At 41.3% G+C, this 102,957-nt stretch overlaps 2 protein-coding genes and 2 long non-coding RNA genes across 15 annotated transcripts; 2 read left to right on the forward strand and 2 right to left on the reverse strand.

Annotated features, from left to right (window-relative positions):
• Nucleotides 1-5,878: 5,878 nt before the first annotated feature.
• LOC307033953 lies at nt 5,879-6,595 on the reverse strand. Its single transcript, XR_013806728.1, has 2 exons — nt 6,198-6,595; nt 5,879-5,978 (listed from the first exon to the last, which is right to left on the reverse strand). It is a non-coding gene; the product is annotated as an uncharacterized lncRNA (long non-coding RNA).
• Nucleotides 6,596-19,057: 12,462 nt separating this feature from the next.
• Nucleotides 19,058-87,853, forward strand: LOC307031394. Of its 12 annotated transcripts, none has more exons than XR_013805949.1 (7): nt 19,081-19,544; nt 20,867-21,104; nt 54,429-54,565; nt 78,926-85,523; nt 85,914-85,974; nt 86,057-86,168; nt 86,787-87,853. It is a non-coding gene; the product is annotated as an uncharacterized lncRNA (long non-coding RNA). The 12 variants fall into 12 exon arrangements; XR_013805950.1 differs by having other exon boundaries at nt 86,057-86,148; XR_013805944.1 differs by having other exon boundaries at nt 19,058-19,544; nt 78,926-79,051; nt 85,417-85,523; nt 85,914-87,853.
• On the reverse strand, nt 55,216-58,840 carry LOC307031393 (alpha-2,8-sialyltransferase 8F-like). Its single transcript, XM_079668477.1, is given in 4 exon segments — nt 55,216-56,412; nt 56,490-56,582; nt 56,687-56,715; nt 56,719-58,840. Coding segments are annotated over 4 exon segments (726 nt in total). The 5' UTR covers nt 56,845-58,840; the 3' UTR covers nt 55,216-55,934.
• Nucleotides 87,854-95,719: 7,866 nt separating the features above from the next.
• On the forward strand, nt 95,720-97,572 carry LOC307034501 (uncharacterized protein). Its single transcript, XM_079673326.1, has 4 exons — nt 95,720-95,747; nt 96,634-96,749; nt 96,920-96,973; nt 97,124-97,572. Exons 2-4 carry the CDS (start codon nt 96,636-96,638, stop codon nt 97,394-97,396), a joined length of 441 nt encoding a protein of 146 aa, XP_079529452.1. The 5' UTR covers nt 95,720-95,747; nt 96,634-96,635; the 3' UTR covers nt 97,397-97,572.
• Nucleotides 97,573-102,957: the final 5,385 nt, after the last annotated feature.

The following is a 102,957-nucleotide window of genomic DNA, read 5'->3' on the forward strand; positions in this document are numbered from 1 at the left end:
GGACCGGCTTTACAAGGTTTCAGTGAGTAATATGAGTGCAATGTTTAAGGATAATGTCAGCTAGCTAACAAGGTACACTAACGTGTTTTGTTTTAGCAACTAGTTTTCTCCTTAAGAACTTTGTGGTGTCTGTGTATGCTGTGGATAACATTAGTGTTCACAAGAACAAGATACACTCCCGTGTTTTGTTTTAGTTGCTCTTCAGATTGAAGCGGCCAGTTCTATATCGACTATATGTGTGATCTCCTTTTTACATCTCGTTGTGTCATTTGAGTTTATTTGCTGTGTGTAGATTCAAGGATTTTGGTTATCTTGTCCAGGGATGCAAACTTGTCACCTTTCGGCGAAATTCTCCGTTTTGAATCCAAAATAGGTCGTTTTTGTGATTCCTGTAGATCTGCAATAAAAATATTTTTGGGGTATGGGAGGGGGTCTGGGACCCGGATTAATGTGCGGCCGCGAGCTTTTTTTTATATATTATAATGAAGCGCGAGCTGTGTGCTCGAGTCTTCCTGCCTGTCGGCTCTGCTCATGATGTATAATAAGCATCTGCTGCTCGGCGATGATGGTCTAGCTTCAGCAGCTACATTACCTACGGTGCGTTCGTTAATATTAACTGTGCGTCCGGAGTCACTGTGGCACAGACTGGACCGCTGGTGAACAGCTGTTAGAACGGGCCGTTCAGGTGTTCACAGTAGAGCTCCCTGTCGGAGCGGCAGAGCATGATGTGCACTGAAAAGTTTTTTTTTCCCGTCGCAATATTACAGTAGGGCCTGGCTCATTTCGTGGCATCTGCAGGCAGTGGCAAGTACTTCCGGCATCTGCCACAGAGGCCGCTACTCCGTGGTATCTGTGGCAAGTATATGCCACAGATGTGGTATCTGTGGCAAGTATATGCCACAACTTGCCGTGGCAACTATATGCCACAACCATGCCACAACTTGCCGTGGCAAGTATATGCCACAACTTGCCGTGGCAAGTAAATGCCACAAGTTAAGAGAAGGTTTATGGTAGCTGCCACGCGATCTAACATTGTTGACCAGAGGTGGGAAATAGGCTAACTTGTATACTCAAGTAGCCTACTGTACTTGTGATTTAGAAATAGCCTACTTGTGCTATAAGGATAAGGACAACCAAGCGCAAAGCCTACAAGCACTGAAAAGCTGGCAAGGGGAGACGGATGAGCATGACTCAGCGTTCTGTCAAGAACTCGAACAATATAAATTGTTCGCCAGTTTCAAAACGCAATAAAAGGGTGGATAAAAAAGCATGCATTGTGTCTCGATTTTTAATATACTGTCATGATTGTCTTAACGGAATAACATGGTTTGTTTAGATTCACTGATATCAATATCTAATAAGAATAATCTTAAGCATTTAAATAAAAATGTTCAACCAGAATTAAAATATTAAATAACAAAACAGATACAATGACATTAATCTGTTTATTAACAACGAAAATAATACAAATTAAGTACATATGCCTGGATTTAAAATAACACATTTATACATGTGTACAATCAAATATAACTGTCCTTTGCCTCATTTATAAAATATAAATCTTAGCATCTCACTAGCAGTGGCAACTGCAATCAGTTACAGCTGCCCTAAGTCTGTAGCCAAGTCTAATAACACCATTGTACACGTTGCTGTGTCAATACAGATATTTATTTTTTAATTATTTGTCTTTACTAGTAACAATACACCTGGTTATCGTCAGTGCTTGAATTGGAATAAAAAAGGTGCCAGTACTCTAAATCAGCAACAAGTATTTGGCACAAAGTCATAGTATATCCTATAATGCTGGTGGGTTTGTCTCTTTACTGTATATTTTAGAAAGGCTCACTGTACTTAAACAAAATGACTCAGGGTGCATCTGAGATTAGAGGGGGTGCAGTGGTAAAGTGCTAATATTGAAGTTAGATGCATCAATCTGGTGCAATTTGAGAGCAAAATGAAGAGATATATGGATACCTCTCAACATCCATAAGGAAACAACTGTAAACAGATTTACTTTTTCTTTATGGATATAAAAGAAAGTAAAGCTTGACTCCTACTGGCTGGTTAAATGACTCCTCGTCCCTGAGGCCACTACCAGTTTTTTGTGCCATTTTGCTGGATTTATTTGTCAATAGCGTTGCTGCACAAAGTGATAGCCCTTTAGTTTAAATCTACTACCCAAAAAGAAACATATGGAGATGGGTTACTATTTAAAAAAAATTGCAAATCTATTTGGGAACAGTGGGGCCGGGCCTCAAATACTATAGGGGGTCCGGGGGCATGCTCCCCCGGTAAGATTTTTTTTTAAATGTTGGACTTAAATGCATCAATCTGGTGAATTTTGAGGGGGAAATAAAGAGACTACACCCATATGAAACAAAAATGTATACATTCAAATAATCATAAAATCATAAGTACATGGCCATAACCAATAACATACAATATCCAATATGAAAAAACATTGAAACTTGTTTATTTATTTGTTTTTGGTTCATTTATAGTTGTGAGTGTGTCTGGGCTCCTGAATCGGCCTCTCCTGTCTCCCTCCTCTCCCCCCTGCTCCTCTTTGAGGCAACAGCAAAGACTAGTTTTAGCTCTCAACAAGTTTGTCTTACCTTTTTTCACCTAGTTAACATTTTGTTTGTATTATTCATGCATATTTTACTAATCACTACCCCCTCAAATGGAAATATGTGTTTACATAAATGGTGACCGAACCGTTTGAGACCCACTGAGATAACTTAAACTAAGTTAACTATCTAAAGACTCAGAGATTAATTTACCTCACCAGAGCTGTAGCTCCTTATATCCGTTAGCGCAGCTAGCTAGCATCATGCTAACAACAATACACGTAACCGGTGCGCGCGCTTTCTCGCTCGCTCGCGCCAGACATACACCAACACACACCCTCCCGAGCTTGAATGACACACAGAGACCAATCGAGGGCATTAGTATGATCTGTATGAAAGTGGCAATGTCGGCAGGCCACGTCATGTAGACAGCCAGTCACCCTCTGTGAGGCAGAGTCAGACCCACATTTGCGCTGCGTTGCGTTTACAATATATACGTATATTGCCGGCGGCTGAGTACCGGCATTTTACTGAGTACCGGCACCTTGCCGGTACTCAGTAAGAAGTGCCGGTACCACATGGGTAAAAATCAGAAGTGCCGGTACTGCGTACCGGTGAGTACCGGCCCAATTCAAGCACTGGTTATCGTAGCAAGCAGTGGAAACTCCCCTCAAGAAGCGACAATTGCCAAGGGCTTGCGTTGCAACGCTCACTTGCCAATATTTCTTTTTTTTATTACAATATAGGCCTATGTTTAGCCTACTATCATAGATATAGCACGTTTGTTTATTTTAGCAAACCAAGTAGGCTATTCCAAGTAAAATTGAATATAAATGATAATTTATTATCTTTTTGAAAAATAGAGATCGCACATCAGTCCTGTGATAGTCCAGCGACATTTTACACGATAAATACGAGTTTAAATATCAGCATTTGCCACGGAAGGCGAGTGGCAGCTACCGTAAACCTTCTCTTAACTCTTAACTTGTGGCATTTACTTGCCACGGCAAGTTGTGGCATATATAAGTTGTGGCATATACTTGCCACGGCAAGTTGTGGCATGGTTGTGGCATATACTTGCCACGGCAAGTTGTGGCATCTGTGGCATATACTTGCCACGGCAAGTTGTGGCATGGTTGTGGCATATACTTGCCACGGCAAGTTGTGGCATCTGTGGCATATACTTGCCACAGATACCACATCTGTGGCATATACTTGCCACAGATACCACGGAGTAGCGGCCTCCGTGGCAGATGCCGGAAGTACTTGCCACTGCCCGCAGATGCCACGAAATGCGCTTGCTGTCTCTCCAATATTATCGTTGAGCTAGCCAACTAGCATACATTGTCACTATCTGCTAACGTTAGCTTTAGCCTTCGTTTTCTAATCGTTTTTTTCATAGGCTATAAACAGCGGTGGTATAAGTATATATCTTGTAATTGATTAAAAGTAGAAGTACTCAGTTCTTGTACTTGAGTAAAAGTAGAAGTACCAGAGTGTAGGAATACTCTGTTACAGTAAAAGTCCTGCATTCCAAATGTTCCTCAAGTAAAAGTAGAAAAGTATTATTATCAAAATATAGTGAAAGTAGCGACAGTAAAAGTAGTCATTTTGCAGATTGGTCCATTTCAGAATAATATGATATGTTTTATAATGACTGATCATTAAAGTGTTATCAAAGCTGTTAAAGGTGCAGCTAGTTTGAATGACTTTGTATACTGCAGGCAGGGTAGCTTTTGGATTTACTCCAGGTGGAACTAAAGTCTGATTTAACACTTGATTATATTTCACATCATTCATCCACATCTGTAAAGTAACTAAAGGTATTACATACATGTAGTGGAGTAAAAGTACACCATTTACCTCTGAACTGTAGTGGAGTAGAAGTACAAAGTAGCAAAACATTGAAATACTTAAGTAAAGTACAAGTATCTCAAAATTGTGCCCAAGTATAGTACTTGTTGAGTTTATGAACTTAGTTACTTTACACCAGTGGCTATAAAGATAGAAAGACTAAGCCTTGCACAGAGGCATGAAAATACATTTTCAAAATGCTCAACAGTGCTGCCAAAATTATAAACTGACTGCTACACAATTAAAATAAATGCTTTTTATATATTTCTATTAGATGTGACTCTATGGCGTTTCTGTTAATATTAACACTGCTGCTTTAGTTGTTCTGACTGCTAAAATCCTCTGTTATTCCTCATTTTAAAGCCGATATTCTGTGGGGTCAGGGGGCTCGGATCCTTGTCACCTTTTTCATACCTGATGAGTTTGCATCCCTGTTGTCAATTTGTTTGGTTATCTAGGCACAGCTGTGTGTGACTCCCTCTGGTACACTGGTATGTGTTTTCCTAATGTAGAGAGCATTGATTAATTAATAAACTACACACTGACTCTAGATCCTGACCAAATCCTTATTTTTTGATCAAATGTTTTTCAAAAAAATGTATTGTATATTATATAAAAGCTGCACATCACAGACCGGAGTCTCTGCTACTGTGGACCACGAAGGAGGGGATCATCGTCCCCATCCCCAAAGACCCTGCATGGCATGGAAATCTCCTCCTCCTGGAACAATTCTACACCCAGCATATGCTCCCTGTGTTGGCCAGTAGAGAGGAGGACATTTAAATAAACATACTCTTAACACCCTCGGACTCTGCGTTGTGTTTCGTATGTGTGATGGGGTGTTATGCAGAGGGGAGGAAAACAGGACACAGCAGATTGGGATTTTGGTGGAGATGCTGAGCAGTTATTTAATTGTTGCGTGTAATTATTATTATACTGCGTGCTTCTTAGTTATTCCATCTTTTGCTGTAACATGGATCTGTATGTAACTCTATATTTACTTGTTATCTACCACACTTCCTTCTACATCATACACCATCATTATACATGGTGTATATAGGATATATATTTATTTGTATACATATCTGTAAATTGTATAATTTTATTTTTCGTATTTGGGATTTCTCTTTTGTCCACTCAAATACACTTGGCCCTTTCTCTTTTCCATGTGGAAAATGGCAGCTGCATATTCTGCTTTTCTCATCTGCTCCCTGTCTGCTCATCTACGATGAGAAAATTATATAATTAATTACTAATAATCATTTAAACCTGTTATTACCAATATTTCACAAATTCTTCATGTAAACTTAAGAGTACAGCTGTATGTTGAGTGTTAACTTTGCTTGGTTCATCTTACTGGGGGGCAGCTACATGGATGTCGGTGCAGTCCACAATAATTTTGCAGCTGAAGGCAGAATGAATTTATTATTGACTCAGAATGAAGCACAACTTCATGTCATACAATACATTGACTTTATTTGTAATTGTGTAAAAAAATATGAATATTGATTAGCAAGCAGGACCTGCAGGAACAGAGAATGGTGATGGATGGAGCTGGGAAGAAAGAAGAATAAAGAAAACAGATCAACTTTATTATCGGATATTAAAAATTCAATTTCAAAACAAGTTGCCGCTCCTACAGTTTTTAGTATGTAAAGATGATTTCACATGACCAATGCAAAATATCCCACTCAATACATGTGTGTCTCTGAGGGGTGCATTGTGCCTTTGATGTATATAAATAATATACCATAACCAAATACTATTACGTACAGTGGAAATCAGGTTGCCAGAGCAGGTCAGACCAGTGTGCATGTTCCTCAGGGTCTCAGCAGTTACAGGTGAGGTAAAGAAAATAAAAGAGAAAAAGGTCAGTAACAACACTTTAAAGTAACAACACTGAATAATTATCTCTTTTAATAATGTTCTCTCAGTAATCACTCAACTACTGTCTTTCCAACAAACAGATTGACTCACTCTCACTATCATCACAATGAAACACGTCCAGAAGAATGTCATGCAAAGCTGCCTGCCTTCCTTCCTTCGACTCTCCCTGAACTTCCTGATCTTTTAATGGTCAATGTTAACCATTTGTGCAGATAGCATTAAGTAGAAAAGATCGCTGATACTAATGTGGCGTTAGCCTACCTCCCGCCCCCTTAGCACCTGGTGGAGGGGTGATAGGCTACTCTTCAAATGTTTCACAAAATACTTACGATCATGACTACTCTTACTGTTTAACATTTTGGTTTACTTAATGTTAAGGCTAATACAAATGACAAGGCTAAGTAATGTAATATAATGCTAACTAACATGCTCGCTACTAGTTAGGTAGCTAACTTGACTATGTTCCATGCAAAACATGTATATTACCTGATATGTTTGGTCCGACGACTCCTGGTCCTTTCATCAGACGGGAAGCGATAGAACGAGCAAGTGGTATGATCTCTTTTGTGATTACAACCTCGTACAAAGCACACAGGCATCTTGTAAAAGTGAATTTATTGGAGCAATCTCTTATATTTATTGGAGGGAATAAATCAGTCTTCTTCTTCCTCTTTGCTTTGCGAGTCACAACCAGTCTTGGAGCATTATCGCCTATGACATCACTTACGCGACCCAGAATGCATTTGGGATTTGTAGTCTTTCTAGTTGCGTATTATTCATAGTCTTATATTTCAGCATTTTTACGACAAATTGTGACTTTTTTTTGCATGGAAATGATTGTTTAAGATTGACAAACATCATATGTGTCATTCGTGGCACAATTCAAACGGGATCAAAAGATAACTTTTCTCTCTCCATTGACTTCAATGTATAATTTTCCGCTTCCGGGGTCCCATAGAGGCTCCCGGAAGGGGAGGGACTTCGCCTCTCTATAGCTGAAATGCACACGGAGGAGTCGAGGAGGGGTGAGGGAGGAGAGGTGCGAGAGGAGACGAAAGGGAGGATACACGCGAGCAGACTACGCGGAAGTGTTTTCACTACTCGCGTATAAAAGCCCCGCCCCCACCTTCACAGCTGGTCGATTTCAACAGAGGAAAACCGACTGGAAGATGAGTGGAAAAGCGTCACATAAATGTATAAGTGCTCACAGCTCCGTGGGAATTATGTGCAATTCATTTCTAAAAGGCTTTCACATTACTATAATTTTATTTTTAATTTAAATGTAGGCTACATTTTACACCAAAACGGAACACAAAAGCAGGACCAACCATCATACATTGAATTCTTTGACTAACAAGAGAAAGATTCATTAATTTAAATAAATAGTGTGTCATTTTGTAGTCTACCATCCTCTTAAAATACTCTGTCCAACAATTTCAGTCTCATGAAGAAAGGCTTTTTTAACGCTTATTCAAAATAGCAGAGAAACATGCAATCTTGTTCTCAGGAGGGGACATTGACAGTAGTACTGGAAAAGTACACAGTAAGTACTTCATAGTACTTGTGGGGGTAGTTTCACTAGTACTGAGTCCAACAGGATCAATCTCACGAAGAACTAATGGCAACAAAAAAGAATTCCCTCATCAAACTGAGCAGAAGTGGCTAGATTTTGTTCTCAGCAGGGAGTATTTCTCAAAAAATACACAGTAAAAGTACTTCAATGTATTTTAAGTAGTAGGCTAACTAATACAAAGTCAAATAGTATAAATTTCATTAAGAACTAATGATAAAATTATATTTTTATCATCCATCAAAGATAGCAGAAAAACATGCATTATGTACTATGGAGGGGACTCTGACATAGGATTACTCACAAAGTACACAGTAAAAGTACTTCATTTTATTTCTGGTAGAAGTCAAACTAGAACCGAGTCCAACAGAGTCAGTTTCCTTAAGAACTTGTGGTAACAAATATTTGTATCACTCGTCAAATATAGCAGGAATGAAGAGCAGCTGATCTGAAAAAACTAACTCGAGAGGCGGCTGAGTGACGGTGTCGGTACCAGATGTGTTCGGGGTACCATATGTGTTCGGGGTCCGTCTCTTACCAGTGACGTCACGACGTAATGACGTCACGCATTGTGATTGGCTGTACGGTAATTTACCCACGCTGTTTAGACTAATATAGAGGGGTTTTTTGATCATTACATTACATTGTATTTAGCTGACGCTTAAGTGCATTCGACCAACAAGATAAAAACTTGAAGAAATACAATAAAACTTGAAGAAAAACAAAGACGAATGAGGAGAAGAACAAGAGAAATCGAAGGTAAGAAGTATATAACGTAATATGGTAGGTAATATGTAATATGTTCAGTGCCGTTGGTACGTTAGTTCAAACAGTAACAACGGACTATTTTTCTTAGCGTATGCATGTCAATTTAAATCAATACATACAACTATTTCACATGTACAATATTTTCTTAGCCCTAATACTTAATACTACTTATTTCGTTTTGATTGTTATATTTGATTATATTATATATTATCAATAAATTATATATTATATATCAATATGATATACTTTTCTAGATAATAGATTATCAAAAAAAGTATTTATTAAGTAAGGGATAATGTGCAGCCATCACAATCAAGTCCACAATCGAATCCATAAAGACAAAGTAAATCTGTTTTACAGTTGTTTCATATGTATGTTGAGAGGTATCCATATATCTCTTCATTTTGCTCTCAAAGTGCACCAGATTGATGCATTTAACTTCAATATTTTAAAAAAATCACTCCAAAGGGAGTGCTTGTTCTTCCTTCTGTCTGTCTGAATCTGTGTATTCTCATTTTCCGATTAACCCAGCCAAATTTTTCTTCTTTTGTGTCTTGATGTGATCTTGAGTCGAGGCTGATCCTCTTGCTGTGGTCCCGCATCCTGGATCCTCTATCCTGAGTTCTGGATTAAGTCGTGGACTTCGGTTCGTGGCTGAACCTGTCTCTGCGGTCCTGCCTGGGTCTCGTCGTGCTGCCTCCCTGAAGGCTCCCACAGGATTGTTGACATCTTCGTGGATTCATCCTATTATTATAGACGCATGCGTTTCCTAACATTTGGTCTACCTATGTTGCAAATGTATTATCTCCTCGATTTACACACGGCATCTATTGCACGTCTGTCCGTCCTGGGAGAGGAATCCCTCTTCTGTTGCTCTCCCCGAGGTTTCTCCCATTTTTCCCTTTAAACTGTGGGTTTTCTCTTGAAGTTTTTCCTTGTACGATGTGAGTGTCTAAGGACAAAGGGTGTCGTTTTCTTCTCATACTGATATTCTGAACAAACTGCTGTTGTATTAGCTGTAAAATGTCTTTACTGTAGGGTATTTTTTATTATTTGTACAGCACTTTGGCTCGACCAAAAATCGTTTATAAATGTGCTATATAAATAAAACTTGATTTGATTGATTTGATTTGAAAGAGTGTGCGCCAAGGTTCCATATTAGGACCAATAATTTCACCATATACTGTATGTAAATAATCTCTAATAATCTTTCAAATGCTGCTTTCCATTTTTATGCAGATGATACTGTTATTTATTGTTCATCCTCTTCTATAGAGCAAGTCTTGATTTCCTCCAGTCTGCCTTTGATGTTATTCCATCCCATTTATCTCAACTCAAGTTAGTATTAAATGCAGACAACTCCAAACTCTATGAAACCTGATGTACTTATATGATTCTGTTTTCTTAAAGGTTGTATCTTCCTGGTCGAATGCACTTATTGTAAGTCGCTTTGGATAAAAGCGTCAGCTAAATGCAATGTAATGTAATGTAATGTAATGATATTCTCAAATCGCAAAAAGTTAACTTCTTTTCTCCCCAACATTTGTACTGTTCAAGGGACTGACATTGACATTGAAAGGGTCACTACATACACATATCTAGGTTTTATTATTGATCAGAACTTATCTTTCAAGTCACACACTGAAAATGTTGTTTTAAAATTAGGTTTCTCCTTTCAGACAAGGAAACATTTGATCTCTGCAACGTTTTTACCAGTATTGGATTCTGGTGATCTGCTTTACATGAATGCCTCTGACCAGTGCCTAAAGAGTTTGGATACTGTGTACCATTGTGCATTATGTTTTATTACATATATATATATATATATATAATATATATATATATTGTGAGTTTGGAATAAATATGCACTTCATGAAAATTATTAGTTGGTTACTGTTAGTAAAAAAACAGTAAGGTTAATACTGGATGTTTGTTACACTTGGATATGTTTTCTGTAACACTTGTAACATAATTATTCTCCAGTTTATGCATTTGAGTGACTTGCAGTTAATGCTCGACATTCAATTCAAAACCTTTATTTATCCAGGTAAAATCCTATTGAGATCAATGATCTATTTTTCAAGGGAGACCTGCAGCAGTAGGTTCCACATGAAGACATAAAAACTTAAACAACAGAACAACAAAAGGACATCATACAGCAAAAAATACAGGGATTACAATTTACATATCTATCCACATGTACAGGTACCAACAGCATCTGACTGTGGAGCATCCAACCGAGCTTTAAAAACATGTAGTGGTACCAGCTTGGTAATTTTACATTCTTTTTGCAGACTGTTCCAAGTTAGTGGAGCTGCACATCTAAAAGCTTTCTTCCCTAAGACAGTCCTAGCACTTGGCACATTTAATAAAACCACAGCATGAGATCTCAGGCTATAAGTACTTTCAATTTGCCGAGAGATCAGGGAGCAGATATAAGATGGTACTTTATCCAACATGGCTTTGTAAATGAAAATGTACCAGTGACTGAGCCTCAGTAGAGTAAGTGATGGCAAAACCGCCTTGGTTTACAGTGTACAGTGATGTGTAAGTGCTTTACAGTTTGTCACAAATCTCAGTGCACTGTGATAGTAAAACCTTATTGTGGTGTAATTATATATCCAAAGCAGTCAGAAGTCAGAACATCTTTAGTGATGTTTAACCACTCAGAAGACAGCCCATCAAAATGAACACATTGGGACCTTTCAGAGAGGTAGTTCATCTTCTACATATAATAACGGACAAAGTAAAGAATGAAGTGTAGGCTATGTTTAAATGTTCGGAAATTGACCGTGTATGATGGTCCTCTTGAGTTGCCGTACAGCCAATGGCGTACAGCCATTGCTCCGTTTTCATGTTTTTTTAACATGTTTTTCACAAACATTTTCACACGCTAGGAGCATAGGAATAATTCAATTCGGTTCGTCATGATCTGTAGATGTGATTTGCCCCCGAGCACCCCTGGGTAAATTACCGTACAGCCAATCACAATGCGTACAATGCGTGACGTCATTGGTAAGAGACGGCCCCCGAACACATATGGTACCCCGAACACATCTGGTACCGACAACGGCAGTGCAGAATCGCTGTATAGTTTAAATCTCCTAACAATGTTTTCCATTTTAGACAGAGGCTTATTATATTTACAGCCCTTAGTAACATCCATTCTCTGGGCTCAATATGTGTCTTGGCCGTTTTCGTTGTGATCGCTAAATTCACCTTGTTTCCCTTTGTTTATAATATTATCGCCGCTTTTATTTTGAAATCACTTCCGTGAGTTTCGCCCCGCCCCTCGCTCCAATGACCATTAGACCATTTAGTAAGGTAAAAAGCAAAAAGCAAAAACGCCTCTCAGACGCTCTTCCGTTTACCTGTTTAATAAAGAAAAACAATTGGACGGTAGATACACGGATTGTTGTCAATGGCAAAGTAAGGGGGAACTTAGTCATCAATAGAACAGGAACTTCCAACTGCCAAGAGGTCACACTATTCATATTCTAAGGTTCAATCAGTTTTGTTTGATTCTGTTTTTGTTGATTATCTTTTTCTATAATTGATCTAAATCTTCAAAGTAACCAACAAAAGTATATGACTGTAGGACAATTTGTTCCTCTGGGTTAACTTAACCCAGAAGAACTAACTATTATTAAATTAAAGTAAGGTTTTTAATTTGAGTAAACCAATTTTAAAAAACACAACATTTTGTTGGCAATATGATTAACTTTTCTCCACTTTATTTCAGATTTAGAACAAAATATTATTTTTTATTATACATTAATATATTTTCTTTAGTTAAAAGCAAAAACGTTTTATAATGTACATCGATACAATACCGTTTTTGTTTTTACCTTAAACTAACTACATTTACCACTATATCAAAGAAGAATGTTGACTTTTAAACTTAAAACACTTCATCACACTCAGTTCACATACTATCATTAAGGACAGGAAAATTCTCCTCAAAAGACCTTAACAAATAATTGTTATCGACTGTTGCGTCGCCTCGCGTCTCTGCGTCTTGGCCATGTGTCGCACTGGAACACACTGCAAAGACTTCAGCCGACGGCCAAGAAGCACGTACGAACTGCGCATGCGTGAGTGGCAATAACTCTCCTTACCAGCAGGTGGCGGGTGTGGGATTTTTCATTTAAGGACTGAAAGAAACCTGCCACCCCAACTCAGATGTTCAATCTGACCATTGATTGACAGTTTTAGAATTAACCTGCTCCATATCTGGGGATAAGATACTGTTTGGTGAATGTTGACATGTTTCTAATATGGATTGAGTTATAACAGGTAACACAGATGCAGAATCAGTGGCCAAGGGGCTACTGAGAGAGGTCATTCCAGAATGAGAATACCAGAGAAGGTGAACTGTGATAATGAAAACAATTTTGTAATATTTCAACAGCTATTAAAGTCACTGAGGTTTGAAATGTAGAAAGAACATATTACAGTTAAGCTCAATCAATCAATCAATCAATGTTTATTTATATAGCCCAATATCACAAATGTTACATTTGTCTCAGTGGACTTCACAGTTTGTACAGAATATCAGTATGACAATACGACACCCTCTGTCCTTAGACCCTCACATCGTACAAGGAAAAACTTCCAGAGAAAACCCCACAGTTTAAAGGGAAAAATGGGAGAAACCTCAGGGAGAGCAACAGAGGAGGGATCCCTCTCCCAGGACGGACAGACGTGCAATAGATGCCGTGTGTAAATTGAAAAGATAATACATTTGCAACATAGGTAGTCCAAATGTTTTGAAATGCATGTGTGTATAATAAGAAGATGAATCCACGAGGATATCCATCCAGGACTTATGATCCAGGACCGCAGCCACGACTCAAGATCCAGGACTCGCAATCCATGACACAGGACCGCAGGATCATCCATGACTCCGGATCCCGGCGTATATAGACACCAAAAAGAAAGACATTTGGGGAAGCTGGGTTAATCGGAACATGAGAGTACACAGGTATAGACAGAGAGAAGGAAGAAGTAAGATGTCCCCCGACAAACTAAGCCTATATCAGCAAAACTAGGGGCTGAATCTAATCAGCCCTAACTATAAGCTTTATCAAAAAGGAAGGTCTTAAGCGCACTCTTAAAAACGGATAGGGTGTCTGCCGTCCGAACACAAACTGGAAGCTGATTCCACAAAAGTGGAGCTTGATAAGAAAAGGCTCTGGCTCCCATTGTACTTTTAGAGACTCTAGGAACAACCAACAACCCTGCATTCTTGGAACGCAATGCCCTAGTAGGACAATAGGGTATAATGAGTTCTTTAAGGTAAGATGGCGCCTGCCCATTAAGGGCTTTGTAGGCGAGAAGAAGAATTTTAAATTCTATCCTGTGTTCTATAGGGAGCCAGTGTAAGGCAGCCAGAACAGGAGTAATGTGGTCCCTTTTCCTAACTCTGGTTAGTACACGAGCTGCAGCATTTTGAATCAGCTGAAGCGACTTGACTGACTTCTTGGTACACCCTGATAATAAGGAGTTACAATAATCCAGCCTTGAAGTAACAAATGCATGGACTAGTTTCTCTGCATCGTTTTGAGGCAAGATATGCCTGATTTTTGCAATGTTACGTAGATGGAAGTAGGCGGTCCTTGAAATGGATTTTATGTGGGTGTTAAAGGATAAATCCTGATCAAATATAACACCAAGATTCCTTACAGTCTCACTGGAGGCCAAATTAATGCCATCCATAGTTAATATATCTTTAGATAATTTGTTTCGTAGATTCTTCGGGCCAAGTACAATAACTTCAGTTTTGGTCGTGTTTAACATCAAAAAATTTAAGGTCATCCACGTTTTTAAGTCCTTGAGGCAGTCTTGAATTTTATTTAAATGATTAATTTCATCAGGCTTGATTGATAAATATAGTTGAGTATCATCCGCATAACAATGAAAGTTTACAGAATGATTCCTTATAATATTGCCTAACGGAAGCATATATAGGGTGAACAAAATAGGTCCAAGCACTGAGCCCTGTGGCACTCCATGGCTAACTTTGGTTTGCATGGAAGATTCATCGTTGACACGTACAAACTGAGAGCGTTCAGATAGATAAGACCTAAACCAGCCTAAAGCAGTTCCCTGTATGCCAACTAAGTGCTCTAGTCTTTGCAATAGGATATCATGGTCGATAGTATCAAATGCAGCACTGAGATCGAGCAAAACAAGAATAGAGCTAAAACATAGTAATGTATTGAGACAGAATTTAATTTAGACAACATCTTATAACTAGCCTGGTAAAGAAGTAAAAGCCATAGACTTTATTGTTTAGGTCATTATGGGGATACATTTAATTTAAATTCATAATAGAAAGACATTTGATGACAGTATGTTGGATTTCTGTATTCATTTTTTCAGTTTGATAATATCTAAGCACTGGTGGGTCAAACACCTGAGGGCCCAAGAGCCCTGAGCGTAGACTTGAGGGGTGGGTATCAGATTTCTCCACACAGGTTGCAAAGGGGGACCCGAGGAGCAGGAGGCCGACACAGCGGAGTTCGTCTGGCTGAAGGTCATCAGGCCTAGGTGGCTCAACCCCAGGTTCTCCGGCTCCCACAGAGTGACCCCGAGGACATCTCATGCCGTCCGCCTAGGAGGAAAGGGGGACAGCTGGTACTACTGGAGCCAGTGTGCGGCGGGGAAACCTCCGGCTAAGACCTTGGACGACATAAGGACGGACCTGGCTATCGTCAACGAGGACATCCCTACAGCAGACGACTCAGAAGCTGTCATCAGCGGACTGGACGAGAACGACCTCGAAGACATCCCTACAGCAGACGACTCGGAAGCGGCTGTCAGCGGGCTGGGGGACTTGTCGAGGCAGCAGAGGAGTCTACTTCTCTCTGATCAGATTCATCAGTTCCACCATTGAAGGAAAAGCTGCTCCTCCCCCTCCGTACCAAATGCCCCTGTTGGCTTGGGCAGAGGGAAAGGATGAGTATGATGACACGGCAGACAAGGACGCAGTTTTTTAACATATTTTGGTCTTTCTTCACTGACATTGAAAGTTGTGTTCTGTTCCCAAAGGTAAAGTGCTCTAGATCCCAGCTTCTGATGGATTTATATAATGTAGGGGAACAGACACAGTGGCAAAAAAGGACAGTAGTTATGTTTCAAATGTCTTATGTAAGTTGATCTTTTGATTATAAAATCAAAAGGGGGAATTGAGGGAGGCAGAAAGTTTGATATAGTGTATTTCTGGTATATTCATTTTAATGTCACCTTATATAGAATGTGTGTTAAACTTGTGATTTCTGCCTTGAGTGACTTCTGCCTTGCAGATACCAAGAAGAGGCCCTTTGAGTCTCTCTGTTAATTATCAATAGTCCTTGCAATTAACAGGGGAATTCCCAGAGACATTTTCCTCAGATAATACAGTTACATTCTTGTTAGTTAATGATGCACATCCTGCAGGCCTTGATAATTGGGTCACACAGTAAACGAGATAAAGGTCCTTTTGAGCTTATCAATAAAATGTATTCATTCCTAGTAAGTTGACTTCAAGGTGAAAGGAAGTTCACAGAAGCCATTAAGCTACAAGAACAATTAACTTATGTTGGTTGACTGATTCGGTGGCCGTCATGGGACGATGGCGTTCGGATATTTACAAGTTTGGCTTTCATAAAGAAAAACATGTGACTGTTGTGTGATAAGCTACATGATAAGATATGTGTTAATTTCTGTTAAAGAGTCCTCTGTCTTTAAAATTATACTACTCCAAATTATTGTTGGGGACTGCCTGAGGGCAGAGGGACAGACACACACACACACACACACACACACACACACACACACACACACACACACACACACACACACACACACACACACACACACACACACACACACACACACACACACACACACACACACACACACACACACACACACACACACACACACACACACACACACACACACACACACACACACACACACACTGTAAGAAGCAACAGATGGAATCGACAAACTGCTGACTCACTGCCTCGGGTCCCGCCCAGGAGTGAAACCGACCAATGGAACACTGCCAACTCACTGGCTAGCTCGCTCAGAAGTGAACTCGCCAATAACAAATAGCTAGGGAAGAACAAGCGACAAAACTCCTCCCCACCTGTGTATAAATGTTGTGATGATTTTGATGATCGGCGCTCTTGTTCTGACTGGCCGTTCGTGAGAGGTGTCTCACGCGGTGGTAGAACTTGGGCCCGGAGCATTCTGCATTTTGAAGCTGCTTTTGCAGAGTGCTTCGTGATTAAGGTGTTGTATTGTATATTTTACCATTAAAAGCAAATATTATTGTTTAACCCTTATCCTGGTGTTTTGAGTTTTCCTTCTTTTGAGAACCCGCTCATATAGGCGCGGAGCAGAGGTTCAGCCCCAACAGGCAGGGTGTATTTTTTACGTCGTTTTCGGACGAAAAGGCGTCGGCCCGGCTGAAAAGACCCGACGGTGCGGGACACACCAATCTGAGTAGGGCGTGTCGACGCTCGTCGTCGGCCTGACGCCCTCCGACGCTGATAATCGGCCTGGTGTGTCCGTGCCTTAAGGTGTGACTCTCATAATCCATCCATAAAACACAGCGTCAACATTATGTCATTGAGTCTATTTTCCTGCGCACACTACCTAGTCCCTCACTGATAACATTTGAGTCTCCCATCTGCATATCAATTCAAGGTCTATAGACAACTACAAGGGTTTATATAGGTTGCAAGCTTTAATAATAATAATAGCAATAATAATAATTAAAGCTGAAAGCAGCGTTGAGCGGTCCTTTAGCTTCTTACGAGACTTGTGTTTTGTTTTGGTAAAAATTGTTCGTATCGTCAGTTAGCTGAGTTTCTTCCCGTTAATCTTGTATGACACATTAATAGGTTTTTAAATATTAAGAAGCCCCGAGGCACAGTTTCGTGAAGAAAAAGAACGCAGCCCCCTCCACCGGGGGCTCTCGGGCTAAACAGGATAAGCATATAATGTAATAAGAATCAGTCTTTCTAATGTTATAAAAATAGCCTCCACACCTGTCCCCGGCACAAACACACCGACACACTGCTTGAGGAAGGTTATGTGTATTTTGTCATTAACTTTTTTCGGACCACTTATTTATTTATTTTGGTGGCGATCCGACCTCCATGCTGCTATCCTGGTTCAAACTGCATCCACCAAACAATGTGATTTGTCTCCACCTCCCCAAAAGAATCAAAATCTGACACGGTGTGAAATGTCTTTTTTATCTGTTCTGTCGTCATTTCCTGCGATGTTCTTCATGCAGTCAGTCAAAATGAATATTAATATGGGCGTTTCTTTGACTATTTATAGGCAATTATGGGCGTTACTTGAAGCCCGCAAAAGCTGCGCCGCATTTCAAGTTGATTGTGATTTATAAAGGGAAACCGGCGTAGGACGTGGGTACGCACTGTTTTATAAATAGGAAAATGTCTGTGTTGTTTCTTCCCCATCAACCTAGATTGGTTCTGAAACTCTTAAATGTCAACTTAGACACTGTGTCTCCAAACACTGTTTCACCCGTCGGTGCTCCTATATTTGTTTCCTTAATACAGATCACAACTTTGCCGTACTTCCTTACGTCGGATTTTGCAAGAATCCTCTTTACATAGGCGGTTAATAACTCATTACAGATGTCATGGAGTAATTTAACATTTATCTTTTAACAATTAGAAATTGTACATCTCACCAGATAATTTAGAGGAATTGAGTTTGTTGGATACGCGTGAAGTCAATCGGTTTCACCTAGGCGCTGGTCCTCTCATCCCGTAACACTTTCTGTCGAGGTAGAGGAGAATCCGAGGATACCGGCGGCCGACCACCAGCGTCCTTGAGTGTCCCCGACGGAGCTTCAGGTATCCCACTTCTGAAATTGTTGTGGAAACTTTCACTCGTCAACAATTTGGAGATGTACTAGTAGTAATAATAAAACTGGTCCGATGCAAACACAGTTGTCTTGTTGGATCTTTTTTTGAAGCGTTTCAAAGGTACATGTCTCACAGAGTAAAGAGTAGTCTGCAGGAGTGCACTGATACCCCTTTCACACCAAGGCTTTTCCCGTTCTAGCTCCGTGCTAGAGCTTTTCTGATTCGGTCAGAGCCCGACTGGTGCTGCGTCATTGCGTCATCGTTTGCGTCATGACGTAACGGTTTGCGTGCATGCTTCATAAAGCCAAACCGCGCGGAACCCCCTGACATCGACAACAACAACAATGGTCGATTGTATTGAAGCGCTACTCGTTTTGCTCCGTCGAAACGAAATGGAAGAAATGGCACGACTTTACTACCAACTTTACAGTCGTTACATGCTACATTCAAAAGTTCTTTACAATCATCATCAACTTCAACGACGATTCCGTAGGAGAAAGAAGGTACATATTAGCGCTGTGCAATTTAATCGATCCTGCGATATATATCGATATTTTGTTTCCCGAGAAAGTATCGATATTTCAGCCGCGGGTATCGATACATTAACTCCCATTCAAATCCCCCCTGTTCCGCCTGGCACTCTGCTCGCTGCCCATTCCCCCCCGTTCGCTTTGCATGAAGAGCGGTTACATCAGCCAGCCGAGCCGCTAGTGTCGCTGTAGAGCATTTCTAGATACACAGACGCCGGTGTCTTCTTCTCGCAGTGAGTGCGAAGCGGTTCAGGAGAATGGCGGCAAACATTAACCACACTGGAGAGGGTCTTCTACCACCGGAGATATCGGCCCAATCCCAAACCACTCCCTCGACGGAGTGAACTCCTTCTGTAGCCACACTCGCAGCTCAACGAGGCTCCCTCCTGTCAGATGGAGGGAGTAAACACAGCAGCAAGCTTTGGGACGGCCTCCCCTCTCTCCGGCAGAAACAGGAAATGCCGTAACTGTATGTAACACGGTTTCAAATCAGCATCTGTTAGACAAAAAGTTTAAATTAATAACTCAAATAAAACTCCTAACATCTTTCATTGTGTTTCAAAGCTCTTTTAGTTTTAAACCTGATGTTTATAAGCTTCTTAGTTTTTGCAACGGTCTGTAAATATACACAACTTTATAATAAAATGCACACATTTACCTTTTTCTAGACTAAACACAGGTATGATCCTAAGTTAAAACATATGAGGTTATCATGAGGTTGTTAACATCGCAGTTTATCAGTGGAGGTTTACTGGAACTATTTGTTAACAGCTTGACAGCAGCGGGGACACACAGCGCGACTCCGGTCAGGTAGAGACCGGTCTCAAGTCAGCACCGCTGCAGACTCGCTGTTTGAGGGCTTGATAGCCCACTCCCCCTCCACACCGCTCCACACTCGTAGGCGGACCCTCCGTGTGAACGCGCAAACGGAGGGGTAGGGTGTAGGGGGCGGTTTGGGAATGGGCCATCGTCACTGCTCAGAGAAGTGCACTTCTCCCAGACCACGTTGATCAGATTATATTCCTGAACAAAAATCTGAAGAGAATGTAGATGCAGTTATGTAGAGAGGAGCCTTTCTGTTTAGTGTTTTTGGCTTAAATGTTACTCCTTTGGACTTGAATTATTGGCAGGTACATTTTACAATAAATGTTGTTCTTAGTGACTTGAATTATTGGCTACCTCATATTCTGTGTTAAGCTAAAAATGCTGTAAAAGAATCTGTTCAGAACAGGCCACCTGCTGCACCTTTTAATTCTCCATTGTCCATTGTGATACTGCACTTTATGTACTTACGTTTCAAAGGCTTGTAAGCTACAGTTGGCACTGTTTCAATAAATGAAACAAATTTTCTCACCACATCTTTTGAGTCATTTTGTCCAGCATTTGCAAGCTGTAGACTCTCTGTCTAGTCAGAGCCATATATTGTATAATTGATGCTTTCACTTTTCAGTTGAATTAATTCCATCCAAGTCAATGGAACACTCACAAGATGTCACCAAAATCACACTGTCCCTTTAAAATCTTTCAGAAAATGATGTAAGTGTATCGAATTATATCGAATCGTATCGAATTGTATCGTTGGCTGAATATCGTGATATATATCGTATCGTGAGCTCAATATCGTGTATCGTATCGTATCGTGAGATTAGTGTATCGCTACAGCCCTAGTACATATTCGTCCTATTTGATGGCGTTAGAGCTAGCTGTTGTTAGCATAACTTAATACCCAGCTTTGCAGCATTAATTACTATGGTATAACATTAAAACTGATTCTCAATGTTATTTCCACAGATCATGTTGAAGCTGGCGGAAAAGCGGATGTCGCGTGTTATTTGGACACAGCCCAGATCCGACGTAAACGTGACGTGTGCTTGCTTTCTAGACCGACAACGTTTTGGTGCTTGAAACGAACCGGATTCCGGAGCTTAGAGGCGGCTCCGCTGCGGTGTGAACAGGAAAAACCGGTGCTTTTCAAGCTCCAGCTCCGAACCAGCCCTGGAACCACATTGGTGTGAAAGGGGCAAAAGAGGCAAGTGTGTGTGTGTGTGTGTGTGTGTGTGTGTGTGTGTGTGTGTGTGTGTGTGTGTGTGTGTGTGTGTGTGTGTGTGTGTGTGTGTGTGTGTGTGTGTGTGTGTGTGTGTGTGTGTGTGTGTGTGTGTGTGTGTGTGTGTGTGTGTGTGTGTGTGTGTGTGTGTGTGTGTGTGTGTGTGTGTGTGTGTGTGTGTGTGTGTGTGTGTGGGGGTGTGTGTGTGGGTGGGTGGGTGGGTGGGTGTTTTATAGAGGACTGTTGCTGTGCAGACAAAGAGAGATAACACTTGTTGCTGACTGTTATCTTGCAATGCTCTTTTGAGGGACAAGAACTGTATTGTTCAAGTCGACCTTGGCAGGAAGCATCTGGGTGAACAACAAGTCGAGCAATGAAAACTGTACTGAGTAGTCTTTTCATCATATAAGCGTTGCATTTGGTTTTAACATATAAAGTAATATAAGAAATTGCCACTACACACTCAGACCAAACCCCTCCTTTGCTCCTAGAGCCTAAGGAGTTTGTTAAGGTCAAGGGCTATTCAGTTTGGTGGCTTTAATCTTCCACCCCATATTGGGGCCAGGGAGACTAAATTGCACCTCCTCTGCCAAGTGCGTGCACTAGCATGTTATGTAGAGCGCACGGCTGCCATTAGACGCACTGAACAGCTGTTTGTGTGCTTTGGGGATGGTGTGGCCGGAAAAGCTCTATCCAAGAAGCGCCTAACGGGATAGCTCTGCGAGTGCATTATACATGCCTATGGACGGGCAGGGAGAGCCCTCCCCACTGAGGTCCGTGCACATTCTACATTGGCTGTGGCTGTGTCTTATACAGCCTTATTCAGCGGTGTAGGAGATATATGCACGGCTAGTTATAAATACAAATTGAATTATAACTAGTAACAATTGAATTCCTGATATAAAAAAAGGATTTTGAACTAGTTCAAATTGTATTTCTGATATCAACAATTGGCTTTTCCACTAGTTGAAATTGATTTCTTGATATCAGAACTAGTTCAAATGCCAACTCCCATTGAAATTAATGAGAAAAACGTTACAAATCTCACTTGTTCTGATATCAGAAATACACATTGCAACTAGTTACAATTGAATTTCTGATATCAAGAATTTGCATTTTAACTAGTTACAATTACATTTTTGATATCAGAAATAAAGATTATTACTAGTAAGAATTTATTTTTTGATATCCTCCAGAAATGAAGAAAAGCTAAATCGGCTTGCCATAGTGTCATGAATGCCCACTGCACCTCGCGGGAGCGCGCACAGCGTAAAGCCAAAACTCCCAGACATTTCAATGATTTGTACGGCAAAGTTAGGTTTGGATCGCCACTGGTGACAGTGAGAATATTGATAATGCTTTGGTACAGTAGAGGGAGAAGAGGGGGGAAACGTACAGTTCTTAGAGTTTATGGATGACAGATAATCTGTGTTGGCTCCTTTTGAAGATGTTGGTGGTGTAAAGTTTAAGTTTAGGTTTAAAATGTTAAATATATAATCAGTTATTACAATAACTGGAAGAAAAAAAAACGGATCTCTATACGTCACATCCTGAGGTCCTGAGTGCAACTCCCCAATATTTTATTTATTTTTATTGAATTTGATATTCTTTATAAAATGTTTTATTACGTTTTTTCAACTTCTTCCAAATAAAGAAGAGGCCCTACTGAATGCTTTTTTGTCACATTCTGGGCCCTTGTCCAATCTATTCATTTGATTTCCTGGTGTTTTTCCCGGCTTTGCGATAACCTGGTTTTTATTTTGTCATACGAACATAGCTACAGTGCAGTTATGACGATGAAAGTCTTAGGTCACAGGCTCCTCCAACAGTGCAACACAAAAAAGCAGAAATATAGTGCAAGTAAATAGTAATTAGTAAATACAAAAATAGTTTAAAAAAGTGAAATAGTGCCAATAAGAGTCTATATGCAAGTTATTGGAAGATGATATATTAGATAAATAGATAAATACTTTCTAAGTAGTAGATGAATGTTATGGATGCTGTTTCAACCAACCCAGTATCACGGCAAGACGTGAACATGTGACGATTTACCATGCTGGGAGACGTGAAGATGTCACGATTTCATCCCTTCAAACGTGAAAGTTACACGGTATTGTTAACCGATGTTAACCAGTGGAGAAATAACCGGAAATGCCAAGCAAATGCTACCCCGACGTAATGATTTATTTTGTAATAGTCACACTCGATTACGCCGATGTTCTTGTTCCCCCGGCTGGTCGACACCTCTTTTAGCAGAAACAAAGGCTACATTAATGTATTAAATCAATGTTAATCCATGCGTGTGGATCATAGGTGTGGATGTGAAATGAACGGACGTGACGTTGTGCGATTGAGTTGCCAGGCAACAGCTTTGGTTCATGTTAATTTACAAACTCTTCAACTACAACCGTAGTTATATTTAAAAACATGTTAGAAGGCCTCACGAAATACTTTAATGCAAATTAAAATGTAAATGTGAAGGAATGTGTGTATAACAAAATACATCCGTCATAAACGAAACCGGAAACATACGTAGGCAAGATCCTCAGCTCGATGATTTGGATGGTTTTGCCGCAATGCATGCTGGGATTTGGTGTTTATGTGATGTGAAATCTGAAAACGGTTTTTAGAAATAAAATAATAGTTTATTCCGGGTGTGCTTGCTTTTCTCTTTGAAAGTCATCACATAACGGCATTGTAATACACGGTTCGGCTGCATTAAGCATTACATAATATCTGCCGTAATTCTCTATTTATAGAGTCCTTCTGAGAAGACTTCTAGACAAACAGGAGAACTGCCGCCAAAACTGAAAACGTGACGTGGATCATAAATATATAAGCAATTAAACAACATCTTACATTTCTTTTCACGCAATACGTCTCCTCGCAGTATCAGCAATAATTCGGCTGACTTTTATATTTGATCCAATTGGTAGATAGGCTGTATTTACACCATAAAGGTGCACAGCTGATATAAAGGGACGATAAGCATGATATTGAATTTCATTATTTTATTATTAGATATTAATAGGATTCCTATAAAGTATATTCATTACTCGTTATTCTCTACTAATAGTTAATTAAAGACTGTAGATAATGATTATTTTGCACATCCCTTTCAATATTTCAATATTTTCTAAGGTTTATTGACATTGTATATCATATACACAAACGGTGTAGTTATGCAATGAATGAAAAACTTGGGTCGCAGGTTCCTCAATAGTGCATTACAAGACATCTGTCAATATTTGTGCATATCTCCATGCCACGATTTTAGATGCAGATTTTGTTAAACTAATACGTTTGCGCTGTGGAACAACACTATACATTCACGGGGAAGGGGGTAGCAATAAAGATAACACCATTAAACAGTTACACAACATAACAGAAATAATATCGATAGCAGCGTCCCTAGCAACCACCTTGGTAACAATGAAAAAGTTGTATGGACAAAATTTCCTGAAGTAATCTTCGTAATAACTAGCAAACTAAAGATCATGTACATCCACTGCACACATAATCTGAAATAACAACTCATATGTCTCGCATCAAATGACATCAAAACGCATTTTAATGGCCAAACTAACTTTAAAATAGGCATTTTCCCACCGAGAATAAAACTAAGTTTGGCCATATTTTTTTTTCCTGCAGGGAGAGATTTGAAGATCACGTGACATAGATGCCAGCCATTGGAATGAATGATGAAAAAAAACGTAGGGATCTTACAATTTCAGAGGCGTTTTTGTAGAAATACTACGTCCTACGTTGTGATTACACGTTTTTTTGTGAGACTGGGTCGGATTGTCAAGTCCCAAAACAAACCATGCAATATATTAAACGTTAAGTACTTTGTCAGGCTTAATATAGATACCCCCAAAGTTTTTTGCTTACATGTATTTAAAAAAAGACCTTAACCTAAAGTATTATTTAATGTTTAAATAAAGCCTAATTAGTTTGTCTGTTTTGCACATCCTCCTATTAATATCTTTGTACATCCGGCACTAAAATGTTTTATTCAGTTCTAAACAGAGCCTTCTCCGTTGCTGCCACCCACCCTCTGGAACTCACTACCCCAATCCATCAGAGATTCCTCCTCCTTCACAGTCACAGCATTCAAAACATCACTCAAAACCCACCTGTTCAACACTGCATTCAACCACTGACCACCCCGCCCCCCTATTTTTTGTTTTGTTTATCTCTTTTTGTATTTCTTTGTTTTTTAGTTTTCTTTCAAAGCTTCTTTGAGTTTCTTGAAAAGCGCTATACAAGTCCCATGTATTATTATTATTATTATTATTATTATTATTATTATTATTATTATTATAGATACCATTTACAGTATCTTCTTGATATTTTCTATTCTATATTTATATCATTGACCTTCTACTTTCCTCCTATTGTGTATATACTCTTAATATTGAAATGTTTTCATAAAATATAACACATTCAAAAGTGCTTTACAAAAATGAAAGACATTAAGAAAAAAGCATTTTAAACAGTCATTAAAAAGCAACACAATCTACCTGCATTGCATTACTCTAAACGTGTAATAACGTACTTTAACCAGTAGGTGGTTTGGGTCAAAAAGCTGTCAAGTTTACAGTGTTAACAAAATATAATATACTGCTGTTTCTGGTATAGCTTACGACGGATATATTTAGTTATTGTTTTGATATTTTTAACACAAAAGCGATGGAAAAAACCCACAGCAACACAGAAAATATGTACTTAACATGACCCAGCGGTCTAGTAGTTAATAAAAAACAATAATATCAAAACAAAATATTACTACTAACTTTATTGTGAAATTCAAACTGAACGGCAAAAGAATAGTTTCCGGTCTATTCTGAGCCCGATCTCTGTAGATAAATAAAAATAAAGAGCTACGACAGATGTGTAATATTTAATGCAGCCGAACCATTTATTACAATGCATTCATGTGATGACTTTCAAAGAGTAAAGCAAGCACTGCTGAATAAAGTATGATTTTATCTTTTACGAAACGTTTTTTTTTCATATGGAATGCAGTTGGAGGTCAACCAATCACAGAGCTTGAGAACTAATCATGGGGTTTGTCAAACAGAGCACATGGTGTAGTCCTAAACGATAGCTGGGGATTCTGGGTAGTGTAGTGTCTTCTGCCATCCTTTACTCCGAAAACATATTTGTTTCTCCGAACCGAAGGGGCTAAATACAAAAGCATTGCACACAATTTAAACCAATCAATGTTGTGTAATTAACAAGGATAATCTGGTGTTTTTTAGTCGATGAGTAGTGCAGATTGTCACTACCCGATCCGTCCCCCTGCCCGATCTGTACTGGGCATGTGCGAGATGGTCCGCAATGTTGGACATCTCCGGACGGCAAACCAGGAAGGACAATTGAGACAGCGGCTTTTGGCAAAGCTGAAAAATAAAACTCGAGAGAGATGAGTTATTTTTATTACAACCTGACTTCACTATTATTTAACAACTCTTTTTATTGGGTTCTTTTATTTGGGGTTGAGTACATTGTCAGAATAAGTGAGAAATTAATTTAACTTCTGTTAGACAGCTATCATACTGAATAAATATGTACTCTGAATGTATGCAAACATGTATGGCATATGGCTGTCTAACAGAAGTTAAATCCATTTCTCACTTATTCTTATTCATTAAGGTGTTTTCTGTAGCATTGGTTAAATATATATTATGTGAGCTTCTAAAACCCCAAAGCACAGAACTATTGACAATGGAAAATTATGTGAAAGAAAAAATCAGAGATACTCAGTACATAAGTTATAGTAGTATTGATTGTAAATGGTGTTCAGTATTGTAAGATCATTGCACACTTAAATTGCACATCCAGTTTGTTTCTATATAACTCGTAATATATGATTTAAATTCAATGGGTCTAACTCTGCTGTAAAAGGAATACTTTGTGGATAGGCCGGTCCTCGGCCACCTCGGCCCCTTGTGAGTCTTATTTTACCTGCCCGTTACTTAAAAATAGATGGTCAATCAATCGTATATATATATATAACATTATTTATCATTATCATGAAAACCCTCCAATAGCCACTGTTTCCAGGGGTAGTGAGAGCATGAGATGCCTTAAAGAGGAATCTCTGGCTTCCTCTTTGCGGTTTTATGTCATATGTCAAGAGCAGTGGCGGCCGGCCCATAGGGGCGCTAGGGGCGCCGCCCCCCCTCTTCCCACATTTTTGATTTGTCATTAAAAATAAAAAATAAATAAAAATAAATATTTCAAAAATATATATATTTTTAATGAACAAGGTAAATATTATATAGTTGGTATCAGTTAAAATGTATAATCTACAATAAAATCTTGTTTAAAATGGTGTTACGATGTCTAAAGTTACTGATAAGTCACATGTTTCCTGGCTGGCCGCAGCGTGTATCATTACCCTCTCTCGTCCAGGCGGTAGAAAGGAGCCCTCAGTCAGAGCAGCAGCAGCCAACAAGCTGACTGTTGCTATTTGTAAACTATGCAGCCGAAAACTAATTTCAGCCAATCAGCGTTGTCAGATCTGATTCTCAAAGGGCGCCCTGTCAGCGCCCTGGCCTGTGTGTCTGAGTTGTTTGGACTCGTATCCAAGGTGACGCTACAGTAATTGTCTGCAGGTGGAGACTCCGGTGCTAGTGGATCGCCGGAGCTGTAGATTAACATTTACATGCTTATTGTAGTTGTAAGGGCAATGCCTGTGGCACCATGGAGCATACTGTATGTGTGGGCTGGAACTGTATTTTACAGGAAAGGAGTGAGCAGAGGGTCGAGTTGTCGATTCTTGTTCAGTTTTCATCTTCCTCACCCTCTCAGACTTTGAGTTGCGCGCGCTGCTAAAGAGACGCGCTACCATGGAAACCAAACAATGGTGTAGCTGTATTAAAGTCAGAGTGGAAACAGTCGCGGGTAAATCCGATTTTGTCAGGAAAACGGGAGAAATGCGGGAGTGTCCCGCGAAAATTGGGAGGGTTGGCAAGTATGATGCACACACACACACACACACACACACACACACACACACACACACACACACACACACACACACACACACACACACACACACACACACACACACAATGTTCATATTTAGTCTCCTGATTTTAAATGGGAATTAAATCATTTGAGTGTTCCCAAAGCACCAGTGTTCTGCAGTTTGTGTGGGCCTACTGTACTGTTGCACAGGAAGATTCATAGCTAACCACACTGAAGATTATGGATTATCTCATATTTTTAAGCCTCAATTTGTCCTGCCCCCCGCCCCCCCTTTCCCCTCTAACATCATCAGAAGTCATAATTTAAGGGGTCATTTCTCCAAAAATTATTCCGGGGGACGATCCCGCAGACCGCCCTAGTATGGTTTTGTCACCATTTCCATAGCCCCACCAAAAATATTTTCCACCAGCCGCCACTGGTCAAGAGCAATGGTGTACAGACAGTTCTGACACATGGAACAAACCGTGTGAACCTATTGTGTGGGTAGCGTCAAACTAAGCTAACAAGTTCTCTACCTGACGATAAGAAAGCTTGTTATGTTTGAGAGCTTTATTCTTCCAATTCAATACCTTTTTGAATTGGGGAATAAACTCAAAGGGAAATAAAGCATAATAGAAGAAATAAAGAGACCATTGCTAACGTGTCCATCTACAGCAGGGGTGTCAAACTCAAATACGCAGTGGGCCAAAATAAATAAATGGGTACTAGTCGAGGGCCGGACTGGTTCAATGTTTATTGCAAAACTTATTGAAATGAACTTATTGCACATATTAAACCTGGAACTAACAAAACTTAAATTATTGCGTATAAAAACAACATTAAATAATCAGTTGCATTCATTTCTTATGGCTCTATCTGCAGAGTCATTTATTATGATTACATTTTTCCACAGGCCAACAACAGCTTCAAAAAAACTATTTCCCTCAAAGAAAAAAACAAACATGGCCTGTTGTCGTGAGAGAAAAAGTGCAGAAGGAAACATCCATGTAAAGTCAGTGTGCTGCTCTGTGATGCTAGTTCAGATACTTGGCATCTCATCTTGGGTGCAAGTTCATCAATGTTTGGGCTCAGGCTCTGATCTGAGGAAACCCTCAGGATTGAGTGAAGGTGTGCGTGCAATATACCGGCGGGCCAGATCTAATAGTAATTAGAAATTATCCTGTGGGCCGAAACTAAATCCACCAAGGGCCTGATTTGGCCCCCGGGCCTTGAGTTTGACACATGTGATCTACAGTATTTAACATGTTCCCATTTTTATGATCGGATTACAGTAACCTCACGTATTCCCAGATTTAGTGTAAAACAAAATACATTACATTACATTACATTTAGCTGACGCTTTTATCCAAAGCGACTTACAATAAGTGCGACCAACAAGATACAAACTTGAAGAAAACAGAATCATATAAGTACATCAGGTTTCATAGAGCTAAAACATTTCAAGTGCTACTCAACTGGTTTTAGATAAGCCAGCCCTTTATTAGTATATAAGTGCTTTGTTAGTAATTCTATCGCTCGAAGTGGAGTCGAAAGAGATGAGTTTTCAGTCTCCACCGGAAGATGTGCAAGCTATCTGCTGTCCTGATTTCAATGGGGAGCTCATTCCACCCTCTTGGAGCCAGGATAGCAAACCCACGTGTTTTTGCTGATGGGAACTTGGGTCCCCCTCGCAGTGCGGGTGCAGCGAGCTGTTTGGCTGATGCAGAGCGAAGTGCACGTGCTGGGGTGTACAGTTTAACCATGTCCTGGATGTAGGAAGGGCCAGATCCATTCGCAGCATGGTACGCAAGTACCATTGTCTTGAAGTGGATTTTAGCAGTTACCGGAAGCCAGTGAAGGGAGCGGAGGAGCGGAGTGGTGTGGGAACATTTAGGAAGGTTGAAGACCAGACGAGCCGCTGCATTCTGGATGAGCTGCAGAGGTCGGATGGCACATGCAGGTAGACCAGCCAGGAGGGAGTTGCAGTAGTCTAGGCGTGAGATGACGAGAGCCTGGACCAGAACTTGCGTCGCAAGGAAAAGAGGAGGGGACCAAGAACAGAGCCCTGAGGGACCCCTGTAGCTAATTGACAAGGGTCGGACTCGGACCCTCTCCAAGTTACCCTGTAGGTATGGTCTTTGAGGTATGAGGTGAGGAGGGAAAGTGCAGTGCCTGAAACTCCAAATTCTTGGAGAGTGTGAAGGAGAATCTGATGATTCACCGTGTCGAATGCAGCAGACAAGTCCAGAAGGATGATCACAGAGGAGAGGGAGGCTGCTTTAGAGGCTGCTAAACCCCTAGCCTACAGGTGGAAGCTGGGGTGGAAGCTGGGGTGGTGGTGGGGCAGCAAGCAGCAGCGACGTAAAGGTAGCTGCTGCAATAGCAGCAGCAAGCAATGCATGGAGAGAGAAATGGCAGGTTAAATAGAGCGGCATATTAAGGAGACTCTGTTTGGTTGGTTGCAGAGTGCAAGGGGCGTTATGTATGAATGCAGCATAAGTGCTCGAGTTGACTGCCTGAACTAGCTTGCAGGCTTCGCCCCATACTTGCCAACCCTCCCGATTTTCGCGGGAGACTCACGATTTCATTGCCCTCCTCCGGTTTCCTCCCGGGGTCATATTTCTCCCGCATTTCTCCCGATTTCTGACAAAATCAGATTTACTCACGACTGTTTCCACTCACACTTTAACACAGCTACACTATTGTTTGGTTTCCATGGTCGCGCTTCTCTTTAGCAGCACGCGCAACTGAAAGTCTGAGAGGGTGAGGAAAATAGTCACAGAAAACAGAACAAGAATCGACAACTCCACCCTCTGCTCACTCACTTTCCAGCCCACACATATGCTCCATCAAGACAGTGCACTTACAACTACAATAAGCGTGTTAATTTTAATCTAATACAGCTCCGGCGATCCACTAGTGGAGGCGGTTTTGAAATGCTCCCGATTTCTGAGTTCTCAAGGTTGGCAAGTATGCACGCAGTGCGTCATTTAGCTAGGGAGCAGGAGGGGACTGACGAGCCTACCGAGATGTGAGAGGACAGAGAGAGTCCAGAGAGGATGAAAGAGTCGAGAGGAGAGTTTCTGCAGCAGAGTTTGGAGGCAGGAGTTGGAACGAGTCAGAGGAAGGGAGGGCTGAGAGCACCGATGAGGCAAAGGTAGAGGGGGAGAGGGAGTGAAGGTTACGGCGGACAGGTGCAGAGTTAGAAGAGATTAGGTTGTTATGTTTGGAAAATTATTGAACATAGCTGTGTGAGGTGTGTTTATGGTTGTGAAAGAAAGCAGATATCAAGTTCCAGAAGTTAAGGAAACAAAGGGACCAAAGGAATCTTGGTTATCAACATAATTCTCTCAAAAGCAACTTTCACAAGAAGCTATTAAAACAACACGGTAGAAGGATTATGGCGGTAAGCCTATGGCAGCTCCTCACATTTTTTTAAAGCAGGTGAAAGGTACATTGTGTCATGCATTGGATTGCATAATATTCCTGTCAATATTTGTATCTGTTTTGCCTCTGCCACTGTTAACGGTGTGTTAACAGTGGCAGAGGCAACATATGTTCTAAATAACTTGAACTCAATCGACAAAGTCTAAATCAAGGAGGTGTTTTAAAAAGGAAAACTGATGAGTTTATAGTGTTTACGCTCTGTGATTTACATAAAGACACAAAAGAGGAATCTTTACTGAATCAATTTAGAGATAGTAAAGTCTTGAGGTGGTGATCGGCTTTTTCTCAGAAAAATCTTTATTAAAACAAAGCATTACATCACGCTTCATATTGGAACAAAATCCTGAGACTAAGTTGCATAGTTTTTAAAGCATGTCTGCCTCATCATGTACGGTAGTTGTTTAAAAGACACATTTTACATTAAAACACTTGGTTGCACCTCAGCAAATAGACTGCTGCTGTCTCCATAACTGAATACAAAAGTAGGATCTTATTGTAAAAAAAAAATAATAATAATAATAGTGTGAATAAAATAATAATAATAATAATAGTGTGAATTAGGGTGTGATGATCAGCGACACGTTTTGTTTATTTATTTTATAGTATTTCATATTTTATTGTATTTATTTATTTTGTCATCTTCCTTTTAGTGAGTGGGTTATCATCCTCATCCATTTTATTTTAAATGCTCATTATCATACCTATTTGACCTCCTTGAAATCTTATTTAACCTGTTAATCCATACATTAAACACAGCGTCAACATTATGTCATTGAGTCTATTTTTCTGCGCACACTATCCAGTCCCTCACTGATAACATTTTAGTCCCCCATCTGCATATCAATTCAAGGTCTATAGAAAACTGCAAGGGTTCATATAGATTTCAAGCTTTAATAATAATAATAATAAAAAATTGTATTTATATAGAGCAAAGAGAAAACTATGACTCAAAGTTTGAAGACCGGAAGCTGTGAAGTTCATAAAAACATCCTCTTACTCAATATCAAGCCACGATTATTGTTTTTATTTTAAATCGTATAATGTCAGACTTTTTTTGTCGTCTGTGAGGAAAAGAAATGGGGCTCAGAGCCTCAAAATACTGAAATCATTTTGAGCATCATTGCGATACACAGCCACTGAACTGATTTCCCAAGATCCTCAGCTATGGTTTAAGCTCTGTTTTAGCCGCAATGCAAGTTGGGATATGGTGTTAATGCGATATGAAATCCGAAAAATATTTCGGAGTTTAGGATGGCCGAAGACACTACACTACCCATAATCCCCAGCTATCGTTTGGGACTACAGTCCCCGTGATTAATCTTCAAACTCTGGGATTGGATGTTGGAGTGGCAGTGCGCCAAGGTTACGCCGAGCATCAAACAGCTCTTTGAAATGGAACGAAACCATGGCAGAATATCCAAAACTTGACTTGAACGCCCCCCCAGAACTACACATGCTGGCTATTGTGTTTCGCAACCAATATACAGTCTATGTTCGCAACATGTTCTATGGCACGTGTCTAATGGGAATTTTAGTTTTAAAAGACGTTTTCGTTTTTAGAAGTTGACAGTATTCAACTGTGTACACCCCTGGAGGTTTAGGTGATAGGAAACAAATTGGTGTGTACAAATTTAAAACATATAATTAAGGTGAAAACCACCCAAGGGCCGGAAGTACAGACAGCCCAGTAACCGAGCTGCTGCTGGGAAAGCAGCCGGGGCCTAACCCCCCGGCCTCTAGGAGTTGCTAGAGGGGCCCCTGGGCCTGCTGACCCGAGAGCTGCTGCCTGGTCTGTCTAGCTTGGGCAGCACGCTCCAGTGCCTCCAGGGCAGCTGCCCCAAACAGCTCCCCTGGCTCGACTGGCACACTACAGAGGACATGTCTCCGACAGTGGTGACTGAGCAGGCCAAACCTGGCGACGAGTCTGCACCAATAAGGACATAACTCGTCCCCATTCCCTAGACATTAGGGCAAAGGCTTACAGTGATGCATCACTGAGGCCCAGCAAAGAAGGCTCAGCCGGAGCCTGCTGCAGAGAGGTAGAGACAGCCAGTATCAGATGGGAGAGGGAGTTCCCGTGCCGCTGTGTCGTAGGCCCTACAGAGCAGCTCGTTTGTGACCCTGCACTGAGGTCGAGGGCACCTGGCATCAGGAGCCAGAATCGGGCAGGCTCAATGGATGGCAAGCGACCCAGTCCCACCCTCGCCGGATCCTGCATGGCAGCAGAGTGGGAGAGGGCCCTGGTGTCTCTCCAGCATGCATGGAGCTCCCTCAGGTACTCCTCTGAAGGAGGAACAGTGGGAGTGAAAAGGGGCAGGGTTATGCCTGAAGAAGGCGCTAGCCTGAGCCGAGTCGGCCTGAGCGCCCGAGGCATGAATCTACAGCTAATGCAGGCGCTTTGCGTGAGACCCTCCCTCAAATGTTCGAGGCCAAAGCAGAGGGTCATAGCCATAATCATCTGTAAATGACTGTGCATATATGTGGCCTTCTCTGCTCAGTGTTGACATGGGACCAGTTACATCAGTATGTACTAGCTCTAAGGGTCTCTCAGCCTTTCTGTCTGGCTCCCTATTTCTAGTCTGTGTGAATTTTCCTTGTGTACACACTTCACATCACTGAGTAGGCTTAACTGCTGTTCCTTTTATCTCCATGCCTGTCACTACACTTTGTAATTTCTGCACATCTTCATAGTTGCAATGACCCAACATTTCATGCCAAGTTTGCATATCATGACACCCTTTACATTTTTCGACATTTTCTTTAACAGTTGGCAAGTACACTCTCGTGGATGTCAAACCTGCTAGTGTCCTTGGTAACCATGTGGCTTTCTCCTTTCTTGAAGTTGATTGTCGCTCCTCCATTTGCAGCTTTTGCCACAGAGAAGATGTCATGTGGGTATGAAGGTATGTACAGTGCATCCCGTAGCTGTGCTCTGTGCTGTCGTCCAGTGTTGTCTAGCAGAAACACGATCGCTGTTCCTCTGCGTTGTGCTATTCCGCTGCATTTGGTCCCGTCAGCTAACTCCACTGAATGTGTTCCTGAAAGGAATGAGTCATCGAAGCTGTCAAACTTTTCAATATTGTTCACGATGTGGGATGTTGCTCCAGCGTCCACCATGATGCCTCTCATCTCTACGTTTTCTGGAAGTTTCCCGCTCTTCGTGTGCTTTGCCTTGAAGAATTAGTCTTGTTCGCTGTTTTCCTCTTCTTTCACTTTTCTGACACCATCTTGTCCCCCTTTTTTCTTGCACAGGGATTCTTCATGTGTGTTATTTTTGCAGTAACCACACCACACTTTTCTGTAACATGTTCTTGCCTTATGCCCTCTTATTCCACATTTGTAGCATATTACGTTAGCATCTTCTTCTTTTCTATTGTTAGCAGACATCCTGCCGGGGCCTCTGCCTTGTCTAACATTAGTTTTCATCACGTTATCTGAAATTGTTCTGCCTCTTCGTATACACACAGTCTCCTTTTAAAGTCTATCAGTGGCTTAAAGGTGTCTGGTAGTCCTCATATTATCATGGCGATTATGAGTCCGTCGCTCATGGTCTCACCTGTTTCTCTCAAAGCCGTGATAATGTTCTCTGCCCGTATAAGGTAGTCCTATAATAGTATAATAGTATAATAGTATAGTATAATAGTATAATAGTATAGTATAATAGTATAATATAATAGTATATATATATATATATATATATATATATAATATATATATAATAGTATATATATATATAGTATAATAGTATAATAGTATAGTATAATAGTATAATAGTCCTATAATAGGTAACCCTAACCCTATAATAGGTAGTCCTATAATACTTAACACTAACCATCATGCAACGCACTAGCAGAGTTTAGAGTAGGATGCCCCAACCCTCCCTTATATTGTAAAGCGACTTTGAGTCAGAGAAAAGCTCTATATAAATACCATTTATTATTATTATTATTATTATTATTATTATTATTATTATTAAAGCGTGCAACCCATATAAACCCTTGCAGTTGTCCATAGACCTTGAATTGATATGCAGATGGGGGACTCAAATGTTATCAGTGAGGGACTAGGGAGTGTGCCCAGAAAAATAGACTCAATGACATAATGTTGACGCTGTGTTTTATGGATGGATTATGAGAGTCCTGTCCTGTCATATTCCTTATTGCTTTAGCTGGTCATCAGTCAAGTTGGCAGCAGGCCAAATAAATACACTTTAAGGCAGGGCTATTCAACTACAGATTCAGTTGGGCCAGATTTTATAACTACAAAATTCAGCTGGGCCAGACATTCAGTGGCCTGTAAAAAGTGGGTAGTGACACATTTTAAACCAACACATATTACTGCGATGAAAAACATGCAATTTTTATTCATTGTTCATCTCACAAAGGTACGTCAAAAAGTGCCTAAAAACACAACAAATTAGCATTAATTTAACAGAATCTGAAAAAAAAGTGCACAGTTGTAGCATTACATTTGTTTGCATTAGAAGTCAAATATTCAGGTTATTTTTTTTGAACCAGGCACATCACAAAGTGCATTTACTGAATACAATAATAGCAGTTTTAATAAATGTGCTCACATACAGTACAAAAAAAACAGCTAAAGAGCTCCAATGCAACACAAAGAGGTAGTACTGTAGCAATATTTTTTCACTTTTCAAGTAATAACAAAAAAATCATACGTTTTGGTCACATTTGACCCAGACACATTACAAAGTGCATTTAAATGAATACAGAAAGAACTGTCAAGTTACCCTTCAGTGCACAAACCCATAACAAGGGATATGGGTAACTATATGAATGAATACTACACTACACGTCTACTATAGTAAACTAGGTGCTTACTATCACCTCATTTGTGATTTGTCATCGCTGACTTTCTCAATGGGAGAAGGGAAATTTTTTGTTTTGAACAAGAGCAGTGATTTTTGGCTCATAGGATGTCAATGCAATCCTAAGACATTGGTGAAGAGTGCTGTCAGTCAGGGAGCAGCGAGTGCTACTTTTGATTGAGTTCATGTGTGAAAAGCTTGATTCACATGTGTATGTTGATCCAAACATACTGAGCACACAGATCGCTACTTTCTGAACGTTAGGGAACTGCTGTTTTTTGACATCACTCCAAAACTTCGCTGGCCCGTTAGTGCGCTGCATGTCAATAAATTCTAGTGTATATTTCCCCTTGTCGATGCAGGGGACCACTTCCTTTGCTCTGGTTGATACGTCCCCCTCTATTGCAACAGTGAAGGGGTCTCTGGCAAAGCCCATCATCACGTCTGTGGGCAGAGCAAGTCCATCCAATCGACCGGCAAAGTTCTCTTTCAACCTCGCAATGAAATCTGTCATCACATCCGTGATTTGTGCCGGAGATGTGATGTGTTTGGGGAGCATCGGAAAATGCAGCATCCGACCCATGCTCAAGTCGGTCGCGAAAAGGTCCAGCTTGACTTGGATCTGCTCCACAAGATCAATTACCGTTTTGTCTCTGTTTACGCTTCAGAGTTGAGAGAGACATGTTTTAGAGTTGCTATCATAGGACCACCGTTACTAGCACCACTAGATGCACTTTCAAAAAACGTGCTGCGTTGTGGTTTGGTGGTTTCTATGCAACGCGGAGTGTTGCGTTCATGGTCTGTACTAGTGTAGGAATTTGGCTACGGGAGGCTGGGCCACTCGGGAGTTGGTTCTGGGCCGCATCTGGCCCGCGGGCCGCCAGTTGAATAGGCCTGCTTTAAGGTATGGACACACCAAGCCGATTATCTGCGTCGGTGGACACGCCCTACTCAGATTAGTGTGTCCCGCACCGTCGAGTCTTTTCAGCCGGGCCGACACCTTTTCAGCCAAAAACGGCGTAAAAAATACACCCTAACGCCGCCTGCTGGTAAGGAGAGTTATTGCCACTCACACATGCGCAGTTCGTACGTGCTTCTTGGCCGTCGGCTGAAGTCTTTGCGGTGTGTGCCAGTGCGACACATGGCCAAAACGCAGAGACGCGAGGAGACACAACAGTCGATAACAATTATTTGTTAAGGTCTTTTGAGGAGAATATTCCTGTCTTTAATGATAGTATGTGAACTGAGTGTGATGAAGTGTTTTAAGTTTAAAAGTCAACATTCTTCTTTGATATAGTGGTAAATGTAATTAGTTTAAGGTAAAAAAAAAACGGTATTGTATTGGTGTACATTATAAAACGTTTTTGCTTTTAACTAAAGAAAATATATTAATGTATCATAAAAAATAATATTTTGTTCTCAATCTGAAATAAAGTGGAGAAAAGTTAATCATATTAACAACAAAATGTTGTGATTTTAAAAATTGGTTTACTCAAATTAAAAACCTTACTTTACTTACTTTAATAATAGTTAGTTCCTCTGGGTTGAGTTAACCCAGAGCAACAAATTGTCCTTTATACTTTTTTTAGTTACTTTGAAGATTTAGATCAATTATAGAAAAAGATCCATCCATCCATCCATCTTTTCCCGCTTATCCGTGGTCGGGTCGCGGAGGTATCAGTTCCAGCGGAGAGCCCCAGACTTTCTTTTCCCTGGCCACATCAACCAGCTCTGACTGGGGGATCCCAAGGCGCTCCCAGGCCAGCGAAGAGATATAATCCCTCCACCTGGTCCTAGGTCTACCCTTTGGTCTCTTCCCAGCTGGACGTGCCTGGAGCACCTCCCTAGGGAGGCGCCCAGGTGGCATCCTAACTAGGTGCCCGAACCACCTCAACTGGCTCCTTTTGACGCGAAGGAGGAGCGGTTCAACTCCGAGTCCCTCCCGGATGACCGAACTTCTCACCTTATCCCTAAGGGAGACACCAGCCACCCTGCGGAGAAAACCTATCTTGGCTGCTTGTATCCGCGATCTCGTTCTTTCGGTCATGACCCATCCTTCATTACCATAGGTGAGGGTAGGAACGAAAATGGCGCGGTAGACAGAAAGCTTTGCCTTCTGGCTCAGCTCCCTTTTCGTCACAACGGTGCGGTAAAGCGACTGCAGTACCGCTCCCGCTGCTCCGATTCTCCGGCCCATCTCACGCTCCATTGTTCCCTCACTCGAGAACAAGACCAAGAAATACTTGAACTCCTTCACTTGGGGTAAGGACTCATTCCCTACTTGGAGTGGACAGTCCATCGGTTTCCTGCTGAGAACCATGGCCTCAGATTTGGAGGTGCTGATCCTCATCCCAGCCGCTTCACACTCGGTTGCGAACCGATCCAGTGAGTGCTGAAGGTTGCAGACCGATGAAGCCATTAGAACCACATCATCTGCAAAAAGCAGTGGTGCAATCCTTAGTCCACCGAACTGCAGACCCCCTCCCCCACGACTACGCCTCAAAATCCGATGTATATTACAAACAGGATTGGTGACAAAGCGCAGCCCTGGCGGAGGCCAACCCTCACCGGAAATGGGTCCGACTTACTGCCGAGGACCCGGATACAGCGCTCGCTTTGGGAGTACAGAGATTGGATTGATAGTAGAGACCCCCTTACCCCATACTCCCGCAGCAACTCCCACAGTAACTCCCTGGGAACTCGGTCATACGCCTTCTGCAAGTCTACAAAACACATGTAGACCGGATAAGCGTACTCCCAGGCCCCCTCCAGGATCCTTGCGAGAGTAAAAAGCTGATCCGTCGTTCCACGACCAGGACGGAATCCGCATTGTTCCTCCTCAATCTGAGGTTCGACAATCGGCCTGACCCTCCTTTCGAGTACCTTAGAGTAAACTTTCCCGGGGAGGCTGAGTAGTGTGATGCCTCTGTAATTGGCACACACCCTCTGATCCCCCTTTTTAAAAAGGGGAACCACCACCCCGGTCTGCCACTCCTTCGGTACTGTTTCCGACTTCCACGCAACGTTGATGAGACGTGTCAACCATGACAGTCCCTCAACACCCAGAGCCTTCAGCATTTCTGGGCGGATCTCATCCACCCCCGGGGCTTTGCCACTGTGAAGTTGTTTGACGACCTCAGTGACCTCCCCTCGGGAGATTGGTGTTGATCCCCCGTCATACTCCAGCTCTGCCTCTAACATAGAGGGCGGAGTTGTCGGGTTCAGGAGTTCCTCAAAGTGTTCCTTCCAACGCCCTAACACTCCATCAGTTGAGGTCAACAACGTCCCATCCTTACTGTACACAGCTTGGATGGTTCCCTGCTTCCCCCTCCTGCGGTGTCGGACAGTTTTCCAGAACAACTTTGGTGCCGCCCGAAAATCCTTTTCCATGTCTTCTCCGAACTTCTCCCACACCCGCTGCTTTGCCTCGGCCACGGCTGAGGCTGCTGCCCTTCGGGCCTGTCGGTACCTTGCAACTGCCTCGGGAGCAGAGTTGGGTGTAACGATATCGTGCAAAATGACAGGCTAAAACGCTCTTCCAGACGTTTAAAACACTTTTCCCGACCATTTAAAAATTATTTATGGCTTGTAAAGTGCAGTGATGAGCCCTGGTAGTATCATACTATTTAAAGGGTTACCAGGAGCATGAGAATATCCTCCACAGAAGGGGGTGGTGGCGGGTCCGGCTGACCTTGGACAGATAATTTTCTTTCCGTTTTACTGTCGGTGCGACACCCTCACAATGACCTCTGTATGTCTGAATGTACATCTCCATGCTTTTAGGCAACGTGATTTCACGGATGGTATTCCCCCGTCCCTTCCCAGTGGGAGAGGGCCAGTCCTTAGCTAGATTAGCTTTCAGCTTATTGTAGACAGACGCACAGGTCTTCTGGCATACAGGGGTCTCACTACCGGATGCTTCTGCGGACCTCATGACAGTCTTGACCGGGGTCTTGAGAGGGGTATTGCTGCCGGAGGCTTCTGTGTTCATTCCGGGGGTACTTGAGATTGCAAGGCCCTTAAATTGTATACATTCTTCCTCTTCCTCAAGCACAGCAGCAGTGGCACTCTGCTTCCTGGGTTTTAGCCCCTTTTTCAGCCTGGATCGCAGGGTCTTCACCTCATCAATGAGGGCATCCTTCTGAGCCCTCAATGCCACATTTTCAAGCCTCACCTGCCTGCAGTCCTCTTCGTCACACTCGGTATGTGGGGAGAAGGGTGGAGGGTGCACCGGGTATTCCTCCTCATTGTCTATATCCAGTGATGTAGCCATTCCAATGACGGGATTAGTCTCTCGGAGGTCATGGAGCAACTGCAGGGCCACACTATGCTTCAGCCTTGCCATGACCTGATGTGCCTCATCTCGGGAGAACTCAGGGTGGTCATGAGTTACATGACGGTCTAGTCTCTTCCCAGCATATGAACACCCTGTGATGGGGCAGGGTTTGGTCTGAACATTTATTCTGCCACTGGCCATTTTAAGAATGACGCCTCTTTCCTCCAGGTTCCGCACTGCATGTTTGTGCTTAAGGTGCTTGTTCAAAGCCAGATAGCAGAGTCTGCACACCGGGCATTCGGACAACATCCTTACTAAAACAGACACAATGAATTGTATTTAAATTGTTTTCTGTTTCTCCGTTTGTATGCGTTAGCGTAACTGGTGATTGCAACCATGGGTCCGATGCTTCAATGCATGGTACACGGACCAAGGGAGGACTTGGGTTACCACCGGGTTAAATGGTCCCACCTCCGCACCAACGCGGCTGGTGATGGCAACATTGGGTCCGATGCATCAATTCATGGTGCCCCGACCATGAGAGGGTTTGGGGTGCCCCGGAACCAGGCAGTACCCCAGCAGGAAACACGTTTTATGGTCAAAGGAGGAAAGAGGGATAGAACCGGGGTAAAGCAAATAAAGTGTCCGACGATAGTGACTTGTGAGGCGGCCAGAAAGTCTGTCATCTCTCGGTCCTATCCACCAGGCGATGTATTTCAATTCATCCATAGAAAAAGGGTGAAAGTGAGAAAATGTATCCGAAAATAGTGCCTCATGATGCGGGTAGAGTCCCCTGCCAACTCCCCTTACATTCCTCCAGGCTGAGAAAAAGTCTAAGTTAACTTTTTGGAGATTGTTAAATATGTTCTTTATTCTCACGTCCAGGAGAGAAGCTTTAAAATGAGACTAAATGGAGTCTCTGAAAAGATTCAAATGGGATACTTTAATTAAAAAAGGCGCGGTAGTGTTACAGACAGAATATTGTTCCGGCAGAAAACAGCTGTGATCTGGCTCTCCTGAGCAAGAAGAGAAGAGACCGGATCTCTCCTCCGGCGCTCTTATATATCCTCTGCTGGCTCCTCCCCGCCAGCCGGCTCACCTCGTCTCCAATGTCCGTTATTGCATTTCAACAGAGGATAGGTTCTTTTCACATTCAATATATGCTTAACACGCAGTTTCTCCTCATATTCTCTTTCATCACTTTTCATTTAACACATTCTAAACGCTGTAATCAATACTCTAAACAATACTTCTCGGCTCGTTTGGTTTCCGGTCATTCCGGATGTTGTCACATGCTACTCTCGTCTGTAAACAATAATGTATTCAAATAAACTGTACTTTCATTTAATATTCAACATGGTAGTACCTCGACATCTATAGTTGTAGTGTTAAATCCGTAGGTTTCGATTTGCACCACTCCATATCATTTCGCTACTCAATTCACCTCTTTAGGAAATCGTATATTAGCCACATGCTAAATACTAACCGTAGATGAAGGATTTTCAGAATAAAAGCTTAACTGCTTGTGCACAAGAATTTCTGGTTTTTCAGTATAAAAGAGCGTTTAAACTGACGGTATGTTTAAGCTACATTATACCATCAAAACATTGATTTTAATTTCTAACAGTCCCTCCTTACACACCTAAAAGGTGTGTATAATACTGAAATCAATGAGTTCTTCATCTGAACTTCGCATAGTACATATCTCATATTACAAACATACAATCTAAATGGAATGGTTCAATAGGCTTAACTTTACAAAAATACAAAATAAATTATTTGCCTGGTTCATACCTAAAAGTTGTCCCTTGTGTATAACTTCTAGTGTTTGCATTCAATATCATTCTTCAAAATAGCAGCAATGGCTTGGTATCAGAACATTTCTTCGTCCCTCCTTTCACAGAAACCGTTCTCATACCACACTCAGTGTTAAGGCACTTGTTTTTACAAAGTGAAAAGAAACAAACCATTTTAGAATAGCAATGATTTATACAACATGAAATCTACCATATTAGAATAGTATAAAATAATAAAGTCAAATAAAATGGACTATCTTAGAATAGTGTAAAATTAATTGGAATAATAAAAATATTTAAAATATACTATCTTGGAATAGTATGAAGTAAATTGAAATGGATTCACTCCATTTTAATTTTGCTCACTTCTTCACATGATTTCATCATTTAAAGAATCACATCGGCTGGACATTCATTGATCAATCTCATCTCCGAACATCCATATCATTTAAACTAACTCATCATTGTCATCCACATCTGTATACGGGGTGGGTCGTCTTGTTCTGCTAGCATTTGTAACCGTCTCCTCCTGAGAAATTTACCCTCCCTCCTTTCATACCATTTAAGGTATGAAAGTAATATGTTCTCTAGAAGGGGCCGTTGTGCGTTCTACTCTGGGGTACGGCATTCTAGACAGTCATTTCTGGGAGAAGATTTTGGTCAGTTACAACAGTTGTAGAGTTTCATCACTTAAAAGTTCCTACTCAGTACCTTTGGGTGGTCTGTTCTAATGCAGTGATAAAGTCCCTGAAATGGTGTGAGAACCAGTGGAATATCAATAACTCATTATACTAATTTATTTTCAATTCTGTTCTACTTAAATAGCTATGCTAACCCCTTCAACAGTGTGTGGAACCTTGGGTGCCCGAGCATGTGATAATTACTCCCTCCTTTAACAAGGATTTTTAAAAACAGAAGTCATTTCATTAATGGTTTGTAGTTTAATTCAGGAATTTACATTAATGGCAGATATGTTTCTCCTTTAAATAACATCTCTAAATGTCAGGTCATCTGGTGAATGGATGACCTTTAGGAGCTGGTGGCGCTTGTCTTTTAAAACTCATACTTTGGTGCCGTGCGCTCCCTCTGAAGCTGCAAGTAAGATTTAAAACATCTGCAGGGTGGGTTGAGCGACCCCTTCTCCCTAAACGATGTTTGTTGTAACAAATATGCACCATCACAATGAGTGCTCCAAGGCCCTGCATGTATTGCTCCCAACTACATTAGTTTTAAAAAAAAATTAAACTTTGCTTTCGCTCTTTGCCCAGTGTCATTTTAAAACTCTACATCTTGGACGAAAAACAAATGTTATTTCCACCTTAATCTTCCCTCCTGAGGTAATAACCATGCTACAATGGAGAAATCAATACTCTAGATTGGAATACCATCTTTGGCTTGGTACTAGCTCTACCTTTAACATTTTCCATACAAATAAAGATTTGTCTGCTTTTATAGAGTGGTTACTAAAACCATCCCTTTAAACTGTAGGTCTATACTGTAACAAGTTCAATCTTCCCCAAATTCACACATGAATAAAAAAAACTCTTAAAGAATAATTTGTTCATATGATGAAAAGATTGAATAATATGTTCTACCCTCAGTGTGTTTTTAGGGTTATTTAATAGTTTCCTCTTTTTTCTTTATAAATTCACCAATTGATTAATTCATGGCTAATAAATATTTTTCTTTACGTATTTCTCGTTGGTGAATAAGTGTGTTTATGTGTAAACTCACTCACTCCCGTTTTCCTTCTCTCCCCCTCTGGTTGTCAAGCCACGACCCCCTCACATTCTGCCGGACCATGCCAACTCCTCCGTTCTTTCCTCTCCTCCGTCCACCTTCTCCTCAGTCCATCTGCTCTTGGATCCTTCCGCTGTAACTCTTTTCAGTGTCCCATCTGCTTTGCTTTTCATCTCCTCCTTTACAGTCTCTACTTTGTTGCATGGAGGGCGTATTCCGCTCTCATGTCCCACACTCTGCTCTTGTGCCCAAATCTTGTGGCTCAGCTTGGAACTTCATGTCCTGTGGGGGACCGATGAGAGTGTGCCTTTTTATGTCACCTGGTTTTGGTTCTGGATGCCTCAGGTGGAGATAGTTCTGGATGCAGCGTTGGAGTTGTTGGTTCAGCTCTGGTTCTCTGTCTGTTCTATGGAGGAGGAGGAGTCTTCCGTGGTGAGGTCTTTTGTCTGCTTGGACGATGGGGTCGTAGCGGTCTGACAGGCGGAGAGAGAGAGAGAGAGAGATCTCGGGACGCATTATCTATAGTTAATTCTAACACACTGAGGTAAAATAAATCCAACCTTTTCCACTCTATTTTCCTAATCTTACTATCCATCTTAGTTGTTAAATGTCATCTAAACACAATTCATGTCTACTAATAATTTTACCATATCCCTAAACATTGCCTTCACCCACTGTAACATGTTTATTCCAATTAACTCTTTCAGGAAACCATTTTCTTCTATAAATTTAAATACCTACATGTTTCAAGCACCACATATTTCACACACTATAAAAGAACGTCTCCATATTTTCTCCATCACTTTAAATCTCACTGTTATTTAGAACCGTAGTAACTTTTGTGACTGGACATATCTGCAATGTCGCCACTATCTGCTGGGGAATCTTGTTCATAGAGTTTGTACGTACAAAGCTGTACTTGTGGGTTAGTAGCCTGTGTCTAACAATCATTTTCAATAATTGTGCTCAGGCCACCGATCGGTTGTTCATAGCTTAACAGGGGGTGTTTCTGGTATGGACTAAAACATGGATCCAGTGTATTTAGAGATTCCCCTAATCTGTAAATCCCCATCACTTACATATCCCAATCACTTAAACCCATCTCATCATTTGATACAAGAACTGCATATAAGGGGGTGAATCATCTTGATTATAACCGCCTCTTGTTTGGGACCGAGTATTTCTAACTCCTCCTCTTGTTGCTCAGCTGATCTTTTGGCTCTGGGGATAAGTGAAAGTCTCTGAAACCCAGCTGGAGTCTTGTTAGTGATGTGGGCATTCTATGAGTGAACTAATGGATCCATGTCTTACATAATATTGTACTCCCCTTCCAACCAGAAAGGTGCCAAGTGTAATGAGCACAATCAACAATGCTATTCTGACTCTTATCCCTAGGGGACCCCACAATTGGTTTGGCTTTGTTCTCGTCATCATCTCTATTTTATCCCTGGTTGTGTCCGTTACAGAATTTAAATAATGAGTACAAAAATAACATAAAAAATTGGACTCTTTTTACAGATGTAAAACAAAAAATAGGTTTTCACATTAATGTACAATCTATAAAAATCTATAGACAATTTGTCTTTTGAGCTGTTTCTATCTTTATCTTATTTCTATTTATTGTTTTGTTCCAGCTCTGCCAAATCAGTCCTAACTCCCAATAATGTTCTGGAAGTCGCCAGTGAAGGGTGACAATGTGTGAGGTGGTGTCAATTTGCTCCTTTTTCTTTACCTTTAAACCGGAGCGCGTTTGAAGTTCGTTACAACTTTTCATGCTTCCGTCCACCGGGGATCAGCCCACTGTCTTTTGTGAACTTTCACCCTCACCCAATCACCTGGCCGAACAGGAGTCTCTTCTGGTGTCTCGTCTGGTATCTCTGTAGTTTTCCTAGCCTGCTGTGTAGACAAAACTTGCATAATATTACTCAGAGTTCTGACATATTCATCCACTTCTATTTGTCTAATATCTAAAACTGGACCACTCCCTCCTTGGAGAAGGCCCGAGCTTCGGCATACCTCTTGTTGACTACATGTTATTATTTATTAACTACAACGTCACTGAAATCAACATATCTGTATAATCATGACACTCCCTCCTTTGAGCATAAAATGCTCAATTAATATTGCAATGATTACCCTATTCTGAACAGGACATGTAAAACCCATAACGTTGCATTAAAGAAATATAACTTCTCCTTGTACCCACAAGGGGTACAAAAATATCGTATGATTTATGGTTTTCTGATGGTATAAATGCATATTCACTATAAAAAAAAATCAGCAATTAGCACTTCTAATAGTTTACTTGTTTCAATAATGGCTTTTGTAATGGTATTATGCATCATCGTTGCTGCGAAAAACAATACCCCTGGTGTCGCTAATGCGTCTCAATAATTCTAGGATTAGAGGATTGGTTGACACTGCTGAACTAACATATGATAAAATAATATTTCTCCAAACTGGAGGGAAAATATGAACTATTCTCTCAGAGAGTGACCTGCATGAAGGGCTGGTGCCCCTCACTCAAATGAGATATTGCCTTACGCACAACACCACAAATCAGTAAAGTTACTCAAGAATAAATAAATAAAGACTGATTCTTGAAACTGTTGTAAAAACCCTACAACTTCTTCATCCAAGCTCTCAATCAGTGTTATGTTATTTAATCTGCAGCTCACGCCTTAAAACAGACACTTCAGACCGATTATAAAATTCTGTTTATGAGAAAAATGTAATCTGACTCCATAAATCAAATAATTGTTTGATTAAAAACTGCACTTCTGGCGAACAATAAATGAAGTTCCCCTTTAAACACAGCCCCGGTCTTCTGACGGGGTCCATCTATGTACTGGCTGGAAAATGTTGGGCCAGTCTCCGTCGCTCCGTCACTGTTCTCCCGTTAACAGTCACTCTCTAGTTCAGCTGGGTTCTTGTTGACTTCTTCACTGGTTTGAGACAAGCGACCCTATCGGACACCTCCCTTTGTAGCCAGACTTCACCACCACAGAATCGAGTTTCTGTTTTCAGGTCTGGACAGCTTCACGTCAGGTGTATCGCCGCCCCTTGCATATTTTGGGTGGAAGCCCGTCTTCTTGACCTCACTAGTTGTGTGGACACAATAGTTTTCTGTGTGGGGGAACAACATCACTCGTAATGTATTTTCCTTCTCATAATTACAAAAATAGTCTGCTAAATGTTCTACTCTGTTACTTCTAATCTGTGGATGCTCTGTGTAAATGCAATATTCTACTCACTATCTTTTAAATAACATTCAACCTCTCCCTCCTTTGGTGACATATGTGGCTCCATGTAGCTGGATTTCCAAATACTCTAGTGCTGAAGATGCATCACCTGATGGTCTGGTCCTCTAAGCTTCCTCATTGTTGTGGTTGATACCAGGCTGTCTGCGGCATTTGGTTCATGTTAGGAAATTCTGTACGTCTTTGACATCTCTGGGTTGCTTGGTATTTCATATCATTGTAAATGAGATGTTGTCTCCATTCTTCAATGGGTATAGCGTCTAATGCCACCACATCTCCCAGGCTTGCCTGCACTGATTGGGGAAGGGCGTTAATGACCGCGTTCTTCCACAGCATTACGACAGACGGTGAAACGTCATGTCGTTCTGCAGTGGAGTCCTCCCACACTCCTTCACATCTCTTCAGGAAGGCATACATGTCTTCCCCCAGTTCTTTTCTCAGGCTGTTGAGGGCATGTAAACTCCGTGTTGTTGGGTAGATGTGACGAATAGCAGCCCAATAATTCGACCTGATGTAGTTGAATGGAGTGTCATCTGGGTCATTTGTGCAATTGGCCTCGGAATCTATTGCTCTCACTTCAAGTCGTCTTTCAATCCGTCCGAGCAGGGCCCTCATGTATCCCAAGCACAGGTGGTCCTGGGCTGTGTATCTCTTCAGATCATTCACCCACTTCTGACCTCCTTTCGTGAGTGGAGGTAGCTTTGACACTAATGCTTCCATGTCCCTGTGAGTCCATGATTTGTATTGAAATCCTCATCTTCCAGCCGCTATCAATGGCATGGAGGTATATGCACCGGTTCTTCGTTCTTCTTGTTCTCTCCGTTGTCTATCTGCAACAATGTCATTATGGGCTTCAACTGACTTTCGTCTCTCTTCAATAATGTCATTATGGGCTTCAACTGCCTTTCGTCTCTCTTCCATTCCTCTGTTGAGTTCCTTTTTCATTATTCTGCCGAGTTCTTCCACATGTAAGCTGTTTGTCAATCCTGGGCTGGCATCTTCCAGATGGAATACCAGACTTGCAACCATAGCTTTTCTTTTTTCAGCTCTGTTCATAGCAATGTTTACAGGTCCATACCAAGAGGGTTGTCCGGCTTTGATCCATGTCCTCTGTCTTTTACTTGAAACTGTTAAAGCATCGGATCTGATTTTTACCCTTTCCTTGATATCTGCAGTTGAGCCTGGCCCTGCGTCTAGTCTCAACTTAGTTTGTTTTGGTGACATGTTCTCTAATTACTTATGAACTTATCAAAGATGAAGCACTAATCTTCTGACTAGCACCTTCGTTGCTGTTCGTCCGAACTTTAACTTTTTTTTTTTTTTTTTTTTTTTTTTCTTCTTGCTCAAGGTTTTATTATTTTTATAGATTTTTTTTTTTTTAAGTTTAAGGTAAAATATTAATAAAGTTAAATATATAAAAAATATGCAAAATTAAAATATGAAATGTTAAAATAAAGTTGTACCGTGTATGGTTTTGACTTTGAAATATGAATTTGGTTCAAATTCACAATGTTATGGTGTTTCCGCTATTTGGGTAATAATTCTGTACTACCACCAGAGTGCGCTATTTTAAATTCCAGCTTAATCCACTAGGGAATAGCTGTTTCAAAACTGACTCGTTTTTAACAAGGAGAAACTTAGTTTCCTCAAAAATATCTTTAAAATAGGAATTTACACTATGGTTAAACAACACAGCACATAACCGCCAAAACACATTTGCAAAGAAGAATATTCACAAAACCGCCAATACACATTTACCAGCAGAATTACTTAATAGTTCTAACTCTAACAAGAAGTATGATGTTCTTTAGAAGATGGAATGCCTAGCCTCAGTGTGTTAAAGCAAACAGAGTACTTCAATTAGCATTTCATGAAATGGTGACTGCCGTGTGGCTCACCGTGAACATGAGGTCAAGACAAGATGGCAACTGGTTTTCCAACCTTTGACCTGAAGAACAAAGGGATTTGAGAAAACACCTGGAGTTGAAATTGGTGAGGTGATATTTTGTCTAGTAAATTCAACACACAACACTGTAGTTTAAAATAACATTTCTATTTAGTTTACAATGATAAATGGGCCTCATACCCTTACGTCATAGCCCTCTACCCATGTACGTAAATGTTTTGACTTTAAGAGCCAGTATGGTCATCTCTTCTGTTTAAATGGGCCTCATACCCTTACGTCATAGCCCTCTACCCATGTACGTAAATGTTTTGACTTTAAGAGCCAGTATGGTCATCTCTTCTGTTTAAACACGCTATTTATGGGACAAATAGGACGCTAAGCAAACACAATCAGAAGAATATCGTCTATCTAACGCACGAATGTCGCACTTCCTGCCGTAATCCACAACGCAATGTCTTGAAAAACAGAAATAGAGTAACCACTGAAAGCTTCAAACTCCTCAGGCCTTTTCCTTGAAAAAGGACTTTTTTAAAACAGCCTCACACTGTTGTTACACAAAACACTCACTCCAATAACCTTAGCTTCAAACTTTGGCTGTGTCTTTGCCTCAAGCAGTCCCGACTGCTTAATGGCCTAAAACCATTCACGTAAAACGTAAAACGCAACAAAAGACACATATAGTGATTGGCCTCTAGCCGACATGTAATAACAGACAAACGAATAGCATGCAGGGTTAAATAGAAAAAAAGAAATTGAACTCACCCTGCCTGTAACAAAGCAACGCCACGTGGTATGATACCAATATTTATCAATTTAGGCTTGTTTTAACTTAAATTGCACAGCTATTTTCAGGATCCGCTGGCCGCCGTCAAACACACAGAACTAACATTGTCCTACATTAACTATTGAAGAATTCGATATAACAGGTTTCTCCTTACCTAGTTGATTTGAGCTCTCTGTGTGTTGAACGGATGCCAGCGGGTCCAGCAAGCAGCCTGCTGTAGTCTCTCCCGGTTTTGCAAGATCCCGGCTAGCTCGCCAATTGTTAAATATGTTCTTTATTCTCGCGTCCAGGAGAGAAGCTTTAAAATGAGACTAAATGGAGTCTCTGAAAAGATTCAAATGGGATACTTTAATTAAAAAAGGCGCGGTAGTGTTACAGACAGAATATTGTTCCGGCAGAAAACAGCTGTGATCTGGCTCTCCTGAGCAAGAAGAGAAGAGACCGGATCTCTCCTCCGGCGCTCTTATATATCCTCTGCTGGCTCCTCCCCGCCAGCCGGCTCACCTCGTCTCCAATGTCCGTTATTGCATTTCAACAGAGGATAGGTTCTTTTCACATTCAATATATGCTTAACACGCAGTTTCTCCTCATATTGTCTTTCATCACTTTTCATTTAACACATTCTAAACGCTGTAATCAATACTCTAAACCAGAGGTGCCCAGTACGTCGACCGCGGTCGACCGGTCGACCGCGGGGGCAATGCTGGTAGATCGCGAGTCATTCATAAAAAGAAAAATCCAGCTCCGTTAAAATAGACAAAACAGCTATTGATTCCTCCTCCCTTGGCCTCCCTGCCACTTAATTCAGGAGTTTACTTGATTGACAGAAAAAGCGACCTATTGCTTTCCAGTCTGTTAACCCAGAATGCAAAGCGATACAAAATCAGTCAAGTGCCGGGAGAGACAAACAACAAAATGAGTGCGGGAACGAGCAAAAAGCTAAAGACATACCACTTCCACACAGAATGGGAGGGAGAATCTTTTTTTGTGATATCACATTCAAAGGTTATTTGCCTTATTTGTAAAGCAAGCGTCGCTCTGCCAAAGAAAGGTAACGTGGAGAGGCATTATCGGAGTGTTCACAAGGCATATGACAGCGACTTCCCTCCGAGTAGCGAGTTGAGAAAGAGAAAGGTCATGTATTATTGCTACACAAACATTATCTCTTAGTCTTAGTGTCGCCAACTCGTTTCTAACATGCAAAAAGACAAACAAATGCGTCAATGGTCGGTGTATTTTCTATCTTTCCAATCCAGAAGAGATCTCTCTCTCCCCCGTCTGTTTGCAAGGGGGCGGGGCAGTTTACACACACGCATCTGCTACATGCAGCAACACACGGAGGAGATGGTGGAGAGAAGCGCTCCAAGGTGTGGTTACATGTTACCCGTCTTGAGGTGGACAATGCTCGTCACCAAAAGTGTTTAGCATGTAAGGGCGGTAACACGAGCAATTTGTCTAAACATTTAGCAAAAGTGCACCACATTCAGACGGAGGAATGCACCGGGTTCGACTGTCTTTCTAGTAGCTCTGTAGCCCCATCCACGAGTAACGTTTCCACGTCAGGTGTTATGTATGCTAGCAGCAACACACGGAGTTAACTACATTATACAAACATGGGTTAATGATTAGACTTAGTAACTGAGTTATTTATTTTTGTTAAAGTTTCAGCTATTCTGTTTACAGTTCTGTCATCACATTATTTAATACGATTTGTTAAAACATTGTTGTTTCTTTTGATGTGAAATATTATTTATTTAATTCAAATAAAAAGCAATGTTAATTTTGTTCACAATTTGTTCAGTTAATTTAATAATATATGTATTTTTGAATCAAGTATTCATCTTTATTGTCTTCATTGTTAGTTTCCACATGCCTAAAACAACCTCAAACTAAATCTAAAAGTTGATGGCTAAATAAGAGCGTTTGAGAAATTGTGCAAGGCACACAGCAGTAGTCCGAATAGTCGATTAATCGTTTCATTAATCTATAGATTAATCGATAATCAAATTAGTCGTTTGTTGCAGCCCTATTGTAGTTATCCCATGTAAAAATAAAACGTGTTATTCAGCAACCCTTGCAATTTGGGATTTTATTTTTGGTTGGTAGACCTCGGTTAGCTGGTCATTTCAAAAGTAGCTCACCAGCCAAAAAAGTGTGGGCACCCCTGCTCTAAACAATACTTCTCGGCTCGTTTGGTTTCCGGTCATTCCGGATGTTGTCACATGCTACTCTCGTCTGTAAACAATAATGTATTCAAATAAACTGTACTTTCATTTAATATTCAACATGGTAGTACCTCGACATCTATAGTTGTAGTGTTAAATCCGTAGGTTTCGATTTGCACCACTCCATATCATTTCGCTACTCAATTCACCTCTTTAGGAAATCGTATATTAGCCACATGCTAAATACTAACCGTAGATGAAGGATTTTCAGAATAAAAGCTTAACTGCTTGTGCACAAGAATTTCTGGTTTTTCAGTATAAAAGAGCGTTTAAACTGACGGTATGTTTAAGCTACATTATACCATCAAAACATTGATTTTAATTTCTAACAAGATCCATAGAAAAGGGGTGAAAGTGAGAAAATGTATCCAAAAATAGTGCCTTATAATGCGTTAGTGTCCCCTGCCAACTCCCCTTGCATTCCTCCAGACTCAGAAAAAGTCTAAGTTAAGGCGAGACACGGCAGGCAAAAACATCGTTTTTCAAGTACTTGTTTATATATAGTTTTTCAAGTCAATTTTGAGATTTTGTGCTATTTTGATTGTTTTTCTTTCAGGCTTTTGGAAGGAAAACGTACAAAATACACATTGAGGTGTTTATTTTACTATAGTTTGTCTATTAGCGTCTGTAGATTTCTCCTAAATTCACCAAAAGTTAGCATTCTAACGTAACATAAAGTACAGCGACCGCTGTGTGCACCATGTCAACAGAGATATCGTTGGAAAGCTGTGTCTCTCCTGCACAATCTCATAGGATCCAAATGTGGTAATTTCCTTTGTATCAGCAACCAATCGTGAAAGTACAAAGGGGTCTTAAACCAAGAAACAAAATCTCATTGGCTGGTGTCAAATAGTGCCTCATAATGCGGGTAGAGTCAACTCACATTCCTCCAGACTCAGAAAAAGTCTAAGTTAACTTTTTGGAGATCCATAGAAAAGGGGTGAAAATGAAAAAAAGTATCCGAAAATAGTGCCTCATAATGCGGATAGAGTCCCCTGCCAACTCCCCTCACATTCCTCCAGACTCAGAAAAAAGTTTGTTAACTTTTTGGACTTCCATAGAAAAGGGCTAAAAGTCTTAAAATGTATCCGAAAATAGTGCCTCATAATGCGGATAGAGTCCCCTGCCAACTCCCCTTACATTCCTCCAGAGACCAGTTCAAAAACTTAAAGTTAAAGTTTGGTAAGAACCATGCTGGGGGGTCTCCGGGCAACAAATGTATCCGAAAATAGTGCCTCATAATGCGGATAGAGTTCCCTGCCAACTCCCCTTACATTCCTCCTGAGACCAGTTCAAAAACTTAAAGTTTGGTAAGAACCATGCTGGGGGGTCTCCGGGCAACAAATGTATCCGAGCCAGAGTGCACATGGAGCGGATTAATTCCTCCAGGAAGTTACACAGCCGTTTTTGAGTCCTCTCAAAAACAGTGTTTCCGATTTCGTGCAGACAGTAAAATGAAAATGATGAATGAATTTTTTTTACCGAGAAAGGGAGGCGTGGATTCCCCTCTCTGTTGTAAGTTGCAACGGGGGAGTGCAAAAGTGTCCGGGGCTTTGGCCCGAAGCGCCGAAGGGTTGAGCTTTGTTGAGCTCCTCCTCCGTTGGCACTCAGTCGTTTTTTCGAGAATTTTTTAAAACTTCATTTTTGATTATTTTAAGATATAATTGACCGTTTTCTTTAATTTTTTTCTTCTTTCCACGGGTGGGGGGGCATGGCAGGCCGCCTATGAGCTCCCAAATCCGGCCTGGAACCTCCAGTATTTGTGGGATAAGCTCCATAAACTGACAAAGTCACCCAAAAATGTCACTTTTATAGCCCAAACATATATAATACAAATACATTTAAATAGTAAAAGGTACAATTGTGCTCCGAATTACCCGGAATTTGATTTATATAGCTCCATGACAGTGAATAAAAATCATTTTCCTGGAAGAAAGTGTTAAAACGCCTGATTAAAGCATATGCAGGGCCCCAGTGAGCTCCAGACTGTGTGCATTGTGTTAGGGAACCATATTAATGATAAAATAAATCATTTAAATGCAAAAATAATGATTAAAAATCATTTTTAGGGGGACAACTGTGGAGAAGAGCCTGAAAATGACCCTGCAGCACCCCGGAGAAGCAGGCTGTGGGACCCACAGAGCGCACCCAGAGGACAGGCTGCTTCATCTCACTTTATTACCCAGGAAAGGATCTGGAATCCTGGGTACATGAGTGTTAAAAGTGCATTAAACTGTTTTAATCCAACAGCCGCTGATGTGGACGGAAATCTGTCCATTTCTTTAACATTTGACTCACAAAATGGACAAGAAGGTAAAAACAGCAGAGTCACTGCTGTTAGGGTCTCAGACTCACAGGCACACACAGAGATCCAGTGTGATCCAGGCAGAGCTGTAATCTGTAACTCTATTTCCGGAAAAAAGCCTTGAAACCTCGTGCGTGCATACATTTTTATTATTCAGGCTTCTGCCCATACATTTATGATTGGTTAAGACTAGATGGGGAGAACCGTGGTTTAGACTTTGGCCTCCCTGGTTGGTGCACCGACTTAGACAAAGTCTCTTGGCAAGACGAACTCCAATCAGCATTCGGCCGGCCTCCCAGTTGCTATCCTACGTTATTTGTTTTGCTGAAGCTGCTTTGCAATAGATATTGGGAATCTTCCATTATACTAGTTCCCAGTTATGCGTAGGCGAGGAGCTCACGCACACTGTTCAAGGCCAGGGCGATCTCCTGTTTTCTATAACTCTTTGTCTCTACAGTGTCTGCACCTGGTCTTCGCAACATTTCTAAGCAGCTAAACTCTCTTCTATGACTTTTCCTTTCGTTTCGTATCCAACACATCAGAACCTGGGATTGGTGATTGTGTTTATTTATTCCAAAGTCATAGCAACATATCATGAGCACAATAAGCATATAATGTAATAATAAGAATCAATATTGTAATGTTATGTAAAAATAGACTCTACAGAACGCATTTGTGAATTATACTGAAAGGGCAAGATATGTGTACAGTAAACCCTCAAAAACATACAAAGTAGTTGATCTAAGTAGTACCCCAATCATAGCAAATACAAATAAGGCGGGAAACACAGTTCAAAGGCCCAAATGATGGTCTTGTATCCAATCATCAAGCAAAGTAACATAAACTATACACCCATATCAATATTAGCTGTTAATTATGCCCACTTCCAAAGCCACCACTGTGTATTTGTATCCAATTGGAAAGTTATATTTCCGATTACCATGTCCTTGCAATTTTGCTGGAAAAAGTAAAAGCTGATTATGACTATTATTATGGCCAAAATGACAATACTAATTATTTGTTATCAAAGTTGAGATCCTAATTAATATCAAATGTATTAATTGGTGTAAGTGACAATCTATTATTTTTGCACTTTCTGGTTTAGCCCTCTGCTCCGCGGGTCTAGGAGCTGATATTGGGGGAGAGTGAGTGGATTGGATTGAAAAGGCATACAGTAGTTTAGAGACAAATTCTGAGGTCAACCCTCAGTCCACCAGGAAATGTCCCAATTCTCCAGATGCTCAGTCTCCTCTATCTCTGGACCTGGGAACTAATTTGTACCCGGTCCACAGTTCCCCAGGTGAAGCCTGAGCACACCTTGACTGTGCAGCCGCAACAAGAGGTCAAACTCATCCGGCATGAAGTGGACAATCCACGTAGCTTTTTTATCATCAAAGTAGTGGTTTTTCAACGGATGGAGATCAATTGGATGAATACTGAAGGGCCAGAAACCGTACACATCCACGTTGGCACATAGTTCCAGCGCTATGTTAACCATCTGTAAGCCGGTGCTGAGTAGGCCTCTGGTTATGCCTCTGGAGCGCCAGAAGTCTCTCAGACTCCGGAAGTAATCAGGGTTGAAGAACACGGGCTGAATGGGACTTCCCGAGTCCCTAATGCTGTATACTGCCCTCAGGCACGTCGCAGTGTTGCCTGGGTAGGAGAAGGGGGAAAGAACCATAATGGATTTGCCGTAGCTATGTTGCTTCACCACCAATGGAAGGCGTGGCCCCATTAGATTTCCATGCCTGAAAATAAAAAGATGTCAAGCAACAACACCAAGGGAATACTCTATTGGTGCAGTGAGACTCGTTTATTTACTCACTCATTCTGCAAAATGCTTGGGTTGGCTGTCACAATGTCAGTCTTGGTGCCCACATGTTTCTCATAGTCTTTTCCCAAAGAAGGTAGGTTGCACCTGAAAAGGCATAACAGGCGCGCCATCAATTATTATTTGTAATTATTCTGTGGATTTATGTCGCAATCAGTCTTTCAGTCCTCTGATCTTGACAGCTTTCTCACCTGATAACAAACTGAGCCGAATCGATCCTCTATCCACAGCTGCTGTTTATCAGAATCCCTGAGTTCCCAACAACAGCACACGTGTCAAATTTTTTTCTTTGGAAATGGATTCTCCTGGAAATAAAACCAATGAAAAATGTATTACAGAACAATAACATGCATAAGATTATATCATGTTTGTGAATGAGCAAGAGCCATGGGGACCTTTGTCTGGATCTTGTTTGCAAATCCCCTACAACAGTACCAACATGTGTCACATGTGTGAGTATTTATTTAATGTACAATTGAGGTGTTTGAGATGGGTTATTGATTTCCTACATTATTTTCTACAATTTAAAACGTAATTAAACAGCATATAATTCTTTAAAATATTGTATCTGAGATCAAAATGAAGAATTAGTTTGAAGCTGCGGTTTGAGCAAGGGCGCAGGTAGTAGGGGCGTTGGAGGTGTGCAAGGGGCCATTGGTCCCCCAACGTTACGCCCCTTGGCCTGATTTGGAGCCTGACAAGTTGTTGTCTCCATGGATCAGACAGTTGATATCAAAATGAATGCAAACTTTGTAGCCTGGTGTTGTCCTAGAAAGGGTACGGATAGGCCTGTCATGATAATAAATGTTGTTGGACGATACATTTTCCCGGAAATTATTGCGATGAACCATTTTAGACCACATAATGACATAATGATAATATATAATAATAATCCAATTACATTGTTTTTTCTTGAACATTGCAAATGAAATGTGAAATAATATTTAAATATGTAAATTATGTATCATAAATAAAACAAATTAATTAAATTCTAAAAAATGTATTAAATAAATCACACACAACCAAAACAATAAATGAAATAGACTCAGGCTGGAAAACAGAGCTCTCTTGTGGCCAAAACACGCAATTGCATTTGTGAAAATGCAGTAGTACATTTTTTCTTTTTTTAAATAAAGTAAATCGGGAAGGTGAGGGCTCTCCATCTCCAGCTGCCGTGTTTGCTCCCAGCTGGGAAAAACGGAATGGGGTGGTTGTGTTTCAGGTGCAGTTTAAGGTTGGTCCTATTGCTAGCTTTTGATGCTACGTTTTTAAAACAAATGCGACATACCGGCTCATTCAAGTCCGTAGGTTCGCCTCGTTGATTTGACTTAAATCCAAAATATTCCCAGAGTGGCCGACAGCCCCAGCGCGCCTGGCCGGAACGCCCCGTCCACACAGCGGCGTGCGTTGAAGCTTTAACGCTTCTGCCCATTTACTTTGAATGTGACGTCACGCTTCGCCAAACTGCTACGCGTCGCTACAAAAGTCGCTGTAAAAGTCGCTGTAAAAGTTGCTGCAAAAGTTGAGCAATGTTCAACTTCTGAAGCTTTGACGGAAGTGTCAACCAATCAAATCATATGCCAGTACAAGCTCTAGCCAATCAAACCGCGTGCTTGTGTGTCCGGGGCGGGAGATTTATGTGATTGGTTGTTGGTCGAGATTCAGACACGCCCACCTGCAAGCTTCAACGCACGCCACTGTGTGGACGGGCCGGAAGAGTGGCCGGCAGACACAACGCTCCTGGCTAAAATGCTGGTCACATCCTTATGTAAACAAACAAGCATGTAAACAGCAATTTATCGAGGTCAGAAAAGTCATCAAGTTCATTTTTATTTATCGTACTTGAATTTCTTGAAACTCGAATTGCTTATCGCGACAGGCCTAGGTACGTATGCCCTTTTTTCTGGAGTGAAGCCAGTTAAAAAGTAGAGAATAAATGAAAATGTTCATCTGAGTCAGTACCAATTCATTATCCTAGCGTTTATTTTCAACTGAAATTATTTCAAATGTTTACAAATATGCAAATATATGATTAAAAGCACATCATGCTGTATATTGTAATAAGATTGCGGGGTGTTTTGGAGCATTCGTCAGATCAAGAGGTCCTCACTACAAATCTATGTTTTTCGCCCCCCTATTTATTTTATTTATGTGTGTGTGTGTGTGTGTGTGTGTGTGTGTGTGTGTGTGTGTGTGTGTGTGTGTGTGTGTGTGTGTGTGTGTGTGTGTGTGTGTGTGTGTGTGTGTGTGTGTGTGTGTGTGTGTGTGTGTGTGTGTGTGTGTGTGTGTGTGTGTGTGTGTGTGTGTGTGTGTGTGTGTGTGTGTGTGTGTGTGTGGGTGGGTGGGTGGGTGGGTGGGTGGGTGGGTGGGTGTGAGTGTATGTGTTTGTAAAAGGGTGGTCATCGGTGGTTGTTTGTATCAAACAGTAACATGTAACTAAACACGTGATTTATAATCTCTGAGAAGTTGAAGGAGCAAAAAAGACAACAAGCTGAAGATGCTGTGATACTATCCATGAATGAAAAACGACATACCTTTATGAAGGTGCTGAACATTTTTGCAGTCACCCTGAAGGTCTTCTGGCTTTGTCTAGCATACTCAACATTTGATCCCAGTGGAGTGTTGGCCTGGGTAATGATGGCCTTGTCAAATCCCTGGACCTGACTTCTCAGCTGAGAGCTGGGGTAACACAAAGACTTTGTTAAAAAAACATCCAAGTCAGGAATTTTGTTGAACAGAAAGCTTTATAATTTGCCAAACACAGTAAGTGGTAATTTGTTCAGATTATATATGAAACATATTTTCTTTCTCATAAGGATTTTTATTCCATAATCATCAAGGTGAGTTAATGTTATCTTCAGGCGAAGTCCCTCTGTTTTACTCTCTGACTCGTGCTATACATTTGTTAAGATTTTTGATTCCATAAGAAAACCAATGGATTCATTTGCAAGTTGTTGAATGATGTGGCACTCTTAGGTGTTGCTTCATTGATCGCTTCTAACTATTTTTAAAACCAACTCACTGAATAGTCCCAAACTGTGACAATGTTTAGCATTTATAATCTTCCCCTGAGAAACAGTACATCTTTGCTTGCATGGACTATTAATTGCAATTCGGGGCCAAAACCTTTTTGCCAACACTTTAAAGAAAATGTAAACAAATACAATTACCTGAGGTCTCTGTAATTATCTTCTTGCTTCTTCCAAGTTTTTGAGTAGCGTCCTCTTACGTCTTCAATGAGCTTCCTGACACACACACACACACACACACACACACACACACACACACACACACACACACACACACACACACACACACACACACACACACACACACGAATTGTTCTGACTAAGAAATTGTCAGAAAGATCCCTTCAAGGAGAAGCATGGACAGTGTTTGCTCTCACCTGCATCCTTTGCAAAGGTCAGAGGGCCAAAGGGGGATTTCCTTGGGTGAAGGTGGTCCACTTGGTACAACATGGCTGTGCAGCAAACAAGAGAGAAACAGCACATTCATGTAAACATAGTGCACACCAAAAGGCAAATGAGCTCTATGATGGCAGGTGTGGTTTATCTAAAACAACAATTAAACAAAAGTCCACAAATACTGTAATGCAAAACACAAATCATCGTGTTCAGCACCGCATGTATAAGAAACCACTTCAGATATGTTAAAAAAACATTGCATTAAGTAAGAAAAAACGAATGCATTTTGGATTAATTTACAAAACGTTGAACATTATAAAAGTGATCTTGATCAAATCACACTGAGGAAGAAAATCGTACTTAGGAAAATAATTCAGAAACCTCTGAGTGTGAGAGTCAGGTCAGTAAAATTATAATCACATCTTTGCAAAAAAAGGACGCTAAAATAAGAGAACTACCTTGCTTGATGCCAATGTATCTAAGAGATGCCACTGGGAGTCTTGCCTCACTGAATTGCAGATTTCAGCTGCCTTTGTCTTGAGTTAAGGGGCCTTTGAACACATCTTTAGGAAGACCTTTTACAATTATTTTTAAGAGGGGGATCAGATCTCCAAATGTGCCAATGTTTATAAATACATATTTACCAAACTCTCAAAAAATATATAGCACCTAGGAACTTTTTTGATAAGGAAATCTTTCTGTACCCTCATTTTTCATTGGAAGTACTTCAGCTTAAAGCATGTGGCTGATAAGCCTTTGAACATACTATATGTTTATCACTGCCAAGATGATCAACTATCCAAAGAGGTCTGATAAGCCAAGCTGAACATGTTGAATAAGTGGCAGAGCCCGTTGAAGTCATTGATAATGGCAGTTTATTTTAGACAAATTAGTTGGCAAGTAGAGAGACACAAGTGAGGTAAGCCATCAGACAACACACAGAAGGCTGTCATTGTTTATGTTTGTCTCACTTGGGCTCTGTATACTGGAAAGCAACAGGAGTTCTTTGTAAGAAACATTATAATTGTACCAGTTTTTCAAGATATTTTTCAGAATTCTAATATTTTTTAACTAATTGTTCTGTATGTGATTTTAATACATTTCTGTGAGATTCTATTTCTATTAGACATGCCCTTTTACTGTACAGGAGGAGGTTCACCTTTGAGTGTACCTCTACAGGCTGTTTAGATCGATCAATCAATCAATCAATCAATCAATCAATCAATCAATGTTTATTTATATAGCCCAATATCACAAATGTTCCATTTGTCTCAGTGGACTTCACAGTTTGTACAGAATATCAGTATGACAATACGACACCCTCTGTCCTTAGACACTCACATCGTACAAGGAAAAACTTCCAGAGAGAAACCCCACAGTTTAAAGGGAAAATGGGAGAAACCTCAGGGAGAGCAACAGAGGAGGGATCCCTCTCCCATGACGGACATACGTGCAATAGATGCCGTGTGTAAATCTAAGAGATAATACATTTTACAACATAGGTAGACCAAATGTTTGGAAATGCATGTGTCTATAGTATATAATAAGATGAATCCAGGAGGATGTCAACAATCCTGTGGGAGCCATCAGGGAAGTAGTATTCTGAGAGTCAGGCAGGACCGCAGAGACAGATTCAGCCACGACTCGAAGTCCAGGACTCAGATCCAGATCTCAGGATCCCGGCGTAGATAGACACCAAAAAATAATTTGGGGGAAGCTGGGTTATTCGGAACATGAGAGTACACAGGTACAGACAGACAGAAGGAAGAAGCAAGGTGTCCCCGGCAGTGTTAATTTCGTCAAAACTATGACGAAAAATGTTCGTCAACGACCTTTTTTACATGACTAAGACGAGACGATGACGAGCTAAAAATAGATTCTTGATAACGAAAACTTTGACGAAATGTATATTTAGTCTTCGTTGACGAAACGAGACGCGACTAAGGTGTCAATGGTGGACTATCGGACATTCAAAATGCAGGGTATTTCCCCCCAATTGTCCGTCATGTCTGTCAAAATGCATCTTACGTTTCTAACTTGCAATATCATTATTTCCGCTCTCCATAAGAGCGATCTCCGGCCGTTTCTCAATCTCGAGGATACTGGTTTCCAAGCCAATATTTCAAGGATGCTACGTCATCGAGTGCCGCTGAAGTACTGTTCCAATGTCCAGCATACTTGGAATTCCACAGAGGCCGCGTCCTTGGTTTCGGGGAAATTTCGAGGCTGCACATGGGTAGACTTCACGTCCTAAAAATCCCCACAATGCTTTGCGCACGGACCAATTTCAAAAACCCTTGTGGAGTATGGCTGAACCGACGCAGCACACATTTAAATGTAAGTACGTAGTGGCGTAGAACATGTGTTGGTAAATATGTTACTTTGTTACATTTGTTATCACCAAAAATGTGTTCCGTGAAAGTAAAGTAAGTTCATAATTAGATAGACATCGTGAGGGTACAGTTTATGTTGAAACCGTTGAAAGAGAGTGGCACACTTGTTAGCTTGTTCCATTCTTCTTCGTTTTCCGAAGCCGTGGCTTGGAAGCATACTTGCTTCGTTTCTGAAGGAAGTGACTTGGAAGTACGCGACTACCAAGCCAGCATCCTCGAGATTGAGAAACGGCCTCTCTTTGTCTTTCTGTGTGCGGGGGGGGCCTAACAGACACGCTGCAGCGGCACACAGAGATCCGCCGGGGACGGAGCGTTTTCAGAAGTATAGAGACACTCTACAAGGCTCGATGTGGACAAAGCTCGTTTGCCATTAGTGTTTTCGCGTTAGCGCATTGACATTTATTTCACATTTAAATTAAAACTGCGGTCACAGACGTGCACGCAGTTGTGGGCGGGCCTTCGCGTCCCTGCGCCTGTCGGGGAGGTTTGCCGGTCGTCCCGGCGTCAAGCAGACGCGCGCGAGTCCTCCGAAATGAGCCGTTTGTCATTTCTATGATTTTCGCATCCCAAACTCCCAGGTCCTCCGGCAGCGACCCGGAAACGGAAGTCGGCGCGCCGTCTCGAAGGACAACACATTTCTCTAAAGGCTCGTCGAGGATTGATTATTGAGGAGGCTGTCTGGAGGAGCCGTTACCGAGGATACACTGATTTAGAGGAGAGAGGAGAGAGGAGAGAGGAGAGAGGAGTCTCTCTGGAGGAGCTATAACCGAGGGTACACTGATGTATCCTCCGGAGTCGATTTCAGGCAACAGTGATGTTTAAAAGAGGCATGACGCATGGCTGGACTAATGTCAACGAAGCACAGCTCTGCAAACTGTTCCCGTTGTCAGGTCAGAGTTACGGTGCGACTTTGTAATTTGTGACATGTAAATCGGCAGAAATGGTACATTCTCAGTTAGCTTACGAGCTCCCCGTTTGAGATAGCAACTATTTTCTTCGCAATTAAGCATCATATTGCATAGGGGCTGAACTTGTCCTCGATTGGAATTTGTACGATCATGTCCCTAGGAGGAGTAGGCAAGAATGTGCTTAAAATGCATGAAAAACGCACATTTTTGAAAATGGCTGACTTTCTGGGGGGCCGGGCCAATAGAAGGCAATTTGAAATATGTCCAGATTCATAACAGCAATGTGTATACAGCATTTTGTGCATTTCGGAACAGCTATATGCAAATAGTTTGGAGTAACTTGCGACATGTAAATCATCAAAGATTGTGTATTCGCTGTTAGTTTACGACCTCCAAGATTGAGCTATCAAAAATTGCCTTCATAATTAATATCAAATTGGATAGGGGCTGAACGTGCCCTGGATTGGAATTTTTCCGATCATTCCCCTAGGAGGAGTACGCAAAAAAATGCATGAAAAACGCACATTTCTCAAAATGGCCGACTTCCTGGTGGCCGGGGCTAATGGAAGCATTCAACAAATATATAGGCAACTCCATGAGGAATGTCTGTGCCAACATCTGTGAAGTTCTGAGAAACTAAATGTGACTACCACACAATAGGGGGCGCTAGTGAGCAGCTTTTTTGAAAGATTACATTTTTTTTTCATTCTCGAAAAGATCGTGGGCTGTGACGTGTGTCCCAAGTTTTGCGTCCGAAGCTCTTTTTATGCTATAGGAATTTAAAACAAATGTATAGGCCACGCCCGCATTCTGCATTTGTTGCAACACTTTAAATCTCAGTTTGTAGTCACCCCCAGAGTATCTGTAAAAAGAAAAAAAAAAAATGTGTCTATCCGTTCTTGAGTTATTAATTGGTAGTGTTTTTGGCGCCCCCTATAGTCCAAAAGGAAAATGCTTTGGTGTGCCTATTCCCCAACACAGACTGAACCTATCCACCAAAAATATGTGGTGAATGGATTCATTGTTGATGAGTTATGAGCATTTATTTCTAAGCCACACCTTTTTGCTAATACGTTTTGATTAATGGCGGCCATATTTATTAACTGAACATGCTCATTTCCTACTGTAATGTGTGTGACCCTCCACCGATGCGGTAGACTAACATTGGTGTTGATAAACAAACAATAGAAATGTAGGATAATATTGCACTGTTTTTAACATTATGCTAATTTAAAAAAAGTAGGCGGAGCTTAGGGGTTCAAGAAGACTTTATGTAGAGCAGGTGAACCCAGATAAGTATGCAAAACTTCAGGTCCATCTGAGTTACGGTGCGGCTATATACATTTTTCAAAAACGCTTTACATATAGGTGGCACCAGCGAGCATGTGGGACATTTTTAACCCATCGACTCCAGAATGTCAAATTTTTCACAGGTCCTGACGTCCGTGCAAAATTTCGCAGCATGAATGGCGTGGTAAGTGCCACAAAAACAGGTTTGAAGATTGGCGGATATACCAACATGAAATCTACGAATGACAATAGGTCTTCGCACACTTCGTGCTCAGGCCCTAATTATAATAATAATTCTACCAATTACAATAGGTCTTCGCACACTTCGTGCTCAGGCCCTAATTAAAACTGTGGTCAGTTTTGGGCGGGCCTTCGCGTCAGAGTGCCTGTAGGGGAGGGTCGCCGGTCGTCCCGGCGTCAAGCAGACGCGTGCGAGTTCTCCGAAATGAGCCGTTCGTAATTTCTCAAATGTTCGCGTCCCGGACTCCCAGGTCCTCCAGCAGCGACCCAGAAACGGATGTGGGCGCGCAGCCTCGAAGGAAAACAAATGTCTCTAAATGCCCGTCGACGATCGATTATGGCGGAGGCTGTCTGGAGGAGCAGTAACCGTGGTGTGTGGTGCAGGGTTGTGCAGACTTTCTGCCCTTTACTCAATAAATGGATCTCCTGTGGATATTAGGCCATGTATGTTTTTAATAGAACTGCTTTAATTGTGAGCCGACATTTACAGTGAGAAGAGCTGCTGAGGCCAGTGCAGAAAGAAGAACAGTGTGTATAATATCACTCAATAATATAAGTAACAGGCCCACATTACACACTTTATTTGTATGCTTTAGTACAGAGGTAGCCAACACGGTGCCCGCGGGCACTTAGTCGCCCTCAGGGGCAATGTGAGTCGCCCTCAGGAGCAATGTGAGTCGCCCGCAGGGGCAATGTGAGTCGCCCGCGGGGCATGTTCTAAAAATAGCTCGCCAAGCAAATCCAAAATGTATAAAATACACAAAACAAAAAAGGAAATGTTATTAAAAGATGTTTGGATTATTGAAAAGTATACAGCTCCCTTTCATCTGAGTGTTGAGAGCTGTATCCATAAATTCATGTTGTGCTCAAAGTGCACCAGATTGATGCATTTAACTTCAACATTTTAAAAAAACATCTTCCCAGGGGAGCATGCCCCCGGACCTCCCTAGAGGAGGTGAGGACCCCCCTAGAGGAGGTGAGGTCCACCCCCAAATAAAGAAAATGGGTCCCACAGACCCAAACAGCACACAAAGGTTAAAGGTAAGCATATCATAATGTTAAAATGTGCTAAATATATACACTGCAAAAAACAAAAAAAAGAGGAGTAAAAGTAGCCCCCAACTTTTTTTCTTTTTTGAAAGTATCCCTCACCCTAAAAAAGGTTGGTGACCCCTGCTTTAGTAGATATCTACAAATAAACAGTTGATATTTTTCATAAAACCAAATAGTGCTTCACATCATAACATATACATGGACTGTAGCCTGATATATATTATATGCTTTAAGAGCTGCATGTGTGTGTTATGGAGTGCATATGTGTCTGTTGTAATTGCATGTGCCGCCAGCAGAGGGAGCTGCTGGACTAACATTCAACATCATTGCCGGCAGGGTTTGTGTGTGTGTGTGTGTGTGTGTGTGTGTGTGTGTGTGTGTGTGTGTGTGTGTGTGTGTGTGTGTGTGTGTGTGTGTGTGTGTGTGTGTGTGTGTGTGTGTGTGTGTGTGTGTGTGTGTGTGTGTGTGTGTGTGTGTGTGTGTGTGTGTGTGTGTGTGTGTGTGTGTGTGTGTGTGTGTGTGTGTGTGTGTGTGTGTGTGTGTGTGTGTGTGTGTGTGTGTGTGTGTGTGTGCGTGCGTGTGTGTGTATGAGAGAGGGAGATGATGTGGAAGGCAGAGTAGCTTATCTGACATCTAAATGTTGGAAAATGGTACATTCTAGCCTGTGAGCTCCGCGTTCGAGCGACTGACTATTCCTTCGCAATGTAGCATCGCATTGGATATGGGCTGAACTTGACCTGGAAGGGAATTGTCCCGGCCATTTCACTAGGAGTCCTTTCAAAATTGTGCGGAAAAGGCATCCATGACGAATGTTTGTGCCAAGTTTCGGGTAGTTCGGAGAAATGATATGTGACTACCGCACAATAGGGGGCGCTACTGAGCCGTATTTGCTAAAACGTACAATTGTTTTGTACAGCCTGGAAAAGGTTGTGGGCTGTCACGTGTGTTCCAAGTTTAAAGGCCGTAACTCATTTCAACACAAAGTTATGTGTCCGTAAGTGTTTTTAACTCTTCGATTTAGAGAACAAAATGAATAGGACGCGCCCACATTCATCATTGGTTGCAACACTTTAAATCTCAGTTTATACTTGTCCTGCCAGTATATCTATGACAAAATATATTTATTTGGTCCATCCGTTCTTGAGGTATACATTTGTTGTGTTTTTGGCGCCCCCTATTGTCGAAAATGAACATGATTTTTTGTGCCTATTCCCCAAGACAGACTGAACCTATCCACCGAAATCTGTGATAGTTTGATACATTTCGAATGAATTGTGAGCATTTATGTCTAGGCCACACCTTTTTGCTAATATATTTCGATTGATGTCGGCCACATTTTTCCACACCTTGTACTCATTTTATACGATAATGTGTCTGACCCTCCACTGATGCTGTGCACTAAGTTTGGTGTTGAATATAAAAAAATAGAAATTTAAGTTAATATTTCACTGGTTTTCACATTATGCTCATTTAAATCAAAGTAGGCGGAGCTTCGGGATACGGGAGGATAATATGTAGAGCAGCTCCACCCGGATAAGTGTGCCAAATTTCAGGTCCGTCAGACCAACACGTTCTCACTCCCAACTCGTCACATGTTGACATGTTAACCTGTTAAGCCGGGACCCTGTTTTTTTTTTTCAGGACACTGTGTCTCAGCGGATCTTAATATTTAAGAACCTATTAATGTGTTATACCAAATTAACGGAAATAATCTCAGCTAACTGACGATATAAACCATTTTTACCAAAACAAAACACAAGTCTCATAAGAAGCATCTAAATGACCCCTTAGAGAAAAATGCTAACGGACATTGGCAAAGAACTCAAGATAAAAGTACCCTTATTACTTATCGTAGCTGCACATACAATATCTCCGATTAAAGCTGAGGTTCCACAGATTATTTAGGTATATAGTATCATCACTGAGTGATCCGAACTTGCGACAGGGGAAGCAAAGACAGACATCACGTCACATGTCAAAATCCAGCAGGGGGAGCCAGAGATATGAAAAATCCAACCAAATGGCGCCAGAAAAGGTTTTCTTTTGCTAAATCTGTCTAAAAATGTCAAATATCACTTGTTTTGCATCAATCTTGATACAGGGTACTTATTATATGTTGTACTTTGGATTCCTAAAGCTTTTAGTCTACTAACCCATCATCCAAGGTTAGTTTTCACTATAAGTACAAAATATATTTTGGACGGACACTATCATTTACAGTTCTTTACCATGTTCAATCTGAATCTTTTTTAAAATAAAAAACATCTATATTGAATCTGACTTTTTTACATCCCACTGACAGGTTTATCATTACTTTGAGAAAAAAGATTATTAATTTAACCCTTTTAGAAGGGAAGATATGGTCATTTGTTCTGGGAGTGTCATTTTCGAGCCTGAAACCTGAAAAACAGGCTCGGGATTTAACAGGTTCAAAAGTATGTTATTACTTATAAATACCTCTCTTAGCTCAGGATGTGACCCAGCTGCCTTCAAACATGCCGTGGTAAAGCCACTACTTAAAAAGAAAAATCTTGACGCTTCCATTCTCGCACATTTTTGGCCCATCTTCCAGCTACCTTTTTTATCTAAAGCCCTGGAGCGAGTAGTCTACGCCCAGCTGCAATCTTTTTTAACCATGCATGGCATCCATGAAAAGTTTCAGTCTGGCTTCAAACCCATGCACAGCACTGAAACAGCCCTTTTAAGAGTTTTTAATGATCTGCTCCTAGCCGCCGACTCAGGTAGCCCAGGTATCCTGGTGCTGTTAGACCTGACAGCTGCCTTTGACACTGTGAACCATAGCATCCTGTTGTCACGGCTTGAACAGTCCGCTGGCATCACAGGCTCTGCCCTTACATGGTTCAGGTCCTACCTGACAGACCGTAGCTTCTCAGTTCAGCTAGGTGCCTTCTCCTCTGCTAAAGCCCCTCTTACCTCTGGGGTTCCCCAAGGCTCGATTCTGGGCCCCATCCTTTTTCTACTGTAGATACTGCCCCTAGGTTCAATTCTCACAAAACACATCATCCCCTTCCACTGCTACGCCGACGATGTACAGATCTATCTGCCACTCAATTCAAATGTCAACTCATTACAGCTATTGATTAACTGCTTAGCAGAGATCAAATCCTGGCTGAGCCAACATTTCCTCAACCTCAATGAGACCAAGATTGAGGTTATCTTTTTTGGACCCCAACCTCCAGCCTTCCAGGTTGATATTCTGGGCTCCCTCAAAAATAATATCCTCCCCTCTGTCACGAACCTTGGAGTGACCTTCAATAGCGCTTTTAAATTCGATAAGCAGGACAGCAGCATATTCAAAACCTGCTTTTTTAAAATACGACTATTGGCCAAGACAAAGTTGTTTTTATCTTTTAAAGACCTGGAAAAAGTTATTAACGCCTTTGTTACCTCGAGGTTGGACTACTGCAACGCTCTGTACGTGGGTATGGACCAGGCGTCAATTAAACGCCTGCAGCTAGTGCAGAACGCAGCTGCACGTCAACTCACTGGCCACAAAAGGCGTGACCACATCACCCCAATTCTGGCCTCACTGCACTGGCTTCCAAATTCGGTTCCGAATTGATTTTAAACTCCGGTCTATATAGCAGAACTCCTCCAGCGCTACACCCCAGCCAGAGCTTTAAGGTCTGCTGACCAGCTGCTGCTGGTAGTGCCCAGGACCAGGCTCAAAACCAGAGGGCACCGAGCCTTCGCAGCAGCTGGCCCTAGGCTCTTGAACACTCTGCCCCTCCATGTGAGGTCGGCCCAGACCCTGTTTTTTTTAAATCTACTCTTAAAACACACTTCTTCTCCCTGACCTTTTAGTCAGAGCAGAGCACGACTCCTGACTTTTCCCTGTGTTTTTTATATATCTGTTGTAATTTATTGTCTTTTTCTGTGATTGAAGTAATGTGTTTTAAAATCGCTTTTAAATGTGCTTTATAAATAAACTTTGATTTGATTTGATTTGACGGTCGGTCAGGGCCCCTCCCCATCACTCTATTACGGACAGGATACCCCTTGAGAGTCAGCTTTCAACGGGCAGGGCGTCCCATAGACCTTCATAGACCTCCCATAGCGTTGATAATCGACGCCATGAGAACGCTCCCCGACAGTTGGTTGTTATTGTCAATATTAATATAATTATTATTTATTTTTTAATAGTCAAACTCAATTTCGCCAATTTTCTTGTTGCCCCAGCTGTTTGACATCTCTTTCAGCAGAAACAAAGGCTATATTAATGTATTAAATCGATGTTAATCCATGTGTGTGGTTGTGGAATTAATGGACGTGCCGTTGTGCGATTATTTAATAATTTACAAACTCTTCAACTACAACCCTAATTATGTTTAAAAACATTTTAGACGGCCTCACAAAATACTTTAATGTAAATTAAAATGTAAATGTGAAGGGATGTGTGTAGTGTGGTGATTGACATTATTCACCCACGGATCTAGGTTGGGGTATTGTTCCGCACGGACATTTTAGTTAACCGGACTTCCTGTTGATATGAAATCCGAAAACATTTTTTAAAAATAAAATAATACTTTATTCCGAGTTTGCTTGCTTTTCTCTTTGGAGGTCATCACATAACGGCATTGTAATACACGGTTCGGCTGCATTAAATGTTAATTATCTGCCCTGATGAGAAAACTTCTAGACAAACAGGAAGAACTGCTGCCGAAACGGAATATGTGACGTGGATCATAAATATATAAGCAACTAAACAACATCTTACATTTCTTTTCACACAATACGTCTCCTCGCAGTATCAACACTAATTCGGCTGACTTTTATATTTGATCCAATTGGTAAATAGGCTGTATTTACACCATAACGGTGCAGAGCTGATAGAAAGGGACACCTGGGGGTTGAAGAACGTTATTGAATTTTATTATTTGACTATTGATCACAATTCATGTAAACAAATATTTCCAAGGCACTCCTTTATAATTATTAGGATAAATAAAAACAGGTTTGAAATCATTCCAATGTATACTACAGTATAGGACAGTAAACCAAAGATATTGTTTAAAACTGGAGAGATTTAAAAATATACATAAATGAATAAATGTTAACTGGTAAAATAAGATATAATTGAACCACAAAAATAAAACAAGTTAGCCTACATTTATTTGTTATTGGCTATGGTAGGTTATCGGTTATTTTCACATACTTATTTGATTATTAAAATGCAAACCGATCTTTTTCATATGGGTGTTTTAGAGTTGTATCCTAGATCAGTCTCTAGTAATTGGGCGCTCAAAGTGCACCAGATTGAAGCATTATACTTTAAAATGTTAAAAAAAATCTTCCCGGGGGAAGCCCGAGAGGATGTGAAGTCCACCCCAATTAAACATGTTCATGCAATACTAAATACATTTGAAGTTTTCTTATATAAGCTGTCGACCATATCAATACGTTTCTCTGTTTGTAGTGTAGTGGTCTTTTGTAGAGGTTTTTCTTTGCCAAGTAAAATCTTGCCTAGGGCAGCACATTGGTCAAAACCGGCCCTGGTGTCATCCCCACAGCACCCCCCATTTGAAATATGCCTTGTGAGAAACTTATCCTCATACCTGGAGGAAGGGAGGGGGGGGGGGGGGGCAAACCTGTCCTGAGTAAATAAAAAACCTGTTCTACATTGGCTACTGACATGCTTACCTGTTGTCCACAATGATCCAGAGTGCAGTGATCATCAGGCTCCCCAAACAGAGGAAAATCAATATCAAAGGGACGGATAACTTCTCATGGTGTTGCTTCATCCTGATCTCTTTCTGCAAACTCACTCGTCCCCTCCTGTCCACACACACCTTGTATCTAGATATCAAACTTTGGATTCTCTGCTCTCTCCTCAGTTTGTAGCCTATATTCTGCCTCTTTGTTAAGACAAGTCCTCTGTCTTCTTTGCACTTCGTCTTTCCCCTGGTCCTGTTTGCGTCGGTGTCAGATGTGCTTGTTGGATTGAACTCCTACTTCATTCTTTGTCATGTCTCTTTGGTCCACCCATTTTTGAATGTCACTCCCTCATCTTTTGCATATTGCATTTTCTGTATTTGTTTTACCCTGTTAGGCCCCTTGCCTGTTTTTCAGGTTTCAGGCTTGAAAATGACATTCCCAGAACAAATGACTATATCTTCCCGTCTAAAAGGGTTACATTAATAATCTCTTTTCTCAAAGTAATGATAAACCTGTCAGTTGGATGTAGAAAAGTCAGAATCAATATAGATGTTTTCTATTTTAAAGAAAATTCAGATTGAACATGGTAAAAAACTGTAAATTATAGTGTCCGTCCAAAATATATGTTGTACTTATAGTGAAAACTAACCTTGGATGATGGGTTAGTAGACTAAAAGCTTTAGGAATACAAAGTACAACATATAATAAGTACCCTGTTTCAAGATTGATGCAAAACAAGTGATATTTGACCTTTTTAGACAGATTTAGCAAATAAAACCTCTTCTGGGGCCATTTGGGTGAATTGTCCATATCTCTGGCCTCCCTTGTTTGATTTTGACATGTGACATCTCTTCCTGACCGTTATAGCCAATAGAATTGAAGGGAAATCGTCCCGCACAAACTCATGTTAAAAACAATTGACAATCATACAGTATATACATCTAGATCCTCCCAATTAGACAAATCCTCCGTCAACACCAACTCCAGTTCCACTGTTATGCTGATGACACACAGCTCTTCCTCTCAACAAAATCAATTTCTCCAACCGCACACTCCCAGCTCAGCACCTGCCTCACTGACATTCAAATTTGGATGCAATACAAGTTTCTAAAACTTAACTGTGACAAATCGGAACTTATAATCATTGGCCCAAACTCACTTACCCGCTCAACCCAAGATTTTTCTCTTACCATCAATGGCTCCATTGTCAACCCCTCCCTCACGTCAACCAGGTCACAAAAAACGCATTCTTCCATTTAAAGAACATCGCCCGCATTACACCCTCCCTCCCTCGCTGCTGAAACTCTGATCCATGCCTTTATAACATCCCGACTGGATTACTGCAACAGCATACTTTTTGGATCACCTGCATTCATACTAAAAAAACTTCAATATGTCCAAAACTCAGCTGCCCGCTTGCTCACCTCCACCCGACGCTCCGACTACATCACCCCTATCCTCCATGACCTCCACTGGCTCCCCATCAAACACCGCATTGACTTTAAAATATTATTTTTCACTTTCAAAGCCCTCAACAACCTTGCCCCCCCCTACCTCTGTGACCTCATCCAACGACACAACCCCACCCGTCGCCTCAGGTCTGCTGAAGCTAACCCACTGCAGCCCATCAGGACAAAGCTCCGGACCTGGGGTGACAGGGCCTTCGCAGCACACTCTGGAACTCCCTCCCCAGCCACGTCAGATCCGCCAACACTCTCACATCATTCAAACAATCCCTCAAAACTCACCTTTTCACTCTTGCCTTCAACTCCTAATCAACTAACCCCTTGCCCTTATTCCTCCTAGCTTAGCACTTTCTACTTTTGTTGTTATTTTGTTTTACTTGCTTGTAAGCGCTTTGAGCACCAGGAAAAGCGCTTTATAAATGTAATGTATTATTATTATTATTATTATTATTATATGAATAGGCTATGAGATTATTATATGCTAATGATGAATCATTTATTTGCCTAAAGTTGCTCTCTGATTTCCATTTTTAACCCAAGTTCCCATCAGCAAAAACTCGTGGGTTTGCTATCCTGGATCCAAAATGGTGGAATGAGCTCCCCATTGAAATCAGGACAGCAGAAAGCTTGCAAATCTTCCGGCGCAGACTGAAAACGCATCTCTTTCGACTCCACTTCGAGCGATAGAATTACTAACAAAGAACTGCTAACAAAGCACTTATATACTAATAAAGGACTGGCTTATCTAAAGCCAGTTGAGTAGCACTTGAAATGTTTTAGCTCTATGAAACCTGGTGTTCTTATATGATTCTGTTTTCTTCAAGGTTGTATCTTCCTGGTCGAATGTAGGCTACTTACTGTAAATCGCTTTGGATAAAAGCGTCAGCTAAATGCAATGTAATGTAATGTAATATTCTAAAAAATAATATTTGAAAACATAAAAATATTAAATATTTTTCATTAGTTTTACCAAAATAACTTGATTTAATTGTATTTAAAATAAAATGTCCAAAGAAATAAATCCTTCGAATCTGCCTGTTCAGTTTCTGTTGGAATGTGAAGGGTTAAATGCCGTCTCTGCGAGTTATGTGAAGACGGGAGATATGAAGGTAGATACAGATGTAGCACTCCAGCCAACAGCTTCCTGCCAAAGACCCAACGGATCCCAGCGGCTGGGTTATGGCTAGAAAGGATCCGTCTAATGTAAATATGACGTCACGTTCTCGTTCTAACTCTCGTTGTAATCGGAGCGGCTCGGTTGTAATTGGAGCGGCTCGGAAGCGCAGTCACGTGGCTGAATGTTTACGTTTGGGATGGCGAGAAACTAAACTATATTAAGTATGTAAATACTTGTTAGCGGTCTTGCTGTTGAAAGAAGAATGACAACACAATAGATCAGCAACACTATGGTTTATTTTGTATTCACAGGCAAGTCAACGTTGTTGCAGTAAAAGTCCCAAGATAGCTCCTGGTGCAATAAAATGTATGTTGCATGTTACTGCTGTAGATGTGTTTACCTCTTTTATATCCCGTTGGGTAGTTTAATCTGCAGCAATGCACCATATTCTATAATATCATCATATATGTGTAACTTTGTCTCTGTCGTATCTTTCAAAAGTAAAGTGAAACAGCTGTTTTCAGCTTTGTGATGATGCATTTTCCAGCTGATCCAAGAGGCTTTTTAAACACCTTACTTGGCTTAAGAGGGAGGGGAATTTTCTCAACACATAAAGGAACACTTTATCCTTCAGTTTATCACAAACATTACATCAACACATTTGGAGATCCTAATTTGAATCCAGTCTGTAATTTGATATTAAGGTTTTAATAATGAAATGAGGTCATGAATCGAGTTCAAGGTTAAGATCATCTTTATTATCCTATGTACAAAAATTAACATACAACATTAATATAACAGTAACGAATACAAAAAAATAACATTATGCAACTCTGATCTTCTTGCTGATACTTTTCAAAGTTACTTTTACATTTGCTCTACTTCTCCTGCTACTGTTTGCTCTGCTTTCAACTTCTCTTTCAACTCTGCTCTTTACTCTGCTTTCCCTGTTTCCTCTGTTCTCCTCTCCTCATCTTCTCCTCAGACTATCCTCCTTTTGCTGTATCCTCTCCTCTCCTGTTCTCCTCTCCTCATACTCTCCTCCTTTTGCTGTCTCCTCTCCTCTGTTCTCCTCATCTCCTCTCCTCCTCAGACTCTCCTCCTTTTGCTGTTAGATATTGAGACTGTAATGACAGCTTATGATATACTTTTTATAACTACATCAATCACATGCAATGGATTAAAAACGTTGTTTTACTTACCACCTCTTTACAGCTCCATTCATCTCCAAGCTTCCAACATTCACCTGGCGGTGGTGCCTTGGATGAAAACAACTTTTGATATGATACAATACAACAACAATAGTTAACACCTATCCACAGCAATAAGCACAATGAGAAGACTAATGGTCTCTTTTATACCAATTTCTATTGGAGTGAAATGAACTGTGCCATGTCACATAGGATTGGAATGGATGATTGGCTGTGTTTTGTGAATATAAAGGAGATGGCAAAAGTAAATATACTTTGTTCTTACCTAAAGCATCTATCCTCCTCTTCGTACCCCTGCCTGCTCCTCCCGCATTAGACTCTGGGGACGTAGCTTTTAAAATCTTGTTCAAGCTGTCCACTCTGTAGTTGGATCTCATGACCTCAGCTTTATGACCCACCCGGCCTGAAAAAGGGTGTCTACGATGGCTGGTACTGAGAGGTGTTATGGTCCTCTTCTGCCTTTTGTATTTGGGGGGCGTGAAGGTGAGAGGAAGACTACTGTCATGTGGGGTGTGTTGCTTTACGTCCTCCAAAAGATCATTTAGTCTTGATATCACTGTACACATGAACGTCTCATCCTGTAGGTGGTATGTGTGCTCAGTAATTTCCCGCAATAAGGTCCCACACTGCTGTCGTTTCCTATCTCTTGAGGACTTTGAGTGGTTACCACTGCTCTGATTACAACGAGAGTTAGAACGACGTCTCTTCCCGCGTCCCGCCCACCCCGACCCTTTCCGATTACAGCCGAGCCGCTCCGATTACAACGAGAGTTAGAACGAGAACGTGACGTCATATTTACATTAGACGGATCCTTTCTAGCCATAACCCAGCGGCTAGGAATGTTAAGCCCTCACGCTATTTTCCCAGAGGGCGTTGCCAGATTTTCAATTTCAGGATTTAACCATGAGGTGGCGCTTCATTGACAAATAAAGAAAGACAAGTTTCATGGACTCTCAGTAGGCCTACTTCAGTTGTGTTTTGGGGAAGAGCATTTGAACACATATTTGTCACAGGCTACTACAGTATAACAAAAAAACATCAATATGTTAGATCAAATAAAGTATATCTAATCTTGTAATTCAATAATATATAGTCTTTACTGTATATATTAAATAATCATAATAATATAATGTAAATCTTTACACTTCTTTATTTGTTATGCTCATAGTTTTACCTTTACAATCATTTGCTTTAATATGCAGTATATTTTTTGTAATATTTGTTTTGGTGTTTGCTTCCTCCTGCTCTCTTTCGGACACATACTGTATGATTTATTATTATTGTTATTAATATGAAGATATTATTAAGATAAGATAAGATGTTACTCTATTGATTGAACCTTTTTGTTTGAGAAGGCTCACATTCCGACCATTAATTAAAACAATAGGCGCTTTCACACCGTCTACAGTTTGATTTGTATAGAAGGAGCTGTGGCTGAATGGCCGGCGATTAGGTGTGGCGCATTTATCATTAGGTGATCAGAGCCTGCCGTCAGATTTCATTTAAAAAACAGGTCTGATTTTAAGATCCTAAAATAAATACAAATATATATTTTTTCTAATATTGTTGTGGTCACGTGACTTTGTTTAAAATCCAAGGGTGTAACTTTGGTTTGAGAAGTGTGGGGGGGGGGGGACACACACACACACACACACCCACACACGAAACAGGGGGTCCTCCACAATTAAACATTTTTCCTATTTAATTCAAGAGCACCCTTCAGGCTCCATTAAAATATAAATATTTTTAGTGAATTACTGAGTTTAGGCACGTTAATAACATTTTAATGAAGTTGAATACAGTATATTCATATTTGTCACTGCTTTCATGTAAATTCGGCGAACATAAACATAAATAATTGTGGTGAAGATGATGATTAAATTAGGATTACAAATCCTAATCGATGTTTTTTTGAACAGTAGTTGTGGACTAACCAACATTATTTTGCTAAACAAAAATATGGTGATGTTTTGTAAATAATTACATGTCTCTTATTTAGCACAGAGTATGATCCTATCCGTGGCATATGGATCTTAACAAAGATCCACTATACAGTAGTAGCCTACCAGATATAAATCTACAGTACTGTATCAGACTTTATTTCACATGAGCTCCAGTGTGGAACCCCACTGCACCCCCTGGTGGATCAATGATCCATTGCAGCTGGCTTCATTATAATTCAACGTATTTATCAAGGGGGCGGTCTCAAGTCACGCTGGAGGTTTTCCTTTGATCGAGGGCAGACCCCGTGCCGGCCACTGCCCTCACTTAAACTGTCTGAAATTAGGTGCTACATCTGTATGGTGCAAAATGCGAGAGCGTGTAAAACCTGATGTCTGAGCTTGTATGCATACATTTACACTTGTATAAAATATCCACATATCTGTGAACCAAATTTGAAGTCACAAAAGAAAAAGAAAAGTTTTGAAGCTTGTAGAAAAAAATGAATTTAGTGATGAAATGTTCACTTGAATTTTTTTTTATATTTTTTATATATTTTCCATTGCAACTGCAACTTGGTTATTACAACCTCTCAAATCAGTCATTACAACTTTATGAATCTGCTCTGTGGCAGTATAAATCGACGAATCTGCAGCCATGACTTTTGCTCCACTTCTTGCGATGAATTTGTCCCAAAAGTAATTTTCACCTGTAGATGTGGGGGGAGGGGGGTTGTAGCGAAGGGGCGGTCATCGATGAGAGTCGTAGACAAGCAGCCAAGGAGGAACCACCATTGGGAAAAGAAAAAAGGCCCGCGTTGACGACTAATAGTGTATACAGGATCTTCTGTGTTAGTATTTTGCCTGACAACATTAACTGTTAACATTCAGGTAAATGTGTTACCAATTTGTGTTATTTGTTGTGCATGACCGGAAGCCAATAGCGTAACAGAGTAAAGGTCATGATGGGTATAAATAAAGCCACGCCTCCAATGGGAGAGCCCGTTGAATGAAATGCCACTGTCTCTGATGTTTCGTTATTCCTCCGCTTATTTGGATCCTAAACAGCAATGAAGTAATGCTTACTCTGCTAACAGGTTATGGGCCCAGAGACACCCAAATAAGTATTTCCGGCGTTTTTCCACCGATGGAAGGTCGCAACGTAGCACGTGTTGTGGATTAGCAAGCTAAGCTAGCGCCATGAGCAGGTTGGGCGAGGCGGACGAAGAAGGGAAAAATGATGAGGCTTATGCAGAGCTTATCCAATTTCTTGATGACAAAAGTTTGTCCCTTGTAATGAGGGAAGCGGCGGATAATGGTCGGCAGGCATTGAAGATTTTAAGAGACTATTATGCTGGCACAGGTAAACCACATATTATCAGACTATATACTGAACTGACATCACTCCTAAAGTCAAGCAGTGAAAGTCTGACAGAGTATATAATACGTATAGAGACCGCCATCACCGTTTGGGCTTCTTGTAGCAATGGTTTTGAAGGGACTGCCAGAATTATTTAAACTATTCGCCATACACATCACGCTAATTGACCAGACAATACGTTTTGCTGAATTTAAGACTAAGCTCCGCAGCTATGAGGATACTGAGCGAATGCGCACACCGCCACCAGAGGGCAACGTCATGAGGGCGAAACGACACTGTACCAAGAGCATGGGATAAAGGAACCAAGTGTGCGGACATTGTTTGTTACAGATGCGGCCTGAGTGGACGCAAGGCCGGAACGTGCCAACGTAAGCTGTGGTGCTGTCATTGTAAAAGCAACACGCATCGGGATGCGGCCTGCAGGCGGAAGCAGCGACGGGAGGACGTCGCTGACAGGTAGACGGCCTAACCAGTCCAGAATGCACAAGTTTGGGTCAGTGTGCTATAAGCAAGACAAAAAGAAACTAGAATCAAGGTGTGAGGAGGGAATTTTTGTTGGATATGACAAAAATAGTCCAGCCTACATCATGGTCTATTCCCCTCACATTGGAAAAGTGCAAAAATCTAGACTTGTGAAGTTTGTGACCATGACCAATTCAGAAAGAGAAACACAAACAGAAATCGTCTCTGATGATGACTTTGAGGTACAGAACAAATCTGGCAAAATCAAGCGTGATACTAACGTTAGTCCAGTATCTATACCTGTGGTAACAGAGACAGAAGACGACAAGAGTGAGCTTAGGCGTTATCCTTCAAGAGTGAGGAAGAAGCCAGTTTACTTATATCGCAGTGTATATGGTAAGGAAAGGGAGGATCAGCTACTGACAAATATTGACTATTGTTACAGATTAATGTGCAATATCCCTTTAACATTTAGGGAAGCTGTAACTTCATCCGAGTCAAAACAATGGGTTATTGCAATGGATGAGGTAATGCAATCCCTAAAAGAGAATGACACATTTATCCTGACCAACTTACCTCAAGGTGAGAAAGCTCTGGGGGGTAAATGGGTGTATGATATCAAAACCAATGTTGATAGGTCCAAAAGAAACAAGGCACGATATGTAGCCAAGGGATACAGTCAGAAGAGGGGTGAAAACTATGATGAGACATTTTCACCTACCGCAAACCTCACCAGTATCAGAGTGTTGATGCAAAAAGCAGCACAGGAAAATCAGATTTGACACCAAATGGATGTTAAACTGCTAACCTACAGGCACCAATAGACTGTGAGATATACATGGAAGGTTTTGAGGTTAAATCCAGCAAATGTGAAAATGTGGTGTACAAGCTAGAAAAGTCACTATATGGGCTTAAACAGTCAGGCAGAAATTGGAACAAAATGCTGCATGAGTATCTGAGGGAAAATGAGTTCCTACAGAACCTACTGACCATTGTGTTTACACAAAAGAAACTGAAAACTGGAAAGTGATAATGATAATATGGGTTGATGACATAATTATTGCAGCTAGTGATAACAATGCATTGAAAGTTGTTAAAGAGATGCTCACAGCTAAATTCAGGATGAAAGACTTGGGGAAACTAAAACATTTCCTGGGCATTGATTTTGATCAAACTGATTTCTTGTAAAGATGTCACAGAAGAAATATGTGAAAAAAATACTTGATAGGTTTAACATGCAGGATTGTAAACCGAGAGCGACACCTTGTGAGCAAAAACTGAACTACTTAGACGAAGGATGTTAGAATGTACAGAGAAGCAGTAGGTAGCCTGATCTACCTAGCTGTGTGCACGAGGCCTGATTTGAGTTTTGTTGTCAGTAAACTGTCCCAGTATTTTTCTGAGCCGACAGAAGAGCAATGGACTACTGTAAAACATGTACTGAGATATTTGAAAGGTACAATCGACAGGGAACTGTGTTACCGGAAATGTAAGAGTGAAAAACTGGGCTTACAAGCATAAAGCGATGCAGATTGGGCTGCTGATCTAACTGACAGACGTAGTTGTCAGGTTATTGTGTTAGCCTCAATGAGAGCGGGCCACTGGTTTCCTGGGAAACCAAAAAGCAGCCAACCGTCACTTTATCAACTTGTGAAGCTGAGTATATGGCTTTAGCAGCTACTATGCAGGAGTGTATGTACTTAATACAACAACTAGAGGGCATTGACAAATGTGAATATACACTACCTACGATTTACGAAGACAACCAGGGCACAATAGCGTTAGCAAAGAATCCTGTTAACAGACAGAGATGCAAGCATATTGACATTAAGTATCATTTTCTGAGGTCAACTGTGGAAGGGGGAAAAAGAAATCTGATTTATTATCCAACAGACCAGATGGTGGCAGATGTTATGACAAAACCTGCACCAAAGTTTAAGTTGATTAAGTTTGCAAAGTTTATGTTTGGAGAGTAACTATTTATGTAAGGTAGAGAACCTTATAATGTTTTTATTTGTTAAAAAACCACAACTGTGATATCAAGTGGGAGTGTTAACATTCAGGTAAATGTGTTACCAATTTGTGTTATTTGTTGTGCATGACCGGAAGCCAATAGCGTAACAGGTTAAAGGTCATGATGGGTATAAATAAAGCCACGCCTCCAATGGGAGAGCCTGTTGAATGAAATGCCGCTGTCTCTGATGTTTCGTTATTCCTCCGCTTATTTGGATGCTAAACAGCAATGAAGTTATGCTTACTCTGCTAACATGAACCAAACTCTTTCATACATGTGCCCTTGCTGGGGCTACAGTGATCATTCAATCAATCAATCAATGTTTATTTCCCAATATCACAAATGTTACATTTGTCTCAGTGGACTTCACAGTTTGTACAGAATATCAGTATGACAATACGACACCCTCTGTCCTTAGACCCTCTGTCCTTAGACCCTCACATCGTACAAGGAAAAACTTCCAGAGAAAACCCACAGTTTAAAGGGAAAAATGGGAGAAACCTCAGGGAGAGCAACAGAGGAGGGATCCCTCTCCCAGGACGGACAGACGTGCAATAGATGCTGTGTGTCAAATGAAAAGATAATACATTTGCAACATAGGTAGTCCAAATGTTTGGAAATGCATGTGTGTATAATAGGAAGATGAATCCACGAGGATATCCATCCAGGACTTATGATCCAGGACCACAGCCACGACTCAAGATCCAGGACTCGCGATCCATGACACAGGACCGCAGCAACAGGATCATCCATGACTCCGGATCCCGGCGTATATAGACACCAAAAAGAAAGACATTTGGGGAAGCTGGGTTATTCGGAACATGAGAGTACACAGGTATAGACAGAGAGAAGGAAGAAGTAAGATGTCCCCCGACAAACTAAGCCTATATCAGCAAAACTAGGGTCTGAATCTAATCAGCCCTAACTATAAGCTTTATCAAAAAGGAAGGTCTTAAGCGCACTCTTAAAAACGGATAGGGTGTCTGCCGCCCGAACACAAACTGGAAGCTGATTCCACAAAAGTGGAGCTTGATAAGAAAAGGCTCTGGCTCCCATTGTACTTTTAGAGACTCTAGGAACAATCAACAACTCTGCATTCTTGGAACGCAATGCCCTAGTAGGACAATAGGGTATAATGAGTTCTTTAAGGTAAGATGGCGCCTGCCCATTAAGGGCTTTGTAGCAGTGTGCGAAATACCCGTCAATAATCGGGGGGTCCCCATCTCCCGTTTATTGCTTAATATACCGGTCGAAGATTTCTCAATATGCAGTAGGCCTATACAATATTTCATGGATGCAATCCAAGACAATCAGTAGTAGCAGCGTTTCTCAACCGGGGCGCTGTCAAATAATTATATATTCTAACGTTCATATGAATGAATACGCGACCGTTAAAGAACCATCTGTTTTCGATTCTATGCGAGGAAATGGGAGCAGAGACACACACACACACACACACACGCACACACACACACACACACACACACACACACACACACACACACACACACAGTCTGCGTGATCTGCGTGTAGGGAGGGGCAGGCCTGCACACACCCACACACACACACACACACACCAACTTGAACGCCAAGGCTAATTATGCTTTTCTTCTTAACCCCGGAATCCACACAGGACATACGCACACGCTCATCTTATGCACAGCAAAGATCGAAAAAATAGTCTTTTACCTTAAGTGAGAATAGACCAAAGATGCCTTGGCTCGACTTCTTCTCGTTGCCGTCCTGGTTTCCAAGAAGAAGAGAGACGATGTCCTGCTTTAATCCAGCTTTTCACGAACGGCACTGGGTCGAATTTGTCCAAAGGGGGTCCGTTTAGGTCCACAAACAGAAGCGAAGACAGGCTCTCCTCGCGCAACCTGTTGCGGCTCTGGTTGTCGGTGTTATTCACGGCGGAAAAGCCTCTCTCGCACTCAGCAGACGTGGGGAGGTAAGTGCGACTTGCTATGCATAGCCGTTCCAGTGTTTTGCCCGGTGGAGTGCCCTGCAATTTCCAGTCTCTAAACTGCCCCACGGCGTCCCCGGCTGGTTCTCCGAGCGATTTAGCCAGACGGTGTACTTCTTGTTCGCCATACAAAGTCAAGTCTTCCCGCTCTCCTGGCCAAAAGCGCTTATCAAGAGCTTTGAGAATCTGGACCAAGCTTGACTCCGGTAAGCGCTTGGTTAGAGTAGCAACCACCGATTCATAAAAACGAGGTTTGTTTATTTTCCCCCTGCCTTCTGTCAGCTCTACGTCCTTAAAAAAGCCCGATGAGACGCCCTGTTCAGCCTTCTTCGTTGATCTCCCCCCGGTCGTCTTCATGGCGGTCAAAACATTGATGGTTTGTTTGATGTGGACACTTGAGTCCACAAGTGTCCTTTCTCTTCTCTGCAGCTTGAGAGACAGGCTCTGGAGTTCACGCAGGATGTCTTTCATGACAGCCAAATCTTCCACGAATCCTGAGTTGGTTAGGTGCTTGAGAAGTCCCTTGTATTTTTGCCTCTCAAGATCATTACGTGATGCGTTCTCACTGGATGTTTTAAAATGGAGTGCTAGTGCGGGGAAATCTTTCCATACAGCTTTTACTGTTTTAAAGCTGCTGGCAACCCATCTGATGGTGAAAATTTGACCTATTTTCAGTATTTCCATGTTGAGCTCGGCCGCTGCTTCTTTCAGCAATCTGGAATTCCTGGTTGACTGATTGTAGAGTGAGTATAAATGTGAAATAAATATCTCAACGTGATTAGTGCCACCCACATCTTTAAGAGCATCTTTGACTGACAGTTCTAGTCTGTGCGCCAGGCAGTGTACAGACTGCACGTTCGGAAAATTGTTTTTGAGTCTGACGACAAGCCCACTGGCTTTTCCCGTGAGCACTGCAGCCCCATCGGTGTCTATGCTTATTAGGTGCGTCTTCAAAAAGTCATCATCCATTCCAGCTTTATATAGACTCGCCATCATCGAGTTATAAATTGATTCAGCATCGACCCCATCTGTGAGTTCCACTATATCCAGGAAAACATTATCTACATCCCCCTTACCACTGACATCACATCTTACGTAAATGATTAGATAGGGACGACCGTGAACGGTACTTTCATCAATTGTGATTGATACCTTTGAATCCATTTCTTTCACATTAGAGACGAACTTGCGGCGCATTTCCTTTGCAATATGACTTATTATTTCTGCGCATGCATGGTCAGATTTGTGGATATTCCCAACTTCGGCTCCATTCAGCTCCTGCATTGTCATGAGGGGGTTGAGCTTTTTATAAGATAGCCTTTCCTTTGCTACGGTGTAAGCTGTTCTAAACGAGACTGTTGTTTTCTTGAGTAAATCGGACTGTACATCAATGAAACAGTTTGGGAGGGTTTCTTTGTCTTTCATCTGTACTATTTCCACTGACCTTGTGTGGGCCTGGCTGTCCCTGTGTTTGTATATCTTCTTTCGTAGCTGTTTTGCATCAGGGCTAGTAACATCACCATTGATCCATTCTTCCGAGAGGTGTAAACCCGGTCCCTTTTCTGAGAGTAGCAACGTTTTTGCTTTCCTACACACTAAGCATCCTAACTTTCCAGCCTTAATGTCAAGCCAAGGGTTGCAGTCTTTCCATTCGCCCACCTGCTTCGTTGTCCAACCACCCGGCGGAAAGTCACTAGCAGCAGTAGTAGCTACCTCCGCAACTGCTGCGTCTTCTGAGCGCTCTGCCTCAACTTCACCTCCTTCTGGGGAGTGACTGGGCGGGACAGGAGCCCCCGACTCGCTAACGGTTCTGGTAGCGAGTGCTGTGCTAGCTGCTGCGTCATCAGCATCATCTCTGGGTATCTCTTGGTCATCTCGTGGTGTCACTTTTTTGGATGTGAACCCAAAATGCGCGAGTGAAACACTTTGGTTTAGCTTTCTCTTAGACATTTGAGTCCTCTAATGTAACGTCTTTCTCTCCTCTTTGCCGCGCATGGCTAATTTGCATAATTTGTGTCCGCGTCACGCAGCGTACCCGTGTCACGCGGCTGGCTCTGCTTTTGACAGCCAAAATAGAAGTTATTTGTGAAGAAATGTTTTGAATTATGAATACTGGACATAGTAGGCTTAAAAACATTTTAGTGACCATTGCAAGTGACAAATACATATTATAATTTCAGACCCCCCCTAAATGTTACTGTTGAGGCTTTCAGGGGGGCTCAGGTGTTAAACGGGGGGGTCGAGCTCCCCCGGACCCCCCCGTATTTCGCACACTGCTTTGTAGGCCAGAAGAAGAATTTTAAATTCTATCCTGTGTTCCAGCGCCGTATAGACTGAGAGTTACGTCATCTCCGTTCACTCCAATGGACCACTTTTTTACAGCAATGGCGGATCGTGGAGCCTCTCAATCGTTCCCCGGAAGTTAGCGCCAAGGCTAGCAGAGCTGTAGAGTTGCAGCATAATAGACCGTTCGTGACGGACTTTTAAAGGTAAGAAGAAGTTTAAAGATTTATATTGAGGATATTATCAGTACATCTGATTGAAATTAACATGTGTATTAAAGGATGTCAGTGGATTATCCCTAAATTAGTAGATTTAGGGAACGTTTACAGATAACAGATAAAGCTAGGATAACGGATCAAGTTAGCAACACACGTTGAACAGCCTTTTAATTGTAAATTCCGTTCTCTTAATGTCATTTCGTCCAACGTTGTTGAATTAGAGAAGAGGGGCTTCTAAACGGGATTGTATGCGGGGGTGGAGGGAGTTAAATATTAGATAAATATAACTTTGGTGCGTGTAAGAGTGAGTGTTTTTAGCAGAGCCATATTGTGTCCTTGTGATTATGTTGATTATTACCTGTCTGTATTATGTTGCAGCTCAGCTAATTTTGGATTGATGGCAAAGGGAGAGGGACTTAAGTGAGAGTGAAAACACAAGGTAAGTTTAATACTACTGTTTTATATAAGCAAGCATACTAAACATGTATTCTATCACTGTATTATATAAGTAATCGTGTTAGTAACCTACTGTATGGCAGGTGGAGGGGCAGTGATGTTACAGGTGGAGGAGCAAAACTGCAAGACTGCAAACTCACAAGACAGAGAAATCAAAGTTTGTTCTCCAGAGAAGAGGTTGATTTCACTTCATTTATTTCATATTTTCTAAAAATGTGGAAATGGCACCAAAAAAAACTTGAGAGCTCTAACCAAGACAACTGTAACAACATGAGTAGAGAGCCACCAAGGTTTTTCAAGTCCCTCTCTTACTCCATTTTGCCAACCCAAACTTCCAGGTACATGACGGGACACCTTGCTTGTTTTTGTTGTTTGCGCTCCTCTGGCTGGGTGCTGGCAGGTGGAGGGCAGTGATGTTGGCAGGTGGAGGGGCAGTGATGTTGGCTGTTACACACCAGGCTCAAACTTAACAAATTGCATCCTTCTTTGCAGTGTCCTTATTCCTGGAAGGGGAATCTGCAATTCCTGCAGAGTTTTGTAACCTGTTGGTCCGCACGCAAAGCTAATTTTTAAAGCCTTCTTAATTGTCTCATTGCTCCATTTCATCCCCTTTGTGGTGAGTCTGCCTACTGCCTTAAGTTGGTCTTTTGAAAACGTTTTCTTATATTTGTTGTCCCTAATTTTCATTGTTTTCTTGAGAGCTGCATTTTCCTTCCTGATTTTTCTTAGTGGAGACTTAGCTTTTTTGGTGATTCCTTCTTGGCTCTTTAATTTTCTCTTTAATTTTTATAATAGATCTGTTTGACTGGCTGCTGGTTCCCTCGTATGCTGACTGGCTGCTGGTTCCCTCGTATGCTGACTGGCTGCTGGTTCCCTCGTATGCTGACTGGCTGCTGGTTCCCTCGTATGCTGACTGGCTGCTGGTTCCCTCGTATGCTGACTGGCTGCTGGCTGAGTGGGTGGTGTCCACCCTCCATGTCTCTCCTCACTAGCCATGTCCTCTCTTTCTTCACCCTCACTTTCCTTTCTCTCAGTCTCCTCATCCCTTCTTCCCTCAATCTTTGAGACTAATGTAAGTAGAAGACATGGCACTGTAGATTTTCGAACATTTAAAATATTATACCACTTAAAAATAAGAAATATGACTTTTGTTACTAAGAGTTCATACTTATTATACCTGTGTCACCTTTCACACTATAGCTGTGATCATGAGCTATGGGCTTTGTAGATACAGGTCCCGGGGTGAATCGTGTTGCAGGGGCCCTTCTCTTTTTGACCACAGGGCGATGCACGAAGATGGTGGGTGTAGCCTCTGCTCTCAGCCTAGTCTTGCCCTTTTTTGTCTTGACAAACTGGTCTGCATCAAAATGTGCCTGCGGAGTGACTTGAGGTTACTTCACACACAGAACAACTCAGTTTTGTCTGCCCACATACATATTCCATAGTGGTTGAATACACGGTATTAGGAAACACTTTATACTTACTGGACATGTTATACTCATTACATACTGTATATAAAATATAACCAAGAATGTGAGACAACTTTATAGAAATTCATATCACATCTGATGCCATTTGCCATACTTTGTTAAACTCACAAATAATAAAGTTCCATAACTTCAGTTGGGAACAAAGACCACACCTTATCTCCCCAAGGCAATGTCCCATCCAATAGGTGTGCTATATAGGTGTGTATAACCCTTTCTCCTGTCTGTTACTCCCTCTTTCAGCACAAGAACCAGAGGGGGATTCAATGGAGCCTGAATACCTGCACTGAGACCCTCACCCTGCACCCTGAGTCTCAACTCTGTGTTTTTCAAGCCTTTCCCTGTTTTTTTGTATTAAACAAAACATTAAGCTTTCCCAATGGTGTGGTTTTCGTTTTGTGAAAAAGTGAAAATGCAGTGTTTGTATATAATAACCTCACATATTTTTTTGCTGTTGGTCGTGAAATTGCTCCTATTGACTTGAGCCAGCCATTTTTTCCTCCGCTCTGTGTCAGTGGGGAAGCCGTACATTCGTACTCCTTTCTCGGAGCGATTTGAGCATCCCCAGGCAGCACAGCAAACCATGGTGGCGACTAGGAGGCAGCACAGCAAACCAGGACAACACGGAGGAAAAGGCACAGACAAACTGCATGATATGCTATTCAATGTTTATTGAATTCCATGTATTTGCAATGGATGTTCCTAAAACAACACATTTAACATCATCATCATCATCATCATGCTGCTGCTGCTGCTGCTGCTGCTGCTGCTGCTGCTGCTGCTGCTGCTGCTGCTGCTGCTGCTTTGATAGTCACCTGTCGGTCTCCTGTCTTTTCTGAAAGCCATAAAGCTGACATTAGTCATTTAGATAACTTGTGTCCTCAATTACCATGGGATTACTGAAACTACCATGAATTGAAGAAAATGGTAGAAATTAATCTAATCTGAATTTTGAAGCATTCCTTTAGATCCCCTCCCTCTAAATATATCAATAAACATTAGAAAGTGATGCTCCTGACTACCATACAAGTTTAAGAAGATAATATTGGTTTTAAAGAATTCAAAGCTATAAATAAACAGCAACAGGCTCTTTAACCAAGGCACTGTTAGCCTAACATGTAAACTAGTTGTTCACACTAATCCTAATATTATCACTTAATATTAGCAAATTCTATTTTATTTTTTAAAACATATTGATGTAAATACATACACATATCGATTTGTTGTATAAATATTGCAAATCAAAACCTTTATTCACTAATAATTACCAAAAATCGTAGTTCTATCTCCTGTTATCAATGCATTCACATTGCCCGCCATGAACTTCCGGGGAACAATCCTCGTCTGCATGAACCACGTGACGATAACCGTTTTTGGACTTCCGCTGTCGTAACTCTTCTATCTATACGGCGCTGCTGTGTTCTATAGAGAGGCGAAGTCCCTCCCCTTCCCGGAGCCTCCATGGGACCCCGGAAGCGAAAAATTATACATTGAAATCAATGGAGAGAGAAAAGTTATCTTTTGATCCCGTTTGAATTGTGCCCCGAATGACACATATGATGTTTGTCAATCTTTAACAATCATTTCCATGTAAAAAAAAGTCACAGTTTGTCGTAAAACTGTTGAAATATAAGACTATGAAAAATACGCAACTAGAAAGACTACAAATCCCAAATCGCATTCTGGGTCGCGTAAGTGATGTCATAGGCGATAATGCTCCAAGACTGGTTGCGACTCGCAATTAAAGCAAAGAAGAAGAAGAAGATCTCATAACTGATTTATTCCCTCCAATAAATATAAGAGATTGCTCCAATAAATTCACTTTTACAAGATGTCTGTGTGCTTTGTACCAGGTTGTAATCACAAAAGTGATCATACCACTTGCTCGTTCTATCGCTTCCCGTCTGGTGAAAGGACCAGGACCAAAGATATCAGGTAATATACATGTTTTGCATGGAACATAGTCAAGTTAGCTACAGAGCTAGTAGCGAGCATGTTAGTTAGCATTACATTACTTAGCCTTGTCATTTGTATTAGCCTTAACATGAAGTAAACCAAAATGTTAATCAGTAAGAGTAGTCATGATGGTAAGTATTTTGTGAAACATTTGAAGAGTAGCCTATCGCCCCCTCCACCAGGTGCTAAGGGGGCGGGAGGTAGGCTAACGCCACATTAGCATATTTTCTACTTAATGCTATCTGCACAAATGGTTAACATTGCACATTAAAAGATCAGGCAGTTCAGGGAGAGTCGAAGGAAGGAAGGCAGGCAGCTTTGCATGACATTCTTCTGGACGTGTTTCATTGTGATGATATTGAGAGTGAGTCAATCTGTTTGTTGGAAAGACAGTAGTTGAGTGATTACTGAGAGAAAATTATTAAAAGAGATAATTATTCAGTTTTGTTACTTTAAAGTGTTGTTACTGACCTTTTTCTCTTTTATTTTCTTTACCTCATCTGTAACTGCTGAGACCCTGAGGAACATGCACACTGGTCTGACCTGCTCTGGCAACCTGATTTCCACTGTACGTAATAGTATTTGGTTATGGTATTATTTATATACATCAAAGGCACAATGCACCCCCCAGAGACACACATGTATTGAGTGGGATATTTTGCATTGGTCATGTGAAATCATCTTTACATACTAGAAAACTGTAGGAGCGGCAACTTGTTTTGAAATTGAATTTTTAATATCCGATAATCTGTTTTCTTTATTCTTCTCTCTTCCCAGCTCCACCCATCACCACTCTCTGTTCCTGCAGGTCCTGCTTGCTAATCAATGCTCATATTCTTTTACACAATTACAAATAAAGTCAATGGTATGACATGAAGTTGTGCTTCATTCTGAGTCAATAATAAATTCATTCTGCCTTCAACCGCAAAATTATTGTGGACTGCACCGACATCCATGTAGCTGCCCCCCCCCCCCCCCCCCCCCCAGTAAGATGAACCAAGCAAAGCTGACATACCCAACATACAACTGTGCTCTTAAGTTTACATGAAGAATTTGTGAAATATTGGTAATTACAGGTTTAAATGATTATTAGTAATTAATTATATAATTGTCTCATTGTAGACGAGCAGACAGGGAGCCAGATGAGAAAAGCAGAATATGCAGCTGCCATTTTCCCCATGGAAAAGAGAAAGGGCCAAGTGTATTTGAGTGGACAAAAGGGAAATCCCAAATACGAAAAATAAAATTATACAATTTACAGATATGTATACAAATATATATATATATATATATATATCCTATATACACCATCATGTATAATGATGGTGTATGATGTAGAAGGAAGTGTGGTAGATAACAAGTAAATATAGAGTTACATACAGATCCATGTTACAGCAAAAGATGGAATAACTAAGAAGCACGCAGTATAATAATAATTACACGCAACAATTAAATAACTGCTCAGCATCTCCACCACAATCCCAATCTGCTGTGTCCTGTTTTCCTCCCCTCTGCATAACACCCCATCACACATACGAAACACAACGCAGAGTCCGAGGGTGTTAAGAGTATGTTTATTTAAATGTCCTCCTCTCTACTGGCCAACACAGGGAGCATATGCTGGGTGTAGAATTGTTCCAGGAGGAGGAGATTTCCATGCCATGCAGGGTCTTTGGGGATGGGGATGATGATCGCCTCCTTCGTGGTCCACAGTAGCAGAGACTCCGGTCTGTGAGGTGCAGCTGTTGTATAATATACAATACATTTTTGAAAAACATTTGATCAACAAAAAAGGATTTGGTCAGGATCTAGAGTCAGTGTGTAGTTTATTAATTATTCAATTCTCTCTACATTAGGAAAAGACATAGCAGTGTACCAGAGGGAGTCACACACAGCTGTGCCTAGATAACCAAACAAATTGACAAGATAACCAAAATCCTTGAATCTACACACAGCAAATAAACTCAAATGACACAACGAGATGTAAAAAGGAGATCACACATATAGTCGATATAAATCTGGCCGCTTCAATCTGAAGAGCAACTACAACAAAACACGGGAGTGTACCTTGTTCTTGAACACTAATGTTATCCACAGCATACACAGACACCACAAAGTTCTTAAGGAGAAAACTAGTTGCTAAAACAAAACACGTTAGTGTACATTGTTAGCTAGCTGACATTAACCTTAAACATTGCACTCATATTACTCACTGAAACCTTGTTAAGCCGGTCCCGCATGCTGGCTCTTACAGAACAGACTAACTCCCCTTTTGTGTATGTAAAGCTCTCAACATGCCCAGACTTGTAGTCATTTTCACCTCGTTTTATACTTTTTCGCCTCATTCTGAAAGAAACAGTTGAAATTTGCTAACGTGACAGCCATCTTTGTGATGGTGACGCGTATTGTGCGAGACCAGAGACCTGTAGTTCACTCAGCGGTTTCACACAAAAAAATGTGTAACTTCACAGTTTTACCACACTTTTTTTTTTTTTGACTTGCAAAATGTTCTTTTAATTTGACAAACATCATATGTGTCATTCGTGGCATCCTGATCAAATATAACACCAAGATTCCTTACAGTCTCACTGGAGGCCAAATGAATGCCATCCATAGTTAGTATATCTTTAGATAATTTGCTTCGTAGATTCTTCGGGCCGAGTACAATAACTTCAGTTTTGGTCGTGTTTAACATCAAAAAGTTTAAGGTCATCCATATTTTTAAGTCCTTGGGGAAGTCTTGAATTTTATTTAATCAGGCTTGATTGATAAATATAGTTGAGTATCATCCGCATAACAATGAAAATGTACAGAATGATTCCTTATAATATTGCCATACTGTATATAACTGCTCACATATTCAAAAGAGAAAATACCAGGCTGCAGGCCGCAATACATTACATTTGTTAGACCCTTTTATCCAAAGCGCTTACATACATTCAGTACTGTGGACAATCCCCACAGGAACAATTTGGGGTGAAGTGTCTTGCCCAGGGATGCAATGACATGCTGACTCTAGTGGGACTCGAACTTGCTACCCCCTGATTCGAAGTCCAGCACTCTATCCACTTAGCCACAGCCGCCCCAATAACTCATGATTGATATTTAACTACACGCTGATTTGTTGTGGTTGAGTCAGTCACTGCTCTTCTAGCATGCACCTACAGTACAGACACCACACCACAGGCTGCACAAGTGAATAAGCTGCTGGACATTGGATGCCCAAAAGGGTGTGTTCAAAAAATACAAGTCAAACCAAATGCTGTGCCAGTACAACAGACACTGAGGGGACTTCCATTCTCTGTGAGGCAGGATGGGACTGATGAGCCTCAAAGATCTAAAGGAAAAGGGCAAAGAAGGTGGAAAGCTTCTCATGTATGTGGATCTCAGGGAGCCAAATAAGTCAATTGTCAGTGACTGTCATCCCCCTACCACACAACAATGAACTGTTCACTAACCTGCGAGGGGCTACAGTATTTTATACAATGCTGCTACATCCAGACGGCCGTGATTTGACTGCATTTATAACACATGGTGGACTTTTTCGTTTCTGCGGAGTTCCATTTGGCCTTGTGTCAGCCTTTCAAAAAACGATGTCAACCATATTAGCAGGCCTACCTGGAGTCCAGGCTTACCTTGATGATGTGATATGCTATGGTGTCAACCAGCAGGATCATGACGCTAATCTACGGAGGGTGCTGCATGCCCTCAATGAAGCAGGCATAAAGCTGAACAAGCAAAAGTGTAGTTTCAATCAGAATTATCTGCGTTTTCCAGTTTATTTGTGAACTTGAACAACGTGTTTATCTGAGAGGGAAATGTGCTATAATCTGCTACCAAACCTGTTTTAAGCCAGCCAGGTGACAGGGTCAAAGAACATATTACAGTCACATACCAATATTGTGACTAACAAAACCAAGCCTGACAGAGGACAGTGTCTATCCACCCTGCTTATCAGAGGCTAGCCAATCGCAGCAAGCCCAGCCTTGCTTCCTCTCTGGATGTGACAGCTGTCTCCAGATTAAAGATAACTAACGTTTCCTGGAATCTTTGGTCACTATGGGCCTCGCATAAGAAATGTTGTCATCCATACAGTATATTGAAACAAACAACCCTGCATACCAACAGTCAGAATTACTATGGCATGGATTTACCAGTCTAAAAATAATCAATTGGAGCTATTTATCGATTTGTAATATTTCAACATTTATTTGACTAACTAAGCTATTTATTTAAGACGGTTGGAGGATAGGCGTGTCAGAAAGGGGCATTGGGTTTTTTTTGTATCAGAGAGTGCCACAGGGAAAGAGAGGTGCGGGCTCTAAACTTGACCTATCCTAGTGAGCTCAAATACACCTTTGATGCACTGCAGAAAAAGTTCATGGCGATTGAACCAAAGAAAATGACACATAGAGTTTACAGTCTGAGTGTCAAGCTTTAAGTATTGATACGTGAAAGGCTTTTGAATAGAGCATGTTTTTTGTTCTAAAGCTTATATTCAAATACTCAGTTAGTAGCCTGCTTTCTGTGTCTTGTTAAACAAGTTTTCTGTGTCTTGCTAAACAAGTTTTCCGTCTTGCATACCCATACTATTTAGTTTCAGGCAAAATTCCAACCCACATCATACCCACTCCCACTCCCACTCCGTGACATTCACAGCTAAATGAGGCTCCCTCCTTTCAGATGGAGGGAGTAAATACAGCGGCAAGCTTTGGAAATAACTCCCCTCTCTCCGGCAGAAATAGGAAATGCCGTAACTATAGGTAACCACAGTTTCAAATCAGCATCTCTTGGACAAAAAATACAAATTAGTAACTAAAATAAAACTCCAAACATCTTTAATTGTGTTAGTTTTTTGTAAAACTCTTTTAGTTTGAAACCTGATGTTAATAAGCTTCAAAGTTTTTGCAACAGTCTGTAAATATACACAACGACAGCCTCTTTATCTTTGAAACTAAATAAATAATATCAACAGGAATATCAATGAAATGGCGTTGAAGTTGTTGTGACCTTTTTTTGGGAGGCGAAACAGTCTTTTTAAGGAAGCTGTCACAATCCTATTTTTTCTGTCACGATCTTAGTTGTCTGTCTTGTCATGATTTATGTTGAAATTCTGTTCTCCCTGTGTCTGGTCTTCTTTCCTGTGTTTTCCCTCATGTGTCTGATTGTGTCCCTGACGCTGCGTGACCCAGCACCCCAGGGTGCGGGTTTTATAGTCTATGGCAGGGGTCGGCAACCTTTTTGATATGAAGTGCCATCTAAAAAAAAATATCTGATGAGTGTGCCGACGTTCGTTAACTGTCAACGGGGGGGGGGAGCCTCGCTGCGGGGAAGCTGTGGACCACCTCTGTCGCCTGCCAGCACAACTTATGATGGATGCCGTTCATCAAAAAAACTATTTAATAATAAGGGCGGTGCCGGCCCGAGCCCGGTCGTCAACAGCCCGCTGGCGATCGGCTCGGTTCGCTGACGACCGGACGCTGGTCTGCCAGCGCAAAAGGCTGGCAGACCAGCATGATGTTGCTGGTGAAGCTGGTATACCAGCATGATGTTGCTGGTGTTGCTGGTGGTCTCGCGGGCCGTATACGGCCCGGAGGCCGGAGGTTCCCCACCCCTGCCCTAGATGAACAGCCAATCAGAGTGATTTATTTTGCTGACTGCCTTTGGCCGACTGTTGGTTTTCGGCCGAAAAGGCGTCGGCCCGGCTGAAAAGACCCTGCGGTGCGGGACACACCAATCTCAGTAGGGCAACTCGACGCTCATCGTCTTGAAGAAATTCAGGTATTGAAGAAATTCAGGTATTAAAATATTTAAAGTTGGAATAAAGTCCATAATCCATAAAATAAGTCCGATATTTTCATGAAAACTCCCCATGAGACACCAACACAAACGTGGCCGAGTGGAATCCCGAATTTGCTGCACGAGTTGCTCTGTATGATCTGTGGTGTAGTGGGCTGTCACTCAAAAACTGAGTAGCCAATAGGGACGCAACCCTGAAAGTCCCGCCCACCTGGGAAGTTAGTGTCAAAACATTTTTTCTCTTAAACTCTTAGTTTTGCTTGATTCTGAGAAAGTGTTGCTTTATCTTTAGGAAACAAAACTAATCCCATAGATTATTACACTCCGAACTACAGAAGAGATCATCTGAGTTGATTTGGCATCTCAGCCTGTGTCAACTCCTGGTTCATAATCATAAAGCATGACGTAGTACACAGGGCGAGGTCACAGGAATGAGCTTATAACACGTTTTTTGGTGAGGCATCAACTCATTCCCTTCATCGGTGCAGACGCTCTCCTTTCACAGACATCACAGGTGAGACCAGAAACCTTTACTCACTAATAGATCAAATCAGTGGCAGCGCCAGGGTATGGCTGGGGTAGGCTACAGCATTACCAAGAAATGGCTTAGCCCACCATGAAAAATGATGTTAAAGTAAGCAAAATAAAGTCTGCCAACTCGCGCGGAGTAAGTTGCACAGACAGCAGTTTGATGATTGATAGGTGTGGGCTGTCTTTCAGTTTTGACACACAGAACAATGGGGGCTATCCACCCTTATCCACAGCCTCTTCCCTCTTCTCTCTGTGAGGAGCAGCAGGTTCAGCTTTCAGAACAAAGTAACAAAAAACTAGCATTCATTTTTTTGAATGTGTAGTAATAGATTTATTTATTTTTCTTCTCAAGAGAGTAGCAAAATGTGTATTTTATGTTAGTATTTCAAAAAATCTCCTGGGGGGGAATCCTCCCAGACCCCCCTGCAGGGGTTGGGTGTTCAGCATCTTCAGGTCTCCCTTGAAAAAGAGATCTATGATCTCAATGGGACCAATCTGGATAAATAAAGGTTACAAACAAACAAACAGCATGTCAACTCTTTCACCTGTGGGGAAATTGCAGGATTGTCTCCAGGTCGCCCTTTTTATTTACTACAAAACAAATGTGCCTTTTTATTTCATACAGTTCAATTTGAATTGAGACAGGGAAATAATCTAAACCTCACGCGTGGCGTTTCACTGTCAAGGGGGGCGTGTATGTAATTACATTGCAAATACTGACTTGAGCCCCACCACTGTATGGGTTAGCCCTGCCATAGATTACCCAATACAAATACTCAGGCGCCGCCACTGGATCAAATATATAGACCTCTAAATATTTGAAAATGTTTTCAAGTCCCCATTGACTCTAATCATTTGAATCACAACAGAAATGGCAGCAGCAGTTTCATCCAGAAGCAGAGGAGCAGCGGGGGGGCTGTTCTTCCTCTTCACTCTGCTGTGTCTGGTTTGCACCGCAGCTTCATTGGTGGATGAGAACAACCTGGTAAATAAATAGTGACTTAACTTCACATTGTTATTGGAAACAAATCCACATTTTCTTTCAGTTGCTCTCAAAACATTTAGTAATTCTGCTCATGCACCAAAGTGCGGCTGCTTTTATGTTCCCAAATACAACTGGTCATTTTCATGATGGATTTCTTTCTTTTTTTATAGAAATCTCTCAAGGAAAAACTTCAGGAATTAGAACAAGACCTGGATATATTGAAGGTGAGTCCATGGGTAACATCATTTCTTTGGAGTATCTGACAGGCTGAGGGAAGTCGGCCTTGTTCAGAAGGGACTTTATGCACTACAGTGGACACAACACAGCAAATAGATTCACTGCCATCTCATGAAGTCTGTTTTTTCCCACATCAGGCACACAGGGACACCGATTTAGAGATCTTTAATGGATTTATGAGCCTCCTTGACCCAACAATGGTCATCATGAGGAAAGTAGCAGAAGGATCACCTAAATACGCATTAGTGGAGGACTACGAAAAGAGCACAAAGGACTTCAAGGAGAAAGTGAAGTCTCTCATAGATGGGGATAATGAGGGGCTAGATGCAAAGATTTTGAAATTCGATCAGGATCTGAGAGCAAACAAAAAATTAGCCCAAGCCCTGGAGGAGTACCATGCTGAATTGTAACCTCCATGTCAATCAGTGCCTCCATGATACTGCATCTATTGTATCTGGGAGGTTTCTATTTCTTACTCTGCTGCTTCATCTTTACATTACAATGCACTGGCTTAGAAATGATGAATTTCTGTAATTGAATAGGTTATCGATAATAGGTGCATTGACCTGCAACTGTAAATGAATAAATGTACTGTTCAAATGTGCTATATTCAAAGTTGTTGCTCAAAATAATAAAAACAATGATTGCATAACATGTCTTTGTACAGTGTTTCTTTCCTGACTAGGAGTTATTTCTTGTATTTTCCAGTGAAGTCAAAATGTGTGCCGTGAGAGAGGTCACTGCCAACAGGTTTAACACTTATTTTATCAAATACCGCCCCCTGGTGGTCACAGTAGTATGCAAACCTAAAAAGGGTGTGTCGGGTGGAAAAGGGAATAACCTGTCCTGCATTAAATATCAGGTCCAGATTTATGATTCAGGTGTTTTCTGTAGCATTGGTTAAATATATATTATGTGAGCCTCTAAAACCCCAAAGCACAGAGCTATGGACAAAGGGAAAATTATGTGAAAGAAAAAATCAGAGATACTCAGTACATAAGTTATAGTAGTATTGATTGTAAATGGTGTTTAGTATTGTAGTAAGATCATTGCACACTTAAATTGCACATCCAGTTTGTTTCTATATAACTCATAATATATGATTTAAATTCAATGGGTCTAACTCTGCTGTAAAAGGAATACTTTGTGGATAGGCTGGTCCTCGGCCACCTTCGGTCTTATTTTACCTGCCCTTTACTTAAAAATAGATCAATCAATCGTATATATATATAACATTATTTATCATTATCATGAAAACCCTCCAATAGCCACTGTTTCCAAGGGTAGTGAGAGCATGAGATGCCTTATAGAGGAATCTTTGGCATCCTCTTTGCTGTGTTATGTCATATGTACAGAGCAATGGTCTACAGACAGTTCTGACACATGGAACAATGCTCCAAAAATGCCCTGAACAAACCGTGTGAACCTATTGTGTGGGTAGCGTCAAACTAAGCTAACAAGTTCTCTACCTGACGATAAGAAAGCTTGTTATGTTTGAGAGCTTTATTCTTCCAATTCAATAACTTTTTGAATTGGGGAATACACTCAAGGGAAATAAAGCACAATAGAAGGAATAAAGAGACCATTGCTAACATGTCCATCTACAGTATTTAACATGTTCCCATTTTTATGATCAGATTACAGTAACCTCACGTATTCCCAGATTTAGTGTAAAAGAAAATAATTGAACACAGCTGTGTGAGGTGTGTTTATGGTTGTGAAAGAAAGCAGATATCAAGTTCCAGAAGTTAAGGAAGCAAAGGGACCAAAGGAATCTTGGTTATCAACATAATTCTCTCAAAAGCAACTGTCACAAGAAGCTATTAAAACAACACGATAGAAGGATAATGGCGGTAAGCCTATGGCTACTCCTCACATGTTTTTAAAGCAGGTGAAAGGTACATTGTGTCATGCATTGATTGCAGAATATTCCTGTCAATATTTGTAACTGTTTTGCCTCTGCTACTGTTAACGGTGTGTTAACAGTGGCAGATGTAACATATGTTCTAAATAACTTGAACTCAATCGACAAAGTCTAAATTAAGGATAGTGTTTACTCTCTGAGATTTACATAAAGACACATAAGAGGAATTTTTACTGAATCGATTTAGAGATAGTCCAAAGTAAAAGTCTTGAGGTGGTGATCGGCTTTTTCTCACAAAAATCTTTATTAAAACAAACCATTACATCACGCTTCATATTGGAACAAAATCCTGAGACTAAGTTGGTTTTTAAAGCATGTCTGCCTCATCATGTACGGTAGTTGTTTATAGGACACATTTTACATGTTAAAGCACTTGGTTGCACCTCAGCAAATAGACTGCTGCTGTCTCCATAACTGAATACAAAAGTAGGATCTTATTGTAAAAAAAATAAAATAATAATAGTGTGAATAAAATAATAATAATAATAATAATAGTGTGAATTAGGGTGTGTTGATCAGCGACACGTTATGTTAGCCAAGCGGCCGCTGCTAACATTCAAAACAATACGTTACCGGGAGCAAGAGCACTGCCCTCACCGGCTGAGTTAAATAATTAAGCTACTAATTATGGAATAGAACAGCCCGCATAGCACTGTAGGCCATGGTCACAGTAGTAACCATGGCCAGTGCTTACATGGCCTAGACCGTAGTTACAGTAGTAACTATGGCCAGTACTTACCTTACTCTCTGCATCTAAACCAAAAACGGGCAAAATATGGCACTATGGGCTTTCCATACTAAATTGAATGAGAGACGCAGCTAAAACTGGGAACTCAAATGCTAATCATAGCTCGGGCACAACGCCAGAAGCAGAACTATCAAAAGAGCATTGGCAACTTTATGGGAGAGGAAGCGGGAACACTGTCGTCACCAGAAAGTCTAAGCCAAACATAAATAAGATAGCAATCAGGACAACTTAGCTGGGAGAGGGTGCGGGGACACAGCCATCACCAGCAACAAGTTACATTACATTTAGCTGAAGCTTGTATCCAAAGCGACTTACAATAAGTGCGTTCGACCAACAAAGTACAAACTTGAAGAAAACAGAATCATATAAGTACATCAGCTTTCATAGAGCCAAACATTTCAAGTGCTACTCAACTGGCTTTAGATAAGCCAGCCCTTTATTAGTCTATAAGTGCTTTGTTAGTACTTCTATCGCTCGAAGTGGAGTCTAAAGAGATGAGTTTTCAGTCTGCGCCGGAAGATGTGCAAGCTTTCTGCTGTCCTGATTTCAATGGGGGAGCTCATTCCACCATTTTGGAGCCAGGATAGCAAACCCACGTGTTTTTGCTGATGGGAACTTGAGTCCCCCTCGCAGTGCGGGTGCAGCGAGCTGTTTGGCCTATGCAGAGCGGAGTGCATGTGCTGGGGTGTACTATTACAAGTTGGAAGGGAGCACAATAAACCTGACGAGTTTGAATTTGAGTTGATTATGAGTTTATTTTCAATTAGCTCACAATAAGTTCACTTTAGTTACTCACAATTTGACACAAGCCATGGGTTCAGACCTGAACCTGAACCTCTGGACTTGAGTCCGGACCTGAACCTGAATGTGAGTCCAGGTACGCAGCACTATGCTGGGGTCTACGGTTTAACCATGTCCTGGATGTAGGAAGGGCCAGATCCATTCGCAGCATGGTACGCAAGTACCAGTGTCTTGAAGTGGATTCTAGCAGTTACTGGAAGCCAGTGAAGGGAGCGGAGGAGCAGCGTGGTGTGGGAACATTTAGGAAGGTTGAAGACCAGACGAGCCGCTGCATTCTGGATGAGCTGCAGAGGTCGGATGGCTCATGCAGGTAGACCAGCCAGGTAGGGAGTTGCAGTAGTCTAGGCGTGAGATGACGAGAGCCTGGACCAGAACCTGCGTTGCTTTCTGGGTCAGAAGGGGACGTATCCTCCTGATGTTCTCCTGAAGCACTGCCTCTTCAGTTTTCGTGGCAATTCTTCCAGTTTGTCTAGAAGTCTTCTCATCAGGGCTCTATAAATAGAGAACTATGGCAGATGTGTAATATTTAATGCAACCAAACTCTGTATTGCAATGACGTTATGTGATGACTTTCAAAGAGAAATCGAAGACAATAGGAGGTTCAAGCCGATTCAAATACTCTGATTCCAAAATTAGGTCCACACTTAAAATTAGACTCAAAGGATGCCAGAAACTCTCAATAACCCGAAACATTTCTTAAAAATAATCATCTGCACTTTCAGACTTTGGTTAACAAACATTTTCTCACCCATCTTGTCACATGAGCATCGATGGTGCTTTTTTTTGGGGGGGGGGGGGGGGGGTCTCGGTCGGTCGGTCGGTCGGGCTCTCTCTCTCTCTCTCTCTCTCTCTCTCTCTCTCTCTCTCTCTCTCTCTCTCCTCTCTCTCTCTCTCTCTCTCTCTCTCTCTCTCTCTCTCTCTCTCTCTCTCTCTCTCTCTCTCTCTCTCTCTCTCTCTCTCTCTCTCTCTCTCTCTCTTCTCTCTCTCTCTCTCTCTCTCTCTCTCTCTCGCTCTCTCTCGCTCTCTCTCGCTCTCTCTCGCTCTCTCTCGCTCGCTCTCTCGCTCTCTCTCTCGCTCGCTCTCTCGCTCTCTCGCTCTCTCTCTCGCTCGCTCTCTCTCTCGCTCGCTCTCTCGCTCTCTCGCTCTCTCTCTCGCTCGCTCTCAGGGGCTTTATTGGCATGAAAGTTAAATTAAACAATGTTGCCAAAGCATCACAATACAAAATAATTAACAACATTAACATACATTTCAAATGTTTACATATTATTGATGATATATATATACAGTGATACAATTACATTTCAACGTGTGTGTGTGTCTCATTCACTGTCCCTCAGGTTGTGGCATGTGTATACATATTGGGCAGCAAGGTGTGCCTTGTCTCCTTCTCCTAGGAGTACTCTGTCTTGAGAGGTCATCAACCTCCTTGAAACCTGGGATTACAGAGTTCAACTTGTTCCAGTAAATGCTCCTTACTTCGTTGAATGTTGGCACTTCAGGAGGAAGTGCATCTCTGTCTCAGTCTCACCTGTCGTACAGTGACCACATATTCTGTTCTCTTTTGGTTGCCAGGATCTTTTGAGTCTTCCTGTTTCGATTGCCAGTTTGTGGTCACTGAGCCTGTACTTGGTTAGGATCTGTCTCTGCTTTCTACCTCTGACAGTAGAGAGATACTCTGCCAGCTCATACTCTCTGTTTAGAGCCAGGTAACATTCTAATCTACTTTGGCTTTTAGTTTCTTCTTCCCAATGTTGTAAATAGTTGTCTTTACATTGTGTTATAATGCGTTTGACTGTGATTGGTGTTTGGAGAGAAGTGTTGTTGAGAGACTGGTCAGAGTGGCTCTGAGAGGGGGCAGTTAGCCTCAGCACCAGCTGACATAGGGGACCTCTTCTCTGGGGTTAGCTCTTGACTTTGGAGGGCTTTGGAGTGGAGGGTGTCTCGGGGGCTGGACCTAAGGTGGTTAAAGAATGTCAGTGCTCTCTTTGAGTGTTAATGATCAGTGGGTATCTGCCTAATTCTGCTCTACATGCATCTCTCTCTCTCTCTCTCGTCACCATCTGTGCCCCGAAATGACTCACAAACAGCACCCATTCTTTCCTCCTCCTCCGCCTCGCCAAGAAGCAAGAACAGCACGGCGCTGGCCTGGTCCTGGAACCAATCATGTCGACACAGACGGCAGGGATGCAATGCTGACAAAATACACTGAGGGATGTATATCAAGAGTTATGAGACGCCTGACAGATTTCTTCCAAGTAAAGCAACAGACACACAATCTAATAAATGATATCGAAGAGACGCCAGTTATATTAAACCATCTCATGCTGTGTCTTCCTGTAAGAATTAGGTTTCTTTTCCAAATATAGCTCCTAGTTATGGCAACTTTAATTTGAGCTAAATCCCTACATTAAAGCTCCTGAAATTTGGCTTCAAATCTTCAACTTTCTAATTTTTTTTTAAATTCATGATTAAACAAGGCTTTTAAAAAAAAAAATTGT

Source organism: Notothenia rossii, assembly GCF_949606895.1.
Source record: "Notothenia rossii genome assembly, chromosome: 3".
NCBI lineage: Eukaryota > Metazoa > Chordata > Actinopteri > Perciformes > Nototheniidae > Notothenia > Notothenia rossii.

What these genes read in the sequence shown, in the direction of transcription:
- LOC307034501 (XM_079673326.1), top strand. Translation starts at nt 96,636, where the DNA reads ATGGCAGCAGCAGTTTCATCCAGAAGCAGAGGAGCAGCGGGGGGGCTG. An exon ending in TGGTGGATGAGAACAACCTG is followed by an intron (nt 96,750 to 96,919) that starts GTAAATAAATAG and finishes CTTTTTTTATAG; the next exon opens with AAATCTCTCAAGGAAAAACT. An exon ending in AAGACCTGGATATATTGAAG is followed by an intron (nt 96,974 to 97,123) that starts GTGAGTCCATGG and finishes TTCCCACATCAG; the next exon opens with GCACACAGGGACACCGATTT.